This window comes from Phaethon aethereus, assembly GCF_964289735.1.
Source record: "Phaethon aethereus genome assembly, chromosome: 8".
NCBI lineage: Eukaryota > Metazoa > Chordata > Aves > Phaethontiformes > Phaethontidae > Phaethon > Phaethon aethereus.
Window position 1 is genome coordinate 22,583,978 of NC_138584.1, and position 144,179 is coordinate 22,728,156.

The 144,179-nt window shown below is 38.3% G+C and overlaps 1 protein-coding gene across 2 annotated transcripts; it reads right to left on the reverse strand.

The window, feature by feature from the left end:
• Positions 1-23,447: 23,447 nt before the first annotated feature.
• Positions 23,448-95,901, reverse strand: ST6GALNAC3 (ST6 N-acetylgalactosaminide alpha-2,6-sialyltransferase 3; the record flags this gene model as incomplete). 2 transcript variants are annotated; one of them, XM_082002789.1, is made up of 3 exons in its annotated part: positions 94,989-95,901; positions 25,223-25,330; positions 23,448-23,634 (listed from the first exon to the last, which is right to left on the reverse strand). In XM_082002789.1, the coding sequence occupies exons 1-3, from the start codon at positions 95,423-95,425 to the stop codon at positions 23,448-23,450; spliced, it is 732 nt and encodes a 243-aa protein (XP_081858915.1). In that variant the 5' UTR covers positions 95,426-95,901. The 2 variants fall into 2 exon arrangements, with proteins under 2 accessions (XP_081858915.1, XP_081858916.1); XM_082002790.1 differs by lacking the exon at positions 25,223-25,330.
• Positions 95,902-144,179: the final 48,278 nt, after the last annotated feature.

Consider the following 144,179-nt stretch of genomic DNA (forward strand, 5'->3'; position numbering starts at 1 on the left):
AGAAAAGCTTATAAATCCACCTATGACACTCTCTGGAAGAAGCAGGGCTAAGAGGAGGTTGGAGGGGCAGTGGAGAGAGAGCAATTAAATATCTGTAAATTAAATACAACTACTATATAGTTAGCAATGAGGGTAGGTAGGCAGTATTTGCTATTTCATATCTAATATTCAGGGATACAAACAGAATATTGCGCTCCTCTGAAAGCTCTGCTGTTTGCAGAGCTTTTGCCTGTGTATCTCCAGCTGCCCTTCCTCTTTATACAGCTGTGTCTCCTTTTTTAAAACAATAAGCACCGTTAACAGGCCCTACCAAGGCTAACTTTCTGACTAAAAGCATTATGGGCATCCACTCAAGGAACAGGGACAATACCATGTGATTTAGGCATCCATTCACACCATTCAAATGTTATTCACAGTAAAAAGTCCATGAGGAAGCCACAGGAAAATGTGTTAACAATATATTAAACAACAAATGTACTAAGAAACGATACTTACCTGACTTGAGGGAAGGAGCTGGTTTCAACAATTTAAAACAATTAAACAATTAATTCAATCAATTAAAATTGATTCAGCCAATCAGTTTTTCCTTTCCTAATTTCATATCCCACCCAAATGATAAAACTGTTAAAAATATTTGACCAGCCAACGGAAAAAACCCACATGAATTCCAGTGAGTTTCTTGGTGCAGCAGAAGAAATGCTGTAAATATCAAGTGTTTATAAGTAGTGTTCTATCAGTCTTTGTAAACTCTACCACCAAGACTCTCAAAAAACCCACCAACCCAACCTCCAAAACCCCCCTGACATAATCTTTAAAACTAAAAAAGAGTTCTGAAATTTTGTTCTTTCTTATCAAATCTAGTCTAACCCTAGGCAGGGGGCACAGACAGTTGCATTACTCACATACAGCATACTTTTCCAGATCCTACCCCCTCAAAAAAGGGTCTCTCAGCTTTTAACTGCTTAAGGATTTCTGAAGGCTTTCAAAATGGTTTTCCATCTAACAGCATAGATCTAGCATTACTGCTACTTAGGCATGTAAAGACAGCATAAAAGTTGCTGGGTGTTTAGATACGAAGGAGCATCTACAGCAATACAACACTGAACGGCTTAATTCTGGTCCTATTTAACTAAACTGAGAGCAATAAGGGGTAGTTCAGTGCTGGTTTAAGTTTCCACAACATGCCCTAATCCCCTGCTCACTGCTGGCCCAGAATCACTGCTAGCTGTTTTGGCAAAATGCTGCTATGGAAATCCTTGCTAAGATACAGCAACTTGCACCGGGGTGAAGGGCTAGTGGGAATGCAAACACCCTAATGTAGTATTCTCACCGAACCCTTCCTGGGCTCCACCTCATAGCAAATGGTCGGATTCTGATGCACTACTTAATGTAAAAGGGTATGAAATTTAAATCAAAATCAGCCATAAGATTTTCTCCCAGTGGCAAATCCACTCAACCTTATTTGAAGTAGGAGATATTCCTAATTCATCCACCAGGATTTTCACCTTAACCACAGCTGCCTATTTAAAAAAACCCCAGAGTTCAGGGAGTATGAAATCAGATACCAGTGAAAGCTGAGACAGGTGAACACCAGGTTAGTGTTAAAATTTTCACAGGACCTACTCTTGGAAAGCCTGTGAAATGTGAATATTTATCTGAGCCTGAATACATACTACACAGCAGTCTCTAGTATGGTCTTTTTTTTCTTCAGCATTTTGCTGTGAATAATTCCTCTAGAGAAGCCTGGTACCTGATTCTTTCCCTACCTTTCAGCTATCTCTTAGAAGAGCTGCTTCTACTGTCCACTCTTTAGGGATCACTTTTTATATCTTCTAATCACAGCTAGCTCCTTTGCTGGGGGTTGATTTTTCTTTCACATTTTTTTCTTCAAAAGAAATATCATTTTTCCAACTACAACCTTCTGTTCCTTTCTCTTCAAGTCACACAACTATCATTCTGCAGCTCTCTAAAATTCCTTCTATTTCATATAATTACTCATACATCAAAATAACAGAGGATGTCTTTCCTACTGTAGTTTTTTTAGAGTGTTTCTGATAACTGATACATAATGAGAAAGGGCTTTGCACTATACTTCTCTTGTGTCCAAGTTGGATATTACTTGTATTTAGATCTTGACATAACAAGACCTTGAAATTAATTTCCATGAATATTGGTTGTAAAAAGAGGACATGTTTGAAATTATAATATTTAGATTCTATTAAGGTGCAATCGACTATCTTGCAGACAGCAGAACAGAGGCTCAGGAAGAAATTACCTAAGATTCTTGTAGGACTCAACACTTGGAGCCACATCCTCCGTTTGGCTTCAATGGAGCAATGCTTATGTACTCCCACACACAATCTGGCCTTGTTCTCTGCAGTATTATCGCACCCAATACTTTTTTTAAACAGGTTTGCCTTTGTATGATTCAAAGATGGTTTTAATATTCAAGTAACTTTTCTTTATTTAAAAAAAAATCTTCTGTGTTTAAAAGCTCTAAAGTGCAACCAATAATCTCTGTGTCAGCCTCTTGCTTGATAATTTTTGCTTCAGTCTCCATGTGCAAACTAAAGACCTTCAGTACCCATTTCCTTTCTGATGCATCTCCCAGGAGATGCATAATATTCCCTAGAAACTCTTCCAGATATTAATGTGCTGAAATTTCACCGTGTATGTGTAAAATATTATATTACATTATATCAAGTTGTAGTCTCATACCAGAGATTTTAATCTGGAGATATTACAGCATCCAAAATGTAATATTCCAACTTCTGTATTCAAGAATCAAGTATTTAACTGCCAAATAAATGCTCTGTCAGCTGGACGGGAACTCCAGTGATATCTGGAGCTCATCACACAATTCTTAGAATTTTTTTTCCCCAGGAATTTCTTGGGGAAGTATCTCAAGCTAGATAGATAGACTGCACCTATGTAAAAGCAGCAGTCCAAATGTAAAACAGTGCTTGCATCCCACATACCTAGATATAACATCTTCATGGGTTTATTGTCCAACGTTCTGCAGTAACAGATATGAATGGCAGGCAAACCCCAGAAATTAATAAGATCCTTTTGTGCATGTGTCTACAGGGAGTCTTCATTATCATTAAGGCTGAACCTCTAAAGAGATGGCTAGACATTTTGCATGGCAGTCCTCCTGGCCCTTTACTCACAGTATTTTATTAGCATCGATACTGAGATATTACTTACGTAATAAGAGTTTATGACAGCACAAGTGCTTGTATGAGAGGACTGCACTTCATTAGAACATATTTTCTGGCATCGTGTATTCTTCATTAACTTTTAAACATTTTACTAATTAGATTTCACTTTGTGAAATGGACACTAAGGAGGATGGCTTTTATCCTGGCTCCTACTCAGTGAAAAATTATGGGACTGTGGGCAGCAAATGTTAATTGAATATATAGCAGTAGCTGAGTTCTGCTGCTGCCCTTCTCTTCCTGCTGCCCTTTTCAAGACTGAAGGCTGCCATTATTGTTTCATTCCTTTGACCTCTTATAAGGGCAACACAGAAAGGTCAGCCTGCTCTTTTCTTTCCTCTCCTCCAGATCAGCTGGCAGTCCAGATCTCTCAAAATCTCTTCCCATGGTTTTCTATTACACATCTCCCTGCACAATTCCATTCTTACCTCTGATTTATTGTTCTAATACACCAAAAATTAGACACGTCCAGCTCTGCAGGCACCTAGACAACCTCTTAAAAAAACAAATTGCTAACATTTGCCATATGATCAGATAGGAGCAAGAAAGACATCTAAAGCAAAATGCGATACAACTCTCCCAACAGTTTCACCAAAACTCTCTTGCTGACTTCTCTCAGCCCATCTATCTCTGTGACCAAAGGGGAAACAATGTGTCTCGTGACTGGTCCTGAAAGTTAACAAAGGTGTCTGCAGGAACTGTGAGTCACTGCCTCTGTCTTTCCACTTATTTTTGTTTAACCCTAAAGTCCCAATGCAATCAAAGCTTATGTGATCACAGACACTTGTTTGCAAGTCTCTCTGCCTTTGGACAGTAAAGTAACTTTGGATTTAATTGGATAATTTAAAATTAATTTCACAGAAAAACAAGTCTTAAATACAGACATGAGTTGCATGAAGCTCAACAGCCAGCTGATAGGAGAGAGCCCCTTTGAATTAGCACTTTGAATGAAGAAAAGGCAGAAGCAATTTAAATTGTCTCTCTTCTGTCCAGTTTGCTGAGAGGCTGGGAGGAAGTAGCAAACAGGTGAGTCAGTACACATTTATTAACTGGACCAGAAGTCTACACATAACTTTAAACCAGCCAAAGTATGCTTTCTTTTGACCACCAGACAGGGCAGAGGTTGGTAGAGAATATGGGAAGGAGCTCTAAAGCCACCTTAACTTCAGAAGTTACTGCAGCAGAAAGTGCACCTGGGGACACAAGAAAGGGATTGCGATAGTGCAGAAAAAGACAGAGGACATAGAAATATCAGAGTTTGAGGATTTTTAAGGTACATGGGGGAATCTGGAGCTAAATCAATGGTGAAATGTGGACTATTAGGGACAAATCCATTGCTAACCAGACTTCATTACTCCCAGAACTAGTAATAGGGCTATGGCTTATGTCCTTTCACTCACAATAAGTACAGCAACCATATCACAGAGGGCTTCTTGTAAGGATTCACTCATATTATTTAGCTTTCTAGATAAAAGTCAACAGTTTCAAATGAATCTGGAAGACAATGGCATGAATGGCCTTATGGGGCAACAAGAAACTTCAGCTTTCGTTGATATCAGTGAAATGAGATCAATAAATGCAGTCACATAACCTTCAAAAGCTCAGGCAAGTTTAGTTAATTCATTATAAATGAATGTATCAGTACTTGCTCTGTTCAGATGTCAACACTTTTAGGTTGAGATTATATACAGAATTTACTGGTAAAATGTTTACCGTGTTATCTTTCCAAATAGCCTGACTACAGTATTTGTGCTGTTCCCTGAAAGTGCAGGGCTTCCAGTGGACCCTTGCCCAGGCATAATAGACACATTTGTAAAACCGTCCATAGAAATCTCTGCATATGGAACCAGGCTGATCCTGGACAGCAATGTCAATGTCCTTATTAAATCAAACATTTCCTTATTAAGAGGTTTTAGTACTCTCATTAACATTAATAGCACAAGAGCAATATCTTGTTAAGAGGAAATACAGTAGCGGAAGGAAGAATGCTCCAGACAGGAAGATTTCCGTGGGGCTTAAAAGATCCTTGGCACAGGATACAAATGAGAGTGACTTCTGTGTCTCACAAAAGTTACCTTGCGCCTGCAGAAAAAACATAGCTGACTCCGAGTTCGATACAATGTTGTCCCCAGGCTTGATTCCTGTAGCCAACGACTTTGATGTTAACTATTCTTTATGCATTACAAGTTATGAATGTACTGATTTTATATAACTTGGATGTGAGTACCGCTGCTTTGGAAAATCCAGAGCAAACATGTTATATGGATTTCTCAAGTATCTGAATACAATTTGCAAACTTGTTCAACAGAAAGAGATACATCTGGACTAAAATTCCAGAAAAGTTATAGTCTCCTTACTTGTTCATCTCCCAGTTAACATGCATTTTCCAGCAAAATATTATTCAGTTAAATTACGCAAGGAAATTTGGATCATGAAAGTAAGAAGGCAAGCTTAATCTGTCCTGAATCATCTTTTTGTTTCCAGAAGTTTTAAACCTTTAAAATTGGAAAAAAACTATACCCAGCAACAGACATACTGGTGCCCAATGCCATCTAATCTAGTTCCTGTGTGCCCATATCAAACATGACTCTAGGCATACACAAAGGTGTGGCATGGAAGGAATTAAACTGATTCTTTCATGTCTTTCTAGCTAGTACCTTTTATCTAGTTAGTATGTAGACTTATCGCAGGAAAAGAGTTTAAATACTTGGTGACTTGTCATGCTGGGGCCTTCAACTGTTTGAAATGATTATTTTCAAACAGTTGCTGCTGTTCAATTATACATTTTTGTTTTGTGATGCATATAATCAGTCACCATATTCAAAAATTCAAGATTTCCCTGTGGGAAAAGTTTTAAAGATAGGACTTCTATTGCTTTCATGCCTTATCAAAATGGAGGCAAGCAATATATGTTTTCAGCAACAAATATATTGGGAAATACAGTAAAGGCCCAATCCGGCTGTGCTCAGAAATTTTAGGATTTACTGCTACTGACAGAAAGGTGAAAGCAGCATGCTAAGTCCAGATCTATTCTGTGTTCCAGACAGAAAACTGTTTTGATGGAAAAAACAGGGAGGCTATGAAATTCCAGACCAAAAGGGTAATACATGTGTCAAAAGATTTACTCAAAAAAATGACTGTTAATTTATTTGATTTACACATTATCAACTTTATCAACCATTTTTGTGACAGAAACAGAAACACAGACATGTAAACAGGGCTAACAATGATCTTTCCAAGCACCAAAAGAACCTCTTCCCACTCAGGAGGAGCAGAGAGTTTTGCAGCTGTCCTTTGCAGCATCTGCACATCCAAGTCTGTGACACAGCCCACCAGCACTAACTGCAAGTGAAAAAATGGTTGCACACCTGCTCTGGGAAACAACTGACCTTGGTACCTGCACACACCTTCTTTTGCCCCTGAACAAATCTTTTGCATTTTATATGAAGTAAAAAGGAGAATGTGTGCAGGAAATCCACCTAGATTTGACCCATGCATTCCACCAAAAGCTTAGAAGCTTTTGATATATTAATAACAGAAACACATTAAGTCACTGACAGACTAAAACATAATTCTTGATATGGAGATGTACCGTGATCACTGACACCAGATACTTTTGAAATGTGAGCGCAAATCATAGGCCCCTTCACTCGCTAGGTGCAGTCAAAATAGTATCTAAAGTTTCAAGCCTTACAAAATTTAAGGGAGAGGAATACTGAAATACAGATCCAAGCTTTGGTACATCTACCTCTATTAATATTATGTGGAAATATTCCCACAGGATAAGGAGAATGTCAAAGATAGGTGAGCTTTGCTTACGCATTGCTGCCCAGAAGAGAAGGATATCAATACAGTTTTTGAATTTCAAATCTTTGTTTTGCTTAACATCAAAGTTATTTCCACAGCCCCCTTGTGAGAATCAAGACATCATTACTCTGGTTACCAACCAGACAGTTGGTGTATAGCCTGATTCTGGCCTGGAGGTTTTTCCTTTCCCAGACAAGATTTATGTAGCCAACTTTGACAATAACATTTCATGCAATTCTTTTTGAATAGAAATGTGCTCAGAAAACAGTCCATTAAAACTGAGTGAAAGGTCAAGTCTCCATTTGGGTAATTATGTTGTTTTCAAGAGTGATCAGACGGAACTATGGCAACATATTGTGGATTAGTATCTGCCACCATATGGCACTTCAAAATGACAAATAGAAACAATGCATATACTTTGTTAAAGCAGCGAATTATAAGAAACTTTAAAAACTGTTTTCTAAAATAACCTTTGGTATTAAATAGAGGATGTTGTGTGCATTGCTGTTCAGGTACAGAAATATCCAAGACCATCAAGTCCTAGGCAATTCTTTTTTTACTTCTGAGTATTTTAAACTTTTTCATTTGTACTAAGAAATCTGTAAGGTAACTCTAGCCCTAAGAAAACATTTGAGTTGCTTAAACACATGCTTAAAAAGCAAAGACAAGACACCCAAATACAAAGGTTGAGTACTTAGTCCTATTAAAATCAACAGAAAAAAAAATTTGTAGACATTTAAATGAGACAGAGTTTTCATATCAGTGCTGCTGACAGAAAAAAAACACCCCAAATTACTCTCTTCCCCACTGCTTCCCCCTCTTGCAAACCATGAGATGGGCTTAAAAATTAGGATTACAAAAAGAAAAAAAATTTCTTTTTTTACCTCTTTCTCGCTTTCAAACCGCTGAACATGCACAGATCAGTTCTGAGGTTTTTCTGCAAGATGAACTGCATCTTTTCTTTCTTTTCAAAGAGCATTCTCATATGAATCAGGTCTTTAGGAAAAATCAAAAAATCTTGTGAAATACATCTTCAAGAACTCAAAGCAGTGTGCAATGGTGGGCCTTGACAGGCCTGGACAGCACTCACCTAGAAACTTTGAGCTCATGCTGCTGGGAGATGTTGTGCAAAGAGCAGAGATGGCAGCGCTTCAGCACATGAGTTTGAAGAACAAGTTTTACAAGTGTGCCAGGTCCCCAGCACCATCCTTCCCACCTGTGCCTGGGACAGGAAAACTCTCCCAGGGCAACAGAGTGGCCCTTTGCCTGTAGTCACTCCACACAGAGCTCTGGGGTGGAAATGGCTGGCTAGAACTCTTCAGAGCAACACCTGGTGCCCCGCAGGCTGTAAACGCACCCACAGCAGGTCCTGGGCACCACCTGGCCCATGCTGGCTGCCCGAGCCGGGTCAGAACTGCTGCTGCCCTGGACCACCACAGCCTCCATCTTGTCTGCCCTCCCCTGAAGCACCTGTCGCCCCCTTCAGAACCGCTTCCTCCAATGAGAGGCCGGTGATAGACAGCCAACCTTTTGCCTTTCTTGGAGAGTGACACTCCTCTTCTCCAATGAAAGCTCACTGCTCTGTCAGGCGTGGAATGCCCCGCCCCAAAGCCATCTGGCCGGCCCAAGCTGAGGCGGCTGCCTCACGCCTCAGCCCTTGGGCGGGAATGTACCTCCATGCGTCGAGCTGCACCTCTCCGGCTGGGATGAAGTAACTGAGACAGACCGAAACTTCCCCCAAACAACACAGAGCTGTTTCGATCAAAAACCTGTGGAAACAAACCACACAAACAATCGCATGGAAATCGTGCAGTCTCTCTCCTACCTTATCATTCCAATTACATTCTCCTAAACTACAAAATTGAAAGGTAATGAGCGGTATTTCCTTAAACCACATTAAATAACACTGTCAAAATGCAAATTTATTCATTAAGTATAAATGAGTGCGTTAAATATTCATGAATTGTTGCTTGCAGTATATAATTAATCCCATGGTCTGCGTGTCCAAAAGCATTTAGAAGATAAAGAGTTGAGAAAACGCTGCTGTAGAATGATAACATTTAAAGCATGTTTTTAAAAGCAAAGGTCGCCAGCCCTTTGGATCCTAAACTATTACCAGTGCTTATAATTCATTGTAATACCTCTTCAGCATGTACACATGCTCTCATGATTCAAGGTTTGTATCCTCAACCCTTGCTGTCTAATAATCTATTCAAGGAAAGAAATACTTGAGAGCGGAAGGTGCTATTAAATTATCCCATTCACTACTAGTGCACTCAAATTAATACGCTACTTTCCACATTTTAAAATTCCCAAGGATTGTAATGCTGCCCTTGAAAAATGATGCAGTTTGACTCCCCGGACCCTCCTTTTTCTGAAAAACTGCATTCCAACACTTACTTGAACCATCACTAAGGCTGGTTACCATTTCAAGTATCATGAAAGATAAAACAAAGGGTTCAGCACCAGGAAAAGACTGGCCTCTTTTTTCTGTGCTTTATAGCCTTTTGCAGATATGAAGCACAAACCCCAAGTCCTGTACTAAGCTTTAAGTAGGTGCTACCATTGGTGCCAATGAGAAGTACGACACATAAAGAGGTGGGGTGTTATGGCTCAATGTCTTTAGCTTAAATATTCACTCTTTTCTCTGCCTTTCTCAAATTCCTGCTGCTTCCTTTCATGTAATCGAAACCACTTTCAGAAACTCTTTTGTCAGTCTGCTTCATACTTTTTTGGGAAGAATCTTTGAGGTACTGATGAACTGATTTTTTCAAGATAGCATGAAGAAGAACAGAAAAAAGAAAATCCTTACAGTGTTCATACTAATTCCTTTCACAATCACTTGATGATCTCACGTTGCTTACTGTACACAGCTTTCAGCTAGTTGTGCAAGTATAAACTCCGCAGTCTCCCCTTCCTCCCACAACACTTTCAGGAAAAAAGTACACAGCAGTGACTTGATCTATGATGTTTTAGTGTATGAAATTTTTACCATGTCATTTTTTGTGTGTGTATATGTGTGTATGAACACAATACCAAAAGTGATTCACAATTCAAAGTAACTCAACCTGTTGTTCACAGCACAGGCCATAGAAACTAGATATTTAAGAGCAGCTGTAAAGCTGTGCTCTGTCAAATTTTTTTCATGTTTCTCCTTGCAAAAATGTACCAAATGTCATGTTGTTTCTGTACAGACATGTTTTGTTCATTCAGAGCCAGCAAGAGTATCTCTGCATGGCATGGGTTTGTACTGTACCACGTGGACATATCCTGCAAAGTTAGGTGCTAGAGGATTTTCAGTTTCTATACAGTGTCTTCAGGGGACACATTTGCATATATCTCTTCCTAGGTCTGCAGAAGTAATACATAGGACAAGGAAGCAATCAGACTTTTTGCTAGGTGACATCGCCATACATCAAGTGTCTTTCATAAATCAAGTCACTAAGATGATAAAGCAATGCAACTTGTAGTGCATCAGAACAATGAACTGAACATCTTTTCTGAAGTGCTGACAAAAAAAGGCAATGTGAGACCAAATGGATTTGATTAGCCTTATTTCAAGGCCTGAGCAGTTGTGCTTGATGAACTGTAGGCACTATAAGAACAGGTTGAAGGCGAAGTTGGTCACAGAATACAGGGTAATGTCTCATTATATCTATTAAATGGGTAAGTCATCAAACCTCACAGCCAGGCAGCTGCAATCCAAACTCAGTTGACAATCAGTTTACAAGACACTTGTGATAAGTGCTTTTGTTGTAATTAAAAAGCTGTGCAAGTCTACCCAGATGTGTTGCAACCAGTACCTTATGTCCTGTCCCAAGATGAGGATAGACCTCACCTGTCAAAGACAATTAATTTAGATAGCCCTCCCCTGGACAGGAGAAGAGTTAATCAGAAATTCTCTGGCAGAATGCTTTGCTTTTTCCAATGAAGAATGCTAGTTGGTTGTCATTTAAATTTCCCATAGAAAGATACAGATTTTGATCAATCTTCTGACAAAACAAGCCAGTTCTTAATCTGTTTCATTTTTTGACAGTTCCTCTGCTCACTTTACATACTGTCTCAGCACCTAGGCTCTGTAGTTCCCAAATTCTGCTGATCCAGAGGGGAGATGGGAGCTGCTAGCCCAGGGACTTGGCTACCCACAGAACTCGGGTTTCTCGGTGCAATAATAGAAAGAAGGGCCCAGGCAGATGTGTTAAAAGAGCCTATTTTTATTTGAAAACAGATGGTTTTCCCCCATTTCCCACTCACCCCCACCCAAACTTCAGAATCCTCCAGAGGCAGAAGTGCTTTTCTGAAAAGTACAGTTAGGGATCATATGTAGCCAAACCAATCTGGGGAAAAGGCTGGAGATACAAAGATGATTGGAAAGACTGTTTTGCAAAGGAAAAGTAGATAACAGTACAGTGTTCCTGCACAGCCTCGACTCAAGGTACATCTTTAAGACGAAACAGATGTCCAGTGTCAGAGAGCAAGGATCATCAGTGATTACGCATTAAGCATCACTGACTCTGCTTCATAGGGGGTTGTCTCACAGATCTTAGACAAGTTCAGGGAACTCTGAATATTGCTGAAGGATAAGAATGCCTGCATGATTCTCTAGGATATTATTTCCTTGGCTGGCAAATGAAGGAAGACAGGGAAAAAAGATTCGGAACATGGAACATCTGTCTTTTGATGCAGGTGAAAGGATGGCACAATTTGGGTGGTCTTCTGTTGAGTAGAAAGGCAGCCAGCCTACTAGGGAAGAGGCTGAAAATGAATGCTAAAAGGGAAATTGATGAAAAAAATCCAAACCCAAACAAACAAAAACCCCAAAATGAGTCCGCATTCAGCATGAAATCAAGAAGGCAAACCCAAAATTAATCAAGGATGTAAAAGCAGCAGATTTTCTATAAACCAATACTAAAGAGTCTGGGTAAAGAAGGAATCAGAATGACCTATTTATAAATTCAGTGTAGCTGGTATTACTGACACTAGATGGGAAAAACTGCATAACTGGAACATTAAAATCAATGATTATAACCTATTTTGGAAAGATCAAGTAGAGAGAAGGGGAAGAAGAGTGGAACTCTACAGTAAAAAAGACATAGTCTGTTTTCAGGACACTGGCAGCTCAGAAGCAAACGATCTTGAATGCAATGGATCAATACTTTAACAGATAAAACACTAGATGGATAGTAGCTGCTGCCTGCAAATCTCCAAATCATAGAAGAGAGCAGGATGACTGGATGCCTATATGCCTTTGCACCTTCTCTAACGTGTGGGAGCAAAAAAGCTGCACTATCATCTGAGATTTCAGTCTGCCTGACATATGCTTAAAGTTTCATGATGCTGGTACTAAAACCTCTGCAGAATTTTTGAGCATTATATACAAACATTTCTTAAACCAAAAAGGGAAACTCTCAAAAAATGTGAATTTTATGTGAGATCTCATCTCACAAACAATGAAAATAGATCAGAGAACTTGATAAGAGAACTAAATATTAGTGACTATGGTGATAGCTTGATTGCTTTTTACACACATGAAGAGAATGAAGCCCAAACAGTAATACGAATGGTGCAGTTTTTTAACCAGACTGAAAATTATCATAAAGGAGAATCAGCTAGGAGAAAGAACTGATCAATAACTGGAAAATACAAATATTTTATTTAAAAGCTGCAAAATTAGGAAAGAAAGCTGTACGTGTTTAAAAAAAATCTAGTTCAAAGGGTTAATGAAAGCCTCTATATAATTGTAAATCAATGAAATGAAGAAAGTTAGTTGATAACACTGAATATAGAGTAGAAGTAAGGAATTACATAAATAATTTCTCTGATAAGTGTAGCGAATTTGTAATGAGAAATTTATGGCCAGAGAATTAAGGACAATATTTTTCAAATACATTAGAAATGCTGACAATAGTACCAGTTCTATATCAGATTGAAGCAGGAGATTTGTTAAGGGTAATGAAGACAAGAAAGAGGTGTTCAATAAGTATATGTGTTAGGTATTTAAGGTAAAGACAGACAATTGGTGATGCTCTCTGACGATGATGAAGTACCAGGCAACAAAAAAACCCCAAAGAATAACATTAAATGGAAGCTACTTAGGTAAGAAATATTTGCATAAGAAACTTCAGGTAACTTGTATCCAAGAGTTGTTAAGGAGCTGATAGAGGAATCTGTATTTTTATAACTGCTTTTTGCTAAGTCTTGGAACAACTGGGAAAGTTCCAGAAAGCTGGAAGAAAACTTATGTTGTGTTAATATTTAAGAAGGATAACTTAATGGCCTAGATAATTACAGTCCTGACAGTCTGAAATTGATCTAGAGCAATGTAATGGAATGGCTGACAGGGGACTCAATTACTAACTAATTAAAGAGGAGAAATATGGTAAATGCCAATCTAAGTCCAGTATGGAAAACAGGTAGTGTTGAACACATTTGCTGTTTTTTTTCCCCAGTAGTGACTACAAGCAAAACACAACACTGTTGATATACTTCGGTTCTATATGACATCTGATGTGGTATTCATGACATTTGAGTTAAGAAACCATGATAATACAAAACTGACATGTCGCACATTAAATTAATTGAAAACTGGGTAACTGACATTTCAAAATGTGGATTTAAATGGGGAATGATCACAGAATAGGTATGCTGCTGGGATAGCTTCCTGGGCATATTCTAGTTAAGATTTTTTTATCAACAATTTAGAAGAAAACTCAAAGGTTTGCAGAAGACTCAGTCATTAAGGGAGAAGTTGGTAAAAAAAAGATCACCGAGACTGGTTGACAAGGATTACTGGGTGATCTGGTGCAAATGAATAAAATAAAATCCAAATGTAAAGCCACAAAACCAAAAACTTCAGGGGGATAGGCTGGCTATTCTGTAAGGGTTTGAGAAGGCCTAAGGGGGATAATTCAATACTTAAACTATTTTTTTACCTGAGTAGCTGGTTCTATGACAAATAATCAAATAAATTTGCGTTCACATCCCATGCCACTACTATTAAGTATGACTGTACTTCAAGAGTAATATACAAACCCAACTGTCCTACATGGAAAAAAGATGAAATGAATCCATATTACATCATGCTATTAGTATGCATTCACAGCTCACACTGTAATGGTTCTGAAGGGAACATTACAGTATAATCAGAGAACATGTCTGAAAAATAACACACAAATTCTTAACAAGCCCCTTGGCAGTGTATCAAATTTGAAGGACCCTCAAAGCTGAGCATGTGAATGGCATTTCTTCCCTTTATTTAATTTTAGTCTTACCACAGAAATTCTCTTTTTCCTTCCGCTCATTGCAGTGGCTGACAAAATAGCCCAGTTTGTAAAGGAAACAAATCTTTGTGCCATAAGTACCTGAGTACCAGAATCTGGCCCAGAATTAGGTGGTAACAGTTGCTGTATTATACACGCCAGTGCTGAGAAACACACCTGGAATCCCCAGTCCTTTCAGAAACACAGTTAATCTATATGTGTTTAATTCAGCACATATAGACCAAGTTAAAATTTACACATTGAAGCCTGTTGCTTTTTAATCATGTTCTTAGCTGGGCAATAAAACAGGAAAATTAGAGGCTAGTTAGAGGCTAGAGTAGTTCTAGTTCCTTTCTGCTCTTAGCACCATGGGGTCCACTGCATGATGGAAGAGAGTTATGTAGGTCCTCCTCATATTCTTGTCAACGTTGTAGCTTGCAAGCAGAGGTTTGCACCTTTTCATGAGATGTGTCCTCTCCCACAGCCCATCAGTCTTACACAGCTCGCTCAAGCATGTGCTGAATGTCCACTCCTACGGGTTTCAGTGACTTGACTTCTGAGAGTGCTGTGCTCTGAGAGAGTGCTTGAAGGTTGTACCCTTTATGGATAGGATCCAACGTACCTTTCCTACAAATCTCTGTTTCTGTGTGCGCACAACGTCTGTTTTAACACACAGAAATAAAAACAAGTTCTTGTAAGTGTAGGTTTTGTTGCTGAGTTTACCCAACCTTACTAGATGTGTTTAGGATAAATGCCTTAAAATGTCTTTAAAGTCAATTAAGAAACAATTTAGGCATAGGTCATGTTTGTGTGCAGCAGATTATAATACTTTCTAGAACAGGGATCTTTGTTTCTTTGAGTGAACTGTCAGGTATTATAGTGGCATATACATAAACAACAATAAGTGTTTAAGCACAAAATCATGTATAAATTATGTCAGACAATTGGAAAATCATATACATTTATTTATATTTTAAAATAACCCAGGCACAATTTTGCAAGTACACAGAAGCACATTCTCCAAATGGGATTAAAAACTAAGTAGTATATAGCAAGAAAACACATGGCAGAACATCTAAAATAAGCATAAATAGTATGAAAGTTTTCTAAGTCTACAGCGATATCTACTATGAATACACTTGCCTGCATTACAAAAAGGCAAACAAAGAATACATGTAATAAATAGCATAACATGAACTTTCTAAATAAGTTTATGTTAGCAGCATATAGTAGCAACTGTCTAAGAACAGAAGAATGCTTGTACACTGTATATACATGCACATATGCACACATATACAGATAGAACTGGAAGGCCACAAGAACAAAAATACCCTGTGAGAATGGTGAAGGGAATTTTTATGTGAGATGCAGTATACAAAAACAATGCATGTATTAGCAAGCATCCAGCATGTTCATGATAAAATCACACCCACAAGTGGAATCACAGTTAACTCTTCATCAAACTAAGCACTTTCCACGCTGTCCCCATGCTGGATTACTCTGTCCTATGCCACATTCCTGACTTATAGAGCACATTTGAATACTAATCTTAGGAGGAGTCAGAAGCCCTTGATCTTGACAGAAGGAATCAGATCGCAGATTTGAAAGAAAAATACCCTTGCAAAGCCTTAGTGGGGGACCAACAAAGGGCTTCTATTGAGCCAAAAGATGGGCTAACAGGAATTTCACTTTCCTGTGGGGGAAGTGTCCAGTATAGTGGCCTCACTTAACAAGCTTCATTTTGCTTGATGGAGTGGTCCTGAGGATGTGAACTAGATTCCTTTTGGATTAAACTAAAAGATGTGGACAGTCTGGACAGACTGGAGAGTTGGGCGGAGGGGAATCGCATTAAATTTAACAAGGAGAAGTGTAGAGTTCTGTACCTGGGGAGGAACAACCCCATGCACCAGTACAGGTTAGGGGTTGACCTGCTGGAAAGAAGCTCCATGGAGAAGGACCTTCGAGCCCTGGTAGACAATAAGTTATCCATGGGACAGCAATGTGTCCTGGTGGCCAAGAGGGCCAATGGTATCCTGGAGTACATTAAGAAGAGTGTGACCAGTAGGTCGAGAGTGGTTATCTTCCCCCTCTACTCTGCGCTGGTGAGGCCTCATCTGGAGTACTGTGTCCAGTTCTGGGCTCCCCAGTTCAAGAGAGACAGGGAACTTTTGGAGATAGAGGGCTACGAGGGCGATTAAGGGACTGGAACATCTCTCATATGAGGAAAGGCTGAGAGACCTGGGGCTGTTCAGTCTGGAGAAGAGAAGACTGAGAGGGGACCTTATCAGTGTCTATAAATATCTGATGGGTGGCTGTCAGGAGGATGGAGCCAGTCTCTTTTCAGTAGTGCCCAGTGATAGGACGAAGGGCAATGGGCATAAATTGCAGCACAGGAAGTTCCACCTCAACATGAGGAAAAACGTCTTTACTGTGAGGGTGACGGAGCAGTGCTGCCCAGAGAGGCTGTGGAGTCTCCTTCTCTGGAGACCTTCAAAACCTGACTGGACTCATTCCTGTGCAACCTGCCCTGGGTGATCCTGCCTTGGCAGAGGGGTTGGACCAGATGATCTTCAGAGGTCCCTTCCAATCCCTACCATTCTGTGATTCTGTGATGAGCTGCAATCATTAGTGGCATTCAGCTCATGGGACCAAACTAGAGACTGTGCACGATGTGGAGATCAGGTCCTTAGCATCAACAGTTTCAGACCACAGAGCTGATCCAGCTGAGCTAATTCCTCGCTAATGTAGACATAGGTTTTGGAAATACACAGAATAAACATGAATCAACAAGTACTGTAACCTATATTTACCATGTAAGAGATTAGTCTTATTTGTTCTTACTTGCCACCATCCGGAAAGAAAGGCTTTCCCTATAGACAACTCTTTGTGTTTGCAGATGTGTGTGCATGTGTCTGTGTCTGGGGAGGGGATAGATGAACAGCCAAAAGAGCAGTAAGCACACGATTTGTTTTCTCTAGCCATCCTCAGAAATACTATTTTCAGTAGGAACAATATGAAAAGATTACAGGCATCTTAACTTAATGTTCAATTCCTGTTAAAAAGATACTCCCATAAGCATCAACATTTGTGATTACTGCCCTGCAAACATTTTGACACTATCCGTGTCAATAAAGTCAACCCCGATGTTACACTCAGATGTGAGATTTCCGTATAACAGAACACAGAATTGTAACAATGAGCACTAGGAGTAGGTTCACAAAAGCAAGTTTAACTATTTCTGATATTCCAGTGAAAAATGTCAAATTTAGTAAATAGTTCCTAACTGGTTTCAACAATGTATTTGCTGCCAGCTGCTAATGGCACTTGCAGAGCTCCAGCAAAGTGCTCTAAGCAACACATGATAAGAGAAAGAAAAAGCACTACTTCCGCTGCTTAAACTAAGCTTATACACAACTTACATTATTTATTATAGTGGGAGAATAAAATGTGTAACATGCTATCATCCACAATACATGGTAAGAACATGCATTAGTTCATGTTTACAGTCTCTTTATGGCCAGTAAATCAGAACAGCATTGGCAAATGCTGACAGCTGCATATCTTGAGGAATTCCCCTAAACAGCAGCAAGCGATGCAAAAAAAGATGCAAAATCAGCTGTTTAAGACACCCATACAATGGTGACTTTTTGTTACTCTTACAAACAATAACAAAACTCAGTGGCATCTTTCCCACTGCATTCAAAAAACTGAGTTCAGCACCCAAGGTGAGACCGTACCCCAAGCAAGATCGTGCTGCTGCCTTGAGGGAGCATCCCTGCTCTGAGAGCCGTCACTCCTCACCCCCGAGTTAGCATCACCACTCCCTGGCCCCACAGGAGGGGAGGACGGGGCACACTAAGTCAGATGGAGTATGCACTTCATCAGTGGGGCTGCAAAGGGCCCAAAGCCGCGGCTGGGTGAAGAGCCTAGGAAAGTTGGGGGAGCAGGCCCAGGGATGCCGTGCAGTCTATTATAGCTTCCACAGAAGCCCTAAATTTCAATGGAGAGAGACCCTCTCCTCTCCTTCAGCCCCTTTCTGGACAGTTTGCCTAGAAGACTCCAATCCAGGACACAATGAGACTTCTGTAGATTATGCAATACAAGGTTTACAAAAAGCTTGCTATACATCACAGCGATAGCCAAAAAAAATATATATGAACCTGGTGGTTGGCTATTTACCATATCATTCTTTGCTCCCCCGTGGCTAAGTCATATTCCTCTGCATCCTTTCAGGAAAGAAGGAACAGAATGAGACACATCTGCTGAAAATGAAACACTTTCTCCTCAAAAGAACTATACCTAGTCAGGAAAAACAGGCCTTTTTTAGTAAATACATGACTCTGTGTTGTATGCAGTACATCACAATGCCCACAGACAGCTTCTGTGTGATACTTTGGCACTGAGTTTCACTCTTGCGGGGACCCTAACATTCGTCATAAACAAACCCCAGACTTGCTCGAGCACAACTAAAGACATATGCTATTTCTGAGATACATGCAGAAAAAAAATGACAGCAAAAACATAAGCATCAGTATGCAAAGTGATTTCCTACTTACTAAGGGCACCATCCAGTCATAAGTCATGAGTGATTACTTATTTAATTCTTACTTACCTCTGGTTGAGCATCTGTGCTCTGCTGCCAGCTGTCTTTGTGTGGGGTCCTACTTTTGTCCAGGCCACAAACAGGTGAATAAAGACCATCTGCATCAGCCCTCCAAGTGTTGGATGGGCTTCTCTTAATTACCTATGCAATGCATTATGTGCACATGGTACTTCTCAGACAAAACACTGCTTACCTTAGTACCCAGGAGTACAAAGATTTTACTGGGATGAGTGCTGTATTCATGAACTTGCGAAAGCAATTCCCATTAGTTTAGAATTGAGTCCTCAGAGATTCCTAAATCAATGAGTCTTCAGATAATTTAAGTTGTGTCAGGCTAACTTCTTCATCCCTGGTGTCGTTTATATAGAAATCTTTAACACCACAGAACTTAACTCTACTTTTTCCTGTAAAGGGCATGTTTTCCCACTGGTGGTAATTCCTACTGGAGAGAGTAGGACAGTAGTTCTACACAAGATCTAGAGGTGTCTGAAGAAACAGAATACTTTGGAAAAGTATTTCCAGGAGAGATCAATGGGCACTCCTCTCCTAAAGCACTTTAGGGGCATTTTTTAGAAGTTGGGACACAACCTGCTCCTACGTGGAACTCTTCCTCAATCTTTCCTGCTTACTGATGTAACTGATAGGAGCAGTCTGCAGATGGAGCCTCCTAGCCCAGATGGAAAGGGAATTTGGCTGGATACATAGACTACTTTTTTCTTTATGTGACAAGGCCTCAGTATGAGCGGAGGGAAGTGACCTGGACATCTAGCAGGGATGAGAAGTTTGGGATCAAAACTGCTGTATCTGTTTGGAAAAACAAACCCCAGGTTTTTATGTTATTCAGTTAATTACCTATGAATTAGTAATTAGCCAATCAAAAAGATTTTCTTTTCCCTAGGAAAATTTCTGCTCCTATTTAAAATGTTTTCCTTGAAAAAAACTTAAATCAGAAGGTAATACAACATAAAGTATATTAAAACTTAAACGTTCATTAAAACCAAAGTTACAGCAAACAAAACAATAAATGCCTTTTTTTTTTTCCCCCAAAATGTATTTTAGAAAACTAACTAAATTATAAAAGAAAGTATTTGGTAACTACTTAGCTGACTGATAAAAAAAAAAAAGCCAAATTATTTGTGAGTATTCACCTATTAACAGCAATGTGAAGAACTATTTTGAAAACCTCAGGAAAACTCCCTGCTTGTTTTATATACATGAGTGGTTGATTAAAATAGGACTGCTTGAATGAATAAGCAATTAGGATCTGATTATATTCAGGTAAACTGTAGTAGGCTTTATTTTAAAGAATTAATAAATGATTCTCAGCTGATGTCTTAACTGCTCTCAGAAGGTGAATCATCAAGTTCTACTACGCAGCCAAGAACTGAGATTCTTTCTTCAGTATCACAGGGCCAATTTTTAACAGATTTTGATGAAATCATTTCTTTGTAGAATCATCTTTAACACAGCAGTCACAGTTCCTTACTCATATAATAAAAATCATGCAAATATGGTGTTTAGTTTATGCTAAAGACAGGCTAATTTAAATAAGGGAACTGATGTTCATTTACTTTGGTGTGAATGAAGCCTGCTGCAATGCTTCTAAAAGTGGATCTGCTCTTACTGCAAATCCAAGCAGAGAGCAACACTTGTACTTTGCTCTGTGACAACTGCACCCTAATGATGTTCTCAATTTTGCTGTACATTTAGCTGTTCTTAGAGCTGTATTTTTCTTAGCTAGCCTTTGCATGAGATATTGTTTCATACAGCATTGCAAGCACTCTACAAGGAGTTTCAGTATGAAACACAGATTTTACAACAGATTTATGGTGATTTGGCAAGTCTTAATTATCTTAAAAACTTTCTCAGGCTTAAAAACTGCCTTGCATGCGAACACAACTCAAGCAAGAATCCTTACGCTGTGCTCCCTGGGGAGAAAGACTATGCTTCACGAGGACACATCTCATGTAAGTCTGTCCAGCCCAACTGCACTTCCATGTGCAGCACTTTCATACTAACTTTCTATTAGCCCAAAGACCTTCCTAATGTAAGTTCAATTTGAGTGATTCTTCTTTTCAGGTCCTCTTCCCACAAGGGAGCTATAAGTTTTCCCAGGCTGCCCTGTACAGTATGTGTGGAGCATTCCCCCTAGTTCTGCGTGTCCTGCATTCTTCAAATCCCGCATTACAATTTTTTTATTAGCTTTCCATCTATCCGAACTGAAAAGATGCATATGCATATGGCAATAAATCTAGCTCATTGTCTTTTGCTACTACAACTCTTCATCTACCCATGACCCTTCCCCCTCTTGATTTCATCCCATGCTATATTACCCTACAATTGATTTTAAACTCCAGGGACAAGAAGCAGCCACTTTAAATTCTTTGTATATTATAGCATTGCCTGTAGCCTTCAGACACTCTGGGCACCTCTTCTGCAAGGCATTATACAAATACATTGCAAATGAGAATGTCCATCTCAAGAGCATACAAGAAAGTCAGTCAAGACAAGGAATAGGAAAATATTATTGTTCTCCTTTTCCAAAAGGGAAGCTGAGACATCAAGTCACACAAGAAGTCTAGGATAGAGCCTGTATCTGAATATACATGTTTATCCAGGATCATAAGCATGGCCCCAGCCTTTGTCTAACAACCAGCATGAACACTTACAGCATTAAAGTAAACAGTGAAAGCTGAGCTATATTAAAAATAAAATCAGAAAGCCACATTTACAGCAGAAAATAGAAGGGGCAAGAGACATGATACCCTGGCACCACCTACCAACAGGAACAAGAAACCAATGATCAGGAGGAGGAACACTGGTGAAGAGATTTCCTCCTCGTCCTAAGAGTTTCAGCTGCTGATGAGAAAATATACATGCCATGAACATATAAAATATAGATTTATATATACAAATATACAATAGGAAAGAGTCAGTATACAAATACTTACATGTAAAAATAGCTTTTTACTTTCCCCTTTTCATGATTTACAAAAGCATACAAAGTTTCCTGTTGGTTAATGTTTAAGTAGTGTGAGTAAACCCTGTGTGTCACATTCCACACATAATTCTTTCAAGTGTTCACAGTATTGGCTATTACAGTGTAGAATCTGACATTCCAGGTGTTAAAATATTTGTAGGACACATTCTAAACTTAAAGCATTAATTTAAATACAGTTTAAATAAAACTCACATGTGTAGCTGAATTATGGCCATACTACAAATGAATCTGCTGCAGCTGAAAACTTTACATGAGAGTAAGCTTGGAAATACATATTTCAACTAGAGATGAGTATATTTTAAAATTCTTGAACTGCCTCTTGATGTACAGATAATACTGTGAGATGGTGAGTTCTTTCAACTCCATCTGAAGCAATGCAAGCTGAAAGAACTCAGTATAACAAATTCTCCGCCGTAGGAAAGCGGATGCACAGAACAATTTGCCATCAGATCCAGACAAGCTGTCACTTTCTTCAAATACCCAACAGACAAGAATAAATGACAGGTACCATTGTTTTTGCATTAAGAATAAATGCTCTGTAGCATTCTTCATCAGGAAAGTGCTTTATGGACTTAAATTAATCCTCACAACTGCCTTGTGAGGTAGATAGATACTATCCCTGTTTTTAAAGATGGAGAAACTGGAGATTTAAAATAAATTGTGATGGCTGCATGTGAAATACTGTCAAAATACTGGTATTTGGATTTTGGAGCAGCTCAAAGGCGCAACTGGAGTAAATGGAGATGATCATGAGACAACTTTACACTAACCAGCTTGGGTACTGACAGCAGGCTTGGTACAACAGCCAAAGGTTCATCATGGGCTGCAAAACACAGTCCTCTAAGTGTCATGCTGCTGGAGCTAAACTATGGGACAACAGCCTCAAACTTACAAAACACATCATCTAAGATGGTGCAGCCTGAGCAGGGTGGAAGGAAGCTGCATTTCAGAAATTATGAATTAATAAGGAGCCTTGAGTAAATAATATTTTCTCATGCGAGAGTTGTGTACAGTTCAAGAACAATGTTTAGCTCATCTCTAATTTTACCATACATGCAGGTGCTCACATTTATCACTGTATTCAGGTGTTTTCCTCACTCATAGACCTTGGAGGTCTATATTTTTCCTCATATTTCTTTTGTGGAAAATTCTACTAATATCACAAATGGAACTAGTGCTGCAGTACTGCAAATGAGCTACAAATACTAATTTTAATTAACTAAGGTGATAGACAAGTCTTAAAGGACCACCATGTTCTCTGTGTGCACCTGTATATACAGGAAACCTCATCTGTCTTTAACTACTACTGCCTTGAAGTAAAATCCAGTTAAAGTATAAAGTGCATTGTGTGGAGTAAAACCCTAAGAAATAACAAACAATGTGTCTGCCTTCCACAGATGATTAGTTTTGCTTAACAGCTGAACAATCACCCTCTTTGTCTTCTAGTTTTTAGTTTAGTGTTATTTAGGCTGAGAAAGGCCAGCCAGATGTAAGCAAAATTATTGTAAACTGAGACATTTTTGTAATATGCAGTTAAGGGAGAGTTAAGAAAACCAGTATCAAGACACTGTCCAGTTGGGGTGTGTAAATATTATTGTGTGCTTCTTGGCCCATTTAGCAAATACTTTCTTTTCTGTGATAAACCTATGGCCTCCATATGGAGCATTTTCATGCAGAAAGTATTCCTCACACTCATCTCTTCCTGGCTCGTAATAGTGGTAGGGAACTTTACGAAAGCCTTCTGACCTAGGGAAAAAAAAGATACACTTAAGTATTATTTCCAAGAAAAACATTAGTATATACTGCACCTGAATTATCTGAAATCCTTTCCATGTGTCAGCACCTGATTTCCTTTGCTAAATTGTATATGGGCTTTCATTACAGCAAGATTTGTATGAACCTTCCTATAGAAAATGAAGCTAAGTGTATCTCTCAATATACACTGATCTTATTAGCCATAAAAAGCTGATGGGCTGGCTCTTATGGGTATGGCACATTTGATTTAACCTGAGAGAATTCAGTCCGTAAGGCTCCGTCTGTAAGCAAAATATTCTCATTGGATAGTCCCAACTCTTGAAACTGGTTTTTGAACCGGATGAATAAGGCAGTTCTAAGAATAATATACATTATGAGTAGGTAATGCAGTCAGAATTGCAGCTTTAAGGAAATCCATCCTTCTCTGCTGCCAACGGACTGAAGTGCTCTCATGCCATTAACTGGTTTTACATCAGGGCTACGCAATGACAGCTTGGCTGAACTCTGTGAGGACAACTTTAGTCCTGTCACCCCTCATCTCAGGGCGCCTACTGTGTTTTCATAAACAAAGAACAACATATGTTCGTTCCATCTGGATGACTCACTCAATCAATGAGATCTACAAGTTCTAAAAAGTCAGTCTCTAATGTTAAGATACCCCAATTAAACAGCTGTGACTCATTTTTTTTTTCTCCTTTAGGGTCTGCCAGGAATGAGTCCCACGCTGGAGTGACACAGAATGTGGAGTGAGTGTCTGCACAAAGACTTTAGTCTAGGAGCTGAGGACCCACTGGACTAGTTACATGCAATACTTGCACCAGCCCAGGTACAGAAGAATAGATTTGTACTAGCATCATACACTGTTCATGACATTTTCTGCTTTTCTGAATGAGGAATAGTTTCATTTTATATTTTGCTACCATATACTGTAAAGCATTTAACCTGGACTTCTAAAAATTTTGTTTAGAGTTATATTTCTGACAATGGGATTAATCCATTGTGACTGTAAGGTCACTAAAAGCAGTTGATTGGAATTTATGTCAGTTTACTGTGATAAAGCTTGCAGGACTTGTTTTATTATCTAATTAGAAACCCCCTACTACTCCAAACAAGCCATATATAATCTAGAAAGTTCAAGTAGGTTGTTCAATGATGGTGAAATGTAATTTCAGGTAACTATCCTGGGATAATCAGTTTCTTTCACTTCCAGGTGTATTTGGTACCCAGAGAACTAATATATTAGTATTTCCTCTATAGATTTGTTTTAGCAGCAGAAGTAAGTACATTTTGTCAGAAGAATATGGGCATTGTTTCCAGCTAATTCAGAAACTGCAAAAGATCTTTGATTAAAAATAGTTCCTTACGACATCTGATGTTAGATTTTCTAAATGTTTTTATTTTATCAACAGCACATACTATATGAAGACTAAATCTGCTGACAGTAGTGTCACATCAATGCAAAACACTGGGAAATGACTGCCTGATCCATTTTTGGGATTGATGATATTAAAATCAATTGTGAAATTTTGACAAGACATCAGAATTGTAGATGCATGAAAATAATTTCCTGTGATCTTACTTGCAGTAGGTGTCATTTATCATCCCATAGACGTGAATTCCATAGCAGGCATCCATAGCCAAAATTAAGGTAAACCAACCCGTACTGAGATATGAACCTGACTGGACTCTGTAAAAATACAACATACACAAAAGAAATTGCAATGAGAAATTATCAACACTTTATCAAAGAAAATATAATCTATTACCTGGGACAAAATGCATTAAGCAACTTGACAATCTGTCAAAACCATACAATTATTTTGAATTATTTATAGATACACTCTCATTCTTGCCAGCTTGGGCCCTCAAGCTATTGTTCACAGAAAAAATACCATGTTAAATAGCTGAAGTCAAACAATGCATCTCCCATAAGACAAAATACATCCAAAATATAGCAATTAGTAGAGTGTGTAAAATGAGATGCAAGTTCACCCAAAAGCAAGCTACTGGCAGAGTTTGTGCTGTGTGCATGTGCGTATACACCATCTTCTTCCACAAGCAAAATCTTAACCTGCAATGGGCTATCCTCAGCTTGAAAATTCACGCAGTAATGAAACTTTTAAGGACATTTTGGTAGAAAAACATCTAATACAAGGCTTTGAAAAACAAAATTCTGTGCATGTCCCTTTACATAGGTTTTTCCTATCATTCTTTAAGATAACATAGCAGAGAGAAAAACACAAGAGGCCAGTGCCCAGATTGATAACCTTTGCTCAAATAACTAGTTGCATTAAATCAGTCCAAAAGCATTACCTGCATGAATGAGAACAAATGACAGGTATAAGGATTTGGTTTACACATTGGCTATGTGAGCAAATGTACACATTGTTAATTACAGACCAAATCCTGTTTGCTATACTCACGCAAGTGTTACCAGTGGGGTACTGGGAATCAACAGAGTTACCTATATAACCTGGGCAAGCAAGATTTATGGCTTTAAAACCTCATAAGTAATAAAAACACACCTAGCCCTCACTGGTTACAAACTGGTTGAAGTCCAGCTTTGTGCATGTATTACTTTCAGTATGACTGAAATCAATTAAAGCAATTACCTTAAAATTATAAATAACTTCTCCAATTTCTAAAAAAAGATATCACAAAAGTCATAAAACCATCTTAACAGAGCCCAAACTTTGGCTCAGTTTGAGTCAGTTGGGTGTGAGTGACAGGAGGGGATAATTTAGCTATGCCACACCTTTTAGCTCTTAGCTTTTGGGTACAGCAGGGAGCAGCCTGTTCTCCGTAAGTTAAAGTAACCTAAGATTTGCACATAATTAATTAAGTTTCGCTGCAAAAGAACTCCCCATCAACGAAGTCTTCTGAAAACATTTTCATCCTGGGGTAGGAATAAAGCTTTCATGTGGACAAAAAAATATCACATAGCAACTTATCTATAAAACCCAACTTTTCTGGGAGACAGGAGAACCAAACTCAGATGTTTCTTCCTGGTTCAGAGCAAGAACGTACTACAGTCTTCTGCCTCCTAGGTAAATTGGCCAGTCAGTGGCTTTTGGCTCAGATTCTGTGTTACTTCCTTTCTCTTTCTTGTTGAAGTTTGACTAAATACTAATTATGATGGGTGAAAAAGTAGTTGCAAAACATTTATAAAGACATTTACCTGACACATACAGGACTGAGATTCCAATTCCTTCTCTGATGAATACCTTTTATTATGGATAGTAGAAAAGCTCCAAAAGCTTTACAATCCTAAAGAAACTCCAGTACATTCTAGTTTAAACAATTTTTATTTTTTTTTAAAGTGAAAATCAATTACATCACTCCCAGAGAGTTTTATTGTAGTCAGGAATACTCAAAGTAGTTTGGGCTACATCTTCTCTTCCTTGCCCATGCCTATCATCCTTCATGGGTTAGATGGCATGAACTTCTATCCCTACCTTTCCTGAAACGTCCTTTTCCTTGAGGAAACTCCTAAGTATCTGTTTAGCTGCTTTTGTAAAGGACCATGCTGGAAACGATAAATAATGGGTTATACAGAATAATAAAGAATCACAAGTGGGAACAAAAGGCAGGGTGTCAAATACCCGTGTTTCATTAGGCGGACACTAACTATAATTGTGCTTCGTTACTTGACACCTTTATAGTCATGAAACTGTACATCTGTTTATCTGTCCTGTTAGGATCTTAATTTCTTCAAACAGAATGTTCTGCTACTGTCTAGCAAAGAGAATTCCCAATCCGATTCATGTTATTTCAGAGTAACATTCTGCTGTGATAAAAAGCTGCAGTGCTTCTAACTTGCTTTCTGCTCTTGCACCAGAAGAACACTAGCCTTGGGCTTTTAAAGTCATTTAGAATCATAATAACCATTTATAAGAACACTATGAAGATCAAGACCCTTCCGATAATGGAGGTTTATTGGAGAGTACTATATTGACAGTAGCTTCTGAAATTTGCTATACTCAAGAGGGAAAAGGAATTTTAAAAAAGAATTAATCAATATTTCATGTCTTGTTTTAACACCATTGGACCTTAGTCCTCTCATCTATATACTACACTGGCAGGATAAATAAAAACAGCAGAGTGAATTCCCAGATACATTCCCTGGGAGATGAAGTACATGACAGAATACAGATTATATACTTTAAAACAAAGCACTTAACATTCCTCCCTTTTTTTCCTCTGAAGATACATAGGGATACAAGTGAATATACTTAAGCAGTGGGGATTCTGGATGATTTGGTAACACCTTAGAGTTCAATCTGTTACCGTAAACATACTTTCAACATTCTAATGAAAGCAATATTAGAAATGTGAAAACAATTTTAGCTGTCCCTAAAAAGTCATAAATCTCTGAATACCTTTTAAAATATCATCCCATAAAACTGTAGTGCAAAGCAATGTCTCAGCCCCTGCTATTATGCTAACACTGTGCACTCAATTTCTTTCTCTACAGGAGAGTTTTACATGTTTTTTTGGCCAGGGATTTTTGAGACTTATTAGAAAGAATTCCTCTTGTTACTGCAATTGCATTCAAATTTCAAATTTTACACACAGAAAATAAAAGAATCCTCCATTTATGTGTACCATAGGGCTATGTTACTGCACAAATCTGAGGGAATGAGGACATTAATCCCAAAATAGGGAAAAGATGAGTTTGTCAAACATCATTTGTAGAACTACTATGGGTAAATCTATTGTGATGTACTGGTGTGAAGCAAATCCAAAATTGTTCCCTATGGCTCACAGTGACTTTTTCTTATACTCTAAAATTAATGGGGCACCAGATCTAGGCAGGAAATTGTCTCAACAGATCAGGAGAAAATAATGCACTATTTTTCAAAAGATGCATTTAAAAAGAATATGGTTTTGCTTTCAAGACATGATTTACAGCTGGATACAGCAATAAAAAGACAATGCTCATAAAAAGTTACTTTGTTTATCTTGGAAATTAAAGCTTATTTGCATACTTCCTACAGTATTAGGATTCTTAAAGAAATGTTAGTTATTGGGATGTAATTCATTCTGCTAAATACCATCCAGCATTTCAAAAAAGTACATAGGCATATGCTTAACATTAAACACATGAAAAGACCAATGGAATCAACTTAATCAAGATGCTTGAAACAAAGAATATGCTTGCCTGTCTTGCTCTTAGTGAAGGCTTAAGTGCTTAAAATGTCATTATTTCATCTCACAATATAAAAATAAGCTCCAAGATTAATAGTTATTTGCAAGTTTCAAGTCTCAAAACATAGAATTTGCATTTTTAGTAATGCCTTCCATAAACTCCAGTAGAAAGAACTGACTATAGTTTCTCACAAGACCTTAAAATGGAGACTTGCCTTCTATATTTTAGAAGGAAATGGTAAAAAACATGCTTAGGATTGCTAGAATTGTAATGTGTGATACATAAAGCTTTAATTAAAAAATAATTTAAAATAAAAGCAATTGGACAGGGTTCTTTAGCCTTAGCTTTCCAATGTTCTACAAAAAGCATAAGAAACTGATATAAAGAAGATGGAATAGAGTGCCCCATAAAAATGTTGGTGACTGAAATTAATCTTCTTTGACATCAATAACCATGCCTTGATGTAGACTAATTGAAGGAAAAACTAGTTCCTTCTCTCATCAGGGGAAAATGGAGGAACATCAAATATTTTCTTAAGGATCAAGGGCAGATGAGTTCTAATTGGGTAAAAGTTTTGTTGTCACTTGAGTTCTGATTTTACCATAGAATTCAAGTTCTTTTCTTTGTTCAAGTGTTCCAGCATTTTTATGTGCACAATCAATTCTAGCTCTACGGTTCAATGGACTGTAATTTCCAGTAGGGACTTCAGTGGTAAAAAAATAAAAAACAAAAAAAGTTTGTTAAAGCGGACATGATCTGTAGACAAGCAATTTCATGTCAATCTGATTGCAGAGAAGAATTTAGAAATCTATTTTTTAATTCTCTACTGGGACAAATTAGAGAGCACAGAAGGTCAATTAAGAGTGTTAATTAAGATGAAAAACGAAGAAATTTAGGACTTCAAGAAGCTATTAGGTAACACAGAGCTTGCCAAAAGCAGTAACTAGACTTTTCCTTTTTTGCTTCAATTCAAAATATTGCAGTAAAATAAAATTTAACAATGACAGATTGAAATGACAAGATTCTCCAGGCCACTTAATTGACAAAAAGAATTATCTTTTCATAAAGGCTGTTTATAGACTAATACTCAGATGAGCCTCCTACTAAACTACTGAATCAGCAGCAGCTTTATTTGCAGCAGCTTGTCAGGGCCTTTGGTTAATAAATAAGTATAAATGAGGGTATTGGTCTAAACAAACTAAGACACCCGTAATCCACAGAGTGGAAGCTTCATAATGTGAGATGTCCTTCCAACATGCTAAAAGATTTTTAAAAATTATTAATAATAAATAGAAATATTTTCCAGAACTGTGTCAAGATGAACTTAGACTCTGTTCAGGTAGACATGTCTCTGGTACTTACTTGTACCCGCAGTGCATCAAGATACTGTTAATCTTCTGGGAGGGGGTCAGTATACTCTGGTTTTGCCTCGCTCTCTGACACTCATCTGGTGTCGGCCTCGTCTGTGACTGACCCTCGGGAATAAGGGTAGAAGGTACATGTCCCCTCTGCACTCCCTTGCTAAAGTCAATCAGCTCTTTTTCTCCCTGGGTTACTGTAGGTTTTTGCATTGCTGAATTCCTTACAACTAAAAATATGGAAAATTTATCTACCAGCACAAACTGGTGATCCATTACTTAATTCTATACTAATCAAATTAATGCTACCATTGTACTTGTGTTGACTGATATTTCTCTTTTTTTCTGACGAAGCATCTCTGAATTTAGCTGCTGAACATCTCTCTGCGCCAAATTAAACTCCCACGTTCCCCAAGTCATAGGTTTGGTCTATGCCTTTCTCTTCATATCAAAAGTAGATTTGTAAATGACAGATTAGAATGAGCTGACAGAAAAATCCCCCCACCTCTGAGAGAACAGCAAGGCTCATTTTCCTAACACCTCTCCTTTGAGGAGCACATATACTTCTCATGCCAGAAAGCTGTTTTCTTGAGAGGAAAAAAGGAAGTACATTTGGTACAGGAGATGGGTAAGACTCTAAATGCTGAAGAGCATTAGCATTAGCCCAGATTTAATTCTGTTTTCTATAAGACTCAGTGCTTTGTTGCTAATAATTTCATTATATACTTTCTGCAGGAAAAATAGCGCAAGAAGAGCAATGATGACGCAAGCACAGAGAATTGATTTCACTTGGTAAAAATGGTTGCTATTTCTGCATTATAAAGATACCTGTTAGCCAGTTGTTTATCATAATTATTCATTCTTCGGTACATGTGTTTGTGTGCGCACACATGTGCTTGCTTTGCATTCCATAATGATGCAGGACATCTAATAATAAACACTTATGCCCCTCTAGCAGTGAGCAGACTGTCTCACACGTTCAAAAGCTCACATGGTGCTTCAGGTCATTCTGAAAAGTGAAACATTTATATATGGACAGATGTTTTATTATCCATCATGTATGGTTTAATGCAAAGCTTAAACAAGTGGAATGCATTATGAACAGCACAGACCACATTCCAGATTCAGACAGTGGCTGTGCCCGGCAAGATGTACCTGGGAATGGAGAAGTGATGCACCCTGCCAGCCCAAACTCTTGGTAGATCATCCTTACTATGAATCCTGAAAATAAACTGCAGTCAGGTGGCATACTGTCCAATTAATCTCCAGAAATACAGAAATAATATCTCTATTATATATACACATGTATATCGTGTATATATATATACAAGCACATATATATGTATAGTATATATACACATATATATACATATACACAGAGGACAAGATTGCAGCTGAATTTGCTACAAACCCATAGTAAAGGCTACTCTTAGGTCACAGACTTGTCCATGAGAGTTTCCCCTCATAATCCAATTTAAAAGGAGATTAATAAATTAAAACAATTAATAAATCCTATGTCAAAATGGCCTTGAAAAAAAGACAGGAAGGACACTTCTGAATGACCACAAAAGGGAACAGAGAAATGATGGCTTTGTATTTAACTGCATCTAATTTAAAAAAAAACAAACAACTATTTGACTTCTTATTTACAATTTTTGGCAAGACAGGCAAAAACAATATCAGAAATAAGGAAGAATCTGTTACTGTGATTACTGAAATCCATCTGGCATCTGCTTGGGTATGTCATTTATGCATATAGTTCCAGTCTTTGTATTGTGTACATATTTTTTTTTTCTTTCCTCTCTTTTTCTGCTCTATTCAATATACACATGGAAACCTGAAACAAAGCTGGGGGATGGGGGGAAGGAGCTTAAAGAAATTGACTTCTGATGCCCAGGCTTCTGTAGTTTCCTTATTTCTGATTCCTTGACTTGACTTTGATGCATCTCAGCTCCGTCATGAACTCAGGCAACAAGAGAAGGAAATTATTTCATCAGGCAGAGAGGGCTCCTTCAGATGCCTGTGCTGATGAAGTCAGAGAAGAAAAGGAGAATTCCTGTTTATCAAGAGTAATCATAGAGCTCCAGCTTGCTGCAAAGCACACAGAAGAAGAATTATAATTGTAATATATGAAGAATTATAATTGTAAACACTGCCTTCCTTCTGATACATATATATGTATTATTTTGAGGTGATTCTAATGCAGGAAAACCTGTGCTAATCTCTTCAAGTTGAATGGCATCCCCTGTGGAGAACAAGAGTTGATAGCTAAATTTCTTACAGCTGTTGGACTTCTGCAGCTCCCACTGACTCTTCAGATACAAATTGTGCTCTTGGTGCAAACCATTTACATAACAGTAAATCTCAATCCCAATCTTTTTTTCTTCCCTATTCTTTTCCCTAATCCTCCTGTTTCCAGAAATACATATCCTCTTGATTTCTCTTGAATCAAGAGTTCTTCATATCCCTTTCTCAAATACAAATTGTGGTCTGAGGCACAGCCCATGCTATTGCATGTGCTCAAGTTATTAGTAAAAGATGCCTTTTGTAAGTGCCCTGGTTGCAGTTGCCACCTGGGATCTGAAGTCATGATGTGCATGTTTACCAATAACCTTGACTCACTGGAGGTGTATTGTGCAGAAATACAAGTGTATGGCTCCACACAGTTCCATTTGCACTTGGATTTTGTTGATGAGCAAATGGATGTTTAAATCAGAAAGGAATCCACAGAAGTGTGGACCATTGCAACCATGCAATTATGTTTGGAACGAAGGGAAACTAAATTCTCTAAACAGATTTGAGGGCTAAGCTGTTGGCATCTTTACACAGCCATTTTTCTCTTAAAAAAGTCACCTGAGTAAAATTCACGCCCCCCTTAGGAAGACTGACTTTATCAGGAAATGCAACTCTTCTGCTCTATGCCATGATAGCACTTGCTTCACAGTACAATCACTTATGCTTGCAATAGTTGAAGCAAATGGGAGGTAATGCCAAATCAGCATTCCCTGGACAGTACTCAGGCCTGCAAGTAAGTTGCGGCACCCTGGTGTACTCTGTTCCACTGTTCTCCACTCTCCATCGGCCTATGCTAGGTCAAAGACGTACTGCAATCCCTGATGGCTGTGACAAAGGGAGTGATGGCTGAAACCTTGACACAGGTTTCATGACTTGTGCCATGGGCCTCTGTGGGGCAGCTTTATGTGCTCTTCTCTGCACCCAGTTTACTGAGTGCTGGTTCAACATTTTGCCACAGCATGAAAGGGAGTAGAGAAGGATTTAGATTTTCATCCTAAGCCAGGGATTGTGCGTTCAAGTCCCATCTGGAGTGCCAAAAAGGGCTGTCATAGTTTAACCCCAGCTGGCAACTAAGCACTGCGCAGCCTCTTGCTCACTCCCTCTCCCCACAGCAGGATGGGGGAAGAGAATTGGAAGGGTAAAAGTGAGAATATTGTGGGTTGAGATAAGAACAGGTTAAAAAATTAAAAAAAAAATGTTGCAATGAAAAGGAAAATAACAGAGAGAGAAATAAAACCTAAGAAAGACAAGTGATGCAAATGAAAACAATTGCTCACCACCAACCAACCTATGCCCAGCCAGTCCCTGAGCAGTGGTCCCCTGGCCAACCTTCCCCCTAGTTTTATTGCTGAACATGATGTCATATGGTATGGAATATCCCTTTGGCCAGTTGGGGTCAGCTGTCCTGGCTGTGACGCCTCCCAACTTTTTGTGCACCCCCAGCCTACCTGCTGGTGGGATGGGGAGCAGAAAAGGCCTTGACTCCGTGTAAGCACTGCTCAGCAGTAAGTAAAACATCCCTGAATTATCAACACTGTTTTCAGCACAGCCTCATACTAGTTTCTATGAAGAAAATTAACTCTGCCCCAGCCAAAACCAGCACATAACCAAAAATTAATCAAAACTGAAAAATGTGCCAAGTGGAAGAAAAAAAGACAAGAGTGACTTCTTCCTGCATCTACATTTAAATCAATACTTGCTGTCTTGGGTCTGCACATTTTTCTCCAGGGAGGACGTAAACTAAACAGATCTGCAGTTAATCCAGGATCCCTGAAGAGAAGTAATTAAGCAGGCTTTCCCACCCTTTTCTTTTGGTATTAAAGGGCACTTACTAGCTGCATATTTTACTGAAACCTATTGTAGGTGAATATAGAAGAAATTTCTTGATTAGCTCTTACCTTGTCAAGACAAGATACAGAAGGGAGTTCATCTAACCTTGGCTGAAAGCAGCTTAAATTTTTCATAAAAACTTTTCTGTTAGGGTTTGGGGTTTTTTTAATGTTTAAAGCAAAAAATATGCGACAGCTTTTTAAAGGTGCACATTGTACATCTGTGATGTTGGGATGTGAGCAGAGGCTTTTATAAAGGCATGTTGTTTTACTGCTATGGTGAAAATGAAAGAACAGCTAGCACAAGATTGTACCCTAACTCAGTTCATTTGAGTGGCGAGAACACTGGACCAGATACTCAGCTGATAGAAACCATACTGATGTACATCAGTGGATATCCTTTTAAATTTTCTACAATCTGCAGTCATTGTGTTAGTTCAATCATTAGCTCTTTGATGTTTAACATGGAAGGGAAAGCAGTGTTACATTTTTCTCCCTACATTTCACATTTATCTGAGAACTTTGCTTTTCACCAGGATGGATGCTCATCCTCATCATCTGGAGGGCCAGACATAATATTAATGCAAAGTTTCATTTCTGAAAGGAAAATATTCACTGAAAAAAGAGAACTCAAACCCCACAGATAAGGCCTTCATCAGTGCACATCCGTCTATCAACAACTTGTCTCTCCCCAACTGTGGTATTCATAAGAATGTTTCCAGGTATTCTAAAATTAATTACTAATTTGTTGCTCACTGACTATTTACATTACAGTAGCACTGCGAATCCTTGCTGTACAAGGCACTATATACCCACATATCACAGTCCTTGACCCAAAGAGCTTAACTGTCAAATAGTGAAGAGAAACAGATTCTTTGGAGAACATGCATATCCCTATCCCTCGTTCTCACAGGGAACTGATGCATGCTGAGATTTCCTCCCTTACATTTAAGGTATGTATATAACTAGTAATTTAACATGCATGTGAAAGTCTCTCCATTAAGTATAGCAGGTAGAATGGAATGAAATAAATGCAAGACTTTCTAGTACTGTTCCATAGAAACTTCCTACAATACTGCATTGTTATAAAGCCACATTCTCTGAAATTGAATCCAGAGCCACAGTGCTCTTCTCTACACTGCTTATTTGCACAACCCAAAAGTTCATTTTAGATTATGGAACGTCAATATTTTTAGAAAAAATGAAATCTTAAATCCAGATAAATTATTCTGATGTGGAAAAAAGGAGGTAAAAATAGAACTTGCATGGGTCTGAATTTTAATTCAAACGCAAGAGGCCATAATGTAACCCATCAGTCAAGCTCTGAAGATGAACTGCTAATTAACACAGATGTTGCCTTCCTTTTTACTACTGTAACTTTCTTCAGCTTAACTGTTCCTTAAAGTAAAATAGGAGCAAAATATTTCTCTTTTTTTTTCTTTTTTTTGACTTATAATTTAATGAAACACACACACACATATATAGGTATTATATTACCGTTTATTATCAATATTAGGGTCTTGCTTACTCTCAATGTTCCATCCAAATGTCTCTAGTCTTTCACTGCTTTCTTAATTAACTCACCTCTGTCCAACAATCTAGAAAGAAGGAATTAATCCTAGCCTCTGAGCTGTTGAAACTTCCCCCTACCTTCTCCATTGCTCTGTTGACATAGTAGCTGGCTTTCTGATGGGCACCTCTCACTGATGTACATTGTGGACAGAAGAGGTTGAGGTCTAATTAAAGCCCCACTTGAAATATAGGGTCCCAAATCCTCGGGACATGCAAGATTAGCTTTTGTCTTTCCCCTTCTGTTCACCAAGAGCTAGCACATTTATGCAGCAGGGTCTTCTGAAGGCCAAATGCCTGCAGCCACTGACACCAATATTTACACTGACAGCAGCACCTTGATTGCAGACAGACATATTCAGCAGAAATGACAAAGAATGGTGCATTTTTTTCTCTCAGATAGCAGCCTTTAGAAAAAAGCACGATACGGCAAATAACTTGGAAAAGCAGAAGACTGCCACCGAGAAGCTCACAGGCAGAGGAACTATGGATCAGAATAGATTCCCTTCTAGCCCGCTGCACAGTTCCTTCAACACTGGAAAATTTCAGACTATTTTCTTCCTCTATGCATTGAATAGGCTGCAGGAGGGTAACCGTACAAATGGAAGCTGGGAGAAAAATCTCCATACTTATTAGACTGGCAGTGAAATGCTCTAAAAGAGAATTTTTATGGTTTCCCTGCTATCAACTGAAGTAGCAAATTAGTTAATTTTCTGAGTCTTTCACAATCCAGCTTTTTGAGAATAGTAAAGTCAAGAATTATTGGACTAATCATCTAGCCAGCCCACTGTCAGTGTAAGCTAATGCCTAGCCATCAAGCATGGTGAAGAATTCAGCTGGCTTCAGGGATTTGATATTTCCAGTGAATCAAAGTTATTAGAACACATTCATGAAGCAGGACAATGGACCTTTGCTTTGTAAACAAATGCTCTGATTTCTCCTCCACATACTATATTGCTCTTAGTGACATCATCTTTTCAGATTTCCAGTATAAACTAGTTAAGAATTGGATTTGTTGCCAATCAAGCTCTGCAGGCAAGCAGCTCTTTAGAAGGCCACACACCTGACAGCATACATCAGAGGCGGCTGTTGCTGCTCCTTAGGCATCAAAGTTCAGGACATCACAGCTAACTGAATTCTTACCTATAAGATTTGCATAGCAAACAAATTAAAGGCAGCTAACTGATTACAACTTGAAACTGCACCCCACTTGTTACAGTGTAGATGACTCCAGACACCATCTTTTTGGGACCAAACTGTGAAATTTAAAATGGCCAAAAATTTGTTACATAGTTACATTACAGAGAACCTCAGGTAACACTAGTAGCTACATTGCTGGAAGGAACACCTGATTAAAAATTAAGAGTTCAATCACACACAATACCAGAGATTGAGTCACAATTAGCTTTACAAAACAACGTCACTCTTTATGAGGTTTTTTTCTTTGCCTCTTCATGTTATTTACCTGATAAGCCCTTGCCAACAAAGACATTATACTAATTACAATTAGTTATACAAAGCACGGGACAACTGAAATGATTTATTGATTTTTCCTCACAAAATAAATCTTATTTTGAATTCCAAATATACAGAAAGAAAAATAAAGCAGAAGTCCCAGATGGCATGTTTACTCCAGACATGTATGAATGTGAATATACTTAGAGAGACGGTCAATCCATTTAAAACTTTAATCTTACAGTAGTTGTTTGGGAAAATCACTACTGAGTAGGTTTTATGCAACTAAATTCCCTTTCCCCTGAGCAGAGACATTTAAGGTACAAAGCCAAGAGCTGAGCTGTTTTCATAAAAACTTAGGACTAAGATGATCTTCCAATGATAGTTAAAAAAAGGTGTCCGGGCCAACAAACAAAAGTCTGCACGTTTGTCATGCAATATGAATGTGGCACTGACTATGTTTGCATTTGATATAATCTACTAGCTACATGCAAACTGAAGAGATGAAAGAATATCAAGCTGTGTTAAATACCTTTCTGTGTTAAATATCAGTCTGTGGTAACTACCACTTCATATCTAGGCATGGAAATAACGAAGCAATCTTTTTGCTTCTGTTCTTTCGGAACTCATTCTAAGCATTTCTACAAGACCTTCCTTCATCCTCCATCCTGCAACATCATGAATGCTCCTCAAATCACACTGAGAATTTGCTTATCCTGTGAATATCCCCAGTGTTCAGATGTATTTCCATGAAGGATGTGCATGGACTAAGAGTTTGAGCAGAATCCAGCGCTTGATCTTTCATGGGGACCCTCCCCTAATATCTTAAATTCCTCTGAAGTTCAAAAAAGCCTCATAAAATTAAGGAAAATGAATAGCTGATCCACTCTTATGTTCTCCCAGTCTTTCCACCCCATCTCCAGAGCTCCAACTCACTCAAGCATTTAGATATAAACCTTCCATAATATGGACAATGAATATATACAAGTAAATAGGCTTAGATGCAACAGCCACACTCACAAACCAGCAGGTTTACTCCCTGATCTTTACAGTGCCTTTTTCCCCTCCACTAGCCATTTTGTCCTCAGTCTTGACAAGAGAAGGCATAGCACTTAGGCAAAATACATTTCTTCTCTTTTTTCTCGCCTGCAAGTCAGCATTATCTGATTAGGTCTACTTCCTACGGCCTGTTCAGTCTCGCTTATCAGACACACTGGAAAATATTTCCAATAATAAGCCACCAGAAATCTGCCTTCATATCTGGTGTCAGGCTACGTGTAACAGAAATCTTTTCATATTAGTTTTAAAGTATTGCTTCATTCAACAAGCTGACTGCTGGCTGACACACAATCTAACCTAAAGGCTATGGATCAGCAGGTAAATGCAGAAATTCTATTAGTTTTCAGACCTGAGGTTTACGCCTTTCATTTCAAATGAAATCAAAATCCTACACATGAATAGGTAAAGCACAGAGTAAAGATCCTTTCTTAAAACCATCCATTACCTATTACATGAGTGCAAGGAAGAAAGCAGTTTCTGCATCTTGTAGATACTGAATTACTTGTGCTCAATGACTCTGGCAAGGATGGTAAATAGCAGACATAAAAGAGATCCATTTTGAGGAAAAATTAAAACCATGACGAACATTATATTAGGCAATGTGAAATCCTGCGAAGGTACAAAGACAGGCATATTCAGATACGCTTGGTATTAACCAAACCTCTCCAAACTTGTATAAATTGGACTTCCTTACCTAAATCTGAATTCAAAAGTCACAGGCAAACTTGTCTATGCTTTAGAAGTTTTGGAAATCAACATCCTCATTTAGCACCAGAGGAAGGAAATAATGCAAAAATGCTTATTACAAAGTATCCATAATGTTTATGAAAATATTTCTTTTTCCAAACTGAAAGAAAAAGCATCAACAAAGAGAGATTTCACACCTTTGGTCCTTCTATAAAGGTACATACTTTTAGATTTATGTATAAATACAAGAGATTTATGAATGATTGATTGACACCTGACTTCATTTTACCATTTGCTCTAAAGAGTTATGTTCAGTGGAAGTTCTCCGAGCACATGCATCAGCAGTTTGACACAGCATACAGACTGAATCCCCAGATTAACAGCAATGAGTATAATTCAATTCTGGTGTGGTCAGGCAGAACTTCACTGAAGTCACTGGAACCACTTCTGCCAGAGCTTAATTTCTCTGTGAGACTGGTATATTGTCTGGTACACAGGCAGAAGTATCTTCTGGAGATAAGACCCCCTAATATGGGGCCCACCCTGAACCTGTGTAAAGAACAAATCTAGATTCTAGCTTTGTGGCTCACAGATTTCTTTATTATATACGCAGTTCCTGTATAATTATGCCACACGCTGTTTTCCTTCAAAACAGTGGATGATGATTGTCTTAGAGCAAGAAAATCAATTGGGATTACCTAATCGCAATTATGATCACACTAATAGTGCTTTTTTTGCTGCATGTCTCATTCTGTGCATCCAGTTAAGGAAATTGTTCCATGGTTTTGCTATTTATTCAGGAAAAAATACAGAAGGAAAGCATGACTTTTTCTTCTTTGAAAAATTAGCTGTAATATTTGTCTTTGGACTATTGCACTAAACAGTAAAGAAGCTATGCAGCTTTTTGGGCTCCTTCTTTCTCATTATACAAGCCTACTCATATCTTTCATTTGTATTTTGTATTTGTATTTAATCTGTATTTTCCTCTGGCAATAGGTTTGATAGCCTCTTGTTTCATTTTGCACTGATGCTATCTTATAGCTTGATGATTGCAAGTTTGTTGGTATTCTTTATCATAGCTCTCAGCTATTACAATATTCAGTCCTCATGTATGGATTTCGCATAGATTTTCTCCAAGAGAGGTAGAATTGTAGCTGTTACACAAAACTGAGAAGAAACAGAAGTTTACACAGTGTGAGATTTCACCTTATGTGTTCAGTCAGATCAAGAAATGTTACATCAACTGGCTTAGAAAAAGCAAACATAAACCTCAAGATGCAATGTCCAGGTCCAGCTTTCAGTTAAGTCCAATAAGCCAATTAAATCAGACCTTACAAAGGAATAAAAAATAGCCATGATCATTCTGTTTTATCTCACAGAAGATGATAACAGAAATGCTAGTTTATCTTGCCCTTCTGACAGGGATATACCAGCATTTCACTGGATTCTGCGTAACAACTTTTGACAAGGAAACAGTGCTCTGTACTCTCCAGTCAAGGCTGACCTAAGTGGTGCTTCAAAATTAACACTCTGTTGGGATATACTAAATTCAGGGCTGCAGAAAGCTTATATAAAATAGAGCATATGAGCTGGCGCCATTGCTTGTAGTACCTTTCATCCCAAAAGTTTCTTGTTAGACTATATACACATCGACAAATGCAGCCACTTGCAGGGGAACATGGAAGGTGTTTAACAGCATGGCAACAATAAAGGACAATTTAGAATGAGGATGAAGAACCATGTATCAAGTAAACTCCCGAACAGCACAGGAGATGCTTGTTCAATGATGGCAAGAGAGGAATACTGATACAGAGCAGTTTCCTAATGCATTCTTGAATTACCTCGGAAATCACTCATCTAAGCATTGACCGGAGCTGACTACGTTTAACTTGTTTGATCTGATGAGATCAGGTTGTATGGCTGCGAGTTTGTGATAAGAAGTCAGTGGCAGAAAGAAACCGCAGGTCTCAGAAAAGCAAAGCAAGAAAACCCACAACCCTTAACCATTCATATGGAAATTACTCAATATAAGCAGGTAATTTCTTCTTGAACTGCTGATATAATAGTCTATATCCATCTATCATGAAAACTACATGGATACACAGATTATTACCATATGAAACAATGCAGACATCTTACGTCTCCTCATAGGTTTACTAGCGTTGCTCAGGGCTTCGCTATTTGAGAGTAATGTCATTATCCTTTATCTTTATGCTGTGTACTATTGTCCTCCACTGTGCAGTATTCATTATTACACACTTTGTCATGCACTACCTCTGCAGATGTATATAAAATGCACAGATTAAGCTAACTGATTTACTGATACCATAGACATACATTGCACTTAGATCTACCACCAGTATTCTTTATGCTTACAGGATGAAGCAAATGTATAAAATGTATGTATCTTTCCTATACTAAAGGATCACTCTTTGTAAATGTTAAATTATTCTAGTGGTGACATTTTGACTTTGTTTTCCTTCAATTTGTTCCTATGAGGATGTAAGAAATAAAAATTTACTGGTAGGGGGAAGGAATATAAATTAAAGTATTTTATGAAGGCCGCTCCTTAAAATGACTCAGACAATAAATTTCAGCAATTGTTCAAGAGCAAAAGCTTTTGTAAGTACCTGAGAACAACAATACAGGTGGAGAAAGAAGAGAGAACATCTTCAACTGAGACCATTCAAGTTTGCCATTTACTTGTACAAGCAGAATCCTCTACAGACCTGCTCTTCTGTCATTTCTCCTCTGGGCCTTTAGTGCTGCTTTGCTTTTGTTTTACCTTTGCATTGTTCTTTGGTTTCTTTAAGTGCATGCAAAGGATTAGTTTGAAATGATGCTTGTTTTCACACACTGTGGAATGAGTCGCCCATTTCTAACTTGCAAACTACAATGTAGACTAGACAGCCTCCATAACATTTAAACAGACTTTATAGAGGCTGTAAGAAGCAGCTGGAGTGGAAGTGTTTTGTACAGAGTGGCGTTTGAAAAGATCCTAGATATTATCTCACTCAGTCCTCAAATACCACAGTAAATGAATAACATAAGACAAACCTAATTTCTCCCTGGAAGGGTTTTTTTAACTTACTTTTCTAGAGATTTCTGGAGTTTCCCTTCAAGGAGAGAGTCTGGGGTGAAGGCATAACAGATACAAAATTATATCCTCTTGATAACTTATTTTCACTAGTGCATAAATTACATGCACTAGTGCATAAAATGCAATTCTGGATTGCATGAATGCGTGAAAATTAACCATGGGAAAAATGCATTTTACACTGCAATTCAGAACTGAAATATACATTGCTGACATGCTCTTTTCTAAGCAGTTTAATACTGCAAGTAAATGAGACCTCACAGTGTCATGCAAGGTATGCATGCAATAACAAATATTACCAACAAGCAGAAAAGCTAAGACTCAGGTGAACAAAGGTGGACAAAGATAGGTCTACACAGCTCAATTAAATCTATGCTGAGCCTATGTTCCATCCTCACTCATGCTCAGCAGCCTGTCAGACAGTGCCTGAATCTAATAATTCTATAATTCTATACAAAATTAGATGTGGTAGATGATGTTACTGCTCCAACTGTTTACATCCACCAAACAACTGAAGGTTACTGATCCTGCAGTTCTGGCAGCACATGATGCAGGTCTGTAACCTGCTTCAAGAAAAATAACCAGACTAGGCCAACTCATGTACATTGGAAACACAACTGCAGACAGCTGACTTTACACTAGGCAGTTAGGAAGTTGTGTGTCTTAAAGGCAGGAATATGTATCTTCACCCTCCAGGAATGTGCATTCATGAGCCTTGACAGAGCAGCTTCCTATAATTTTCTATTAATAGGAAATTGGGAGAATTAATGCATCTGAAGAGAGCAAAATATCTGATATTTTGATTACAGACAAGCAAATAGCTTCAGAAAGACTTTGTGCCTATAAAGACAATTATTGGAACCACACCTTTTTCAAGCCTGGATTGAAGTATGCCTAGTATCCCCATACAAAGATCATCATTGTAATGGTAATTGCTTTGCCACTCCTGGAGTCCACTCCAGGAGCCTGAGTAGCAGAAACAGACATGATTTAAATACCATTCAATTCACCTCTTTGTATCTTTTACCTGGCACCGCATTGTTATTTACCTGAAGAGTGGTTATAAGCCCCCACAATTCAAATATTGTACAATGCAAGAGAATATTGCCAACTTGAGACGAGATCACTAGTAAAGCACTCCCCCCTAAGCAAATAACGGTAAGAGCTTTTCAGCACTTTGCCTTAGGTGCCTAATTTCTTCAAAAATAACTGTGAGGAGAAGCAGAAAAGATATTGGACAGAGTGGTTAGGTGGAGGCTTACATTACTACGGATTTTCATTCAGTAGCAGCAGGGATAAGATTAGTTCAATGCACCTTCTAGAAAATGATCTATCCTTTTCTTTCCTCTTGTTAGAAAAAAATTTCAATTTAAGTTCATTTTTTTCCAAAAAGCCATAAAAATGAAGGTGTAAAATTTTTTATGTTCTCTGTGATCTCTTGTGGGTTTTGGTCTGACATTACGCTGCACTGTGCTCATATCTAAATGACTTTGTGAATAGAGGGCCCTAGCTGCCCAAGTGCTAAGAATTAGCATTTGCACAAAGTTGTGCTGAATCGTTAAGTTGCCTTCACATTTTTGAGTGCTCCAAAACAAATGGCAATCTTTCAGTTTTTGTTCAAAGTACTTCCTGAAAGTGAAATGAATTAAAGTATTAGCACACCTGCAAATTAAGTAGGCATTTCGACTTATTAACTGAAGCACACAGAAGCTGAGATATTCAAATGGCTTACTCTTGCTCCTATTGAAACCACCAGCAGCACTCTCATTGTCTTCAGAGTCGTAGGATCAAGCCCAGAGTAAGCAGCAAATCGACAAAAGGTAAACCTAATTCTCAATCATTTGCATTAGTAGACTATAGGACAACAGGAAGGCAACGCGCTTGGCAGACACAAGTTGCACAAAGCAACAGCTAATATGGCATATCCCACAAGAGATAGGTACGCAGGTATTTGCAACATGACTACCCTGTATACAATTTGTCCCGGCAGTTATTGAATGTCTCCCTTACAGGTGGGCAATGTGCCAGGAATCATGCAATTGTGACAGAAAAGCAATTGGAGGCCCATTTAAAAAGTGAAAATCCCTGTCTGCTTCTGCCCCTGAATCTCAAGCAGGTCTCATAAACCTGATGACTCCCTGCTAGGAAAAACATATTCCACAGATTATCATAAATAACTAGGTGGGATGTATGCTTAGTTTTTGCATGCAAATAAAAATCTTCATCCCGGCTTGAATGCATGGAGAACTTTTCAAAGTACAGCATTTCAAACAAGATTAAACCCCAGTAAATCCTCTTTCATTGTGCCTCGCTGTGCAGTCTGTTCTTTCACTGAACACAGGTTTAAAATATGGGGGAGATGATTTCCCAGAGTGCCATCCTTCATTGGCTCAAATTCTCACAGAGGTTTATTTTCTCAGCTAACCCTGCACATTCCTCCCACCAACTGTACTACAAAACATCAAAATCCCATCTCCCAAATTGTTCAATCTTATCTCCCAAAATGACGCAGAATTCCATTCAATAAATTGACCTGATGTTCCTGGTGGTTTTGTATTTCTTGTTCTCCATCTTTTCCAAAATGTCCTTTTCAGTAAAGTTTGAATAAATCTTCAAAAATTTAAATGAGCTGCTCTGGAAAGTGCAAGCAATCAACTTTGAAGCCAAAGAAAAATATCCATTTTTCATTACAGAATTTATAGATCATTCAGAAACAGTATGTTAATTTTAACCTATATGTCATCCACAAATGAGCTTGAGCCTCATCTGAAATAAACAAAATCTTTCTGAAAGAAAAAATGTACTGATAGCCTTTTTTCAAGTTCCAACAAAAGACAGGAATTTTAGAATATTTAGAAGAAAAACAGTGCGAGCATTGTAAATATTGCAAATATTTCTTTGGTATGAAGTGGAAATTATTTTATAGCTTTCTTGTCAGGAAGTGTGAAATCCATTTTCTTTTCCTGCAAAAAGAAATAAAAATCTTCTGAAAGTTTGTAACTATTACACTCCAAAATATGTATTAGGCACAGAGATAAACCCTCCTAAGAAAAAAGTAAGAAAAAATCTAGTCAAAACTTTCTAATCATGAAACTGTACAACCCTTCTGGTTTCTTCTGGAATAAAAATTAGAATCACAGTGATTAAAAGGATGAAATCCAGCAATTAATTAATTTGTAAGGGCAGAGGAATAAAATCCTTAAAATCCCAGATGTATTCCCATGGGTTTTGCTGAGCCATTTTACATCTTCCGAGGCATCTGCCAAGAAAAGGTCAGTTGAACTAATCCGTACTTACACCTTGGCATCTCCATTGAAACATGTCATCTCTCCACTGCAGAGTTATTACTTGCTGCCTCTGACACTAAGACTCAGAAACAGGCTAGACTTGATCATGAATGGAGGATTGATTGATGTGCCTTTCATAATCCAAAGAAATCTGTACACTGGGTGTCTCAAGAGACTCATAGTTAAACTTCATTTGGAGTATTTTCCTCTTCTGTCTGCCTTTCAGAGCACTCCTTTTCCCAATACAGTAACTACAGAGCAGAAAAGGAATCATCAATAAAAATTCAACATCAAATAATTGACTCTGTGGGACAAAATTCAAGGGAAAGTCAAATGTATTTGCTTATGTTCATTTACCCGAAAACCAGAGCTTAAACATTCACTACTAGTTGTGAATTCAACTTCTCTAACTGTGAAACTACAGCTTCCTTGGTTGGTCCTTCCCACACAAAGCCATCTCCTCGTAAATTGGGAATCCTAAAGTCTCACAGCGAATGCCTGGCAGCAAAACAAACAAATGAAACAACGCATCACAGAATAAAACCAGCCATAAAAAAACCCTCATGTATAAAAATTAGTTGTCAAAGAGCCGACAGCTCCATTCTGCCTTCCTGTAGCTTGTAATACCCAGGAAACAACCCCTTCCCATTTATCACTGTTTACCAATACCACTCTCTCAGGTCTCAGAGCTTGGACCAGCTACAATTGCCACCCACTCCATATTCAAGGAATCCATCTCCTTCTCGTGCCATCTGTTCTCTGTCCTGGACTAATCATGATCTATAGGGCACTATGATTGCTACCTGCTCTGAACACTGCTCCTAGAATCTTACTGCAAGTTTCAGCAGAATCACAACTGTGAAGCTACGTGTACCCTCTCTAAACCCCTGGTGTAAAACCACTGGAGTAGAGAGGCAAGTTTTAAGACTAGCACTACTTCTTACGCTGTTATCACTCCTTGTTCAGTGTTGGAAGAGAGATTCTCTCTGATTTCTTACCACTACTATCCTTCAAAGCTACATTTGGTGCGAACAGTTGATAATGGCCTCTGTTGGATAACACAGGATCATGTTTTGAAATTGGACTTGGAAAGGACTCTAAGATTTACCTCTGAAAATTAGGCTTTGATTGGTCTATTTGGGAGTTAGGCTGGTTACCAGTGACAGCACATGCATTTAGACTCTTAAAGAAACCTGACAGGTGCCAAACATAAATTATCATTTTCCTCTGTGAGTCTGGCTCCATTACACACATGTTTGGATCCTATTTTTGTTAGCCAAAGCCCTGTTTAAAAAATCATTTTACAGGTTTTAAGAAGCCTATAGTAATTTATTCAGAAATTTTCCTTTTTATTTCAGTCAGATATTAATAGAACAGCAAAGAAGAATGTTCCACAGTTTAAAGAACACATTTTTCTCTATATCTGCCTCTGCTTACATGTGAGGAGGAAAAGGCTCTGATAATCTACAGTACAAGCAGGAAAGGTGTCAAGGGAAAACTTATCTTTTAAAATGCTTTCCTGTTTTACTTCAGGTGAAACAGGCAGTTAATATGCTAGAGGCTGTTTTCTGTGTAGCCTGGAACACTAAAGAGAAGCAGCACGCTAAATATTGTATACAGAGCCTGCATCGTAACAAAGCAAGCTTAGATACTATAGGAAAATCTGTGACAACTTGAGATGGATGAACAGGAATAAAAGTTTAACCAGTTTTTGAAGTAAAAAAGTTAAATACTAGAGGGAATGTTTCTTACTTTCTGCTTGATATTAAGAACACTAAATAATTTGAAAAACTACAGTGAGGGTAACATATGCAGCAAACCACACAAGACTTTACCCTTGCAAACAAAGTTTGGGAGCCTTTTTGCTCACAGGAAAAGCATCTTAGTTTGAATTTGTATGATAAGTAAATATTCCCACTCCTCTGCTGGTTTGGAAGAGAGGTTAATAGAGGTGAAACATTCAACGAACATCTCTAACATACACATTTTTCTGTACAAGAAATCGTTATTATTCCTGCTTCACAATTTTATTAGCCTGGATGTAAAACCTGCAAAATGGAGAAAGGTTTACAAAATGTAAAAATTACTTTTAGAGCAAAATATAATTATATATTTATATTTCTGGTCAGAAAGTAAGCTAGGGCAGTTCATTTCATTGAATAAACAAAAACCAAGTCATCACCTCTCTCTTTGCTGTGGTCAAAGTTGTGATTTGCAGATCTCACCCACTGAGACTTGGATCTTCAGGCCTCTCCAGGCTGGTAAGATTCAATCCAAACAGTAGTAACATTTAAGTGGATTCTATTTCTGTTCTGCTTGAATTAACTGTCTGAAAGATTCATTACTTACATGGTTCAAGGCTCTGAACAAATCTGAATTAACTTCAGTGGTTCATTTTCATAGGACAGAGTTAGTTTGTACACAAGTGCCATCTGAGTTTTATCAGTGACTTAGGCTGGTTTGATATGCATGGAACAAAAAAAGCCTAGAGTACTTGAGTATGTTAGAACCTGATTTCCTTAATTCACATTAAAACCAAAGGTATAGAGTATTGTAGTTTAAAAAATCTTTGATGTTAATAGCACAAGTGATAAAATATGGGTCTAATCAAAATGACTCAGTATTGCCCATTAAACCCTGCAGTACCCAATTACTCATTGATGTTTCTGGTAAGAAATGTGATATTCAAGGGTATAACCTAACCTGCAGTCATAAATAACACATATATTAAAAAGAATATGTTGATGGCAGGGTTACTAAATGCTGTTCTGTTAATGCATGATTTTAGCTTGGAATCCATTGGTAGTAGCAGTAGTACAGTAGTTACATGCTAGAGTTTCATTTAAAAGCAATCAGGTCCACAGACTCGGCAAAATCATACAGCAGTTGTGCTTGTCAGAAAGCAACATTAATAAGCTTGGGTTTGGTAATGGGATGATCTTCCTTTAAAATAAGGACTCACGTGGGTTTTTTTGAATTTGTAATTTGGTTTGTCTGGGAGTCTCTTTGTGATTTGCCTTGAAAAACCTTACGAGGGACAAAGAGAGACTTTTTGGAATGTCTTTTCATGTCAGATGAAAAGGCTTTATCTTACTGTCTACCCAGTTTGCTAAATAAGCGACCTGTCATGCTTGTATTAATTCACTCAGGCCAAAGCTGAAATTCACTTTGAAGCTCATATTTCAGCATTTTTCTTCTTGAATCTATTGAGCTTGTTGTATACAAACACAAAGCTGTCTGTCATAGGAAGGGAAAACAACTTAAAAAAAAAAAGAAGAGAAAAAAACCCTGTCATATGCTTTGAGCTGTTTTTTTCGCCCCCTTTCAGTTTAAACAAGTGTCTGTTTTGTGGTGCAGAGAGTGGTACAAACCTCATCCATTTCAAAAGAGAGACTGCTTTATGAACTCATGGAAAACGGTTATTTTATACAGCAACTTGCAGATATGATCCTCTGACAAGCAGTGCTCATTAAAAGAGCATCAGCTGGCTCAAGCAGTAGTCTTGGTTGTTATTGAAGTAAGTCAGATCCTTGGGGATTTTAACACCATTTGTTCAACAAACAGTCTCATTCCGTCCAGCTGTAAAAAAAATAAAATCCAATTTAAAAATAAATCTTTTGTAATGGGCTCAAGGAAATGTATGGCATGGGAGGATTGGGAAGTTATCTATTATACAGGCATTCTGTTCACATCCAGGATGATTCTGTCTTGATAAACAAACAGTGACACTATTGGCAAACCTGGGATTTGAAGTAATGGTTCATTAATGCAACTGCACACTAAGTAATGTACTTGGGTGTCAGCGTTCTGCTAGGTTTTCTTCCTCATTCTAATGCTCTTTTTCCTCCTGGATATGCTTAAAAAATACCCTGGCACTCCTATCAATATATTAGTTTGAAAAATGTCACCATGGGCCTGGAACTGTTGTGTGTATATGTAACTGTGCATTGACACATGCATTGGCTTGATGCATTCTGGTGATGCGAGTTCAGTCTCCTGTAGAGATCAAAATTATGATACGACTGCACTGAGCTTACAGACTTCTCTCATGCTGGGACGGAGATGGTGTGAGGAACTAAATTCACAAAACAGAGCAATGTGCTCATACTGCATGGTTTGAATAGCTCTTCCAGCTGCACGTAGTGCGCAACTTGCGTTTCTTTAGAGGGGTGCAGAGATTAGACATGGTTGAACTGAGGATGAGAGGTATTCAGTTCTTCCCCTTCATTAACACGACCCTTCTCCTTCTGGTCCGAGATTTCATCATTCCTTCTTTCCTTCCCTCTTCTTTTTATTAATCATATTCAACAGTTCCCACATCTACTTGTCAAGGACCAAATGTCTAATACAATGGTTGTATAACCCATGGCTCTGTTCCAACAGGGTGAGTGCTCAAAGGCCCTGGCAAGAATATTTTAATGTGTCATTTAGGATTTAGGATCTATTCAAGAAAGACAATTAGAATCAGTACTGTTGGTAAGGCAAGGTCTTAAAGTGCACATACAGTAGGGGAGGATTCGACATCAAGGGGAATGACATCCAAAAGGGACAGACTTAATAACTCCTTCCATCTGTCACCTATAGATGACTGAAAGTTGATTAAGCCGTCTTTGTGCAATCAGAGGATAAAAACACGTTTTCAGCACAATTATGTAGCATCATGTTTAACTATTATCATGTTTGTCAGCAAGAATTGCTCGTCGTTGGATGGCTTATATAATTTTATTGGGTGAATAAACTCAGAAAAGGTGTGTGTGATTGTCTCAAACATGTTTCATTAGATTTTAATTTGTAGACTGATGTGACTAGTGCAGAATAAAGTGACCTCATGCTTCCTGCCCCAGGAAATTCTTGGAAATTAGGTATCTCAACTCAGTGGGATTCAAATTGAACTGTATTTTAAACTACAAGAACTGAGTCTTTTGCTTGCTGTTGTCCATTTGCCTTACATTCTTTGATTCACTCCTCAGAATGTATAGATTGCTTCTTATCTACATAGCTTAGTGCATCATACACAGAAAAATCCAGAAGGATGTCTCAAAGGCAATTATGTTGGAATTAAACAGCTGCAAGGAATCATCAAATGCATTCTGGCCAGACTCGGCAGGAGTGTTTGAAATAGTTCGAGTTCATGTGAAAACTCACTTCACACAGGCTTTTTGAAGGAAGATACAAGTCTCTGGTTAGGATTTTTTTAAATTTTACAGAATTGCTCAGTTTTCCCCAGTATTATGAAGACATTACTAACAGTCAGCAGAGCTCTCCTTTGCTACCGGCTACTGATTGTAAGCCCTTTCCCTTGCCCCCACAGGTAGGGAATGAGAACAAATATCCACTGCAGTTAATGGGATCATCTTAAATCCTTCAGAGGCAACTATCCTACTCCATTAACCCACCGGGGACTGGTTGTAACAGAGGCCAGAGTGTGGTTCAATTCCTAACCTATCTCAATTGCCACAATATTTCTTAGGGTGCCATTTACCAATGCATCTTTGCACACAAATGAGGCCGAATGCACTGAACCAATGAAGATTACCTACTGCTCAAACTGTAAAGCACATCAAGGAGCATGTCTAACTAATTCTGCCACTGGGCTAAGATCATGCTGTATATCTGACAGTAAGCACAGTCTTTCCTGCTTGCCCAGGGGAACCTCCACTCTTATCATTTTGGGTTTGATGTGCAGCACCTACGGAACAAAAATACTTAGCAAGTTGCAAACATTAAAAGTGCATTTGAAAAATTCTTGTTCCAAGCCCAGATATCTGGTATTGAACATGCCCGTTGGCACATTCCAAGCAAGAGCAATTTTAAAAACTAAACCAAATATACCATTATTGATCTGATTTTGTCTGCTGTGCAAGGTGCAGCCTTTCTCCCTGAGCTACTGCATATGCGGTTCACACTCCTGAAGGCCACTGAGGTAGAGAACAAGCTGACTGATTTCCTATTTGTGTCCAACAGCACTTTAGTGGCATTAAATATTATTTAATGGCACTGATTTTATTTTAATGAAATTACAAAAAAACCCCAACCAAAAATAAAAAGAACCACCTCTCCCCTAACCAGTAGCATTGTTCTATCTCAGTGCAAGCAAGTACACTGTCTGGTTGTATTGGAGGGTCACATTTTGATTAAGCAGAGTGTCAAGAGTATTGATAGCATCTTTTCAGTATTCTGGGGAGCAATCATCAATAAAACCCTAACAGAGTACAATGACTTCTGCTTTTTTTTTATTAATCATGAAAATATATTTACAGTTGGAGCAGAAGGGCATTGTACAGAAGCATCAGTCCTCTCTGCTCACATCCACATTGTGATCCCCTCTCATTTCATAGGAATTGAAGTCTAAAATGGAAGTCAGTTCACATGAATCTTCCTGTTGCAAACAATTATTGTTACCAGAAATCTTCAAGGAAAATCAAAACAAAGCTCACAGGCAAATAAAAATGACAGGTTCAAAACAAAAGCACATTAAAGCTTAAAGAAAAATAAAAGATCTATTTCCTTTACGAACTCCAGCTTAATAAAGAAGATTCTGACAAGCACAGTCCTGTTATCTATACAGCTGCCTGAGTCCACATTCCTGATTGTTTTATATGAAACGGTGTCAAGAAACTACCCTTTCAATAGTACTAAATGGGAAACACCTCAAGTGTATTTACTTTAAAAGTAAAATGCAGGTGAACAGGACACTAGTTTAATTTCTTTTTTATGGTAAAACTCCTCTCTCATTTCTGAGCTGCAGCTGTGGGTTTGTTTTCAGATTGTTTGCCTTGTCCAGAGGATGCAGAATGTGGACAGAATCTCAAATTTTCAGAGGAGAGCTGAGGGGAGTTTTCTCCTGCAGATCAGCTGTATGTGGTGTGTGTCAGATAGGCAAGTTTGCCTGTTCATGAAAACCATGCAAAGGAAAATCCTCCCCCTAAATATATGGAGAAAAGCTTTCTGGAAAGAATTCACTGCAATGACTCCCTGCCTGATCTCTGAGTTACTTGTTTTACCAACCCCAAGAGGTGCAAATCATCTCCTGGGACATGTCAAACTGTTTATGTCCCGCTAGGGTATGCAGCTCCTCATTGAAGATATTCAGCAGCTGACATGATGTGGCCCTTAAAACACAGAGACAAAAAAATAAGAAAACTAAAATAAAATATTTGCATGATTCATATGCATGAAACACAGAATCCTCCTGAACACATACTGCAGAGGGTGAGCAGCTAGTGAAGTAGAGCTCCTACCTAGAAAGGGAAAAATGTTCTATTTCCTATGTCAATCCCATGGCAAATATTTGCAAGGACTAAGCAAGCATACTTAATTGGCTACTCTTTTTGTAAGCAGAAGCCACAGAAGATGTTTATCTTCAAATCTGATTTCACACCTTAGCTGTCACTGAGGAAATTAAACATTCAGCAAGTCATTCTCTGTCAAATATGGAGACAGTTGGCAAACGTAGGCCATAAAGGTAGAGATTAATTACCGGCTGTATGAATTGTTGCTGTTTTTCTCTGTCAGTTACGTCATGGTTAATCATGGAGTTTATCGTAAAACTTATAATCATAAATTATTAATCATAAAACTCCTGGAGTTTTATATCATTCGTCCCTGCTTTTTTCACAAATAAAAAGTAAACAGACGTAACCAGAGGTCATTCTAAGATCTCTGTAGCCACTATCAGGAAAATGTTCTAGAAGTTGCAGCATATCTTTCTGTCATGGTTTAGCCCCAGCCAGCAATTAAACACCACGCAGCCCTCCTCCCTCCCCGCCCCTGCGAAAACTTGTGGGCTGAGATAAAAACAGTTTAACAGGACTGTTTAGGACTGTTAATAGCAAGAGAGAAGGAAACAACAACAACAATAATAATAATACTGACAAAGGAACATACAAGAACAAGTGATGCCCAATGCAGCAATTGCTCACCACCTGGTGATCGATAGCCCATCCCCGAGCAGTGATTCCCACGTCCCCGGGTAACTCCAGTTTAGGTACTGGGCATGACATTGTATGGTAGGGAACATCCCTTTGGCCAGCCTGGGTCAGCTGTCCTGGCTGTGCCTCCTCCCAGCCGCTTGTGCACCTCCCCGCTGGCAGGGCATGGGAAGCTGAAAAGTCCTTGACTGAGTATAAGCACTACAACTACTCAGCCACAACTAAAACTTCAGTGTGTTATCAACGTTATCCTCATACCAACTCCAGAGCACAGCACTATGCCAGCTATCGGGAAGGAAAAACAGCTCCATCCCAGCCAAAACCAGGACACTCTCCATGAAGATTAATTTAAACTTTTTAATTTCACAAGATGATTTAAAACTAACAGATCAAGACATGTCATGATTTATTTTATGAATGTGAATAATATTTTTGCACACATTTACTTCTGGTAAAAGATGTCTGGTTACTATTTGTAGGTGTTTCTTGCTTTTTTGGGCTCAGAATTGTTTACATTGGGCTACATAATACTTGTCATAAATGGTCCAGAGCAAAGAGTAAAGTAGAAATTGGAGGGAATGTATATATTGTAGGTCAGTCATCTTAGTCATAATTACTGAACCAAGTATTTCTGCTTGTGAGGCCAATCTGGACTGGGTTTCCACCAGAAGGATCAGCTATATCAGAGAAAAGCTAAATTTCATTAAAAGGTAGAAATATGATTTACTATTAAAAAAGGTAGTATATCTGCCTGTGTTGGCATATTAATATTCCTCTAGCACTTTATAAAAGACAAGCATCCCAGTTTACTCCACAGGGTTTTTTTAGAAAATGTGTTATTACAGTTGAATTCATTAAATAAACCTAGATATCAACGTTAGCCAATATCTACACAGAATTTCCCACAGGAAAAGAAATTTTGTAAAGAATATGAAATAAAATAATATTGTAAAAACGTCATGAAGTATGTGGATGGGTGAGGGAATGCAGCCTTCACAAATTAATATTTGTAGTGACACTACATGCACAGTTTGAGGTAAGTTTGTCTTGGATCGCAAGGACAGTCTAATCCAATTCCCATGGGAGTTAAGGAGTCTCTTTCCATCAACTTCAACGTATAGGACTAAATCCACCATAAGCATAAAGAGAAGGAAACTATTCACACCTGTTAACATTACCCATCAGTTCTTTCCTCCCTACAGATAGTTATGGTCACACTCTAATTAGCACAATGTCCACCAATACTCCTGAAAGGACTCTGCAAGAGCAAGCATTATTCTCACTTCTACCTTACAAATCCATAAATATCTTTACAGAAGTATTTTCTTCCTTTCATCTGACACTGAGGAATAGTAAATTAAAAAACCTGCTCTGGATCAAATGACAACTCTTGCTGACAGAACTGAAGACCTCAATAACTTTTATTTCAAATGCAGGCAAGCCCTATGTACCACACTTTAACAATTGTTAAGACTGTGCATTAACTAAGAAAAAACATACAGAATCATAGTTTGGCTTGGAAGGGACCTTTAAAGGCCATCTAATCCAACCTCCCTGCAATGAGCACGGACATCTTCAACTAGATCAGGTTGCTCAGGGCCCCCTCCAACCTGACCTGGGATCTTTCCAGGGATGGGGCATCTACCACCTCTCTGGGCAACCTGTGCCCAGGTGTTTCCTCACCCTCACCGTGAAAAATTTCTGCCTTATATCTAGTCTAAATCCACCCTCTTTTAGTTTAAAATCATTACCCCTTGTCCTATTGCAGCAGGCCCTGCTAAAAAGTCTGTCCCCATCTTTCTTATAGTTCCCCTTTAAGTACTGGAAGGCTGCAGTAAGGTCTTCCTAGAGCCTCCTCTTCTCCAGGCTGAACAGCCCCACGTCTCCCAGCCTGTCCTCATGGGAGAGGAGTTCCATCCCTCTGATCATTTTTGTGGCCCTCCTCTGGATCCGCTCCAACAGGTCCATGTCTTTCCTGTGCTGAGGGCTCCAGAGCTGGACGCAGCACTGCAGGGGGAGTCTCACCAGAGCAGAGTAGAGGGGCAGAATCACCTCCCTCAACCTGCTGGCCACGCTGCTTTGGGTGCAGGCCATGAACAATTACATCTAATTACATGACCAAAATTGTCTTTAAATGGGGTAGCTAGTTATGGTTTGCACTTGGCTCTGCTCAGTGATATAGCATGGATATAAGGCAGCAGTCGTCACACAGTTCTGTGTCAGAACAAGCCATTTATATAATTTGAATAATTTGAATTAAGATAACAGCGTCTCAGTCTTATACTGGAAAGACTGGCAATGTGTGAGATAAACAAGATATGCTGCTCAGATAAAGAATGAAAACTAGCAATTATTGAGGGGTTGCCATTTGAGTTTGCTAGACATAAAACTGATTGTGAGCATCACCATCTTTCTTTTCTGCATCAGAGAAGCTGACTTCTATAAGGTCTCTGTTGCTTCCTGCCTACTGATCCAGGGATACTGTATTTCCACACAGTTGCGGGAATAGAGGCCAGCAAATACATTTGCCTTCATCTGGAAGATGAATGTACTGGAATATGTTAAACACGTAAGGTTGTTACAGAGGTTTGCCAGTTCTGCTGGGGGGAGGAGGAGGTTATAGGAAAGGGGAATTTCTTTGTGTAAACATATAGAAGGTGCTCAAAAAGTAACAAAATATTTGCTAAGTTTAGACACAGATTTACTGTACACAAAAACCACGTGTTTTGCTACCTACGTTTCAGTTCAGCTCCTTATCATGTGGCTAGCAAGCTCCACTGCCCTGTGTGGGATTCAGCAAGATTACGGTTCTGGCACTTGTTTTCACTGGAGGGAATCATGATCTGACACGAACCTCCTTTTTATACCTACTTTCTTTATGTGATTACAATTAGATCTAAACCTCCCTGCAGTTGTTTTGGAGATTCAAACCTTAGCATAGATGTTCGAAACTTATACATAATCTTATGCTAAATACTGTAACTCCTGCCTACATATAGATTGATAACCTCAATTTATAGATACATACATTTTAAAGAACATAATTAATGTAATTCTTTACTAGAGTTACTGATAAGAAAACAAATAATGGGTAATAGTGTGTTTGGAGTAAAGAGGCTGTATTTCGGGCTGTGAGGGATATCATGAAATCCATCCACTCCTGCAAACTGCGTATCCCCAATTTGGTGTGGCAGGAAGTGTGTGTCATTCAGGCGACAACCAAATGAATATTGGAGTATTCCCTTGCATGCTGTTATGACTGTAAAAATAATTAATTACTTATTAACCTACAATGGATTATCTTGAACCAGTAAGATTCTGCTAGTTGGACTTGAGACATTTGATTACTTCCTACTTCTGTTTACAGGGAATTGGGGACTACCGCTAGTCACCCTATCAGTCATTATGAGAAAATTACTTTTTCCAATCAAGCTATTATGGTTACATGGTTTTATCTTTTCTATTTCATGATAGTATGAATTACTGTAATATTGACATAAATACAAATTTTTTTTGTCTTATTTTAACAATTGGGCAGCTTTCACGTTTGACCATAGGGCTGTTAAAATTAACTGACAACAGATGTCATGGAATGGCATAACAAGACCAAAAGCAAAACATACTATTATTGGGTAATAAGGCTGAATTACTGTAGTGGCAAATTTGTATCATATACAATCTGAAAGTGATACCTGGCTGGTTACATTCCTGACAAGCTTATGCATAACAAAGCTTCAGTCCACGGTGGAGAGAGGTACACTGTTATTTCTAATTCATTTCTAATTCTGAACTAGATCCATGCAACTATTTGAAAACTGTGTCCGCAATAAGCTGGTTGTTTCAGCACTTACTTCTTCAACAGCAAAAAAATGGGTGAGAAAAAGGAAAAAAAGAAACACCACAGGAGTCAAAATTTCATGGGATTGCAAGCTTACTCAGACATCACTGGGATGCCTGAAAGGCCAGGCACTTAGTTTCCCTCGGTACAGGTTAATTAGCCAGCTGTGACTCCTAGATCTCTATTTTTAAATAATGACTCGCATAAATCTCTGAAGACAAGAATTTACCACCGCTACATTACACACAACCATGGCTGCAAGATATTACTACCAGTGGAAATTCAAGTCTGCAGGAACCTGATGGAAGGTTTTTCCATGAAGAGTAAGAAAACTAACCCTGACACCCATGTAATTCCACTTGGGCTCACCTCCATTTCTGGTATAACACTACAGCAAATTGCATCCTCATACTTCTTATACAATGATGGAATTCATAATATTAAAATACCTATCAAGGTGCCTGTGTTTTAGCTAGAATTAATACTTTTGAAAGGGAAAAGCTTGGGAAATGTTGCAGTAAGCAATAGCAGGTGAATTTGTCCCATGACTCTTGAAAACTACATTATACGCATTCTCACATGGGCTTATACCTTCAGTGAAGGTAAGCAGAGCTATTTTGCCATTTTTCATATTGTTTTTGTATACTTGTACTTATTATCATTGGACTTACAACTCTCAGTCTGAGCAGATGCACTGAAGCAAGTTTAACTACCTGCAGGTTTCAGATAAGTGTTGTTCCTTTTTCCAACTCAGGTTTGAATTCCCCCAATTCATGTAAAATTTCTGTCTGCAGTCATGGTAAAGACAAAGTGCAGGATGAAAGAGTCATCCTCGATAACTGCATACCACAGGATATTGTTGCCAGCTGGAACAGCATTCAGAATTCAGGTGTCATTCATAAATGTGATTTTTAACAAAATGATGGTCAATAAAATTGCCATAACATTACAGTCGGGAGAGGGAGAAGATATGAAACACTTTAGAGATGATCTATGCTGCAATATTAAGTGATTTACCAACATTTTGCAGTAGGTTTTCTCAAGGAATACAAAAATAACTCAGCTTTGAAACATCCCAGTAGTTATTTAATAGGCGCAAAAGATCAACAGATGATTACAGTGTGTTTTGGTAATTACAGTGGATATGATTTATGGTACATTTTAATTACCACAGGGAGCCTAGCATGAAGGATGAACACTTAAAAGTCAAGATAAATATATGAATACATTGCCTATAAAAAGAAATCCATTAAGTAACATGTACTTCACTGATATTTGCAAGAAATGGCAAAGCTACATAAGAATAGCCCTTTTCCATTTGTTATGTAAATAGCTGTTGAGCTAAAGGACCATCTCTCACTATTTGCCAGATTCAGTAAGACAAGTTATGTTCCTCATCATAAGCATATACCTTTAAGAAGTTCAAAGGAAAGAAAACACCTAGTGCTTCAGTTTAAATAGGTGATACCAAATGCTATTTTCTTAGCATTATTTCAGCCTTACACTAATGAATTCCAACACTGTTGTAGGTGAGCGTCTCCTCAATTATACAAACTTTGGTCTTTAGTATAGAGGTCATTATGCGACACACAAAAATTGTATAGTAATGATGTTATTCACATTCTGTTACAGTGCATAAGAATTGAAAACCAAAAGTGAAATTAACGGTCTTCCTGCTCTTTTTTGCCTTCATAGATTTAGGCTAACAACACGGTGGTATGGTAAGTCTGGGATACGAATATTTTAGAACACAGCATCACACCAATATCACAAAGCAAACATCATACTGGGGAGTATTGCATTAACACCCCGCTTCTGAGCTCTAGGAGATGAATTTCATCTATAATACAGTGTGATGTTTACAATTCATTACAATGACCTGGCTTGCTACTTCCTCAGAAAATTGCAAAAACGAAAATGTCACACATATTTGCATTCAGGAGGTTACTGTGTATCACTGCACACTTCTCATGCTGTCTAAACAAAAGTCTGTTTTCTGCTGTCAGTCTAATGGCTCAGCTGCTAACCCAGTCTGAACCGCCTCTGGGAGGCATCAGGGGACTCTGGTAGCTTGAGGCATGAAGAAGATGAGGCCCTGTGTTCCCTAAGGAAAGATAAAAGCCATTGTCAGGACAGCCTGTAGCCCACAGGATCTTCTTCTGGAAGTTATTGGAATAGGCTGGAAGTGTGACTACAAGCGAGGAGAGGTGGCAGAGGATGGCTGGCCTGGGAAGCTGGAACTAGCTTGTGGATAGGAAAGGGGTTTGAATGGATAACAGGATTGCAGATTAGGAAGTGGCCTTAGCTCCAGCTCAGCTTAAACTCTCTGTGTTTCAACTCACTGTTTTATTGGATGTTTTTAAACCTAAAAGAATAACTTTATAAAATGTATGTATAATGTATGGTCTTAGCGCCTTTAAAACACATCTCACTCTGAAGCTGGATTAAGACAAAAACAGGTTTGGGTTGTTTTCCGCCTAAATGTTCATTAAAAATCTGCTGAAATCTACAAAGCCAAGCAAAGATTGTAACTATTTCAGAGTGACATTCCAGTATGGACAAGGCAAACTGCCCATTCCATTTTGTGGAATAACAACAGTAATACAGAACACTAAGTTCCCAGAAGAAAGAGAAGAGTTATGGTCAGGCCAGCTCATATCCCACAAGTTGTCTTTCTGGGAGTGATGAGGATGTGCTGGAACAAAAAGGCAGGGCCAGAACTTGATTTCCACTTTATGGGAATTTTTGACAGTCAAAAATTCAATTTCACTGCAAACTATAAAAGATGATTTCCAAAGCAGAACTCTACAAGCTGTGTCATCAGCCATTTTTAATCCTTAAATTTCCATTTAAAAATAAGTTTTGAATTTTCATTTATTATTTTTCCAGTAAAACAGCAGTAATCTCTGTTATGCACTATTTTGTGTATACCACAAATATCACCTATAAGAATCATGCTATATTCAGAAAATGGACACAGATGATTAATACTCCGTATTCCTCTACTTTTCTGAATGAAGGATACACCTATGTGGCACAAAACGGTGCAATGCAAAATATAGGTATTCAACTTCAGCTAGAGGAGTGAAGTGCAAACAAGTTCTATGTCTCCTGTCTGCATAATAATAAAACAGTGCAAGAAATGTCTATCCAAGTGGCCTCACCTTCTAAAGAAACAAATATCCAGCAGCTACCAGTGAAGTTGCTGTACCTCAGGATTTATTTAAACTAAAGCTATTTATTAAGGGGAAGATTTTCAGAAGGAAAACACATGCAGTTACAGTAACAGAAATGCTAGGTATACCTTGGAAAATCTTGTCACTGTCAAGCTCTAGAGTAAACATGTAACTTTTGGCACCTAAGTGCCAAATCTTAGTTATATTTTCACTGTGTTTTATACACAAAGGCTGACAAATGAAAAGTAATTATTAATTTGTGGTGACACTTGGTAACTCTTTTGGGCAATGCTGAAGTAAGAACTCCGAATCCAGCATTTTTCCTCTCCCCAGTTCTCCCTCTATTCTAGATCTGTGGCCCTGCCAGTACATGCAAAAAACATCATGACATAATCTTGTTACATAAAGTGTTCTTTAAAAATTAGTTCTCCCAAAACAATTTCTTTTGTGACTTTCTGTGGAGTCACAAGGGAAAGAATCCCATCATGTCTTAATGCACCTTCCAGAATTTCTCAGCTTTTGGGAGACAATAGATGTTCTCCAATTCCTTTGTGTGAAACGCCAACATATTTTTGTTGAGATCCAGGGTCTAAGGTTGAAGCATTATTACAAAAGCAGCAAAGTAGCAAAAAGTTCTAAATGCAATTTTCTGAGAGACAGAAGTACATTCTGTTCCACGTTTAGATTCAGTGATCTTTACATGCTGAATACAATACCATTATCACATCTATTTGAATTCTTTTTCTGCTATGGCACAAAAGAAATAATTCTTAATCACACAGGCAGCTTAGACTTGGAAGTCATTAGGAGACCAAAGGTGAAGGAGAGCAATTGTTTAACTGCAGGACAAATCCCGTACTCTACACACTGCAGACTGGCAGAGTGCCCAGCACTGGGATGCTCTGCTCACGCAGTCAGTTCAATACAGCTTCAACCTGAAATAATTACTCTGGATCCAGAAAAAGAAACTTCTTGTTGATACTGTGCCAATTGTTTAGCATCTTGCCGAATGTGTCACTAGTGAGTACTTGAGGTCTGGAGCAACAGTGGATGAATGAGGATACAAAATTAGTTGTCTCACTCAACTGTATCCTTTACCTTTACTTGGCCCAGGCAGGTTAGAGGATGAGTCTACGTGTTGTATTTGCAAGAAAGGATCAGTTTCCATTAAGAAATAATGTCTGAGATTGGCAAGCCTGTTCACTCAAATGCAGGTGCAGCTGAAATTTGGAAATGAGAGAATGTTTTGTAATTGCATCCAACACTGAGTGAGGGTCTTCCAGGGAAACCTCTGCCTGTGCTCCTCCTTCCAGGGTGGGAAGCAGCAGAGGTTACAGCCAGTGATTCTCATTGCTCTCATCCCTGAGGAGTCTAAGACAGGACAAGGTGTCTGTTCTGCACAGGGAAGCAAACATAGCTTCACTAGGACAAGATCCTGGTATAAACATGCTCTGCTGTAAAAAGTAACTTGGATCAATGTGGCTTTCTATGCTGTCAAATATCAGCAGTACTGCATTGCACCATTTTCTCTGGGTGATCCAGCACAGGCTAGATGCTAATTTCAATACTACCTGGGGTAGAACTAAAGCTAGTGGGCCATACTGGTATTGTGGAGGGAGGTGAAACAGTGGGGACAGGGAGTTTCTGTAATGAGTGGCTTCAGATCCTCTGGACCTAAATGATGCTTTCTCTGAATCTGAATGGGACTAGGAGGTGCAAAACTCATCTATTCAGAAATTAAGGTACCTTCCTCATCACAGAACTGAGTTATATTTTAAATTACAGTTCTTGTTTGAATGGGTTTAGTAGCTCCTGAGCCTAAAAAATTCTTAGTTCAAACTAAATTCAAAACCCATCAGGTTGGACAAGGCTCTGAGCAACCTGATCTGGTTGAAGATGTCCCTGCTCACTGCAGGAGGGTTGGACTAGATGACCTGTAAAGGTCCCTTCCAACCCGAAGATTCCATGATTCTATGTCTCAAACTTTCCTGATCATTCACTTTGTCATTCAAATACATATAAACATTCATACACATTCATACATGTGTATGTAATCTGAAACATTTCTTCTGAAAATGACTTGTCATGACATTTCCAGTATCTTTATTATAATTAAAGGAGCTTTAATGTATTCCATCACACAAGAAGGGAAAGACTCTACATTCCAAACATGCACACTCTTTTTTCAAGGTCATGCTTGTGGGGCAGTTTCACTACATGGCTGTAAGAGTGCAATCTTGAAACCTCTGAGGGGAACTCTTTCCCATCAATTCGGAATTCTACCCCACTAGTAGCATTAACATGCAAAAAATCTGCTGGAACATGCAATTTTTATCACAACTATTAATGAAATGCAACATCATAAACAATAAAGTTTAATTAGTAACTAAAGTGTCTATGGCAATTAAATAAGAAGGAAGTGTTCTGGAACACAGCAGGATGGATTACACTGAGTCATTTGCATTGCAAATGGATTTTAAAGATGTTATTGATGAAGGTTTGGGGGAATTAAGTTTTTTAGAAAATAAGACAGTGACTCTATGACACTCAAATGCATAACTTGGCTTAATATGAACTTGGTAACTGGAACTGCAGGTGGAACTAATGGGAGCATCTAATAATATGCAATGCACTGAAGAAACATTTTAAAAAAAGCTTAAGAGAACCTAGTACAATGACATGACTCATTAGTGTCAGGCCAAAATAGCACTTAAAATTAAAGAATACATGTTCACTCATACAGTAAGGAAAAAATGTTAATGTATTTCATGCCTGAGTATTTGAAACTGAACACAGCTGCTTACTATATAGTCATAACTGTACCTGAAACACTGTAATCATCTAAGATTCAGAGCAAAGGTCCTATTTCAAGACAATTTGTGAGTAACTTAAGTGGACAAGTGGTGGAACACTGTCTGCTTGTTTCAACTCACAGTTCATTCCACCTGAATTATTCAACCTACACAGCAAAGCTGAAAAATCATCAGAAGGCTGGGTAAGAACAAAATAAAGAGGAAAAGAGCCAGGTGGCTGTGACTTGAGGCCAAGATTTCTCCTCTGTGACAGCAAGGTAAAGAAAGCATTAGTGTTCGCTCTTTTGCGGAAAAAGTCAGTGAAGGCTAGGTGGAGAAAGAATTGTCACTGGTTGATTCACTAGGAAAGTGAGTTTTCAGCTTTGCACAGGCTGCCCTGAAAGCAAGCAAATCCCCCTCGGTTTGCAAGAGGACAGGTCACCTCCAAACCAGTCTCGTCCTCACGCACCTCGCTACCCAGCCCGCACAGAGACTCACTGACTCCGTGATCCCCCGGGAATGGGCGCTCAAGCATGCTGAAACATTGCTGGTCTTGGTACAGTAACTGTGACTGAGTGAACTGCACCCGTGAGCCTCACAGAGGCTATCCAGCTTTTGAGCTATCCATGAGGATATATTTAGGAAGAGACAATTTTAGGTTCTTCATCTGCAGGGTACAGGTATTTGAATTGCTCCCACTGACAGTAGCTATAATAAGGGCAGTTGAAGATTCATTTTTATGATAGTAAGAATAGAGAAATAATGGCTCTTGATTCTTTCATTTCACAGGTTTCCATGAACTTGAAGTGTTTTACTTTTCAGACCAATCTAATCTTTAAAACACTGTCTGCCATCTCTAATTGCCCTTGTGTTCAAGGTTTTTTTCTGTTGTTTTTTCATGTCTCTTCCACTGTCCTATGCTCAGCATATCGACCTTAGTGAAATTTAAGCGACAAAATTCTGGGCTTTGGTGCTATATCAGAATTTCAGTTGGTTTCATAAAGGTCCTTGGAATTATCTACTTTCTCCTTAAGGGAAGAGATGAGTAAACAGAGCAAACGTATTTGTCAATAGCTTCATAAATAAAATCCCTTTACACTTCTGCTCCTACTCTCATCTCTCTTTGTTTGCATATTTACAAACATCCCAGCATCAAAAGACAGGATTTTCAAAAGCATTCAGGTGATTGTTTACTTTGCTGCCAGTGCAACAGGAAGTAAAAGTGCTACTTACCTAACTGGAGCCCTGAAGTTTTTGCTTTATATTGTTCTATAGCACTGAAATGAAATGACACAAGATCTTTTTAACTGTGTGCAGAAAATCCAATCTTGCAAGTGCTGGCTGGTCCACTCCTGGTGCTAAGCACTTCTCACAGAATCATTAAGGTTGGAAAGGACCTTCAAGATCACCAAGTCCAACCGTTAACCCAACACCACCATGTCCCCTAAACCATGTCGCAAAGTGCCACATCCACACATTTTTTGAATACTTCCAGTGATTGTGACTCCACCACCTCCCTGGGCAGCCTGTTCCAATGCTTGACCAAATCTCCTATTGCTTTAGGATTCCAGCGCCCAGTGCATATGCTTCGTACCAAACTCGTACTTTATATTTTTACTATTGCAAGGTGAAAGAAAAAATGGAACTCTCAGAGTTTGTATTCTTAATGTGTGGAGTGCCCATGGAGCTGAATTTTGGAGCAAAGCTTAGCAACTGGAGGGCACATGCAAATGTCGACATACTAAGCGGCTAAGAGCTTGTTTTCCCTTGAACTCAAACTTCAATCAAATGACATGACATATGGAAATGGCTCCTTCAGGATTGGCTCATTAGTGCTCTTAGACCTCTGATTCACCTATGATTTTAAATGCAAAAACTTCCACAAGTTTTGAAAATAGTAAACAAAATAATTGTGTGCGCACAAATGTATGGGCAGGTTTTCAGACAGCTTGGGAAAAAAGCACCTTTTTTTCCTCTGTGAATGCCAACTTGTTATGAGTGGTGGTGAATTCTGACAACCAGAGACCAGTATGTACTTATTCAGCCCTGTGTGGACAAGAAAAGACAGGAACATATTTCATCTAAACCAGGAAATGTTCACATTTCGCAAAGGGTCTTGGATCTTTAAAATGAGACAAATCTAAATCCCGACTCTGAAAATCATTTACCTTTGAGATATTTGTTAACAGGTAGGCTCAGATTGGAGGTCTAGTGTTTGAATTTTTTTGTTCCCCAATACCTGTGTTTCTTCTCTATGCATAACAATGCAACAAATAGGGAAGAAAGGCTGCCTTATAATTAGAGCACAAGATAGCATGGGGAGAGAGGATATTCACACAGCTTAATTGAGACACTTTTCCCCAGGCTTTCTACAGCCATTGAAGAGAGAGAACTTCACAAGTCAACTCAGGACCCCTAAGTAGGCCTCTATTTTTAATCACTTCTCTCTCCAATGACTCTCGAAAGGACTCCAAAAGCTGAGAAAAGAGGTTTTCTCTGCAATGAATACAGAAGGAGCAAGAAAGCCAAATCTCCTAATGTAGGTTTCTGAGTAGGAATTTAAATCTCTTCAGTTCTGTTTTTGTTTATTTCACAAGACTGCACGCCTGACAAAAACCATGTGCCTCATTTTGCTCACCTGCAAGATGGGAGAACTGGTACCCCTTCCACCCACTGGCTCCAGGGCTGTGAGGCTGATGTTGAAGCCTGTAAAGCAATGCGGCTGTGCAATGGGAGTACAAGAGGTGGAACGGACAGGATGTGATGCTTCACATCACAGCACACTGGATCCCGTCTCTAACAGCAGATCTCAACAGGCAACCTAACTAGAAGGAAGGCAGCGCCATCAGTCCTTAACTGCTACGTACAGAAATCGGAATATCAGAACAGAGGTGCTGATGTAAGTGCTATGTGCTGTAGAGAGGCAGTTTTCCCTGCAGTAGTGCTATCCTGGATGTAGCATAGCTATTTTAAAATGTTTTACGATTTTAACGCATCATAAAGGTCAAAGTTTAGTAACTGTGATGTATAATTCCCTCTACCTTTAGCTTTAGTTCTAGTGTTATTAACTTATCCACAGTCTAGACATAATATGCAATGCAGCAGTTTGAGCAATGCTCTGCCAAGCTGACAGAATCAGCTTCTCAAGGGATGTAAGGGTAGTTCACCCTCCAACTTCATTCTATCCTCTTTGGACCAAAACCTGATAGCTGAACAAAAGTTGCCACAGTGTGTCACATGCTACAGCATGTAAGTGATGTGAGATGTGGCAAACATTTGTAATTAAAAACACACAGTTAAGTACAAGAGGAAGCTAGCTGTATTTCAGAAAATGAATGTGATGGTTCTACACACTGCTATGTATAAATAGCAGTTTTCACTTATGTTATCCAGCTCCTAAGAATACAAGGCTTGCTTTTGCTTCCACTGGAAGCAGATTCAGGCTCTCAATTGATTAGAGTAGCCACTTTTCTTGGGTTACTCCAAGAGCAAAACATGGCCCAAGTCAGCGTGTCACTTTAGAGGAATCCATATTCTCACAGCATCAACACAGTCTCCCAAATTCAATTAAAATAACAATTTCTTCTGCTAACTTGATCTTTTTTTCCTAGGTCTAGATTTTCTCAACTGCATCCATGAGGAGACTGATCTAAAACACACCCAAGCCAACAAATGACTACCACTGGCTTCAATAGTTTTAGATCAGCACCCGTTTAAATGAACTTGGACAGCCTTTTAGCTCTAAGAATTAGAAAAATTCTTTAAAATAATGTTTAAGAAATTAAAAAGCCCAGCATCTTTAAATTCTTGTGTAACAAAAGTGATTTTTCACATAGGTCAGAGAAACTTGTGTCTGGTGCACAACTAGGTGAACACCAGCATGAATTTTTGTGCATTCAAAATTAAAACTGTTCCTACAAAAACTCATACATGAAATATCATAATTTACTTTCTGCAAACATTTATAACAGATATGATTGCTTGACTGTTTGCAGAGTTAAAATTAAAATGAATATTCATAAAAGTTTTTAGTTCACATTATTCATCCAGCTTTGTTTAATACAGAGGCCAAAGAACAAATGTGCATGGAGGCAAGAACAGAATACAAGTCTCCTTTCTTTTGCCCCAATCTTTTACACTTTCTGGGCATAGCCTGCTACTCTCCAGTGCTGACAGTCAGCAAGCCTTCATAGTAATAGTGTTTATATCAAAAAAGAAAGAAAATAAATAACTTCATTTTGCTCATCCCAAGATGCCAAGGCATTTCTTAGCTGTAGAAACACTGTACTGGGGATAGGCGCAAGCACAGGAAGAGAGGTTATCTTCAGAATTAGTATTAATGCTGTGACACCAAGCAACAGACATATGGAAGTGTTATTTGTTTCTCATTTACCAAACAGATAAGAATATGGAAATAGTTTCAGTCCATTTGTTTGATGAGCTTCCTAAGCCAGTAATAAACAAATCAATACAATTAGTTTTGGCTCATCATCATTACAAACCTTCACTACTGGGATACAATTTAATTATACCTCTTGTTCCAGAGCAAAGAAAAACCTTTGAAAATGGACTACTTTGCCAACTATTGAACCAGAAGGGAGGGGCAAGAGGATACATCAGCAATGGAGGAGTTATTATCTAAGCAGGGTGTACAACATATAAAGCATATTGTGCAATACAAGTTCCCTGATTGCGAGTCTAAAATATTCCTGCCATTAAGTGCTTATGAGCAACCCAATGTGAAATCCAGCTGTAAAATGACTGTATATATGACATGCTTCATGTGAATGTTGCAATTAATACGGCATGCATCAATCACTCTTGGACTTGATTACAAACTGCACTAATCCTAATTGAATAATTAAGCTGCAAAGTTACATACAGTAATGTAGGTTAAAAAATCCTTACCATATGTGCACTAATGACCCAAAATACATTTTCATTGTGGAGATTAATGCTGTTACTTTGCTCTCGGCTGTGCATCTAGCATCTAACAAGAAGGGCTGCACTAAACATGGATAGCCCCGAAACTAGAAATTCTTTGGTATAGGAATGCAGCCAGCTGTCAGCTGTAACATAGCTAAGGGAAATAAACACTCACATTCAAATGCTTAGAAATACTTTTGGGAAAAAAGGGCTGAAGTCTAAACCTGGCTTTCCTGAAGAAAACCTGAACCACAGTTCTGCTATGGCAATGCCTACTGCAGAACAGTCCCCACCCTGGCGGGATAACAGAAAATCTCGAGTTTCAGGTGCACTGAATGTACACTTGGAGTGGCAACTCTCCAACACCATCAGTCAATGCCTTAAGACTTTAATTCGTATTTGCGTGTCATCTCTTTGTGCCACCGTTGCAGTCACTTTTCTCTAAACCACGTCTGACAGGCTTGAAAGCGAAGATTACTCCAGAGAGGGGGCAGCCGGGGTAGAACAGTGCCAACTTGCATAGGGAGAAAAACCCAGATAACCTGTAGCTGGAGATGAGAGAGCTACACAGGAGAGGGAAGAAATCTCGAGTGATCTCCCCACTGTGTCACCTTATCAAAGGCTAGGCTTGCCAGGCTTTTATTTGCCATGGTTTCAATCCTCCAGGGAAGTTATCTTTGTGAAATCTAAGGTGACTTGATACATAAATAATGCAATTGGGATCACTCAAAAAACATTACATTCACCGCACATCCAGTGCAAAGCTCACTATTGTATTTACAACAGTACATCTTTGGATGACACATTTTACATCTACTTGTAGGAACTTTTTACACAATCAATAAACGTTATCTCCAAATTAATTGCCTGGATGTTTAAAAGTGTATTTCTTCTCAGTACCCAGCACCAGGCACTGGTAATCAATGCATTCTACTGTATAATTATCATCCTAATTTTCATCTTATTTTTGAATGGCATTAAAAGGGAAAAAAAAGTTTCATAATACAGGAACTGCTGCATGTGTACTTTGGAAAACTGGGATATATTTTAGGTTTCTGTATGGAGACTTAAGAGACTAACTTCAGACAGCCTTTTTTAGGTATCTTGCTGTAAACACACACATAAAAATTACAGTAGGTTGCCTTAGCTGAAATTCAAGTAAGCGTCATAATGACAATATGAGCACTGTAAGCCACTGCAACGTAGTCCATCTAAGGCTCTGCTTTCAAAGCACGTGAGGCTGGTTTTCAGTTTCAGCTGGTCTCCAGTGTCATCAGAAAGGACCAATTCATCCTGGAAGGTAGGTATGAAAGGAAAATTACCCTAAGCTTCCCCAGTAATGCCAAAGTGACACTGCCAATTCAGTATCTCAGCAGTACAGTCCCAGAGTAAGCATCTGAAGATTTCCAGAAAATAAAAGGATTTTTTTTTAAAAGCCTCTTACACAGGCCTCTATGTTTTGTTTGGCAAAGTCTGTGAAGAATAATATGGTCTGTTTCATGTTTGGTTATGGTTACTTTTGTCATCAGGATGCGATGTAGTAATGTATTTTTGACTGCATACAGGTGTGCATTTGCCCTTCCTCAGCTTTAACACTTTAGCTTCTCTTTCATTGGGTCCCTGGATCATAATCCAGAAGTAATGGTCTAGTATCACTTAAATTGTCATCTGAGTACAAAGCTATTAAACACAACTGAGCTGATAAAAGGAAAGACGCTGCTACCAGTGAAATGTATTGATGGCTGAACTCTGAAACACATTTATCAGTCTCTTCTATAATGTATTATCGCTAGTAACTGGTGTGGCAGAGTGGAGAGGGCACCGTGTTGTTGAAGCTATTAAAAGCCCATTTTTTCTGAGGAAGTTTGCACTGTCCGGATTGAAACGTTCCGTTTTGCTGTACTGTCTTTGTAACAACTTCCTCAGCCTCGCAGGACACGGCATTGGCTGCAAGCCAATAAAGCAAATCCTACAAGAGGCTACAGTTAAGATGAAAGGGATATGAGGTTGGGGGAGGAAATGCAAATTTATTAGCACAGGCATGCCTGAAGAGCATGGGGAGTCGAACCTTTGGCACAGTTCAAGGATCTCTCACCAAGCCTGTGCCTGCCTCACTCATGCCTCTGCTGAGAGTCCAGGGGAAAAGCCAGCAGTAACCTCACCTCAAATGATTCTACCGCAAAAAAAAAGGAAAGTTAATTAAATACAGGCTGTTACATTAAAAACATAGCAAGACCGTGTTCCAGGATGTCTTATCCTCTACGGCGCAGCAAACCACCCACATAAATATAGGAAAACTTGATCCAAATATATTTTGCTTTGATGGCAAGACTCTAGTACTGTGAGATTTCACAATTTCATTGAAAGTTTTACAATAGCTACCGTTTGTTGAGTCCTGCTTCAATTGACTAGATGGGAGGTGCCACTTTTGGTAAAACAGAAGAAATTTTCTAGCCATCGTGATTTCGGAGAACAGCTGGAAAACATAAACTCTGGAAGCCCAAGAACAAGAACACCAGTTAATAGATTTCCATGTTTATCATTCTGAAATCTCATTGTCTTGGGAGGCTCAGCTCCAGCCTTGAACACCTGGGAATGATGGCATTAATACACTTATTGACACCTCAGACAAGCTCCTGCTCCTGGACCAGAATCTACACAGGGACTCAGAGGAGAAGCTCCACAGCATGTGTCAATGCAGATGTGATGACGAGCATGTATGCCATTTCCAAAGAGACACCTTCTCTCAGCATCTGGTGTTTTTTTCCAACAGTACTGTTTCACTCCACCAAAAGCCAAAGTTCAAAAAGCAAGAAAACCAGCACACTTTGGGACATGAAGGTAAGACAGCTGACTGAAGCTGTGACCTTGCATGCCATGGAAAAAATGTAAGGCTTGTTACAACATGTCTAGAAAGCCTTTCTGAAAAGAAAACACAAGTGCATTTATTTCAGCGGGCATTCATTCAAAAGAGTGCACACATTTTGTTCTTTTATCTCAACATCTGATTATATACATGCAAAATAACATTTGATTCTGTCATCAAGTGGGTAATTTTGTTGATTTATTTTTTCTTTAAAAACAGATGATAGCTACAAACAGTGCAAAATCAGGCTAAAAGCTTTAAATGCACAAAAGCTTACCTATGCATTTTCTATGGTGCATCACTATCTGACAGCTCTTCACTGATCAGGTCATTCAGATCCACAGTTACAATGTCCATTAGGATCTTGTGGTGAATTCTACTGTCTGATTGTTTTAACAGTTCTAAGAAGATAAAGCAGTATGGCCAAATTCACTGTTTCTAGAATGCAGTTATAACAATAGGCCCATAACTCCTACAGCAACTGCTTAGCAATACTCACATACTGTAAAATACCATAGTGGTGGAATCTAGCAGTCATAACTTTGAGATCCCTTAAAATTGCTCTGTGTTCCAAGATTTAGTTAAGCTTATCTGTGAAATTTATGCCAGTGAGAATCATACATGTTCATCTGCAGATGCTAGTTCAAAGAACAAGTCTTATGATTTCAGAATATATTCTTCCGTTTTAATTGAACCCAGGATGTTGAAAGCATGCTGCAAAACTCAGCCTTTTTCCAGTGTCATTATTTCCTTCAAAACTGAGTGGTTTGAGTGGTTCATTGTTACAGAAATGAATGAAAAATGTCGAGAGATTCTGAATTTCGAGTGTTCTGCTCCTGATATCAGATAAGACCATATTGTAATATATAATTAATGGCGTATCTGCCCAGCGTACTCAATTACACTGCTTTTATAAACTGAAATAAATATTTCTTGTATGTATACACCCAGATGGTTGACTTACATTAGCTCTATGACCTGTAACTTTGAATATCTTTATATACAGTTAAAATCTCAAGCATAGTGTTCCATCACCATAGTTTCTTGAATTTAATATGATAGTAATTCAGCAAGTGGCTTAAAAAGCATTTGAGATGAGATAAAACAAAAAGTAAGAATTTCACCTAATCCTAAAGATCCGGTAACAAGGGAAAGCGCTGGTTTTATAATCTTGCTTCAGAAGATAAAGTCTTTCACATAGTCACTCAAAATTTTAATTTCTCTGCACAGAATAAAATTCCAAATTGTTTTTGACAGTTGTAACTCTTATGCAAACCTATTTCATTTTAGTAGCTGAACATCAACTCACACCATAATGAAAAGCAAATCTTCAAAGTTGTCTCTCTCTCCCCTAGCATTTAATACAAATCAATAACACAACGTGACCGCTATCACATTTCTCCTTGTAGATTATTTTCTTAGTTAGTTTCATACATTTAATCAATGATTCTAAGATACTAAAATCACTTTGCTGCCTTTTTTCAATTTATCAAGGCTCAATCTCCCTCCAACTTTCAGTCAGCATATAACTTCAGTAATACTGGTTGAATGTGGATTGATTTGAGGGTAATAGTTATAAGTGAAATAGCATATATGGTATTTAAATTAAGTGATCTAATTTAAGCAGAAGAATTTTTGAGTATGTGTATCACAGATGGCACAGTAGTTTATCTTTCAATAGGTCTCCTGTTATAAACTGTAAACCTCACTCAACAAGCTCAGTAAAACATTTTATATATATAAACTGACTCCTAATTGTGTGCTGACATTTGTAATAGTGCAACAATCACACGGATCTTTCTATTTTATTTGGCAAAGTGCTCTTTACAATATCATTTGCTCTCTTTCTCTCTTGAGATATATAAAGGTTTAACTGGAGCTCCAGGATACACTGCACACGGCCAGAGAATTCATCAACAGCTAGCCAACCTCTTTATTACTCCTTCATTCCCTGGGTTTATGAAAAGGGCTGTTAATTCAGTAGGCAGCACTCTACCTCTGTCCTGGTGCTGCTGGAGTGATGGCCCTGATTCCCTCCTGCACTTGCACTGTTCTAAGTCTGCAATAACTCCGGTGAAATCATCAGTAAAACTGGTCCTTGTGAGAGGAAAATGAAGTCCTTTGTCTTTCAGAGGGTGTTCGTTCTTACTGTAAAGTAAGTGCTTTTTCTGTATTGAAGCTATTAAAAATGTCAGAGTGCATCTTTCAAGGCCAGAGACGTTTTACTTTTATGACCAGATTCCAGTTTGACTAATTACAAGAGCCAGTTAAAAATACATTTTCAACAAAAAGGGGCAACATTTTAATGAAAACCTTTTCCTTCCATGCTGCATTTTCCCCGCTGTGTCAAATGCACATTTGTTCTTTCCTTTCATTCTTAAATGTCTGTTTGTTGTTTAGCAGCCATTGCATTTCATCCCAGAGGTGGCTGCATTTCACAGTGGATAAAAGAGACTCTTTTATAAATAGTCAAGTTAATTATTTCATCTTATTTCTTCATTTCCACCAAGATTAGCTGTTATAAATAAATACATTTACAGTCATCAAATACTACTGCCTAATTTCCCATTAGATTCATTCTCTACACTTCTTTTCCATAAAATCAGACTCAGCTTTTTTATACAAAGAGGGCACATGATTTATAATTCCACAAGGATTATGTCTTTGGGTCAAAGCATAATTGCCTACAATAAATAGAAGCATAAAAGAGTGACTTGGAAATGGAGAGACAATATGCTGGACCTGTTTAAAAGACATCTGGTGCCCCAATTCACTGATAGCAATGCTGAAGGGCATTTGTTTTCCCCTGCTATGTGAAAATTCAATTTCCTTTGAACTAGGGGGAAATCATATTTTTATCGATTAAAGGGAAAGAAAAAAAGCAGACAGATACACAATTTTGTGGGTATCACACAGAGCATCTCTGGCCTTGCATATGGTGTACTACTGCTTTAAATAAAATGCTGTTGGTCTTAATTTCTTTAGACAGTGGCCAGATCTAGGGAGCCAAGTGTGCATCTGTGGGAAGACCAATGGAGAAACAATTCCAAATCTTTACATTTAGAGTTAGCCTCAGGCTCTAACTATTACTCAGTAGAGCAGCTTGGCAGGGAAGATATATAATGTTTTGTAAGGTAAGAAAGGGTCTCCATTCCCCACCCTGGCACCAGATGGAACTAATGACTACAATTAAAGTAACATTTGCTCCATTCACAGATGAACTGACAGACTAAAAACTAGGGGGGGATGTATGCTCAGTATTGCTCTGGAAAGGAGGTGTTAAAGAGAGGTTTTAAAATCCTAATTGTTGTGTGCTAGGTAACCTCTGCACCCCTCTCACCAGCTCTGAATTCTCCTGACTTGCTGCAAGCTACCTGTCAGTCCCTAAAACACCACCAAAAAGCTCTTCTCAATGTCAGCATCCTCGCAGTGGCCCCTGGACACACATCTTACACTGACTGTATGTGCTTTGCACAATTGACTTTTGGATTCCTCAAGGTTATTCACATGAGGGGAGTAAATGCCTTTTCAATCAGCTGTAGAGCAGCTGTGAACAGCTGGAACAATGAAAGATACCCTGCTAGAGCTGGATCCCCTCCATTCAACTATCCTACCACTGTGGCAACACCTGAAGCTCCAAAAAGCACGGGAAGGTGACAGAGGTTCAAGTATCCCCACTACTGTGGGGCAGCTGCCATCCGCTGGGCTACGACAACCCAGCAATGGCTCCAGGCTGGGAGGGGGTGGGCGGTATAGGGGTCCTGGGCCCACATGCAGAGGAGGCAGCAACGTCACGAGGATTTACTGCAAGCCTTGCCTGCGGCCCCAGCCGCGCCGGTGGGCGCAGTCTTGTTAACAGCTTTAGCGCTGGTGAGCAGCAGGAAACATTTGGAATAGTAACATTCAGAGCTGCTCACGACAGACAGGAAAGTTAATTCACTCCTGGACGGCAAGGTGCCACAAAAGGTTAGTCACAGAGACATAGGTCTGAACAGGCAAGGCAATGTAAATACAGTTGAGCATCAACTTAAGTTATCTTACTCCTTTGCAAAGAGAGTTTCTTTTCTATCATTCCCTCCAGTGGGTTCACTGCTCTGCCCTTGGTCCGACATCCCATGGGGGAACAAGTACCAACGTTAAGTGTTAGGTAGAGTCACACAACAATCTACAGGTAAGTCTGACCCAGCTACAGCTCTACAGGTCCCATAGGGTAAGATTACAAGGTTAGGAGAGAATGTGCTACCAAGAAAGCAAGCTCCTCCACACTTGTGTTACAAAATTTTCAACCTACTGCTGTACTAAAGGCTTACAATGTGAGTTCCTAAACAAATATGCACCTCTCAGCACACATACTTCAGTCTTCAACCTACCTGTTACAAAGCAAAGGCATCCCCCCAAACACACACAATTAGCTTTTCCCCTTCTCTTAAAAAAGAAAGTGCAAATTTAGTGAAAAATAGTCTGTGTCCAACCAATGCTCTAAAAACTGAGAAGGCCAAATATCATTGTGCCAATAGGAGGAATGAATTTCAGATGAAAAGGCAGTCAACTAAAACTGCCAACCATGCTCACATACTTAAGTCCACAGTACTGTTGGCTTGAATATCCCAGCTGAGTTTAGCCACTGCAGAGCTAGAACACAGCAATTTCAGTCATTTCTAAGCTCAGTTTTTGCACTGGAATGATTCCAGATAGCTTTGGAGAGTAATCTCACTGCGGTGAGATATTTCAAGACTTTCCTATATCCGAGTGAACTTCGATACATCTAGCATGTTTGTGGGACATCTGTATAACAATTAAAACCTTCCCGGTATTGCTCACTACAACCACTTCCATGGAAAAGTATTTAACAATTTACTATTCCTACACTTGGAAAAGGTGCTCCAGCTATCCGGTCAAACTTCTACGGTTTTCTTGGTACCTCTCTCACTCACTTTTCCATGCATTTTCTTTCTCTGCCCCAGGGTGGAATTTATTTTCAGACACAGTTTTATGTTGCTAGAAGTAAGTAAAATTCTTAAGAACCATGATGGCAACCAGACTGAAAAGAGTATGATGCAGCAGACAATCTTTCTGCTGTACTAAGAACATGAAAGATACCACCTCTGTCTTTCATGTCATGCCTTTACCAAAACCTTGAATTAAGTACAAGAGCATGTTAAATAACTGCACATACCTATTAGAAGATATAACACATAACCAGAAGACACTTCACCACTGTTTCCTTAATCTTCCTTTGCTAATGAAGAGGTAAGTGTCTAGGTCAGGCACCCAGATGCTCTTTAGTCAACAGAGAAGGGCAGAAAATTTGCTTCATCTACCTTTAGACAACTCTTTCAGAAAAATACTTTTCAGAGCTGCTTACTGAAAACTGCCAGAAGGGAGTGAGGGAACTACCTAAACCCAGTATCTATCCTCCACATTGCCAAAGCAATCTACTGAAAGTCTATCTGCATTAGGGATTTTACATCTCAACCTCATGCAATTTCAATGAAGTTCTCTATATTTTATATTTAATATGTTAAGAATACAAATTCAGTCAGTTAACTACATTTAATGCAAGCCTTTGGTTTTCACTGGATTGGGAGCTCTTGCCTGAAGTAGCTATCTCCTTTTACATTAGCATTCTGTGTCAAGAAGCTGCACCCTATGACATTAAGGGTCTAAAAGTTTTATGACTGTATTCTGTAGCACTAAAATCAAAGAATCCAAATCAATGCTACAGATCACAGAATGCATCATTGGGAGTTTCTCACCATTAAAAAAACATGTCTCATGATCTATGCTGTAAATACACACTCGATCAATTTTTAAAACATATATTGCTCTGAGTGTGTAGTGATGGTAATGGGAATGGCAAGGATGTCACTGAGATATTCCTGCTCAAATGCCTCCCCTGAGTGAAAGATGTTTTATTGAACTGATATGTGAAACTATCAAGACAGTCGTTGCAAATACAGATACACACAGTTTTTTAGTTACAGCCAGACTCTTCTGTAGAACTGATGACTAAAGTTACAGCCACTAATAATGTTAAAAACTGATTCTGTAAGGCCAGTACTTCTATAATCCGTAACAGTACAGATCACATGATGAGATACAACTTATCTTCATATAATCTTCTACACAGAGGCTTATAAATACATTTTCCTCTGATATATAAGGTAATGGTCCAGCATTTTCCCCAAAATTTATTGAAACCACTATGAAAATCAGCCTATTGTACTAATCTTAATATTACATGGGTGATTACAGGTGATTTTTTAGGAATCAGACAAGAAAGCAGAAAAGAAAAACCAACCCATAAGCCAGTCAGAATGAAAGCAAACCATACCATTTTGAATTCTCCTGTTCTGCTGCCACCCACAGGAACACAAGACATGAAGGCATCTATTCAGTACAAGGTGGGAAAGGCTGCTGACTGGACTACTTGGCATCCAAACGGCACAAAACAAGTAAGTGAAAACGGTCTAAACTTTCTGCATGCATCTGCAGCCCACTCAGTACTGCTCAGTGCTAGGCTGTTAAACCGTAACATCGTAAGGTAATTTGGAGTTCAGCTGCACTTTAAATAGAGAGCGCTCCCCTAGGAATTAGGAGAATCAATTACTGCATATTAGACACAGCAGATATAACTTTTGTGTGAGCCTTTAATTTGAAACCAATAGGTTTGGTCCTCAGTAGAGAAGCATGCACTTTGTAACTTTGACTTTAAACAGTATTTTCTCAGTTTTTCAGCTGAGGCCTTCCTACCCACTCCTTTCAATTCATTGCTTTTGCATATCAGAGACTGAGTTATGCTTTGGAGTCTTTCACTTTTAAAGCAATGATTGAACTGTACACATTGCAACTGCAGATTTCTTCAAAGTGTTTAAAAATATTACTAAACAATAAACCTCTACTTTGGTTTATTATACCAGTCTTTTACCCCAAAGACTTAAGGTTAAATCTAGATTAGACAAACTGGTGTAACGTAATAGTTTCATCAGTCCATGGCAGTGCTTCGTGTACTTAGTCAAAGATCAGTTTACATTAGTTGGATGAGCAATCTTTGCTCAGGAGAGAAGTCAAAGCCTGGGACAGCAGCGTTAGAGTGAACTGGGTCTAAGGCAAACTCACAGAACCAGAAAGGCTTTACCAGGTTCTGGTGTATGACATTAGCGTGCCACTTTTATGGGAACTCAAATTTTTCAAGCTATTTGCATGTAAACTCAGATTTTCAGAGAGTAAAAAGAAAACAACTTGTCAAAGCAGATCAGGAATCTAACCCCAGTTTTCAGGGACAGACAGTCATTATTACTAGATGGCCAATTGCATGCAAGATGAATTGTTGTCTGTAGTTGCAGAAGGCAGGGAATATTCATATCACAGAATTATCATGCCTCTCAAAGTACACTTTGTGATAGCTTGAAAAGGCTTAAATGTTTTCTTCTTAAATATAGTATCTAGGTATTTAAATGCATCATTCTGCTCTAGTATTGGAGTACATTACTTTTAGATATGGACAGGATACACTGCAAAACCTCAATCTCCAGTATATTCCCAGCATCTTGATCTTTTATTTACTACTACCTAGCATTTTATAATACTAAGATACCTGCAATGCCAGCAATCATGCAGAATATCATAACCATGTTTAGGAAAAACAACATCAGAGATTTAGACAAATGTTACCAGAAAAATCACTGCTTCTTCAACTAAGGAAAACATCCTACAGTCGTGTTGCCAATTCTGCTTTCTAGATATATAAAAAAAAATAATTTCAAGATCCCTGAATTATGCAGGGAACTGTTTCATTTTCAGATGTAATACAGGTTATTTGGTCAATGAGGTGCTTTGGAAAATGTTTGTGCCACGTTCACTGATTACAAACAGGAGTTACTGATCAAGACATGTAAACAGGAATAAAGCACTGGCAAAACTTAGCTGTTAGGTCACAAATTTCCTAGAACTAATTGAAACGTCTTCCTCACTTCGAAGAGAGAAACCAGCTCTGATGCAGCATCCCATGTAGCAATCCTGTCTGTGAACAAAAGAGCACAGAACATCTGACCTCCTGACTTTGGTGGAGGATGTGCATGTTGAAAATCAGATTAAAGATCTGCTGTCCAGAGCAGGCCTGGATTTACAAGGATTTGGTGGCAGTAAGGAGAGGGGAAGAAGATGATAATGGCTGGCTGAGAAAGTTGTGATACTGTTCAATTCACACGCAGGCGAAAGGAAATCTGCAGCACACAGTAAACACTGCTTTTCCATTTTTCCTGAAATGAAACTTTGCATCAGGTTCTATTAACGCTATTGGGATGCCACTGCAAAGGCATCTGAGCCCACAGTTTACCACGTTGAGTAAGAAGAATAGCAGCATATTGTGGACTATTTTCATCAGGTTTTCTTCAGCTAATTTCATTCCTCTCATGCCATAAGATCACTCATAGCAGCTCAGAAATGCCTAATGAAAAGAGAAATAGTGTATCTGATTCCAGTCATGCTGTTCTAAGGGAATTAATCGGAGTCATCATTACCTTAAACACTTCCATTCAGAGCTGGTTTTACGATGAGCTCAAGAAAAGTAAATGCTGTTTCAAATAGGTACCTCTATATATTAAATCAAATAAATGAATGATAAAGTGCTGGCACTTTTTGGCTGTAATCCTGTTATTGCTTAGAGCCATTTCTAATGCAAATGAAGAATGATTTAGCAGAGCTATTTAGCAATTTTCTTTGATGGGCAGTGCTGACTGCTGGAAGGTGGCAGGAATGCAACTGTTCAGATGTGGAGTGCTCCAACATGTCTTGTAAGATTCCTTCCCAAATCTAATGATCAACCCTCCCTCCTGCAAAGTGTGATCTTTAAGCAAGGCTCAGTTGAGCAATACATGCCTGTCTTTGCACAGAGGCCAAGACACAAGAGCTGGATCTAGTCATACAGAATTTTAGGAAACATGCTATTTTTAGTGAATTCACTTAGGAAGTTCCACTTCTGCTTATTTATAAAAATGCACCTGATATGGATATGATCATCACTTGGTCATCCAGGACTCCTTCCCAGGTCAGCACGAACTTATATAGGCAAGAATACACTCCTGTGCTTTCTGAATGTCAAGGTAGTGCATCAGGGTCCATTTGGGAACCCTGACTGAAGGATATCTTCATAGCTCTGCCGTAGACTTGCAGGATGATACCTGTGCACAACTTGACAAATTATTCCCTGCATGAGTTTTACAATCGGGAAAATGGGGAAATTAAAGATGATTTAACATCCTGCAGTGCTTTAAGGTCTGTGGATGATACGCATTATGAAATGCTAAATATTATTAATGAAATCTAACTGGAGGAAGGACACTGATTTCAATCCTGGGAAGGAAGATGGTCTCGGGAACTGTCCCTCTATTTAATAAAACCTTGCGTAAGGCCAGAAGGAGGTTGTCATCAAGTAAGAGCATACATATGAAATGTGGTAGGTTGTGTGTCTACTGTAAATTCAAGCACAGAAAAATTCTTTAGAGACTGCAAACTATCTAGACAATGTGAAATGGTGCATAAACATCAACTTTACAGTGGAATAACATGGCCCCTCTTCAGGATATATATGGGAAAAGAAAAAGCCACAGCTAACCTCAATTTCTTGAGTTTCTTTGATGTTTGTGTCTCACGAATGCGGGACATGGCACTGACTGGAAACCCCAAGCTACCAAAGTGCAACACTGCTGGCTACAGCCCAGATCCCAGACCTTCAGACACAATAAGAGAACATCAGAAGAGGCAAAGTGTTACGAAAAGGTATCGAGGAAGAAAGACCAGCCACCCCCAAAACACAGAACAGCCATCCTGCTAACAATATCACAAAGCAGATGTAGCCCTACATAGAATGTACAGCTGGGGGCACTAAGACAAAGACCCAAATGTACCTTCCCCAGCCCTTAGCACACACTGCTACACACTCAGGGAGAGCAATACTATTTATACTGCTGCATCCTAGGGAAAAGTGAGACATGGTATTCTGAAGTGAATGAAAACATCAATAAAACCACTTCTAGTAGGATAGCAGAAGGCCTGGAAAACTGGGCAGACCTCACTGAAGAAAATGGCCAGGAAAAAAACCTGCAGAAAGTTGTTTTCCAGTCAAACTGACCAGGTTTGAAGGATGCTAAACCAGCATTTTTGCAACAATATTTCACTACTTCTTTGCTCAGACTTTTCCACCTGAGGAATGACTTCGGAAATGGAGAAGCAGGGCTTGCTGAGATCCATATGTTGTGGTGAGAAAAGAAGTAACTCTGAGGTTTTTCCACAAGACCGGGCAGGACAATCTGTCCTCAAAGGGCATATTTACAGGAAATCATCAAAGACAAATTCGTGGTTCCCACTTTCCTGATTGGGGCGGATGGTACCGTATGATTGCTGTTCCCGGTCCTCAGGTTTCCTGCTGTTTTCAATACTTTGCACTTTAAACTCTCTCACAACTGACTTTGGTCTTTTTTTAATCTATTTATTAAAAAATACTTCCATCCATTTAACAGTTAATGCTTTCACAGCCCTTTGAAGTTCTAAAGCACTGCAAATTTAGAAACTGTTCTTAATAATCATTTGGACAAATGGATCCAGAAAATTGCATATTGATGGAAGGAGTTTATGTTCTTTGCAGTCAAGTATTTCCTCACTCGTTTCATGCAAAATTGCTTGGACAAACAGATTTTCCCAAGGCACTCTCAATAATGAATTTAACTTTCTTTTGTTTCTGGCTCTTCTCCGAACACATCAGGAAAGGGTAAAGCATAATGGCATAGGTCTGTTGTCTCCTGTAACCCTCTGGGACTGTTTTCTCTAATGTGATTGTTTGAAAATCAGCAGTTTTCTGCCAGAAAATAAAACAAGCCATTTTCCCTCCAAGTAACACTGAGAAAATGTGAATGCCACAGAGCCTGCTCACTCATGCAACATTAATTTTTAAAAGAATCAATTTTGTAATCTTTCAATTATGGTTTATTATAATGATAATAATCACTGAGAAATCAGGGTTTTTTTCCACTGCTAGTGCTGGTGGCTGTCATCAAACCACTTTCAGCAATGCTGAAAACACCTGGACTAATAAACCAGGCATTATTTATTTATACTTCAGTTTTACTTATTTAGAAACATATTAAACATCAATTCCCTTAGCAGTTGGTGATGTTACAAAAACTAAAAGCAAAGAAATTATATCTGTAGCACATAAAGACCTACAAGTCACTGCCAGACTGGCTATCTTGTACTGTTACAACTGAAAAGTACTTACAAAAAGCCAAAATAAACCACATGGAACTCGCTCATTGCTAACACTACGGAACACACGAAGTGAGTCTCTGTGTGAACACCTCTTCTGCTAGATGCTCACAGAAAAACTACCTTGGCTCCAGCTGGGCAGCCACATACCAGATCCCTTTGCTTTTCACACTGAAATCATTGTGCTCGGTGTTCGGTACACTAGAGCACAAACACGAAGCATTTGTGATAGCTCATATATATACATATGTATAAATTGCTGTGTAACAGCTCCAAGCCTTTATCAATGCTTGCATATACAGAGCTACATACTCATGTAACAGGGAACGTGTTGTGCGTACAGTAGGTCATGCCAGAGCTTAGCATTTAACAGCATGAGCACAATGGGTTTATATTATGTTCTCATTTTACAATAAAAAGTGTACAGAAAAATCACTTGGTTTCTGATCAAAATCTGAGCTCCCTGCTGTTTTAATTCCTGTAACAAACAACCATCAATAAATAATCACGCACAGCTTCTACATCCCACTGTGATATTTTTGTTTTTGTTTTAAGTACTGGATGTACTGAGTTGGGATCTGCAATTCCAGATCAGACTTTCAGGTGTTCTGCTCTAGGATTCAAGCAAAAGAGCAAGCACAAGGGCGAGGGCAAAGCTGTTCTTCATCAGGTACCTTGCAGGTCTGTGAGCTGTTTTAAAAGAGATTGTGCCAAAAACAGGAAGTGTGTTCAAGGCAATATATTTCACAATAAAAGGACAAAAGGCTGAAAGAAGAAAGCTATATATGATGATATAGTTACAAACAATGAGGCAGGAAATTAGAGGAAAAAGTGTGGAAAATATCAGTAAAGTAATGATAGAGAAGGAAAAGATATTTGAAGGAAAGCAAGAAACATGCCAAATGGAAACAAGTATCCCATTAAAGAGAAATATGAACAAGGAAGAGTTTGTGACCAAAGTACAGTAACAACATAACAGCCTGTGATTTGATTTAGGTAATCCAAATGGAAGCATCTGAGGTGGGTGTAGAGAGAAGGTATAAAAGTTGAAATGCTTCAGGAATTGCTTGGAGCCAGGCCTCAGGCTTCACAGATAACATATGCCTTAGTATGTACTGAGCTCTCCTGGCATCCAAAGACTCAGACCGTAACCAGGCTCTGAACATCATCACCCAACCATGCACACTGTGGCCTCACAAATTCAAACCACCATTAACTCACTGAAGCAGAAAATTAAACCCTACCTTTGCAAAGACACGAGAGCTGTCACCTCCAAGGAGACAATCCTGTAGCTGGATGCACCAAATAACTCAGTTGGCCTCCAGCCTTACTCTCTTCTGTAGCAATCCCACCCCAGCAGCCTGCAGATGCCTTAACCTTCCCATCAGCTATGGGCAAGAGCATCAGGGAATGTGGTAGAAATGTGGAAGTCCACAACCCCCTCCCCTTGACAGGAAAGGCTTCTCTGCCTCCTTGGTGGGGAGGCCAGGCTGCCATGGACTTCTGGCAGCGGTGAGGCTGCCAGCTCTACCTGTGGCTCTCCTCACCCCCTTCTATCACCATCTTTACCTCTCAGTCAGGTACCCTGACTATATGCCTATACACTCAGTGCTCCCTGGGTAGACAGGAGATAGGACACTGGGCAGTGGAGGAATGGCAGAAGGCCAAGTCATTCATTCATTCATGCAATGAAGAAATCAAGCCATTTGTTTCTGAAATGCAGGTAATTGACATAAACTAATTAAATATCACACTCTTAGACCAAAGACATTTTCTATTGATGTCATTTGGTATAATACCTAGAAAAATCAGTGCAATTATATTTTTAATGCCTAGTTCATAACTGTGCAATTGATATCTCTTAATTGTGTTTTAGAGTGAAATGGATTAGATGATACAATTCCCACTTCCATGAACTTGGCATTTAAAGGTAACATTCATTCATGCCATTATTTTTAGAAAATATGCAAAGTATTGAAAACTGGGGGATAATCTTACTGCATCTTAAAAAATCAGCATAGTCTGATCTGGATATACAAATAACAGAATGTCTTAATTCTAATTAATATTCTTGCCATTAAGATAATTTGGGAGCTCTAGCTATGCATTCCTGAACTACACACTTTTAACTTTGAGGATCAATATCCCAACACACAAAACGTGAGGCTTGTCTATCCACGTCAGAGCGCTGTTTTTCTATTTTTTCCTTGTATGTTCCACCTCTGTATACAGTAGAAAAGGAACTTGCTCATGTGGCTGACAATACTGCTCAGTAGTAGACAATACTAAACCAAAATTGCCACAGTTGACAATGCATACATTTAACATTTCTCATTCACCTAAAGAGAGAAAGTATTCTAGTGACTGACTCAGAGTCAAGCTACCTTCATTTTTCTAACACATCAAACCTGAAGGACCTAAAGTTATTTTTAAACTTTTGTTCAATGCAGCCACGTTGCAAGATTTTACTGCCTCTGATAACTTATTTTCAAAAAGGTTCTTTGTGAAGGCTATATGTACCGTTCAATAAAAAAGAACTTGTAACCATCGGTTTTAAAATAGTTATATTTTGAACTACATAGAGAGTGGACACAAACTTTACTGAAGCATGCAAATCTATAATTCCGTGCAAAATGTTCTCTTTACAGGAAGTGCAATAGTGAAATGTAATTAGATGTATGTAATAGTGAAATGTAATAGTGAATAGGAATAGTAAAGTGTAATAGTGAAATGTAATGTAACCTTCCCTGTTTTCATTAACTATTAACATTATGTAAAGATAAACTAAAGCATAACGAGTCTTTTCATTATCACATAATTGTTATTTTAAAGGTTTCATTACAAAGCAATACAATACTATACATAATTCCACCTCTCATATTAGTGGGCAATCATTTTGAAACTTTCTATTATAATCTACCCAGAGAGACCAATGTATTAATGCCACCATTTTAGTATAATGATGACCATGGTTTTGAAATAAACATGATAGCCTCAGGGAAAAATGTAAAGTAATAACAAAGAAAATATTTATATTATATTCCAGTCTCAGTTCTGGTACAAAGACAGAAAAAGTTTAAAGGGAAACATGTGGAGCTGCTCTTGCTACTGCTATCCTGAAACTGGTCAAATACATATGAAAACAGTGGTTATTATTTCAAAAACAGAGGAAAACTTTTAAGTGATCTAGAATTAAAAGCTTGGAAGTGAAACTGGAATAACCCTTCCCTGAATATATCATCCCCACATACCATCTTAAGCCATATCCAGAAATATTGCCTGAAATACTCTATTTCCCACTGATATACAATGAACTGGCCTTAGTTACTCATCCATTCGTTGCCTTTCTCCTAATCAAGCAAAGCAGCATAGCTTGGCAGGAAGCCACTGGTACTTAGACATGTCTAAGCAGTACAGAAAGCTTGAGGATATCCTGAGGATATTCTATATAAAGGTAAATGAAGTTTCATATCTGCAAGGCACTCCATGAGCGAGACACAAAATACCTCTAGGAGCGAGAAGGCTCTAGGATGCCACTGCAGCTGAGAGTCCCTGGCAGGATGCGAAAAGCGGAGCTGAAATGCAACTCTGTAGAACACACTGATTTCTTGGAAGAAGAGGTAAAGGCAATTTAAAATCATGAAATAAGCCCAGAGGAGTTAAGGACCACTGCTTTCTTCTACTCCAAATATGAAACATATTTCAACAGTGTCATCACTAATATAAAATCAGAGCAGCACAGAGAGACAAAGCAAAAATAAACCCCAACCCACTAAGCTCCAGCAAAGACACAATTCTCCTTTGATAAAAGAAAAAGCTACACATGACAAACACTAGTCACTTTTCTTAGTGGACTGGTGGAAGGTGTGGAGACAGTGCTAAGACAGGTGGACACAGGATAGGAAAACAAATAATACTTGAACAAACTGAAACTAAAAGTCTTCTTTTAGAAGAATATTGCTTTGAAAATACTCTTCAGATTATTTTCTTTCCCTAATATTTTGATTGATTGTAAAATGTCAGGAGACTACTGCTAATTTCACATGAAAGTGAAATCCAGTACCAGAACATTACTGTGTTTGTCTGAAAACAGGTTATAGAGCAGCAGAAATTGGTTCCATTTTGCAGTTCCAGACCATTCTAACCCAAAATTAGCACTGTAAGAGACTGAAATGCCTTCATAGTAAGCATACAGTGTTCAAAAAGCCCTAGAGGCATGAATTTCTGCACAGCAATAGCTCCTGGTTTCCCCCAGTGTCTTTTTCTCAGGGAAGTCAAGTTGTGAAAAGGGGATAAATATGCCTTGCCTCACAAAGGCATTCCGAGTCTTAACTGATATCTGCAATATTTTTGGAAATGCTCTCATGGAAAGTGTTTGGAATGCTTTTTGTAGACAAGAGCACTAGCATCTCTAATGAACGCACTTCAAGGAAAACTCTGAAACAACATATGGAGAGCAAACTGAACACAGAGCACATATTTCTGACATTTATCTTTGTTTTTATTGTTAAGATAAAAGCATGCTGTTTGTTTCTTAGGATTTCATCTGCTATCGCTTTCTTTCCTTTCTCTGTGTCTTATTCTACACATCCTCTGCAGCAATTTTTAAAGTTTTGCAGCAAATCCTGTGCTTTGGAAGTTTTAACGAGTCATGCAGAGAATGTTATTAGGCAAGGAGTTCATGCCTCCTTTCTGTAACCAGTATAACTATAGAAGAGAGGATATGCTTGCTGGGATGACTGACTTTAAAAAATAAAAACAAAGAAAAAGAAGTCTCCAAAGACCAGGATGGGATAGTAACAACAAACCAGCAAAGAACAAATATGGGCATTTAGAAACCTTTTCTTCTATTGCAGTTGCATGTTTACTGAATACTAATGTACTGGACAGGGTTGCTCAGGTTCCAAGATGAGCAGTGTCTCAGTCCCAACTATACTGAATGTTACTACAAACAAGAATTGCTTACAAAACCTTGAAAATACAATGGCTGAATCTTTGAACATCTGCATCAAAAAGTATTCCCCTTTACACCCAAACTAAGCTACATGCTGATCAATATCCAAGACATCAGACAAATTACTCAAGGACACTCCTCAAGATTGACAATAAAACCCCACAGCTGTAGCGGTTTTTCCAAACTGTTATAGCTTCCAAAACCTGCTGAAGATGTGAATGCCTGAGAAAAACTGTACACGCTGCTTTTGTGCATGTTACTCTTTAAATGCATAGCTGCCTCACTGTTAAAAGCTCAGAGAATTTGAGTATCACAGGAACTGTATAGGATGTAGTCAGCGATTGTTTTCTAAATGCAGGTTGTAGCATATCCCAATAGCACATCAAGTTCTCCGAGAAGTGTGGCTGTGAATCCTGAGTTACCTTCAAAGGTGTGCGCTATAAATCCGTGTGCGCACATATGTATCTACACAGTTTCATTGTTCTGAAATTCAGCCTGAATTCTTTATATGGGATGCATGATAACAGACATATAAATAAAACACTGTAGAACATCTGTTTTGTTTTTATATGGGCAAAAATACACACTGAAGATGCTGTGCATATGCAAGCATCTAGTTAACACCGGGTTCTAAATTAATTTAATGAGACACAAATTTCACCATTTCCCCACAGTTTTCTTCCCACCTATATGTATGAGGTCTGACACAGGCTTGATTTCTTACCAATTAAATTTTCAGTGCAATATTTGTTTACTAATCTTTCTACATTTTAAGGTAAAATACTCCAACATCAGTCCAGGCTAAACTGTTTCTACTTTTAAACAGTTTTTCTTTTGCTGTATTGCCTACTTGTTCAAAGCTTTAAGATGACGATCTTTTCCAGACATCATTCAGTGAGATATCTGAAATTAGTTCTCACACACCTTTTCTTATAAAAGTCTTCTAGTAAGTTTTACAAGCTAGTGGGTGGAAAGACGTACAGAAACCCTTCTCTATCACTGCAGTGTTTTATTCTCTACCCCCTAAAGGTGCTATCCTCACTTGAGCAGCAACTCCGTAACACAAAATCTTCCAGTGCATCTCATGCAATTTGATTGCAGTATGTTGTCTTTTGCTAAACATTGTAAATATGGCTCAATGCACTTTAGGAAGCTTCCACTAGAACGCCCAGAGTTATCAGTAACCAACAGGTATCATACTAAAGTAATAGCTACATTGCATTCATTTTCTAATCTATTTAATATATCTTAGAAAAGCATTGCTGTCTGACAAGTGGATATAAATATAGTCTTCAGTGACAATCACTCTGTTTTTGAAGACAACTATTTCATCTGGCAGCAATGTTGAGTTTAAAAAATAGATTAATTTCTTGATTTTTTAAAAATTAATTCTGTTCCTTTAAAATTTTAAGCTCCTTTAGGAAAACCAAGGTCTATTTTAAGCACTGTGATCTGAAAAATCAAAACTGTTGCACTATGGAAGATGATCCAGTGAAGCTTCTATGAACGCCAAAGGCTTCATTCAAAATCTATGCCTCTGCTAATTTTCTCCTCAAAGTCTTCTGTCTTTGCAACCATAAAATACCTTCACCATCAGCAGCAAAACTGGAACCACTGCGATCTACAGTGTTACCAGGATTGCTAGCACATGAATCACTGACTTGCCTAATCCTTTCAAAAGGTATATGTTCATGGGATGCAAGAAATGTCAAGGCAGAATCTCATCTACATGTGCAATCCCAATGTTGCTCATGAGAAATATCAGCAATACTCTCTTGACCATAAAAGCTGCAGAATATTTAAAGGACAGGATGGAAAAGGTGTGTGTATAATTAGGATGATACCAAACACTGTATGAAGATTTAAAATCCTGCTTGTCAGGAGCAGAAAACTGATTCAGTGGCACTTCAAGAAGATGTGATAAATTAAAAGCAATAGATTTGGAATAATTCAAAGAACATCTGGAAATGCACAAAGATAAAGTAGATCCTGGTTATATACTTCTTGACTTAAATCATTAGGTAAAAAGAAATAACTCCATGGCTAAAGTCAGCAACCACCACAGAATCAATAGGTCTCTGAGCCCACACCAATCTATATGCAGCCACAGTTTTATAACAAAATGTTCACTAATATTGATATTTTTTAATAAAGTTTCACTTTACTATGTAATTAGTGTAATGTAGTAGGAGCTATGTTTCTTAACAAAAGTGCCGGTGCTTTGTACAGCATTTACTGGTATGTTAATAAAAACAGAATGCTTCTATCGAGTTCCATCTGCCTAATAGAGAAAAATGTTCATCTTAATTAGGAAAATCTTCATAAAGAAATATAAATGCAGTTAGTAATGGGCTGCAGGGAATAAATCTAGGACACTCAGGAACAACTGGTGTTTTACCAGGAAATGGAAGAGTGAATACAAACCCCAAAACAGTTGTTAGCTGCCCGGTGATTGACCACAAATAGCGATAGATGTTGAGGTTTTAAGTGTTCTATAATGAAAAATCTATTTATTTCATTAAGGTTTCTTGCTTTAGACCCTTGTTTTTTCAGGTAATAAAGCAGTCTTAGCTGACAATGAAACCATTTAAACCCTCTATGAATTAAGATGAACAAATCCATTAGCATTTTTGGAAGGAATTACTTTATAAAAAGAAAGTGCCAAGCAATGGTTCAAGAAAGATCCCCCATCAAGCACTTGAAAAATGGTCACTATATCAAACACATATTTTGGGTTTTTCTGTGATGCTCACAGGCAGTTGAGAACTTTTTGCTGACTTCATTGGTACAGCAGCAGATACTACATCATCATGATAAAGGCAATATCAGAATGTAAACTACAATTAATTTTAGTCCTTAAAAATGCTTCAACAGGCATTATACACTTCTCTCTGTCAGTCTGAATCATTTTTTCCACCATTTTCTTCCAAGAGTTCTTTAATTTAAAGATGCTGATGTTCCCTAACTCTGCTCATTTTCCTATCAAAATGAAATGAACTTTTACTCATCTCCCAGAATTTATTTTTTTTAGAAAAAGCATGTTAATACAAAGCACTGATGGGAAGTACTTCCCAAGTCCCAAAACATGACTCTCTGAGCCAGATTCAGTGTCAGTGCTCACAACTACCCAATTAAAAACTTTCTGCAAATATTACCTAACACTAGCTAATATTTTCTCTGAATGGCCTTGATAGGGAAACTAATACATACATGTAAGCAAGTGCAAAAGTGGAAATAGCATTACTGTAATTAATTCAAGCCAACAACCAGAAATATGGCATAAAACGCCGATGTTCTGGCTACTGACAGCTTTACTACCTCAATTCACAGAGAATATCACCAACCAATAGAAGTTGCAGCTACTTCATCCTCAGAGAATGTAATTTCGTTTGTTCATTTCAATGACTTTTACTAGACTACAGCTTCATGTCGATTAGTCAGACACATCAAAAACCACATATTAGTTGATGTGAAGCTGTGATGACTGCAGTTGTCTAAGCGTCAATCCAAACTTTAGATGAATATAATTTGCTAGCTCTAAATGACAGAGATATAATATAGATCTCATATACCGCCAAAGTAATAAATAATTAGTGAACAGAACTGAGTAAAATAGAAGGTTGAGCACACCCCCAAATTTTGAATCTTGATGCAGAAGTCAGTGATCAGAATGATCCATCTTTCTGCTTCAAATGATAAAGGAGCTTTCTCACAACCTAACACATAACACCATCTGGCACAGACAGAGGAAACTAAGAACTTCTGGAAGAGAAGCACAAAAGCAATTTAATTTCTTCAGAATGGTCCAAGATACTAACAAAAATCCTTCAAAAACATCCATCTGACTGCAAATGTGGCTCAGTGAGCCTGCCTCCTGTAGACGTGCCTGTATAGCTAATAGTCTCAATAAAATGTTGTTGAATTGAACTGAATTGTTTGGATACGGGATGGGTGTTGTCAGAGTTAAGACAGTGTATGTGGAAAGTCAACTGTCTACCAAACTGGCTGAGTTTCAGAATTATCTCACGTCTCTTAACGGGAATTTTAGGAGCTCAGAATACAGCTCCTCAGCAGAGCTCAGCAGGCTCTTTTTGGTAGTTATTTATAAGAAGAGCGACTACAAACACCAAGCTAAGCTGTGCTTTGAGGAGTATCAGACATGCATTACTGGCTGTCTGCTGGAGCTCAACATCCTCCACGTGCAGAGGGACAGGAGTGGTCTGCTCGCACTGTCAGCCCCAAGAGGGGATGTGGAGCTGTGCCATCAGAGGCACTACTCGGACATACTGTGCTGACTGATTAGTCCAAGGTGTTTGTAGTGTAAACACAAATGGAGTCTGCAGCCTGGATGACATTAGACTGCTTCACTGATATTAGCACAGATTTATTTTATCATTGCTTTTTGAAAGTCACTTTTAATGCAGACTGTTTTCTAAATGATCCTTAAAAGACACTCCTTTCTTCCTCATCACCTTCACCTAAGGCAATAACATCCAGTAGCACTAATCTATTTGCTGCTAGTTTTCATTAATTTTACCCTCCCTAAGGGTGGTGCAGCTTTGGTGCCAGCTAATTAAAACCTATTTAGGGCTGTTCAGTGCACTTTATCAGACCGGAATTAGCTCTGTTACTTTAATGAAGACTACAGTTTTCTCTGTTATTACCAATTAAATGTTGTTACATCGCATTGCATTATATTTTTAATGCATGGCAAAGATATAGATGGCTTTAGAACCACTTACTTGGACTGAGGTACATACAAAGATGCCACATTTTGTAATTACCTAACGTTTCTTTAAATCCTTTCACTTGACTCAATACATATAACATATCAAAACATCAGTGAAGTACTGGAAAAAGCTGCCAGCTTTATGCTCCCTCTAGGGAAGTACCAAGTAAAATGCATTAATGAAAACTTGTGAATGTCTGGTAATGAATATTATTTATATCCAACAATTATTCAAAGTGGATGAGCATTCACTGCCTTGAACTCAAATGCTTTACTCATGAAGACTCTCAGAAAGAACGTATGTCCCCCAGATTCATAACACCACATGCAAGGTTAATTCTCCAGTGTGGATAGCCCATATGAGAGGGTATTTGGTACTGCTGTAGAAATAAAAAATGCTTCATTACAAAATAAACAAACTTGTTCGTTGGAAGTTATTTAGAGGCAATTCTTGTTTCTTCCATGAACCAATAATAAACTATTTGTCAACACCAAGGCTGTGGGTTTTGAACCTGCACTCAGTGAAATCAGGGATGAAGCTCCTCTGTGTGTGGTGCAGGATCAGAGCTTTTCTGCAGTAGAGAAGTGACTGCAGCATATACGTGTTAGCTGCTTCTCACAGCATCCTTTAAAACTTGAGCACCACTAGGATGAAACTACTGAAAAGTCCCACTAATTACCTAAAAAGATGGTACATCAAAGAGTAGAAATAGAAATCTCATTAAAGGCTTGACAGACTAGAAATCTGTTGCAATCTTACTATGCATTAGTAGCATACACTATACATACTGACGGTATTTTAGGATTAAACTAAAATAGATGTGGTTACAATCCACTCAGTACATTTTAAAATATGAGTTGAACTTGGTTTCCTTCCAGAATTTTTGCTGAGAACATGTTGAAACAGACCTCTGTTCAATCTAATATTGCAAGCAAGAGTTGATGTTTCTCTGAGGAACTGAAGGAATATTTGGCTGAGGAACCTGAGTCTGCCTCAGCATCGTAATAGTCTGGCACAATGTGCGAAACTATTTTCATCACCCACAAATCTCATGTGCTCTCCCTTTACTGCTGCCACAAATGCCACATACCTCTAACAGCCTCATGACCGTCCCTAGAAACAGAGAATGGGTCCTGTGAATTGAAGATGTTACAGAAAATGAAACAGTTTCCAAACTGAGGTCCCCTGATTAGTAGGGAACTGCAGGATGTTTTCTTGTGATACAGAAGGTGTTGGCTGATGACGCATTGATTGTTTCCCTTGGTTCTGGCTGACAAGTGCACTATATGATGTTAAACGCACCACTTAGTAATGGGTGTGGAAAAGTAGGATTAAAAATGAAAGTTGCAGTAGATAACAAGGATATTGTTATCTCCGATTGCCAGTGTGAGAAGTGGTCTTATTTTTTTTCACAGTGTTGAAGTGAGGCACGTGCAAACACAATGTGATGTGATTCATGAGGCAGGCTCTTTACAATTTGCCACTGTTCACAATGTGAAACTTTTAGTTGTGTAATGGATAAAGGAGAAAGAAAGTGGGCCACTTTGTTCTTAAGCAGCCTAATGTGAAAGTTCTTAAGCAATGGGAGAAGTTCAATCTGCCTTTGACATGGAAAGAAGCATTTGTATTGCATTAATTGTGTAACAATAAAACCTTGAGATGTGTTAATTTGTTGAAGGGTAATGCATTAGGCTGGAGATGAAGATACTTTGACATTGGATGATGAGTTTTTTCAATAGGATATACTAATGTCTGGTCATACAATAAGGATTTTGATAATGTAGTCACTGTGACTTGACTGACTGTTAACATGGAAGTCTCATAAATATAAAGAAATTTATGTTTAGCAACGCAATATAATGTATCCATAAACATATTTAGCTCAATTAATATGTAAACTGGATTATTGGAGGGCATTTTTGAAGAACGGATCTTGTGTATTTTCTCTACTAGCCTCTGTTCATGAGCTTGTTCAGTTAAACTAAAGAAGCCATGATAAACTTGACACTTTTATAGGAGTTCCCTTTGGCTCCAGAATCACAGCAGCAACATGTGTGCCTGGTGAACAAGCTGAGGGGCAAGTTCTTCCCCGTGTTTCAATAGTTTTAAAAAAAAGAAAAATCCACTCTAACCAAGTTTTGACAGTTTAATTACAAAGTGAATCAAGGAAGTTTGAGAGAATAAGTTCTTCTACTTCAAAAGCTAAGTCAAAAGTTTGGACTAAGTTAAACTGTTTGTGAATATCTGTATTTTTAATTTGGTCAAAATAAGTACAGTCCTTCACAACTGCAAATTCATGATGTGCAAATTCAAATATTAATACTAAGGCACAGCAGTGACCTGGAAACTCCTTCCTAGTTATCTCCAGTGAGTACACATGACAGGTGTCCTTCCATGCCAAAACACAAATGATCAGCATTATTTCAGCTTGGTTACAAAATCCTGCCATTTGTGGCCTTAACTTCACAAATCAAATTTCTGCTCTGAACATGCTAGCCAAAACAGTGGCCCTCACACTTTCATCTACAGCCCTCACATTTCATCTACAGCCCTCACGTTCTCAAGCACGGAAAATAGAATTTCAGCATAATTCTGGTAGAAATGTAAATCTATTACAGTATCATTGATAATCCATTTTCACCAAGAAATAATGCATAACCCTGAGGTTTGTGTTTGAAGAAAAGCTACAGCAAATCTCAACAGAGAAGAAAATACAATATCCAGAGTTATCCTGACATTGTGCATTTGGAAATGTTGTTTGTGTAGGATTATCCTCTTCAAATAAAATGTCAATTTAATCAATAGTAAATTGAGCTGAAAACAACACACAGCTTTGAAAACGTTTCAGGAAGACATCCAATATTTTTGGGACTCAAGCCAACAGAAATGGAAAGAACAGAAGGTAGCGTAGGTGGGGTAAATGGGGCCTAGCTGCTGCCTCATCAAGTGCTTATAACAGTCAAAACCATATAACAATCCATTAAAAATATATCTGCGGACTCATTTAGTAGCTGGCATCCAGCATGGACCTCTCTCATGCATCTTTTCTCAAACATTATAATTGTTCTTCACATTTAGGACTTACCTGTCTTTTCCTGTCTCCTTCTTAAATATTACATCACAGTAACTCATGCGCTTTTCTGTTGTCACATAGATTTTGGCAGTTGGGTAGCTGTCAACAGTTTTCTTCAGCATGTTGTACACAATGCCATTTCCATCCTTCCTCATGTTTCGAAAAGGTCCCCAGATCACGTAAACAGTGTTGTTGGTTTCTTTGAAAAAGTACTCGGGATTCTTGAGTAGGAGAGGCACACTTGTGTGAGAGACCACTCTTACAGTTGTCCTCTTCCCAACATCCTCCTCATAGCCCTTTGTGGGAGCATTGTTCATCCTCCATATGCAGGAGGACTTATCTATCTCAGCTCCCAACTTCTGGCCAGCCATCTGTCCCGAGTTTGAAACAATGGCACAGAGGTCACAATCAAGTTGTAGAGGCTGGAAGAAAGAAAACAAAAAATACATGGCAAGTCTTTATCTGTAAAACATGAAGACTGAAAATTCAGTTAAAAGAAAGATGAGTAAAGGCCAACAAATTGATAGTAATGCTTCTCTCAAAAAAAAAAAAACCCTAACAAGCCCCATGTGCTAGAGCTGGTAGAAAACCCTACCACTACAAAGCTCTGAATGCAATCCTTTTTTAGTGAAGTAGGCAGTTCCAATCTTTTCCTTTGTTCTCCACCTTCCAAAGTCAACTAGAAAAATCATCATTCCTTTTTTCCCCCTCTAAATATTACTCTTTTCACTAGAAATCAATGAAAGAAAGAAGCAGCAGAAAACAATATTTAGATCAATGCTGCCTTCTCTTTTAACAAGGTGTTGTCAGCAGTAGGAAAAAAGTACAGAAAAAATAATGCTGGAAATTTAACTATATACTGACCGTGTTTATGTGTCTGAATGAATAGTTCCCAAATTTGTGATAAAGTCAAACATGAGATGTAATTCTCAAAAGCAATCTAGTAGCATGAAAATCCTGCAGTTGGAAAGGAGATGTAGACAGAGGAATACATTGTTCTCTCCAGAGAATGGTTATGACCCATGAAAAATGAGAGTCAGATGGACTGGTGACACATGAACTAGGAACTTAATCCTGGGCAAACTGAAGTCAAAGACAGTATTTCCTGAGTATGTCCTAGGGTACTATCTCTCCAGTATGAATTGAAAATAGGAACAGTTATCTAACAGCGATATAGGGACCTATATGATGTTCCATTTGTCAAGAGTATAAATAGTAAGTGTCTTTTAGTTCTTTTGTACCAACAGACTAAAAGGAAATGCCCTGTATTTAAGTTGGATTGTATGAAAAGTTTGGTTAGAAATCTAAATCAAATGAAAACTGGATCCATCAAAAAAGTCTACAGAAGATGGTCCAGGCCACAGATCATCTACAATTTTTTTTATGGTCAGAGACTTGATCTTCTGTCCTGCTCCCAACTGGGAGTCAGTGACTTCTGTTTAAATGTTTGTGAGGAATAATTCCCCTCATGTCCTTCGAACATTTAGCCTGACAGGATGCTAGGCGCTTTTCTGATCAGACTTGTGGTTATTTCTTTATATTATTATAAATATTATTACTTTTTTACTTTAAAATCACACCCCATTTAGCTGATGTGGATGAATATCCTGGCTACATCTGACCACTATAACCTTAGGACATGGTGGCTGACAAAACATCAAATTTCTTTGATAATGGTGCATAATATAAGGACAGGAGGTAAACGTCTGAAAAGAACCAAATTACTACAGCTAAAATATCTCATCTCTGGGTGACAAATATTGTACTGAACTAAGGCACATCCTGCAAGACTTCTGCAATAAATCTCACAATTGCAAAGGTTTGATTTCTCTATTGTGACTGGTTTGATTTCTCTGAGTGGTTCATGGAAATGTTCTTTCCTCATTTCATCAGGAGTTAAAGATGCCTGACTGCATGCAAAAGCATTGGCAACATTTCCTTTACAGAACACCATGTATTTTTTTTATAGCTGTGGTAGTTTTAGAGAGCTGTCCTGCATAGCCCTCTGACAGCAGGGACGAAATCCCAAGAGATGCAGCTGAACACAACAGCCTTTCTGTTTACTGCTTAGTTACAGAAATCCTCTCTTAGTTACATTATGAGGACATGGCTAAACAAATCCATAAGCATAACTTACATCCTAACATGAAGTGAATTGTTAAAAGTCCCAGTAGATTAATTTATAGCTTTCAGGGTGAACTTTCAAACTAACAAATGATGAATATGAAATGGCTAGATAGGAGAAGCCAATCTGGTCAAGAATCTGGTTCCATTTACATTTGTATTAACCTCAGTGTTGGTTTTTGCTTGTTTTTTGTGGGTGTTTTTTTTTTTTTCTTTTCACAATATTCTTCCTTCTCCATTAAAATGGAGCTGCTCTCTTAAATTTGGAATTGTTTGATTTTCTAACCTTAGTTAGAAATGTATTGCACATTTTCTATTCACTGAGTATAACTGTTTTGCTCAAATAAACTGAGTACACTCACTCCTGCGATTGTGTCGCCCGGTTTTCTAGCTCTTTTGTTGTGATTCATTTACCTTGTTCCAATTTATAAAGCGCTTTCATAATACTGAATGCCTGCACTAGGTCAACATATAATCTGCTCTTCTTCAGTAGAGGCAGAAGCTTAACCCCTCCCAGCCCTATCGCAGAATAAATATTTTTTACAATGTAGAAAAATTTTACATGTCCTAATATGCATATTTGCCAACAGAGATCCCAGAGAGAGTTTGGAAACTGACTGACACTCGTGACAGGCATCCCACTGACACTAGAATCATCTATTGACTTCAGTATCTTTTTGCATCATATCTTCCTCAATGTATGAGAAAACACACAACAATATTCATTTGTTGAACCCCCATGTGGAGACAGGCCAGCAGCTTATGGTGTTGGTTTGTAAGCGTCACAGACAAAAGGGGCAGTTTCAGTAATCCACATAAACCAGCTTTCTAATTTTCCTTATTTTAACATGACATTCCTGTTTATTATTACACCCTAGCTCAGGTATGGCTATCCCATCAGTTTAAGACTCAAAAGCTGCTCAAATGTAGCTCCTCTGCCAGGTGGCTCCCACAGGAGCTATTCAGGCACAGGGATTTGGGTGCCCAAGGGGGCAGAATTTGGAAGCACCTGGGCAGTTGTGGCTGCAACTTTTGCTACTGAACCAGGACACAGCTGACAGCTCCCTACGACCCTTGAGGAGTTGGGGTGATGTGTTGTTGTCCCTCCTCACCCCATACTCTGGGGTCTTACATCCCTCACACCCTTTTCCCATATGCAGATTTTTGGCTGCAAGGTTGCCCACAATAGCCCTAACCTGTATGAGAAACTATTAGTTTTCCGTTTAACTTGCTGTATTTTTTGTATTAAGGACGAACAGAAGCAGAGAGACAATTCTTATACACAGAAACCAGAATACAGAGAGATGAAAACTGCAGAATTAGAGAAAATGTGCCTTCTTGGTGATCTGTTTTGCAATTAACAGTAAATGTTTACAGGTGTCCATATCACAAACACCAGGATAGCAATTAAACACTAACTCATCAGCAGCCTTATCAGAGAAACCAAAAATGGGTCTGGCAGGCAGTCCAGGATGCCCTCTCACCTGCTGAGATGGTCCAGCAGCAGTGGGATTGATACGGATTGGCAGGACTATACAGAAACCTGTGCTGTTACTGTTTATGCTCTCTGGACCAAGAACATCAGTTAAGTGTTTACCTGTACCTTTCACAAGATCTTCATTCACTTGCATTGTAGATATATGAGCTAAAAAATCCCCCACAGTGACCCATCCATCTTTTCTTCTCTTTTCATGTATTTAGACACATATTTTACCTCTACACACCACGGGGACTGAGCTATTATTGCTTCTAGAAAATTATTCATTTTATCACTGACCAGAAGGACATAGAAGTCCTCAGCAGAGCAGCTGGGCATGATTCTTACAAATTGTCCCATTTTCTTCCTGAATGATGCATTGTAACTGTTGAGGACCACTTATATTTTAATCAGTAAAGAAAATGAAATGTCTGACCTTTCCATTTCCTGTGCAAGCTTACAGACAATAGAAAAGATAATTAAAACTGTGAATTAGAACTTGCAAAGCAGTGCCGTTTCTCTAGCAAAGAGAAATAGCTGTGTAATAAAGGTCACTTATCAAACAGTTCTAGTTATTAAATCTTTGCATTTAGCACTGAAGTGGCTTCACAGAATCAAAGGTCAAATCATTAAATAACAAAAACAGCCAGAATTAGAAAAGGTCACAAGCAAATCTAACTAGAAGTAGGTCACAAAACATGATTCTCTTCCACAGAGTATGTCAATATTCGGAAAATTGGTTACTTTCCAATTTGAAACAACTCCCCTGTCATTTCAAATGTCTCCACCAAGAGACTGAAATTCCAGCTACAGGACTGTTTGTATGGGTGGGTTTCCCGATGGCACAGGTCGTGGATCACCAAGTTTCCCAGACCCGGACCTGTAGGTCTGCTGAAGTCCCAAGCGGGGATGATCTCAGGCCAAGTCCCAACCTCTTGGCCAAAACATCAGCACAAAAGTCAATAGAGTCCAACAAAACAATGTCTTGACAGACCAGTCACGTGCCAAGCTCCTGTCTTAGCAGAGGCTGCCAGATTCACTCTTCAGTTGGACCAAATCTAGCTCAGGACCTATGCAGATGTAATTTACAGTGATGAAAAGCTGAATTTCTCTTGTGACTTCTTAGCACTCTAGGTTCACTCCAACCACTGACTCTGCTTCACTGTGAATTCCACAACTAATCATACAGATAGTTAGGAAATTCAGATTAAACTTCCCAATTGTTACTTTATCAATATGATTGTAAATTTGTAAATTGGATGCAATGCCCATTCAGTACATAATGAGGCAATTATTAGCAGCTCGCCACATATTAATTTGCTCCTTTAATGTTGAAACAAATGAGATCTTTTCTTATAATCATCCTATTTGAGTGAATTCTAACAAAGCCGATTGAACAAAGCTCCACAGAGACTTTCTTTATTTCAGTGCCATTTATTCTTCCACTCTTCTTGGATGTCTTTAGAATTTCAGAGGATACAACATTTATAATGATGCCAGTAGGGAATAGATTTTTGCCTTTATTCTTCTTGATGTTCTTTTGAGGTCTTTGAAATGAAAGGTACAAGAGAGGCATTAACCGTCTGGCATTGTTTTTATTGCTTTTCTCTACTTCACAAGCAAAAAATGTATTTTAATTTTTCCTGTGTTTCAGTGATGATTAACCAAGCCGGTTTTATCTACACTTACTCACTTTCTTCAGACCTCTGACTGTGAGGAAAGACTTGCCGGGTTGCTCTAAGACAAAATTCAGCACATTTAAAGAAAAGAGAGAGAGTACTTGTGTGTTCACCCAGCAAGAGCTATCAATTTAATACAGCACTCAGAAGCACTGTATATAAATCACATTACATAACTAAGATGAAGCAATAAAAATACAAATTATATAAAACTACAGGTCTGATTACCCCTTTTGTAATTTTGTACAAACCACAATTGTGGTTGTACCCCCTTTCCTCCTGTGGTAGAGTTGTGGTTTTTTTAGCCTTTAGCAGTTGATTTTGGTCCTAGCCCTCAACAACACATCCCAGCAAACATCTCTGTCCTCATAAAATTTAATGTTAAGATGTCATAATGATTTTAACGTTTTGACATTATTTTGAAATAAACGCTATGTCAACATGCATCCCATTTCCAAATGAATAGAATATGAACTGCCTCTTCATAAGACTGTTTCTGAGACTGAAGTGCCTGGGATATTTTATTTAGATGATGGCCACTGATATGTACATAAGTGCTAGCAGGAAGATTTTATTTAAATTGAATGAATTGGAAGACAATGCATAGGGGCCACATAACGGGACTAATCTTGCAGCAAGAGACTGAACCATCACTGAAATTCTTTCTATACACACTGACCCAGATGTTACAGGACTGCTATTCTTTGATTTGTTGTTCATGTTACAGCTCCTTTAAAGGGCTGTATCAACCCTTGGCTTGAACAGGGATCTTGTGGATTGCCAGTGTCAGTGGTAAAGAGACAGAAGAGGGAAGGAAGCTCGGACTTTGGTCAGAGGTTGAAACTTGCATGCCAGACTCTGGAGCACCATCTAAACTTTCATGTAGCAAGCATATTTTCAAAACATTTTAGCTTGCTTTCTCATGGAAAGGGAAAAAAAGAACTACAAACCCAAACCTTCTGAACAAGACCCACAGTGCAAAGTGATGCGTCATCTTTCTCACTTTCAAGACAGCTCCAGTCACTCTATGTCAGCTCAAACCTCTTTCAAGATGTAGCAGAGCAAATGCTCACCAGAATCTTATTGGTTTTGCTGCTGCTGCTACTGGGAACAATATAGACAGCTTTGAAACAAGGCAAGACTCAAGTACATCTCATGATACTGAGAGATGAAAAATAAACGCCTCAAATATATGTGAAAAAACTCTGAGTAGCAACAGAGTCGAGTATATGACCTATAAAGAAGAAAGCAGAAAACCAGGTCTTTTAATGTATTTTCCTCTTTTCTAATATAAAGCAAAAATTGAAAAGTCAAAGATAATACCTCTCTTGATAATCCCATAAAATAAAATTTGAGTAAAGCCAGGTCCAGATTGATTAAAATATTTTCTTTCTATTTTTAAAAAATCATATTTAAATAGTTTTCTAAAATGGAATTTAAATGTGCCTTCAGTTGAACATTTTTCTGTATTATGAAAAGCTTAAACCATGGTAGTTCACATTAACAGAACAGCACTTTTCATTTTTTCCTTTCTTCTTGATTTCCAGTCATTGAAACTGACACCTTTCAAATGAGCCAACACGAGTATTTTCTTCTGGAATAGCTATTGAAAGATTCCCAATAGCTCTATCAGTAAAAAAGACTCAAAAATAAAAAGGTGGCAGAGAGTAAATAAAGAACAGGAGAAATTGTGCTGTCAGATTCAGTGTTCCAAGTACAACAGAAAGACCCAGCAGAGGCAAAGTGCTGGAGGACTGATGGTCAGCAGCCCTGAGCGACTTTGAGCACTGAGAAAGTGGCAGGTGAAGAAAGTTTTGCCCTAAGGCATTGCCTGAAGGGTGTGTGAGGACCTGTCCTGCACATGCTCTCTTGAAGCCGCATTTCAGTTTGCGTCTCAGGTGGTTGGTAAATGCTCTTCTCCATGAAGGATGGCAGAAGGGACATGCTCTTATTAACATGAATGAATACGTTGCAAAAGGGGAAGGAAATAAATGGAAGCAGGATACCAAAAGAGAAGCGAGGACAGAAAAAATTTCAGAGAAGAACTGAAACAGGCTATGAAAAGGTAGAATGTACTTTAGTGCTAAAAAGAGAAACATGTAATGGGAAAGAGGATTTGAGAAAAAGTAAAATACTGATATATAGCCAGTAAGATAAACCATGATGTTCAGGAATGAAATCCAGCAAAAGAGAAGAACCAGAACACCTAAATATATTTGTTCAGGTATAAACTAACTGTTGTGGAGAAAGCTTTATCAGACATGTCAATCAAATCACTCAGCATTAGGCAGAGAGAATAGCTTTTTTTCCTTTAAACTGCAACTGCCCAAGCAGAAAACAGATGGAAACAGATACATTCACTCCAGCATATAGTACTACAGCTTGTAGGTAACCAGAAACCCAGACATCTGTAGGTATACAGATGTCTACAGTTCCAGATCCACATAATTAACACCCCTGAATTGGAGGGAGGGGGCCCACAGGGGAAGAGCAGCAGAATCTTCTTTGACATATAAAGTATCAGGATAAAAATACAAATATGCCCAAGAACATGTGTGGAAACGTTCATGTCAAATGCAGTCGAGGATTGAATGCCTAAGTGTTATGGGAGGGAAGCAAACTCCATCATGCATGCCCTACACAGAAAGTACACAAGGAAAGCACTAAAATAACATCCACTCTGAAAAATGGCCTGTGAAAAAATTAATTTCCCAGTTGTTCAAAAAGGAAAACCAAACAAACTACATTAGTTATAGAGTACCCCTACCTTCATCCCAGCGGTTTAGCTGATGACCATAAATAACCAGAATGTTCGCGACACTTCAGTTATCACTCATTTACAAACGTACAGCCTTTGAAATATCAGGGTTTTGTAATAGTTCAAAAGCCAGGAATTCTGCCAAACAAATGCTGCTTGCTGAATTCTGAATCCAGTAAGTCATTTATCTCAACATCCACCACATTGCTCACTTGCCCTCGCTAGCACGTGATGACTCTTGAATTTTGTGCACAGAAGTTACTGGGGAAACACAATTTACACCAGACTCTGTCCATCAAACTGCATAAACTACTCCAAACATAACGCAATCAGCTGATCTTAACAATGGCACCCTTTTCATCGCTCTATTGCAAAACTGTATTTGCAACAGTATATTTGCTACCAGCAAAAAATGTCATCACTTGATCCAGCAAGTTATTGGTATCATAATATTTAGGTTTATTTTATCTTCTACAATTCTCTGTTTATATTAAATTTCTTTTCTGTTTTTTGTATGTAGCAATAAGAAAGATAAAATTTGTTTCTGCTCTATACAGGAATATTTGCTTGACAAACAATAGAAAACAAAAATACAAACAATACAAAACTCAAGGAGGTAAAATGTCACTTACAACTCAAGGAGACATAAAAGGGGAGAATGTACTGTTAGCATATGGACCGAATAGCAAATGAATCATTGTACAAAAGGACAAAAACAATTTCTCCCATCGAATACAGTATATGGCAGTAGAGCACAGGTAGCATATAACACATAATCCTTCCTTACAGAGTGGACTTTAGAATGACATCCAAGCAACTGAGGCCAAAAGGAGTCTTTCTTTGCAAATAATAATAAGTATCTGTGCAAAAAAAAAAAAAAAAAAAAAAAAAAAGACTTCTTCACTATGAAATTGCCTACTATAAGACTATTTCTAAGGAATTCTTTGTTACATATGCAAAACATTGCTTACTCTGTAACCGCTGACTTTAATTTTTATTTATTATAAATACCCACAGATGGTGGTAAAGTGTATAACGTATACAGCAGATTTGTTCCAAGTTTGCTTTCTCTAATAACCTCCTATTACCAGCACTCACCATTAATCATGGGCGATTATCTAGGAACTTATTTGGCTGAATCACAGATGCAGGAATGCCTGTTAGGCCTCTATTCTAAATACATTTGAAAAAAATTACACTCACAAATAAATTATGTGGATTCTAATATGAAGATCACATCTTATTTCAGGTCAATTTGTTTGGGATCTGAATTAGAGAAATGATATCGAGGCAAGCGGCAAAAACTGTCAGAAAAACTAGCTTGTCTTCCCTTTCCCCCCCCCCCAGAAATCCACCTAACAGGCTCTAAGCCTAACCTCTAATTTATTTCAGTTCCATTCTGTCTAGACCTATTATTTAATTTTGTCACTCTTGGTGGTCTATCTGTCAAATTATTTGTATGCATGGACGGAAAGTGATAAGCTAAAATGCTAATTATCCATTTTTCTGAAATAAAAAAAAAATAATCCATGCCAGGAATAACAATAAGGTTTATTACAACAGCATTAAAACCAGTAGCATTTTTCATTTGACAAAATAAGCCTTAAGAAGCTTTCCAGTGTTTTTAATTGCAGGATGCCTTATCTAAAAGAGAATACATGCTTGCTTCTGGCCACACAAATTTCTTTTCCCCTCATTGGTTTATTGGGAATATTTGTTGTACCACTTTATGACTGTCAGCTTTACAAATGTTTAAAATCTTCTGTAAAAATGTCATCTCAGGTTATAACTTTGCTTAGAAGGTCCCAGTCCAAAAATTAAATTATTTTAAATATCTTTTATTTTTAAGGTATTCAAATCATTTCAATTGCAGAAAGATACAAGGTTAAATCACCATTTTTCAGACATCTGAACTTTCAAACAGTATGGCACTGGGCACTAGGAAAGAAATTTAAACTGGATTAGAGAGTTCTGCTTAAATAATTAGGAAGATTTATTTTACAGTCATTTAAGTTATTAATGGAAGCTGTTGAAACATAGCTACATATTTAAAAAATTTGAAGCTAAAGGTATGTTTCAAATTATAAAATCATTGTACATATACTGTCTTCTGATAACTTTTACATCATTGCCTCAGTGCATATGTCCACTAACCAAATTGTAATCAGTGCAGATTTCATTGCAGGCACTAGTTTGTATCATGCACTAACATTACCTGCAATAACTTTGTAAGCACCCTCAAGTGGGAACTACTGGGTTAAATGATTTGTAAATAATTCAAAGATCATTCTGTATCAGTTCTCCTTCCTCATGGAGCTTGACGGTGTGGCTTCTGCTACTACCACATCCCACACTAGCCCAATTTCCCCCTCACTTAAAAGCCTTTGAAAAGGAAAGCCTCTGAGCACAGTGGGCTCTGCCAAATCTCACTGAAGTCAACAGGGCCTTGTGTGCAAGGTCAGAGCATCATCACTGCAGAGCTCAGAACAAGGCCTGAGGAGGTGCTGAATAACACACACACAAATGAGGTGGTAAGTTATGAGGTGAAGCATGCTAGAAGCAACTGCAAAACAAAATCTTATTAAAAAATGAAAATAATAAACCCTACCAATCTTTTCTCTGCTACACTGCCTGGCCTAACAATGATATAGTTGCAAGATATAAAAAACACTACCCCCAAAATGGGTAGTTATAATCATACAGCTCTTCTACCGTAATTTAAATTTTTAAGAGAAAAATTAATTTTTAGCCCTTCACACATCTTAAGGAGAAAAATACCATTGTAACGTACCTATATGCTGTCTTTCAAGGAAAATCTATGTCATGTTCATAGCCTCCATTACAGTCAAAAGCAAAACTCCCACTGACATCACTGGAGCCACCTAATGTCTGAATCTTGGAAAGAGAAGTTTGGATTCTCAGCTCATAGATGGAAAAGCTTTCTATCTATAAACAGATTCAGCTCAGTGGCAAATAAAAAAGCAAGGAAACTTCTCATGTGACATGTCCAGCTTGGGCTGAGAATCTGTGCAAGGCTGGACTCAACAAGACATGCTCTACTCTAAAGAATAAATTTAGACATGGGACCATAAAATTAAATATGTCAGAAAAAAGTGTTCTGTGCAATTACAAAATCATGGTGCTGCTCCTTGCCTGGGCAGCAGCAGAGCCCTCCCAGCTACGATTCTGCTTTAACCTGTGAAAAGGAGGCAGGGTATTTTCTTGATGTAAGCTATCTACTCACAAAGCTAGATGACAGTCTTCCTTCTTTGTATGAGAGCATGCATACTGATGTTCTGCGCTGTATGGACTTACCTAGTGACTACTGAAACTATTTCCCCCACTGAGCCTATTCTTGGGATGGAGACCTAGGAGGACATGTTAGCTTCCTGCTTTTGTTGGCATCAAATGGGCTAAGCCAGATTCTACATTTCAACTCTGCCTGTGAGTGCACAGGGTTTGTGTAGGTTTGTTGTCTGTTTTTTTTTTAAACCTGTTGACTTTAATGAAGCTTGTGATTCCTTATGTTTCCAAGGGCTGTAATGACAGCAGGATCTTTATTGTTTGAAACTTGAAAAGCATTCTTAAAGATCAACACCAAAGCTCATCAGCTGCCCTGTAACTCCAACTAGTAGCAATGACTACTGTGGTTCTGACAAAACAGGTCCTTGGGGACAGCAATAAGGAGGGAAACTTGGTGCCCTCTGAGAGCGTCTGCCTGCTGACCTCTTTGGCTTGCTGGCACTATGAATATGGTGAACTACATGTCAACTGATGGCCTGACAAGGGAAAAAAATAATGGAAGACTGACAACTGCCTTCTACAGCAAGCAGGTTGTGCCTCTCCTTTCCTCCTCCTTCGAGAACAATGCTGCTCCATGCTACAGGCTCTGTTGCACCTCTAGCTACCAACAGCTCACAACTGTGCATTGGGAACTGGCCTGAGGATGCTAAGTTCCATCTCACTGCCACAAAGAAGGTCTGAGGGACTATAGCATGCACCAAAGTAAGAAAATAAATAAAATATTCCACTGAAGTCATCAACTAATTATTCAAAAGAAATGCCCACACAGGCTACAGCTGATGTTGAGGGAAAAGCCCTGAGGACAGCAATGAACCTTAACATGCATAGGAATTTCTTCATTTCCATGAAGAGTATATATTAGAAAACTTTTCTATAGTTATGTTAGCTCTACGTTCTCTTGTCTGCTTAGTGACTTTAAAAAAGCCTATATATATATATATATGTATAAACAAAACTAAAAGCAGCAAGAGAGGTATCTGTGGAGAGTTCACAAGATGTATTAATTTCAATATAAGAAAATATTTACAAAGCAATATGAAAGCTTTGGCATCTCCTTTCTCTGAGTCATACCACTGCGCAATTATAGATGCAGTATGAAGAAAAATGTGTGTGTGTTCAGCTACCCCATCATACATGGTCTCAGACATGCACAGTGTTCCTTATGGATAAAAAGGACCAAGGGAGATGAGCTGAGGACAGAATACTGATGGGCGTCATATGTCCCATAAAAAAAGATCCCTTTTTTCAAGGAATACACCTTGTAACAGAGGGCAATTAGCTTTGGAACCAGTGCCAAGAAGATTCTGGAGTCTCCATCCCTAGAGATTTCCAAAGCTTGACAAGGCACAGACCTGACCTAACCTTGATGTTAGTCCTATTTATAGATGATGTTGGACAAGATGGACTCCAGAGGTCCTTTCCAACCTATTTTTTTTCAATAATTCTACCACTTTAAGAGCCAAGGGGAAGTTGGATGAATGTTAATGAAAGACAACACACATTTTTAATAGTGAGGATTATTCATCACTGGGAGAATAAAAAAATAAACAAAAAAAACCCCACCAAAAACACAACAGGAGATTGAAAGTTGAATAATTAGTGAAAACTTAGTCTCTTTTTCCATGTCGGTTCTTGGTTCTTCCTACTGCCTGTCACACACAAAATCACATATAAAATACAGCAGGAGAGAGAAACATTCTTAAAATGAAAATGGGATGATAAGATTTGATCTGCATGTCATATCACAATCCTGCACAGAACCTACACCTAATAAATCTTATTCCTGATAAAACATTATTAGACACAGTTACAAGACTGGAATCCAGATTGACCTAAGATCATAACCACAAGTGCACTCCAGCCAGTGTAGCACAGGGTATGGGCAGGCAACACACTGCAATTTCCTCCCTGGCATATGTGAAGTGGCTCCAGGACTGCTAAACTGGCTGTTTCAAACAGTTTAGGTTCATTACTTCATCAGAAATTTGTAGGGACTATAAATTTTAGTTGAATCCTTCTCACTGGTCTTCTTTCTAAGGCCTGTTAGCAATGAATACAAGGTGACACATACTACATCATGCCTGGAGACCAATGCTGTGGGTTCTTGTTACTGTTTTTAGCTCTACTGATAGTGGTGCCTCCACCAGTATTGGAACATGCGTGAGACGCAGAAGTGGTAGCTCTAATGAACTCTGGGATTAGGAGAGGGGTAAAAAGAAAGAAAAACCCACTGAACCAGAATGAATAAATCTCTTCCAAAACAGAAGTAAAAACTGCTGTCATGTGCTAGTGACCACTGAGCAGTAAGCTGTAGCTTCACAGGCTGGGAGAGAGGGGAGGAGAAGAGGTATGTTGCAAGAAATCAAACACATGTTGCATTCCAGAAAAATGGGAAAAATTCCCATACAATCAGACCTGCAAAGCTCCAATTATAATATAGCAGAATTACAGCCGCTACGAAATGTAGGATGATGAAAATAAATCCTGAAAAAGTGTATCACAAGTGAATACTGTACTTATCCCCTCCTCTTGGAATAACCCCACTGTAGCAGCAAAACCATTGCTAGTTCTGTCACAAGATGCTTGCAAAAAATCCTGCAGACCCTGTTTTTCAAAAGAGCAATAATGAAAAAATAAAGTCCTGTGGTGCTTTTTCTCTATCAGCCCTGTTTATGAATTCATAGCACAGCATGAAGGTTATTAAAATCCCATATGTGAGAACCACACACAGCACAAGGAGATATGAATTGGCATTCCACAGAGATAATGCTACCTAATGGGCAAAACAAGTCGCATGGTTTCATTCTTATTCAGAGTACATTTGGAAAGGGCAAAGCATCTGGCTGCTGCTCATGGATAGCTGACCAGACACAAACCATCTCTTCTTCTTACCTGTTGATTAATAAGTTAAGTGTAAAGAGCATGGCTGTTATCTTACTGGGCCTTGATATTCCCAGGATACCCTTTTACCCACAAACCATTTGACATGGGGTAGATTAAATGCTATTTGAGCAACCCAGATACGGTAACTATTAAACACATTGCTGTTTACTTCCACATACACACATTTCAAATCAAAATGTAATTAACTGTGGAGATAACCAATAACCTCATGAATTAATTCCACAGTCCTGCCTATCCAATAATTTAATTATTTTCCCAAATTAATTATTTATTTCCCATTTTATTATTGAAACAAAACAGTTAATGCTGTGCTTTATTTTGCTGCCAAAAATGTTTTGATCCCAAGTAGCACAGAGCTATTTTGAACACTATCAGCAGCTGGAAAAGCTTCAAGAAAAAAAAAAATTGTTTTGGAAAAAAGGTTTATAAAAAAAAACAAATCAGCAAAGCATACAAACAAAAAGTTTCCAGAGTTTTCAAATACTCTGACATTTCTGTTAAAGAGAAAGCAACCCATGGTCCATGATTCTAAAAACCTTGACAAGAGTTGACTCTAATGTCTAAAACATACTCAAGGACAATGATCAAAGGTTTGCAAGGCTGTTTCTCTGTCTTGCATGTATGATCAATCAGCTACCACAGTGAGACCACAGGTGTCTGATGGTAGTCATCACTAATGACAGAGATGGAAAGCACTCCAAAATAAGAAAGGCAGGATCTGTCGTGAAGCAACATGAGATAAAACCATCTTCTGGCAGGATTAAAATCCATGTGCTTGCTTGGTACTCTGCTACATGGCTGAGGAAGAGTTTCCTTCTCATCCATATCTCTATGATCATACACTTCTGCTCAGTCTCCCCCACTTGAACAATCACTGCTGAAATCCAGAACTGGGATGATGCTGTGAAGTTCGTGTTCAGTTCTGAACTTTCTCTAATTTCAGGAGTGTTCAGACTCAAGATTCTCATTTATACCGAATTATACGCTTTCAGTTGCACCTTCCAACCTTGTCACTATGTGATAGGCCCCATCACAATATTACACCATCTGTTTCAGCTGTTGGATACCACTTACATGCTACAATCAACATCACTGTCAGAAATTATAATCTATATCAATATTTTACAGAGGCAAAGGAGGGAAGACAGTGAAAAGAAATTAAGTTCCATAAATAAAATGAAAAATCTTTTCCCTCTAATGACTCCTGCTTATAAACTGCTTTGCTTTACGCATGAGACAATTTGACTTGGGATGTGCTACCTGGCTAGGATTAGCTAGATACTTTGAAACAGAAGCTCCACAATGAGAAATATATAAAACAACAGTAATTTTCTGTAGCATGCCATTCCAAATAGAGATGGTTATACTTCCTGTCACCCTCACAACTAAAGCTACAGTCAAATACAGTCCCACAAACAAGAGTTCTTTGGGTTGTATTCAGCACACAAACATAAGACTACCGGCTAAAAAATTCAGTGTCTTTGTTAGCAGCCAATTTCTTCTGTTTTGGGTTTTGTTTTTTTCCCAAAGAATGGGGAATATAAGTCCTCAGGCAAGAGCTGGGTAACATTTTGGTTTATGCTTGAGCGCCAAGATGTGCTTTGCAGATGCCTCCATGATCTCATGAACATTGCTTCCTCATCTTACAAATGTTGATATATCTAATGCCAAATCTGAAAAGAAATTTAAATGATCGTTAGGTGACAAACCCAAAATTGCAAACCCTTACAATCCCACTACTTAGGCATACATTCAGCCTTAGACTTGCAAGGTGTCTTCCTGAAACATTTCTTCGGTAGCTGAAGTTCCACATGATGCCCATGCTACGATCTTCCTGTGGCATCAGTCGAAAACCTCCATCTCACTGACACTTAGGAAGTTACAGTTTACTGTGTTGTAAAGAAATTGAATCCAGCAGATGGGATCAGAGAAGGGCTGTCAGAGATCCTTTTGGATCTTATTTCTGCCTTCCTGACACTGGGTAAAAATTGACCATTTGTCCTTAGTTTTATTTCCTATCACCTTACCAGCTAACTTTCAGGATAGACTTCCCTGTGATGCTGAGACATTTAATTTTCTCCAGAATCTTTAGAATTCTTAAACAAAAAAATCTTCTGATTGTAGTGAATATTTACTTTTAATTCATCAGTTTGTTTTAAATGTTTTCTGTTATTAATTTCTTTGGAGGGTTGGGTTTTTTTCAGTAGAATAAATTATGACTGTTCTGAGCCTCTGATGTGGATAGATTTGTATTTAGAGCATTGCCTGCAGAGTAACAGTTGACATATGCGAATACAAGAGACATGCTGACATTGGAGCTCAGGAACACAGTTCCACAGACATTTCCACATCTTACAGAAGCATTCAAGATGCAGAGTGGATTCCCTGACACATCACCTGATGAATGAGACATCTAGTTCGACCTTGGTGTCAAACGAAAACATGTTTATATTTGTAAATATGTCAACCTGAATTTCAGTGTTGCTGCATTTGTAATGTGGACACCTGAACTTCACTGCTCAACACAGAAACTTATGTACACTTGCACCTTTAGGACATGCTGCTTTATTTCATTATTTTTTCTATTCCCACCTTATAACAGACTGTGTGTTTTTCTTACCATGAAGTATTCTGTGGTTTCTCTAGTCACAGCTCATTGTCTATGATAGAGGGGAATTCAGAGCCCAAATGCTGGGACTTTGCGTTCTTACAAAGGAATCAGGAAGCGAGAGATAAATCTTCAACTGTCTTGAAGGGAGAAGGAAAGAGGGGGAAGTAACTACTCCTAATCCTGCCTGCAGCTTCACCTGGAAATCAGAACAGCTCAACCGAAGCTTAATTTCTGAATATTTCTGGTAAGGAAACCATTTAGTGAGGGTTGTGTGGAGTGCTTGGCCTAGCAATATATACGTAATGCATTTATTCCATAGGTATGTCAAAATTTTATTGCCTGAATGTGAAATGAAAAGGCTAGTAAGTAATTTTTTTCCAGATTCATGAACTAATGATTTGCGGTTTTGAAAAGGCACAGCTACAGTGTAATTGCATTGTATAATGACAGTCCCTGCACTTTGGAGGAGGTGGAAGGTTAGGTCACCTACTAGAACAGTGCAAACAGCCCTTTTTAAAGAAGGGAACGAAGAAGCATGTTCTTCTGAGCTGGGGAGATTTTCTATATGCAGTTACCTTCAGGTTTGAGTTCAGCTCTGAGGATACTCTGTCTCTGCACAATATTTTTGGCTGATCCCACAGCAAGTCATGTTAATTTAAGGTTCCGATACTGCAAAATACTTAGGGTCAGCTGTTCTTTTTCTTCTGCTATTGGATTATTTTTCTTCAATTACAAGCTCACAGAGTTTGTGATGAAAATGCTGAAAATAGGAGCCCACCTTTTTCACTACCACTTCCATTACAAGACACGAGGAAAATAACTCATTTCACTTTTACCTTAGCTCCTCAAAAGAAGCCTTACTGCATCTCTATCAAATCAGAAGAAAACAACAAAACAAAGCAACCAAGGAGAAAAAACTGACTTTTGTTCTCCTGACCTTGGGAAATAAAAATTCACTAGATTTTCCCTTCATCTTCCCACTTCATTTTTGCCAAGTCACAGAACAAAATAAGTATCCAACAACAACAACAAAAATCTTCATCAGTCTTTTGAATACTTTTGGGACAGAAATCACTGAGAAGTGATGTGTCAGGGCACCTTGTCTGTTTCTGCGTCTCCCTTTCTCAGTCTAAGGATGGTACTGAAAAAGCAAAAGCACTTATAAGTGCTGTTTGGGGCATAAAATCCCCTGCCATTCATCTCTCACTAGGACAAATTTCGAAAAGAAAAGCACTTAGAAGTCTCTTTTTGTCTCCATCTACATTATTCCTTTTCTCAGATGTGTTTTGAAATAAAAATAGAAGCGAAATGTTATTTTCACTGTTTTGACATTCAAATTAGGTAGGTCTCTAATTTTTTCCTTTTCGTTTGCTCTGTAACAAATAACAGTTTTCATGTATACTTCATTCTGTTTCTATCTCTTTTTAATCTCAACAGCCGCTCCCCATTCAAATAATGAGATTATGATGCTATAACCTTATTCTGAGCATGACGTTTGATTTCTATGGATTTCTATTCCAAAAAAAGATACATCCATTCTGCTGGCCAGATGACAGCAATATAAACATTTAGCTAATTTAACTGATGCATTAACTTTCTAAAGTGGAGAAACCTTCACTGACAATGGCAGTCATCTCCTGAGCTACAAGTCACAAATGTGTGCTCAGTGGCAGCAAAACTCGGTACAGTTTTTAATAACTAAAATGCAAACATAATCCTGAGACATACATAAAGGGTTTTGAAATTATCTTTTCACTCTATTCATTAGCAATGCTAGTAAATTCAGTCTGGGCATTTGACTTCAGCACAGATTTGCATCAGCTGCTAAAAGGCCAGAAAAAGCAAAAGGAATAATCCATGCCCTAGAAAATTTAACCCACAATGGAAGAACTGGATTAGAGAAGAAGGGGGGGGGGGGGGGGAGGAGAGGAGGGGGAGAGAAGAAAATGGAGGGGATGTGACAAATGTTTCCAAATATGTAAAACATGCCACAAAACATGTCTTTTCTACATGAGCAGGGCGGTAGCAAGAGAGATTTGGGTTAGACTTTAAGCAGCTTTCTAGCAAGTGATACACTAAAACATAGTTATAAACAACCTTGACAAGGGCACAATTACAAACTAGATAACTCCTGAGGCCCTTTCTTATCCTATTTTCTGTGATTCAGTGAGTTTTAGTAGGCTGATATACATACAGCACTTCACAACTTAGCCTTCTTGGGTGACACTAAAGAAAGAAGGTGATGCTCTGTGCTGTATAGTAACAGTCTCTAGCTCAGCACTGCTCTGCGCTACATGGGAAAGTAACTATCCAGGTATCCGTTAGCAAAAAGGTAGCTGGGCAGATGTCCCTGTATGAGTGCATGTATATGAGTGTAAATCATGCACTTGTAAAGCAACCTGCAATTTGACAAACCCTAATCCCCAGATAGAGAAATGAGTAAAATGAGAAAATATCTAGTTCTTCATAATGTAGTAGCAGCAATAACAACAACTTCCAACTTTCCAGAAAGTCAAAAATATTTTGCTAAATATTAATGGTTGTTTTAAAACATAGTCATGTACTTCTGACTTTCAAGTTCAAGCTACAGCGAAATGAAACTGAAATGGAGATATTCACTAGCCCATTGCCTTCTAAGATTTCTGCTAAAATCCTGCTTAAATGCAACAGAAGAGTTGCAGTCAACCTTTCTTTCCTCTAAATCTATTCAAATGTTACCTGAAGTATTCCTAGCTTCCTGACAACTGTAGGTATATAAAGCTGTCTGAGTAAAAGCTGTATTTCTTCTTAGTTTATGACGGCTTTAGACTTGCTATCTTTTTTTTTTTTTTTCAGTAGAAAGAATAGGAGTAATTGTGGAATAAAGTAGCACTCACCGTGAGTAAAGATGTCAAATTGTGTTCTCTTTTAAGTTCTGTCAAATGATAAGCAATTAGACCCTGCTTTCAAGGTCACTTCAATAAATAATATTTTGTATGAGTTACTTTTCAAAAACTGCCTAATGTACATACCACAGTCTGGAACAGCGATATGTCTACACTGACTGTGGTGTTAAATGCATATTTCAAGTATAAGAATTTCTATCTGTGAAAAAAGATGTTGTTTTTCAAGTCAATCTTAGAATGCACATTTTCACATGTTGCTGAACAGCTCTTCACTGTCGCTGTTCCAAAATCTTTGCCATATTGTCAGCATCATCTTCATATACAGCTGCCAGTGGAAAATGGTTCAGACGCTACAAATTGCTCAAGGGCAATGAAGCCTTGAAGGAACCTTCTGCAGAAAGTTTCTGAACACAGAGCCTAAGCCCGCTGGGCTCTAAGTTTCCTTTGTGGGATTCTCCCGTGAAGGCAAACATACGTTTGTTTACCGCAGAGGCAGCATACGAGTCCTATGGTAAAGAAATGCTAGTTTGTGGCTACTACATTGGATAATTTATTCAAGAAAAATACAGCTACAAATGCTTTAAAAACATTGCTAAGTGACTGAGCCTACTGACCTACAAAACAGATTAAATCTGCATTTCATGTATTGCTTGGCTCCAAGCTCTTGCAAGTTTACATGCACATGTAGAGATTCTGCTGCAGTAGATTTCCACATCCATCACTACAGTTAACTTGTCCAGTGAACTACAGACTGGCCTCAATATATGCAAATCAGTTTAAGTACTGAACAACTCTGACAAAGTTCAGTTTGTCTCCTCCATTTCCCGTAAGGGAAGCAAATACTGCAGTCACACAGAGCTCACTGGGAAAAGAACCACTTACACACGGCTACGCAGCAGAGGGGCTCTGCTACAATAGGAAGAAAAGGTAATAAGGCAAAATAAATACTACAAGCTTAGGAAAGACAGAGTACTTAGGAAAGACAGTAAAAGCTGATGTACTTTAATTATTGGCACTGGCATGTGAGACCCAGATTCCTAAGATTTTTTTGTGCTATCTTTGACTTTATACTTGTAAATATTATATGTAACAAAGTCACTCTATTCAGCACAATGATGCTGAGATTTTCTTGAAGATGCAACCTTTGGACCACTGGTCTATTTATTTACTTATTACTTCAGCAGGACTATTCATATGTGCAGAAAGAGCCAGATTTATACCCCTGGTAATTAAAAAAAAAATTTTTTAAATCCTGACTTTGTACAAGTCTGCTAATGCACACAGTTTCATTGCAGGGAAAAGGAACAGAAGACCTCATTCTCCTTTCGCATTAACATAAACCTGAAGTCCGGGGCAAGCCATTTATGCCAGTGGCAGAAATAACAAACCTGCCCCTTGATTTGTAAACCACTATAGAGAGCTCTAAACAAAGGAACGTAAAGAGACTGCACAAGTTTCTGCTGAAAACTGTTGTGCTGAGGGAAGGTACTGCTTCTGGTTTGTAATTTTACTTTTTACTTTTGTCCTTGTTGCTGAGCACAAAAAATACCAATGCTGTTCCCCAAAAGCACAATACATTGGAAATAATAATGAATACAGGTATCCTTTAAACAAAGATCGACTTGTTTAAAAGACCTTTCTTACAAATAGGTGGTATTGTTAAAGGGGTATGTAAAGTGCAGATGAAGGGTAATTAGGAGGGTAATGAAACAACCATTGTCAAGAAGCAATAAACAGCATGGAGTGGACAAAGATTGAGTCTGTCTGTGGGTGCATTTTCAAATTTAGGAGTCTGAACTTTGGCAGCCATATCCATTTCTGAACTTCTAAACTTATAGAATTACAGAATGATAGAATGGTTTGGGTTGGACAAGACCTTAAAGATCATCTAGTTCCAAACACCCTGCCATGGGCAGGGACACCTTCCACTAGACCAGGTTGCTCAAAGCCCCATCCAACCTGCCCTTGAACATTTCCAGAGATGGGGCATCCACAGCTTCTCTGGGCAACCTATGCCAGTGCCTCACCAGCCTCACAGTGAAGAATTTCTTCCTCATAGCTAATGCCAATCTACCCTCTTTCAGTTTAAAACCATAGTCCTTGTCCTATCACTACATGTTCTTGTAAAAAGTCCCTCTCCAGCTTTCTTGTAGGCCCCCTTTAAGTACTGAAGGGCCACAATAAGGTCTCCCTGGAACCTTCTCTCCGAACAAGACTGAACAACCCCAAGTCTCTCAGCCTGTCTCCATAGGAGAGGGACTCCAGTCCCCTGATCATCTTCGTGGCCCTCCTCTGGACCCAATCCAACAGGTAAACATTCTTCTTATGTTGGAGGCCCCAGAGCTGGACACAGTACTCCAGGTGGGGTCTCATGAGAGCAGAGTAGAGGAGCAGAATCACCTCCCTTGACCTGCTGGCCATGTTTCTTTTGATGTAACCAAAGGACACAGTTGGCCTTCTGGTCAGCAAGTGCACATTTCTAGGTCATGTTGAGCTTCTCATCAATCATCACCCCTAAGTCCTTCTCCTCAAGGCTGCTCTCAATCCATTCTCCACCCAACCCATGTGCAGAACCTTGCACTTCACCTTATTGAATTTCATGAGATTCGCATTGGCCCATCACTCAAGCCTGTCAATGACCATCTGGATGTCATCCCTTCCCTCCAGCATGTCAACTGCACCACACAGCTTGGTGTCTTCGGCAAAATTGCTAAGGGTGCACTCAGTCCCACTGTCCATGTCGCTGACAAAGACATTAAACAGTGCTGGTCCCACTACTGACCCCTGAGGAACACCACTTGTCACTGGTCTCCACTTGGACATCGAGCCGTTGACCGCAGCTCTTTCAGTATCACCATCCAGCCAATTCCTCATCCACTGAGTGACCCATCTATCAAATCTATATGTCTCCAATTTAGAGACAAGGATGTCCTGCAGAACAGTGCTTTGCACAGGTCCAGGTAGATGATGTCAGTCACTCTTGCCTTATTCACCAATGTTGTAACACTGTTGTACAAGGCCACCAAATTTGTCAAATTGGTGGAGTGGCCATCATGGCTACTTCTGATATCAAGTTATTTCTCAAAGAAATATAAATTTTCTACTCTTGCAGCAAATGCATAACGAATGGCATATAATTCACATTCCCTTGGACTCTAAGCCTGATAGTGTCACCTTAAGTAGCACTTTCTTCTGAATAGGCCTTCTACAATCAATAGCATTATTCCTGGAGTGAGCTATTGCTTATGTTCACCAGACCCCAGAATATTGCAGTTTGAGGCAACATTCATTTTTATGCAGTTTTGTTTGTGCTGTGTAACATTTGCTGTCTCCTATGGAGAGACTCCACAGACAGATGCAGGGAGGAAAAAATAGGAACAGAAATTTAACAAGGCAGAAGATAGGCAGGGAAGCAGAGTCCATATGGAGCCAAAGTCTGAAAGCCAGTTAACAATATATACCTTGTGGATGCTGGCCCAGGGCAGCAAATCTGAACTGACAACTTTTAATGGCAAGACCAAGACTTTGTCCTGTTCAAGGATCTGATAGAAATACCCAACTTGGGTGGGTGAGAGTTAAGGTGGAACTAGGCTCTTAGTAGTGTTCAGTGACAGAACAAGATACAATGGGTATGAACAGAAATACAGGAAATTATGTTCAAACATATAAAAAACTTTTATATTGTGAGGGTGGTTGAACACTGGGAACAGGTTGCCCAGACATGCTGTGGAGTCGCCATCCACAGAGATATTCAAATGCAACTGGACAAAGCCTTCAGCAACTTGCTTTAGCTGACTCTGCTTTGAGAAGGGAGGTTGGACTAGACAATCTCCAGAGTTTCCAAACCTGAAGGCAAATATCTTGATCAACAGCTGAGCTATGTTTATAGGAAAGATCAGTCACAAGAGCTTTTTTTTTAAAAAAAAAAAAAAAAAAAAGGAAGACTGTCTGTAAAAAAAAAAAAAACCCTGCTTGAAATCATCTCACTGTTCAGCAAAGAAAAAGGCATAAGGCCGGACATATTTTTTCTGGATATCAAAAAATTATTTGATACTGCTTCATCCAACAGATTGATTTCTAAAGTGGGAAAGCATGGCACTGAGAAAGACAGAAAACAGAGCGGGTTATAAATCTTCCCATAAAGAAAACAAGGACGTCTATAAAAGGAACATTTCAGGGTTTCAGGGTAGAGAACGCGTAGCACCATATGGGTACCTACTAGAACTACGTAAGCTTTTTTTATACCATTTGTCGCAATTACAAAGAAAATGAACCAGTGCATTTAATGTAATTCAAACATAAACATAGAAAAGGATAGTAAAAGTTTTCTGCTAAGAAACAACAAATGAACTGCAACCTGCTATGCTAGCCAGTCGGCCTTTCTTAGATAGAGTGGGGTAATTTCCAGTCTAACACGCAGTTTCTGTCAATGATCAGCAATATATACCTTAGATATGCAAACAGCACATAGATTTTAAAAAAAAAAGTCGTTGCTACATATTACAGTTTCTGTTAAATGTATTTTATTGCTTTTTATTGTTTGCATAGAACTAGCAATAAGCTGTGTCTGTACAGAAAGTTAGAGAGGAAGATTCAGGTCCACAGGAGCTGATCTGATTTGGCTGTTTTTAAATGCGAGACTACGGAGAGCTGAAATCATAGTTTTGGGACAAAATATCAGCAAGCTCTATGCAATCACTAGGCAACACTGGCAACATATTACAGTGCCAAAACCCAAACAGTATCATCTTCTCTATATCCACAGTGTAAATAATTACACAAAAACAATGAAGAATGAAGGATAACCACTTATATAGATTATCTTCTATTATTTTGTTTGGTTGGGTGTTTTGTTTTGGTTTTTTTTTTTTAATTTACAGTTATGTACAGGTATCAGCCCATGTTCTGGGCAACTAAGCCAGGAATCGAAATAGGTAAAGACCACACACACACCCATGTTCATTTTGGCAGATTAAACCCATGTTTTACAAAGGGGTTCAGAAAGAATGGTATGGTGAAGTGTGAGCTCCTGAGATGGAATAGTAATAAAAATCATATAGGCAAAATCATAAAAGGAAGGAATGAACAGTACCACACCCAGAAGAAGGAAAGGATTTGGAGGTGATGATAAATTATACACTAAGCCACCTGTGCAGTATATTTTCAATTGATGTCACTTTCTGAAACCATCAGAGAGTATGACCACATTAGAAATACTTTAGTAAGCACCCTGAGCTCTGTTATTTGCAAGAATGAAGTTTACTGTGGATGAAAAATACAGCAGGAAATCAACCAAAATCATGGGCTTCTGTGGTAGAAGAAAATTGTTAAAAAAAAAAAAAAAGGAAAATAAAGAGAATTGAGGGAATAGCCTCATGTAGTATAAATGTCTCTTCGCTTCACTGTACACACATTGACTATCTCCCTTTAAAATTTTCTCTATTACAAATTGGAGGTAATTCAGCCAATACAGAATTTAGCATGTGCTTTGGAATCCATTCCAAAACTCATGAAAAAATCAATGTCTTTACCTGGTTTTGGATAAGGCCCCTATTGAATATATCTGGTGCTAAGCATGGGCTGAAGTGTTGTCCTAAACAAGTATCAGAGAGAAAGAAAGATATCACAGAGGTCATTTCTGTCTGTATATAAGCACTTAAATGCTACTAGTCTATCTGAGACACCAAGTTTTAAACAATGTAAGATGAAAGTATTTGGATGCTTCTGGAACAGATTCTTGAAGAAGCCTAAATGTAGCAGCAGAAAATACTCTAAGTTCTGGAGAAGTACTGAGCTTCGCATGTCCTTTGGCTTGACCTGTCATCCTTATTTGTTATCATCTGATCATCTATGTTCTCCGTGTTTCTGATTTTAATTCACAAGAACAGGGTTTACAGGAAAATGTGACTCTACAAGTCCTTAACTAGAAGAGTGAAAAATGTGTCACCAAATTCATATAAAGAGCTCAAAATAAAAAAGGATCTGGAAAGCTTCTGTAATTTACTTATATTCCAAGACTGTCAGAGCCTGCACCAACCTAAGTTAAAAAAAAAGATTCCAAAGGACTTCACAATATGAGATAAAACAATAATTTTAGGCTATGTTATACTGTAATTCATTGCCAAATGATTTCCATACAGTTTCTAAAAGAGAGCGCTTTATAAGAATAGAAAGCTTTGTAAAAGTCTGGTAAAATTGATACAAAAACTGCAACAAAAGAGTCAATAAATTTCAGAGTTAGCCATCTATTTTCACTATTGCTTTAGGTATTTTCTGAAAGGCTTTCATGGTCTTAGAGATTTTTTTAAATGCACCATTCCTGAATGCCAAACAATTAAAAGAAAAAGATGCAACTAAAGACAATTCCAATGGAAAAATAAAATAAATACTAAGTACTAAGTGCAAGTAAAAGGTCACTTGCAGTTTATTTTCTGTCATCAAAACAGTTATATTATGCTTCTTTTGTTCCATTACTCTACCAAAATTAATTTCCTTAAAGGATGAAAAAAAAAAAATCCCTTCATTCCTGTGCATCAATGTTTAATTATAGCACATTTGACTAAGTCCAAGAACTACCGGTTCTGGAAAAAACTACAAATAGTGCTTTAAATATGATGTCTATATGGCTTGATATATAATGTAGACACCTCCATTCATTAGACTGGATATTAGGAAAAATTTCTTCACCGAAAGGGTCATCAAGCATTGGAACAAGCTGCCCAGGGAAATGGTTGAGTCACCATCTCTTGAGGTATTTAAAAAGATGTGTAGATATGGTGCTTAGGGACATGGTTTAGTGGTGGATTTGGCAGTACTAGGTTAACTGTTGGACTTGGTAGTGATAGGTTAATGGTTGGACTCTATGATCTTAAAGGTCTTTTCCAACCTAAACAATTCTATGATTTCATGTCCCCATAACGACAGCTTTTTCTTTCAGGTAAAATCTTAGAAAAGGGAAGGAAAATAACTGAGTTATGAGTTTGTGGACAGGGAAAAATGAAAAAAGGCTGAGTTTTTCAGGCTTTCTAATCCTGAACCTATCACCTGGGTTTGTATTTTGATATTACTACTAATGCTGAAGATTACCTAGCAACAGCTGTCCCTTTGGTATGAAGACAGAGATTTAGTATACGTAAGAATATGAGAAGGTAGTTTTACAAGGAAATGAGACTACTTTAACTCTGCAAGCTCTTAAGGACAGACTGTGAACGTGGACATGTGCTGGAGAAAAGGAGGTGCCTTCAGGAAATGCATGCTGGCAAAGGTGGCTCTAACTCAGATGTCCTTACATTCCAATATCCTCCCTTTTGCCCCTTTGCTCTGACAGATAGGTAAAGGGGACTTGGCATCTGAAAACAGCAATTTAGACATCCAGGCAGCTCACCTCAACTAGGAAACACAGGGAACAAAGCCCTGTGCTCAACTCTTGGCCATATTCATATTCAAGTGAGGGCATATTTCAGAATAACAGCATTCTACTTCAAGTAGACCACTTACAGTGCAGTCATAGATGCACAGCTCAGGACAGCAGCATCACTTAAGCATTGAAACAATTTATTTGCATGCACAAGACAAAGACTGGATAAACCTTCTTTACTTTCCTGTCCATCATTCTCCTGTCCCAGTCTCTCCATTTTAACAACTTTATGTTTATTTTCTTCACTGATATTCTGAAAAGTTCCAATTCACACAAGCAGTTAATGCCAATTAGAAAGCTGCACTTTAGAACCGCAATATCTGGATACAGATATTTTTCCAAAAGAAGAAATGGATGAAATTAAATTGTCTTCTAAAATGAGGGCCATAGCTAAAAACTGCTCACACTCAAAGGAGAAGAGTCTTAGGAACACATTTCTCATTAAAAAGATGTTTCATCCACACCATCATCAATAAGCCATGAAGAATAAATGTAGAAGCAAAACTAGAAATAATGTGACATAGTGTGTAAGAAAAGAGACTGTATTGAAAACATAACTAACTTCTACAAAATAATTAAGCACAGAAAATAAATTCATCAGCACTGAAGTAAACTCTTCAAAGCTCTGACAGCCCGAAGTTTCCTGCTCTGAAGCATAATACCCAAGGTTCATTGCAAACCCCTGTTTATCCAGCTAACTGCATTTCTCAGTAGTTCTACCTAATTAACAGTTTGGCAATGAAGGAGACAACAGGGAGCATATATACGTAAATACACCAAAAATGTGCTAGGGAGCATTAAATGTGTAAACTCAAGCATTGAAAATTTAGGGAAGTGTCAGAATTAAGGTTGCTGTGCAGCCCTAATTGGGCAACCTTGTGTGCATGCATTAGGATACTGTCTTTAATTAACCGACCACCTACTATTTTTTCCACTGGACCCCTGCCTGCACTGACTGACATAATGAGCAGCTACTCAATGCCTTTATTTTCTTGTTATTAGTCAACGTGTCCCCGTGCCTCATTTATTGAGCCCTATTCACACCCTGCTCTGAGACTTATTAATTTCTGCCTGGGCTGTCATACAGTACTTACACTATAGTAGATCTTCACTTCTCAAATACCGTTCTAAAGAAAGACAGGAAAAGATTGTATTAGCCCTCTTCAGCAGAAGGGGTCTGAGAAATTAAGATGAAAGTTATAAATTAAATTAAGAAGTATACACTCACTGACACAGAACCTGGAGCAATTAGAATTCTTTGTTAGTTTGTATATTCAAATATTTTTCATTGACTTGAGCTATCTCTGTGAAAGATCAGTGCTTCATAAATCAGACCCAAGGGTCTCAAACTAAGCATTCAGAAAGTAAACAACACACAATTAGTAAAAACATGACTTAATTAGACTGGAATCACACAGAAATTCTGTAACAGAGGCAAGAATAGAATTTAACAGCTAGCATTAATGCTTAACCATGACAGCCTTGCCTTCCATTCCTGTAACATCCTGGCTCCTTCACACCTTGCCATTTCTTCAGCAAATGAGACAGCAGTCCTAGCAACCTTCTTTATACGTTTCCAGCTGCACCAGAAATGGTAAAATCTGGACAATGAATGAGGCTGAAGTTGTGCCACTGTGCACAGCCATGAATACATCAACATCTGAATCAAAAGTGGACAGGTGATTTCAGCTCTGGCATTTCCCAGTTTCTGAACCTTGACTTTGCAACCTTACTAGTATTACATCAGCCTCAGAGGTACATAAGTGTACCAAAAAAACCCAAGAACTCTGCCCACAGCATGAGAGTGACACCTTGTCCACAGCAGGGCCAGAACCTTCCTATCCACTACACAGATTTCAGTCAGTTGAACTAACACAGTAGTAGTGGCAGCAGCAGAATACCACCCTCTACTTTAGCAGCCACACTATTTTTCTTTTTTAATTATAACATCATGATTGTTATTGGGAAAATATTTTTCCAACCAGCTCTAGGGAAAATAATATATTTTCCCCTGACCAACAAATATGTCATTAAGAAATAAATTCATATTAAAGAAGCATCCAAAATTTTGAGTCTAACAGACAGCCATATTCCAAAATTCATTACGTAAACTAATTAAGAGGTATTTAACAAGACTATGTTCTAAATAACTTTTTGTCTCTTTCACCCCCCAGTTCTGATTTTGAGAATACAAATTATTCACTGGACGTACAAGCCCACTGCCCTACAAGCATAGCAAAATAAAAGCCTAGAGGTCAGAGCAGTGGCTTGGACTCAGGAAGCCTGAGCTGGTCCAGCCTGTTATTGACCTGCTTTGTGGTCTCAAGTAAATAACCACCTCAGGGTCTCACCTTCCCAATCTGTAAAATGGGATTGATACTTGATTTCAAAAAGAACTGCATGGACTTCTTGTATTACTATTATTGAAAAAAACCCTCCCAACCTCAAACCTCTCCACATGTAAAACTGTGTGTGAAGGCAAAGTATTCAGCATGGTTCATTTAGTTAGAGAATTATCATGTATCCTGCAAAAGCCCCATTTGCTCCCTGCGCATGGAGACCAGTGGAGTTACACTTCCGACCTTCCAGGCATCACCCTGCAGGGACTGGAGAACAGACAGGCAGATCAGTTCCAGGGAAGCACAATGGGGGGAACTTGAGGCACTGGAATGTGCTCCACCAGTCAAATTTAAAACAAATTAAAATTTCTTTTTGCAAAGTCCTCTTAACTTCATGTGGATTTAGCTACCGGTCAACTCTAGACAGGATGCAAGTAAATGAAAGGATCCTACAATGGAATGATAGATAAAGCCTTTCTCACATGCTCACTTCCTATGCACAGCAGGTGCTCAGATATTAGAACTGAAAAATTAAAATAGTAAAATCTAAAAATATACGTAAATGTATGTTCTAGAGGAATGATTTCAACTGAGTATTCAAAAGTATAAAAAGGTCATCTCACTACTAGTAAAACATAATTAGCAGAGTGACATAGCTTTTACTTATTAATTATATTGCTTTTGTACCAACACTACAGGAACCGCAGCAAAAAAATTATAATCAGGAAAAAATCTTTTCTGATGACAGGTTTTTTCTCCTGTTAGCTCTGCAAAACATAGTAATCCTGAAAGAATGATATTTCCTTTCAGTTTTGCATAGCAGTGTGTACAAATAAAAACGTTAACTGCCAGGACATAATTTTCAGTATGCTTGCTTTACTTCAGATGTGCGTTTTCTGTTTGGAGCACAGCTGTTCACATTTCCCAACATGAGCTTCAGTGCTGTAAATATCTTCTCTATTGAGGGCTACATTCCAAAGTACTGCACAGGGGCCACATGTACAAATTGTGTTAGTGCTAAGGTAAGCTGTGTGCATGCAAATCCATGCACAGCACTTAGAAAATGTGGACCACGGACCTTGACCCTACCACTTTGCCTGAACCAAAATTGCTCTATTGCTGTGACTGTGACATAAATCAGGTTTTTCAAAAAGCTTTTATTGAGCTAAAACAACTCATTCTGGGATAAAATTTAAATAGAACATGCTGCAGAACTGCATTAATGAAGCAAATTACTCCCAGCAACCCGGAAAACAAAACAATTTGGAAACTGAAGGTAAGATTGTGTAGGGTTTATTGCCACATTTTTTCAACAGTAGAAGTCTGTGTTGTGTTTAGCTCGATTTCTCTACTTCTGCATTCCAAAAACAAGTCCTTTGCCTGTCAGCATAACACAGCTAGCAGCACTATTGCCTCTATGCTAGAAGGTCAGAGATGCACGTCTCCGACTGAGCCATGGGCTTGTATCCAATGCTGACTCTGCAGCAGAGCATTTGAGGGATGTCGTTGCACAGTTAGAACTGCCTGCCTTCAGATGAGACATTAAATCAAGGTCATTTCTGCCCATCAGCGGGGACCACCTGGGTGAAAGGTAACAATCCCATGGCAATTTTCACAACAGGAGGACATAAGCACAATGGTCTTAACTATATTTGCTCCCAAGAGCAATACCCTTCTGATATCTGAGATTCTTCGGAAGCAATTGTTAAGCAAAATAATAGAAATCCATGGCACTATCCAAACCATGTCAAGGATATTCCCCTCCTTACTTTGCAAAGCTTTCTCTGTTTAGGAGGAAAGGTAGCCTACTTCTAAGTACAATGAGAGTACCGAGTCCAAGTACATTAATACATTTTGTATAGATGTAGCATATACTTGTAAGTTTTTAGAAACATGGATTCATGGAATTCCAGATTCCTGAAGGCAAATTTGCGACAATAATCGTCAAATCAGGTTAGTATCGTTCAATCAGTCTGCTGCTTTAAGAAGAGGGAAAAATGCAAGAAACATAAGAGCGTGGGAAATAAAAGCTATTTCTGCACCATTTTCCTCTGAGCACAGCAGGCACGTTTATTCTATGGCTGGTGACAAAGTGCTGGTTGGTGGCCATCTACTCCCTCTGTGCCACAGCTTTGTGACTACAGGGAGAGAATCTGATGAACAGACATGGGCATTTTTTAGCTTTCATAGGATCAATCTATATTGTAAGATCAAGACCAGAAAGAAAGAATGGTACAACTACAGATGAATGTCCGGCTGTCACTCTGAAAGTGAAATATCACATTTTTTAATAAGCGCTAGAACAATGCAGAGATAACACAACAGGATGGCATGGAAGTGCGGTGTGCTGCACTCAGGGAACTCAAGCAGTCACAGAAATCTGCCATTCTGATCAAGGATTTCACCTATCCTTCATGGACTATAATCAGGCAAGAATTTTTTTTTTTTTTTTTTTTTTTTTTTTTTTTTAAATCAGACACTGTCTGAACCAGGCGGATATAAATAAACCTTTGGGTACAGCACGAGATTTGATGAAAAAAAATAATAGGAATCTGAATTGATTTGCAGGCAAGAAATTATAAAGTATGTTTTTCTTTCCAAGGAAACCTTCAAAAGGAAATTGAGAGGACTTATATCGTTTCAGGTATTGATAAAATAGGGCTCTTCATTGTGTTAATTTGAGCAATCCTAGGCAGATCTCAAGAAAGGAGATACGTTGCTTTATTCATTCATGTGACAGGGGAAATAAGAATGGAAGAATATCAGAAAAAAGGCAAACTGGACTAAAGATATCTTTGACCACAACTGCAAATGAGAAGCAAAACCTAATATATACATAGTGGATAGTGAAATAAAATTAAGCATATAAATAAAAATGCTGTTTCTATAAAAATAAGAAATAGGCATATACTTAACATCCATCATGGGAAAAATTCCAGTGAAGTTGCAATTAGATTTTGAGCGTAATTTCAGTAGCAACCTATTTCATTTCTATAACACTATAACGATTTCATCAATACCAAATTCTCTAGGTAGTATCACACTAGAAGTTTTAAGGATGGCACCATTAAATAGCATCCATAATTGTTACAATCAACTGCATATTAGACAAAAGGGTGCATTTGTGGATGCCTGTTAAATGTACCAATTTGCCAGATTAGCATTTTGTTGAAAGTAACACTCTGCGCCTTCAAGAACCTATTACCTATGGACCAACACTCATGTCAACTCCATTTTCTGCTGCAAAATGAAACTGGGCATCCTTCACAGTAGAATTTATATTACAGCCACAAATACTACTGATTACCATGAACAGTTTAGTTATGATGGGGTAAACCATGGTTTTTTTAAATGTCACTGAGCATAGGGCTGGCTATAACAGCTGTCGATATATGGATGTTTCCTCACCTTCTTTCAGTCTCCTTCGCTCTTAAACTGTTGCAGGAAGCTGCGACCAGTGCTTTGCAAAGGGTGACAGAATCTGGGCTGTGAACCTAACAAAACATCAAATCTGTTTAACAGGAAGAGAATCTTGCAGATACACACAGGTTCTACAAGGCACGAGAGCCTGAGGTTTCATTTACAGTGATACTGGCAGCAAACCTAAACAAGCAGTCCAGAAACACGTTTGCCCTCCCAAATTTTCTTGATCATTAAATAATAGACACTACCTCTGTGTAGGATAATCTTTAAAAAGTGTTCGATCTCAAATACAAAACGTAGTAGAAATCTAGGACACCTTCAGGTAGACAAATACTTTATTACATCCAGAAATAACTAATGGTTATATATAGAGATACTCATATCAGAAAGAAACAAAATGCTCCATTCATGAATCCTCTAGCAATTTAAAAATTCAAACAGATTTTAAGACCTATTATGCAATAATATCTATTCCCTCACATCTAATGTAGAAATTCCTGTTAGTGGTATCTAGTTGTTAAAATTATATTTATGCTTATAAAGATCTTGCCAGACAAACTAGATTTTTCAAAGAAAAATGACATGCTTAGTGAGTGAAGGGAAATTACTAGAGGCACTTCAGGATTTAGTAAAGACTGATAAAAAGACTCATTTTCAGGAATTCAGAATACAAGTTCCTAGATAATTGGACAATTAATCTGAATGCACAAAAACTACAAATGTATATACAAATCAGGTGTTTTGAACATAAACTGAGCTGCTAATTTCTTAACAGATCTGTCACATTCCATTATGAAAGCAGTTCCTCTAATGAACACACACATCTAAACTGCAAGAACACTACTGCAGACTGAATGAAAAAAATGATGGCCAAAAATTCTACTTCCAAGAATCAGTCAAACCACTGTAAGATTTCTTACATGGATTGATACAAACAAACAAGACCAAAACACAAAGAAACAAAACAATTACTTTGCCTTTTAGTTCTAAACCTTTTTTAATTGGCCTCTTACTACACACAACTTTGTGATCTTTTCCTCATTAAATCTGCCTTATCTTTACAAACAATCTCCAGGAGAAAATAAATGGTATTTGCAGAAAGAGCAGAAAAACATGAGGAAAGTAACAAGCTGGGCATCATCTTGGGAAACCATGAAGTGATTAATCTCACAAAAAAACATCCAAGACATTTTAGGAATAATAAATCCCAGATAATTTGATATCTAGAAGCAGAGGCAGCATGTTATATCACCTTCTCCCTCCCGCTACAGCTGAAACCCATGCAGAGTTCTGAGAGAAACTGAGACAAGAAGTAGTGAGGAGGAGGTGGGGTTTTGCTATGGATGAATTAGGAAAGTAAGGAAGAGTTTTGCTTGGTATCATGGTGATAAAGGTGGAACTGCAAGTGTCTGTATTCACTGGAAGAAAGAAGAGAATGAGAAGTAGAAATATTTAAAATCTTTAAAGAAGTAGGAAATAAAGCGGTATAAACAGCTATAATATTTTCTGTATATCAGTCTGAGGAAAACTGACATGGTGAACTATTAGTCCACCACATGATCTTCCAAGGGATGTGGGCAAAAGCCCAAGAATTGTAATTATAAAAGCAGACAGGTTAAAACCTGAGTTAAAGTAGAATATGGGTCAGTCACGTATTATCAGAGAGATGAGTGGCCAATTGTTTTTTTTCAGCTCTAGATTTTATTTTTTGTATATGCAACTATTTAGCACACACTGAAACTAGCAGAAAAATATAGGCATTATTCTTGCTATTTTTGGTAGACGTGCACTATAGTTTCAGTGAACATGACTGGAAGCAATACCAGAGGAAATAGAGGCCTTAAAGGAAGACACTAATCTCAGAAACCTGAGTGTCACTGTAATTTTTTTTTAAGGCTTCTGTTATGATAATATTTGAGTTTGCAGAAAATGATTTCTGCGCTATTCAGATAAATGACCTCACAGAAGGCCATTTCTTCCCCAGGAATCAAAGAGTGGATAACACCCACCAGAATGGGAGCAAGTCATTTAAGAGCAAGTGGAGGGAGTTCCACAATGCTGGTTCCTATGTGATTACCAACAGCCTGAACATAACAAATGTTTTAGATTTCACAACAGAATTTACCCAGTGTTGTGGCCAGCAGAGATGGCAACTCATTTTAAACAGGAAACAATATCACCCCCATCCATTGCTTGAAAATGACTTCTCATCTACAATTACCTGTCAGTTTTGCCTTCTTATTTTCAGCTATCACCAGCCTCCCTATCTACAAAAGTCCATTTCTCCTTGATTCTTGTGCTCAGCTCCAAAATAATTTATTAGAAGTTACACGTGCTTATCAAAGACAGACAGAATTCATGCAAAAATTAATGGCAGTCCATGAAAGTTGCTATGTGTCATTATATAATACATGCCAACACTGCTGTCACAGTACCTGAATTGCCTTGTCCTTTGTCAATGAGAATAAAGCATTAGTGTAGTGCAGAGATTATTTCTGTTGCTGTTCTGACCACAAAGTTCAGGCTGTAATACAATGGTAGTAAGTGATAACATATCACGGACAGTAGATCCCAAATCATTTTATGAGAGTTAATCTGACTGCCTCATTTTACCTTTTGAACTTGACCAGAACTGACTTGATCCAGAAATGTTACTTGCTCTTTATAAACTTGAATCCTTTACAAACACGATGAAACTGAAGCAGTGAACAGTACTTTGGTCCACACTAGCAGCAGGGCAGAAACTGAGGCTAGTTCGTAAGAGTTCTAGCCTGTTCCTCTGCCCATTCTCTTCTGAGTAAAAGATCAACACTAAACATCATTATTTGCATTACAGTAATCTTATCAGCTCCACCATTTGTCACTGATACTGGTGATGACAAGGCTCATCCAACACCAAGGACCAACTGCAGCAGAAATTAATGGACTCACTTGAATGGACGATCCCACAGGATGGTCCCTCTACCTCCAAAGCACTCTTCCCTGTGGGACTCCCTGAAGGTCTGCCATTGAGAGGATTAATGAAGAAATACCACCTACTACAGGTTTGAGAAAATCACATTTCTCTGGCTTCTAACTAGAGAGCCTGTTTAGCCTCAAAAACACTGAAAAGTGCCTGTACTCAGCCCTTGGGAGACCCTGACATGGCTGCAAATAAACTTGGAGGGACTCACTCCATTTGAGAAAGAAGTTATGCTTGTAAAAACATTGGAAAGAAACTTAGAAATGTACATGAGCTCTGAGAAGAGACACAACTTTGACATAGGTTCTTCTTGTTTGAAATCTATTTCCAGTTGCTATCCCAAAGCCTGAAATCAAGGCTGAAGACTTCATCAATATAATGCATTCATCTTAGGGCTACATCTTGAACCCATTCAGGAACCAAACCTTGCGCAGAATGCAGCAGTAGCTGGCTTGTTAAGAACAGCCTCCCATCTCCTAAATCTCCAAGCTATCCCTTAGAAACTGTACTGAATAGTAGCATATTTTTGGAGAAGAGGTAATTTGATGATCTAGTGAAAGAAATTTTCGGCAGTGAAGGGCAAGCCAAATTAGAGAGGACAGTGGCTGAAGAAAGAAATCAGCAGTTTTGGACAACATGCACTGGATCTAAAAAGGAAGAGCTAACAGGAAATGGTATAGGCATTACAAATCTTTTACAAGCTAGAAATAAGATGACATGAGAAACTGTATCGTAAGCTAGAAAATGTTAATAAATCAATAAAATTAATTACACAAAACCCACCTGAGAGCAGCATTGTCAGTCATTGATCAATTCCATAATATACTGTATGTCATCAAATACAGGGCTATTGTTTTTACCTAAAGGCCAAATTTTGTCCTTCACCTTAGTGTTTAATTTCTATTGTAGTATATTTGTCAGTGCTGATCTAAGCTTTCAGTGCACTGCCCTGGAAATACTTTGGGGTGACTCCTGTGCATGCAGTCAGGCATTTCATAGGAGTCCAAAGGCATCTAAAGAAAAGCTTAGAAAAACACTTTTTCAACCTGATGCACTCTCTTTACAAGCATGAATCTTAGGCACCAGTACTCAGAAAGGCAGAAGGGAGGGAGGGTGATAGCATCACTGAACCAGAACCAGGGAAATCAACTTGCACTTTGGCTGGTGTAATAGTAATATGAGGCCCTTGAGCATTCTTTGCAGTCTCTAACTGGAGCAAGCAGGTTCTGCCCCCTGGAGAAATATTGATCCAAGACCTGTGGCATTTCCACCAATTTCAAGTCGAAAGCTCTGGGTCCTAACTACAAGAGACCCTTAAAGACATAGTCAAGAAGCTGTACACCAAAAAACGATGCTATTATTTGCGTAAAAGAGGACTTGACTGGTACGAGCAAGGTAAAGGCAGTAATGTGCACCCCTGGGGTTGGGGATAAAATGGAGGTTGAATTGTTGTTATTAAGCGCACAATCCCAAAATCACTCTAGTAATTTCTCTGCACTCATTTTGGGAATTTCATTTAATACTATATTTACTCATCTACTGGGCATGCCATCTGCTTTTCTGAGTGACAGGAAACATCAGATTACTGTAATCTCTGACTATGACATATAGCTGAATATGAAAAAATATATCAAATGGGGAGAAGAAAAAATAAAGATGGAGGAAAGAAATACTGCAAATAATACAGAACTTAATTTTTTCCCCACGCCTCCCCAGACTGAATTGGTTTTCATTTTAGGGTACAGGCTCCTGGACACAATTTACCATGAACTTTTCAATGTTGGTGGTAATCTCACTTATTGGTTTAGAGATAGTTCAAAAATTATTTATGATGAGTAGAGAAAATTTACAGCTACACCCACAGAAAATGTAGCTCCTTGTTACAGATACTGTAACTCTATCAAGTAGAGCTCTAAGATGCACACACTGTGTGCATAGTAATTCATAGTAATGCCAGTAAGGGGCATGAGGTTTTTGATACAACAGTCATACAAGCTCTCTTACAGACCAAATAACACATATTTGGTAGTATGGATTAATGTAGTCAGCCAGACAAGAGAGATTATCCCAAGAAAAGCAATTATTGCTGGTGCAATCTGCATCTGCTCTAAGAGGGTCTCTGAGCTCGTTTCTCTCAATGCAGCAGTTACACCAGTCCACCTGTTCCAGCCCAGCCTGAGAGCACACAGCACAGATTAACAGCTCAAAAATGCATTTAAGGTTCACGTTTTAATCTAACAAAAAGCCTAAGAGAAAAGGCTCATGCAGTAGAAACTTTCTACCAACTCAGAGAACAATAAAAAAGACAAAACTATGTATTCAATCCACAGAGACTTGCAGCAGAACCTGAAGCTGCCAAACGCAGGCTATGACAGGTGGCCATGGGAGCAAACTTGGAAAGCAAAGGCTTTCAAGGAAGATGGCTGTGGCTTTAAAACTAGTCAGTAATTGGCATGATTGTCAGTGTTAGTAGACTGTCTCTTGAGCAAGTTCTAGCTGCTGTTTACACACGCACCCGTGCACATATGTGTGACTGTGCATGTGGCTGGCACACTGCTTCCCTTCAGGGAAGTATTAACAGCCTCAGGTCAGCTCAGAGCTGCGCATCTCTGCCAGAATAGCTATGCTGGGCAAGAGCTCAAAGAGCTAAAATTGCTGATTGCCACAGCCAGCAGAAACCCCTCGTGTAGAAACAATTATATGAGCAAAATCCCATTTTCACTGGCTTTTTTTAGTCTGTGGTGTATTTTATACACCAGTACAAAGTGTACCTTAGCCATCGTCACTACGTCCAAAACATTTTGCTGCAAAGGATACCTTGAAACTCTGTGAGAAATAGACTCTGGGTATAAACTTGGGAGCGTGACACTGAACTTCTTATGATGGAGGCATCTTAACTTTTCAACAGCAGCAGTGGGAGGATATTCAGTGAGTAAGTGGTAGGGCATTGCTCTCCCAGCTGATGAGATGAAACACCAAGATGACACCTTGCTTATTATTAATGCAAACCAACCCATCCTTCATTCAGCAACTATTATTTACAAAAGCTAAAATCACATCATCGTAACAGAATTCAGTTCTCATCCACAGTAAGAGCACGTTCAGGTTACAGCAAGTTTCTCCTTCCTCCCCTTGATCACAAGTTTCACACTCATCTGCTCATTACACCTTTCCTATCTTCCCCAGCGGTTTGGTCTCATTCAAGAACCTATTACACCAAACCTCTTCTGCTGCCTTCTTTACCACTCCAAAGAATATTCCATACACTTTGTCTGGTCCATCTGCCATTTAATTAAAACCACACTTTACCGATAGGAGTTTGTCTATCAAGCTGGCTACCTGCAAAACTTAGATTTGTCTCTGTTTTCCTAATGGTCTCAAATCAATTTTCATGGTGTCATGTCCCTCATTTGGAGAGGCATCATTCACACTTCTCACATGGAAAACACAACTGGCACCCTCTCATAGGGAGTCTAACATTATCGAATACAAACCTCCCCTTCATTAGCAATAAAAAAATCCTCAAGAAGGTGGGAAAAATCTCTCGAAATTACATATAACCAAGGTGGATGGCAAATCTATGACACCAGGCACCTTTCCTGGTAAAACCTGTAAGCTCTATTCAACATCAATCCAGACCATGACTGTGCAGCGTAGACATCTATTTCTACCAGCTCAAATTCTTTAGGGATTGACTTTTGATAGCACAGCTTACTGGCTGGTAGTAATTTCTTCTCAAGTCCCTTGGTCTTTTTGTTTTGTTTTGTCTTGTTTTGTTTTTAAAGCAGAGCCGCCACACAGGCAGCACTACTTGACTCACCACATTCAGACTCTGTGTGGAGCAGATTTAATTCCTTTGTATAGAATACTCAATATATTTATCCTGGCACTTGACTTTTTTCTCATGAGACACCACCAGAGTTGTGGCAGCTTTAAAAACCTAAGCTAATTCCACATATATAGAAGGAAAAAGGCTGAGCTGTCAGGATTTACTCTACTGAGGACACACATCATCTGTTCTGCCTGCTCTCCTGTAGGTTCATAACAGCCTGAGTGGTTTCAAGTGGACCGTGCAGCTCATTCTGATGGTACTTTCTTCTCCCAGGCAAAAAGGGGGCTGGAAAGAAGAAGAGGGCAGCGAGGACTCTCATGATAATTTGTTTAGTGAGGTCTATTTCTGTAATATAAGATGTGCTTCTGGAGTTGCTCATTTGGTGGTTAAAGTCCGCAGCAGGAATTTTATTTTCAAGTGTGTGCTTATGGCTGCCAGAGTCAGGAATGGGAGCTCTGGTACAGTAGCAGATGCAGAAGCGTGGGGAAACAGGAACCAATAACCCACCATACACATCTCTCTCAGAAGTGTAACAACCAATATGATTGTCATTAAAAATGTTATGTAGCCAATCTTTCTGTAGTTTCCAAGAAAAGTTGTTCCTGAAAATTTATATAGCAGAAGCAGGAAAATATCCAGAAAAATATATGGCATGTTTAGTTTTACTTCCATTAGTAAATTATTATTACATTATTTCTAAGGTTGAAATGATGTAACTGAGCAACTGATATAAAATTGTGTCTTAGAAGGGATATAAGCGACGACTATGAAACAGATGACCTTTTCTTAACAAAATATCCTATGAATTTTTAAGCTGTAACAATGAGTAAGATCCCAAAGGAAAAGACAGGATGGAAGTCATGAATGTGTCAGAAATTAAATACTAAAGCAACTTTCTGTCACAGTGAGTTCTGGCTGATGTAGCTTTTTAGTCTCTCTAGGACCCAGTTCTTCCCAGCAAGAGCATCAAACAAACATCTCTGGAGTTAGCAGAAGCACCATGCAAGTTCACAGCCTGGTACCTTCTGCTTTGACATGAAGCCCAGTGCTGCTATTCTCCAAGTTTCTCTTCATAATAAGTGTCATTCTACATCCATCACTAACAGAGACAAAAAAAACCTTCCCAGGTTGATCACTAGCTTTACTTATTTTTAGTATTTCATATAAAAATTTCAGTCTGCTCTTGATTTTTCTAACTTCCCATATCTGGAAAGAAACTATTATTAAAACATCCATCACATTCTTTGCTTTCTTTGGGCATTTTTATATCTAGTTTTTCACGTTTTATAAGAACATGGTCTCTCATGAGTGGTACAGGTCCTTCCTATGATTACTCCTAACATGTTTGACAACTATGCTTTTGCTATTGTTGAAATGCTATGTGCTTTATCTTATGGCCAGACAGCATATCACATAGCCTGTATTTCTGCATGCTGTGTTAGTTTTCCTCTATACTTCAGGTGCTCTTGTCTTTTAATGCAATTACTTTATTCTGTTAAAAAAAAAAAAAAGAGAGAGAAGACTACACAAAAATGTATAAGGACTGTAGCCTTTTCCTATTTTTATTCATATCTGAGATACTTCATTTGTGGAAACCTCCACTCATTTCAGTTAAGTTACACCACAGAACTTCTGGCAAAAATTAAAAAAAAATAAACTAGACTCAGGCTGTATGTTCACACATATATGTGGCTGTATGTGCCACAACTGGCAAGTAATTCATGTTTGTGTACTAGTTTGTACAGGTTATGGGAAACAGTACGTGATAATATGATCCAAATTTATTGCTTCGATATCAACACAGTATTGATGGGTTTTCCCGTTACAATAGGATTTTTAAAAAAAATCTTAAATGCTACAATGCATGTTTCTTTTATCTAGCGCTCATCACTATTCTAGGAGATTCTTCAATGTTCACGACAAAAAGTCTCTTCTCTCCCTCAGAATTCATTTTAGATGAAGCCATTAGATCTCACAGTTACAGTTTAATGTAGGGATTTGAGGTCATCTCAGAACTTACCCTTTTCCAAGAACAGTTTTAATCTTTGTATAGTACTTGAATATACTTCTTATAATTATGTTTCAAGTGTTATTGCAGCTATATTTCAGATTTTACATATGTAAGAAAATGCTATATTATTTTAATACTGACGGTAGAGTAAAAATCTATTCAATATTCACCTTTCAGGAAGCACAATCAAATATCCAAGAACACTATTAGACTTGCTCAGCATAAAGTTTCAAACTGTTAATGGGTTTTAAATTGATGTCATAATGCTGCAATTTAAATACATGATGTTCATTAATTTTGCCAGAACTATTTGTAGAGTAGGAGCGGTACAAAAGAAGGAGGAAGGTTATATTTTGTATACCTGCTTCTTTTTATCTGCTTGCCCATTTTTGATACACAAGAAGAATCATTACATGAGCTTGGGGTGGGGAGTGAAGGTTACTAAAATGACAATAGGTTTCAATTAAGTAACCACTATGGAGTTGTATCAAAGTAACATTTTCTATGAAAAAATACCAGGAATGGGATAAAAGTAACTAAAACATGATCTGCGTGATATTTCTTAAAGATGGATTTAATGGGGCCTATCACCAAAAACCCATAGGTACAAAGTAGAGGAAATAAGGCACAGAAAGGTCATCTTGCCCATACACCTCCTTTTCATTGGAAGGTCAAAATTCATGTACTTGAGCAAGAGCACAATATTGTACAACAGGCAGCCACAGCCTCTTACAAAACTCAGGGAGACTCCTCAGATGTGGACATTGAAAAAGGAAATGAGATCACATTGTGGAGGACTACTAAGGGTTCCTCATCTCTTGAGGGGAGGGCGGGCAGGCACGAGATGCAAATTTTCTAGGGAAGAATCATCTATTTCAGAAATGGACTCAAAAGTCCAACTAAAATGTGTCTAGACATAATGGGCCAGTATAGTACAACAATTCACATATATTTCTATTTCAAATATACTATGTTTACTGTACATAAAGTCAGTTTTTCCAAAGCTGTTGCTATAGCTACAAATCAAGGAAACCATAGCAACAACCCTGTATTATGTACAGCCTTAATTAGGGATTAAGTTACGTCTCTCTGAATTTAATATTAAATACTCCCATACACTCTAGTTATAGTAATCTTTTTTTTTAGATTTTTTAATAATAAAAATTCCATATTATTATACTGTCAAATCAAATACCCTTGAAATATGTCTTTACTGCTTTATTCTGATCATACCTAATAACATACATGCCACTGGTTTTTCCTTGAGATAAACACAGATGTTAGTATCACTGTATTTCCTGATCTTCTTTAATACAAATCATTGATCACTTCAGCCTTAACCACCAAGTAATTGATTTTCCATCATCTCATAAGTTTTTCAAGTCTCATCCTACTCAGCCTTAGCCCAAAAGAAATCAGCTCCTCCTAACTTCAACTTTTTTTCCTATGGATTAAAGTCTTGGGTTTTTTTTCCCTTTTTCCTCAGAAAGTAAGTATGTGAGGGAGAGACAGGAAAGGTAGAGTGGTAGTTCATCTAGATTTTCTAGCTTCCCTGTCATGTCGTATGACTGACTGGGTTGGTGGTAAATTACTCTAATTACTCTGTTTTGTTGACCTTGTATATGTACTATTTCCAGGCCTCAAACTGGAGCCTGAGAGGGACAGGTAAAGGAGAACAGAGGAAAAAGATGAAGAAGAAGAAGGATGTTGGAAGTGGCTGAGGAAGAGGAGGGAGTGCTATCGGATAGCAGAAGACATGTAAGACCCAGTGGGCTGACAGGCTTCAAAGGACACCCTGGAAGACTATGAACACAGTTTGATACGCAACAGGTATGCATATATTCTCCCAACAAAAGAGAAAGCCAAAATTCATGTCTTTAAAAGCCTTCTCTCCTATCTTCCCTTCCATCACATAATTTTCTGATAATTCATTATAACATAGTTTCCTCATCTTTTGGTCCTTGCCCATTGATGAGGTGGCACGTGTTCCATTTTGCAAAAACCTTGGCCACATTTGTTTAGGGCATTAGCTCCACTCACAGACTGGACCTTCTTCTTACCTTACATACCATACGAGCTTAAAAAACTGGAAAAGAATATCTCAATTCTACAAAATTAGCAGAAATTCAGTGTATTTGGTGCTTACAGAAATGAGAGATCTGTGGGTTTAATCTCTATGAACAACTGAGAATTGCCGGCCGTTTTAATACAAATAGTATACAAGTGCATATCTTATAAAGCAATCTGTGTTATAAAAATTGTAGTCTGAGAAAGCTATGAGTGTGAGTTAGGAACATGAGCTGTGTAAAAGCTTTTCACATGGGCAGCACAATAAAACTTCCCTCACAGAGGGAATAATTAAGTCAGAAGACAGTGCATTCACAATTAGCAAGACATGTTCAGTTCCTTCATTATCATTTTAATTAGCAAATATTAATGTAATCTGCAAATACAAGGGGGAAAACAATTAAAATTACTACATTTAAGGAGTCCTTCATTACCTAAGCTAAATTGAGACAAATGGCTTACTAATCAATACCGGTCACCAACTTTCAGGACATTCCTTTCCATTTACTGTTAGAACTTCCAAGTGTGTTATCAAATTTAAGAATGAATTAAGGCTTCCACAAGCTACATCCAACTTCTGACAAAGGCAATGGTGAATAAAAATGGATTAGCACGCTCCTTTCCTCTCCAGTTATCAGTTCAGACTGATAGTGATCAAGTGACCGTGGCAGCTCTACCTCATTCAGATTCCACGCCTGCCGTGATGGCAATAACCCAGGGACATGCAGAACACACTACCCTCTCATTTTTAGCGGGTTCCTGGTCCTTCTGTGTTTAAGATATGCTGGGTGGAACCTTAGCTCTTCCAAGCGCAACAGCAGTTCCCATTCATTTCACTGGGGCTAGGATTCACACAGATTTCCTTTCAAGTGTTTGTCCTTTTTCTGCTCAGTAGGTAACGTACTTTGGCCTCCAACATACTCAGTGCTGCATCTTACATGGACAACAATTAGAAGATATAGAAGTTTAAAAGAAGCTGCCTCCTAAAAAACTATAACCCTCTCATTCTGATTTTCATATTTAACACTCTAAAGGTAAAATAGTAACTAACCTGTCCAATACACTTGCAGGACTGAATACCATGAAGTGGCAAAGTACTTTCATTCTCTATAAAAGCTATTATGTGAATGAATTTCATTCATGAACATAATAATTTCAATTTTATAAAGAAATTAAGTAGCAGTAAGTGTAAGTCTGATAGTATTTCTCATGACTGACAGTGCTATAAGCTGATCAGAAACAGCCTTTAGACAGAGTTTATTTTTTTAATGTTAGCTTATTTTGCAAGTTTGTGTCTGTTATAAATAGTACACAGAGAAAGGGAGAGTGGAAGAGTCTGGTGAAAAAGCACCACTACCACCAAAACCCAACAATGTCATTAGGCATTTTGTCAGCTGAGACAGTTTAAAGCAGGAGTCCCTGTAAAATATAATTTTATCACATAAGTTTTTTTAATCACATAGCAAGTATTTTGCAAAGCCAATACAGGCAAAAGCATTTCAAAATACAGACTAGAAATCTATACCTGGCTTTCAAATAGCTACCAAGTGTTAATGTAATCATTTCAGAAAAATGCAGCAAACCTCTAGTTCTATAACTTTTCTATGCTTACACATTCTCATTTCACAAATCATTCCCTTTTCCTTTTCCATGCACAAACACAAATAAACTACTCCTTCCTTGCAAATCCCATGCAAAATTACACACTTTTAGGACTTTAATACAAACACACACAAGAAAATTTCCTTTTGAGGGGAAGGGACTGAAGGCTTGAAATTAATCTGAAAAATTCCATTGCTCGTATAAATATCAGTTTTCACTGCAACCAAGCATGATTTTGGGGACAGCTTACTGCTCTCTCCACTGCAGACATGACAGAAATTTTAAAAATTCATTGGTCATTTAAATGGTAGCACACTTTTTTAAAAGACACTTTGCTCAGAAATATTGCTTTAATTTTTACACTGGGCAGGTTGGTAGAAAAGCAGTTATGTGGGATCAGAGAAAGTGAAGTCTACTGGTCCATTTTGCTGCACTTTTGATACCAGGTCTTACCTCTTGTGTTTTCACGTTTATATATCCATAATGAGTTCTCAGAGGCTGCCTTTGGCCATTAGAAAACGGTATCCATTTGACACTGCTTTGTCCAAAGCAGTTTAGGATCAAAGGAAAAGTTACTTCATTTGTGAGACGAACGATGATCAGACAGAGGAATGCTGCAATGAAACTCACAGCAACAACAGACTTTCTCTGTAAGGAAAAGAAGAAAGAAAATAAACTCTTAAAATTAAGAATTTGTTTTAATTAAAAAATACCTATCTTGAAGGAAGGAAAAACACTTTTAGAAAGCTTTATGTGAAATTATTCTGATGGTAGTCACCTAGCCGCAGGAGAACAAGGATACAGGTGACTGGATCATTTTGTTTCAATAAATTTGCATTTCAGAGGTTTTGAGAGTTTCTTTTAGAACTGGCTGGAAACGAATCATTTTTGCTCAAAAAAAATAATCTGCTTTTTCTTAAGTTTCAAAAACCATCTACCAGTTTTATATTTTATTTGTATTTGGAATGAAGATTTTTATGTAAACATCCACACCAAATCTCCATTCAAAATCATCTGTGCTCTAGGCACATGACAAATACACAAAGTGAAAATACCATGTGCAGCCATACCACACAAAGGTTATTGTGAAGATGATCGCTACAGATTATATTTATTGTGCGTTAATTTTAAATCACTCCTATGCAACAGAACTCATGCTCTAACCTTAAATATTTTAGAATAAATGGTTGGTGAAGTCAGCACAACATTCTGCCTTATTCCAGGTTCATGAAGGCACAAAGTGAGGCATTATTATCTCGACAAAATGACCTCCATTGTTAATAATGTAACAGATCTGAAGCCTGTATCTAATTAGCCTTTGCTTTCCACCTCTAACCCATCCAGTTAGTTAATGTACCCACAGAAAGATACCAACTTTTCCCTGGGTAACTTCTCAGTCTCCAGGATAAAAATTCCAGAAGAAATACTGTGTTCCCGTCATTTTTACCCATTTTTTAAATACTGCAGTCAATTACTTAAAGACAAAGCATGTTAGTTGGTGTATGTAAAAATTCTAGGTATGATGCTCTATCATAAACGTTATTTTTAAACGTTCCCTCATGTAATGGAACAATGATCATTTACAGGTGTTTTTACTGTACTTTAATTACATTTTGGCTTTACCTAATTTGCCACAGTTTAATCAACCTACTTGAATGTAATTCTATCCATCTAAATAGTAATACATACAGAAAATAGAGGGGGGAAAAATTATTTGCCTAAGGGCCTTCATAAGTCTATAGTAAGACTTCATGCTGGAAGGCAGAACCCAGCCACCCCAATTCCTGTCTACAAATACCACCAACTAACAAAAACCAGCAGAATACACATTTAAGACCGCTTTTGTACATGATGCCATGCTTCAGTTCAGTTTCTGGCCACAGAAAACAACAAGAATCACAAAGAGCCCACAAAAAATTTGAAGGGATATTACTGCATTCCCAAACAAAAGAGTTAATAAAATAGCACATTATGGGGGTCAGTCGCATGGCTCTATCTGTTTTGATGTGTTAGGAGGCTGCAATTTATAAGATAAAAGCAAAAAAAGACTGAGAAGAAAAGTTCTTGTGAATGAGGTCACTGTGAGGAGAAAGGAAAGACGACGGTGGAGAAGTATTGTGGCAATGCAATTCAGCGAGGAATCTTAGCCAGCTAATGGCCGTGCAACGTAAAATTAAACCCAGCAAATCTTCAGAGGGCAGTGCAGGAGCCACAATGCAATCACAGCTTTCAGAATGCATGGAAGCCACTGCGCTTTTCATCAACTGCATTATAACAGATCTGCATTAAGTTGCAATATACTGGCTGGGGAGCACTTCTGTGTCACTCCTCTTTGTACCAGATGGAGTCAGAAATATTTAGCTTTGTATCAGGGCCTTGAAAGTGTTAAGAGCAGCCAAGATGTGCAGTGCAAACGATAACCATAAAGCAATGAGAAGGAGCATGGATTAGTCGTATTCTTTATTGCAAATATTAATTAAAATATTGCAAATATTTAAAGGGGAATTGATAGTCTTATTCTACTACATGAACATGCTTCAATCAAAATGTCCACAGAAGGAAGCAGCAATACTGCCCTGTGTGATGCCACTACCTGATTTCCACATGTTCTATCTTCCTGCTTTCTTGAACACCGTTTTTTTTACTTCCTTTATTTTGTGCAGATACATTCTGAACTTGAAAATGTTGCAATCAGCTATGTGTCCTTCTCACAAGGAGCTGTGCTAAAGAGTCTCTGCCCCGAGAAGAATTCAGACTGCATAGCTAGATCTCGGTCTTTATTAGGATGCCATCCAATTTTTATATTCCTTCTCTTTAAATACATCGTACTACAGGAGGGAATGTGCAATGAGAGAAAGGATTTTTTAAAACAGAAAGAAATCAAGGCATCTGTTATAATTGTTTTGGGAAAAAAATCTAGCCATATGCAAACACAAAGCCTACTTATCAACTCATACAAAGGAAGCTTGTGTTAAGGATTCAGTTCCCAAAATATGCATTCTCTGAGGGAAAGACTATTGCAAAATTGGAATTTCAGTGGCTCTATAAATTTCAATATAAAAATATTAAAAAACAACAAAGCATCTACTTATCATAATTTTAGTCGTCTTAAGCATCAAGTAAGGCACTCTGCTCAGTGGCCAAGAGTATTCTAAAGGGCACCTCTAAAAATAATTTGTTCCCCTTAAGTTCCTCCCTCCTTTAGCTGCTCAAGGAAAAAAAAAAAATACAGGTGCTATTTGTCGGTAAGTGCTTCTTGTAAAATCTCCCTTTCAGCAGATAAATGGATTTTGTTATCTTCCCTCTGATAAAACTTTAAATTTAGCATTGGAAAGTCCATGACTACATGACATTAGGATACGACAGAGAAGTATGAAGCTATATACAGGGATGAACACCAGACTCTAATTTGTCTCAGAAATTTTCTGCATCAACATTTTAAATACTTACACATCCTACCATTTGGGAGAGCTAAACCAACATTAATTAGCAAGTTTGCACAGAAACAAATCTTATTCCTTCTTAATTTTCAGTTCTCGTGAATGCAAATAGTCTCTTAACAAAAGAAATGTTTCTCTAACATGGAAACATCTCCTATATAAATCAATCTTTATATTTTTCTAGCTAATTTAATGTAGATATTTTGATGCTCTCAACATTTAAATAATTTTTTTAAATGTCTATTCAGTTATAAACATTCTTATACATATTCAGTGAGAATTAAGCAATAAGACATATTTTAAACTGTTTCTTGTGGAGTATATTAGCTTTTGTAACATTTTATTTCATTCACGTGACTAGTCTAGATG